This window comes from Cetorhinus maximus, chromosome 29 (assembly GCF_964194155.1).
Source record: "Cetorhinus maximus chromosome 29, sCetMax3.hap1.1, whole genome shotgun sequence".
Lineage (NCBI taxonomy): Eukaryota > Metazoa > Chordata > Chondrichthyes > Lamniformes > Cetorhinidae > Cetorhinus > Cetorhinus maximus.
This window is the reverse complement of record NC_135907.1, coordinates 24,307,854-24,451,545: the sequence shown is the minus strand read 5'-3', so window position 1 is coordinate 24,451,545 and position 143,692 is coordinate 24,307,854. Positions and strand designations below refer to the sequence as shown.

The window sequence follows — 143,692 nt, the reverse complement described above, 5'->3', positions numbered from 1 at the left end:
GAAGGGCACTAAATACTGGCCCAGCCAGCAACGCCTCCATCCCATCAATGAATAAAAAAAGTTGCGATTGGTGCTGAACATTGTGCAACCACCAGTGAACATCCCCACTTTTGACCTTATGATGGAGGGAAGGTCATTGATGAAGCAGCTGAGGATGATTGGGTCTAGGACACTACCCTGAGGAACTCCTGCAGTGATGTCCTGGAGCTGATATGACTGATCTCCAACAACCACAAGCATCTTCCTTTGTGCTAGGAATGACTCCAGCCAGTGGAGAGTTTTGCCCCGATTCCTATTGACTCCAGTATGGGTCGGGCTCCTTGATGCCACACTCGGTCAAATGCTGCCTTGATGTCAAGGGCAGACACTTGAACCTCACCTCAGGAGTTCAGCTCTTTTGTCCAAGTTTGAACCAAGGCTGTAATGAGGTCAGGAGCTGAGTGACCCTGGCAGAACCCAAACTGTGGGTCTGGAGTGATATGTAGGCCAGGCTGAGAAAGAACAGGAGGTTTACTTTCCTGAAGAAATTCATGAACCAGTTGGGATTTTATGAGAACCGACAATGGTTTCATGGTCACTATTATTGAGACCAGCTGTTCAATTCCAGACTTTATTAATTGAATTTAAATTCCACCAGCTCTCATGGTGAGGTTTGAACCTATGTTCCCAGAGCATTAGCAGAGCATTAGCATTAGACACCTAGGTGTCTGGATTACTAGTCCAGTGACATTATCATTATGCCACTGCCTTCTCCCAATATTACTCATTGGTTATTTTGGGGGATTTTTTCCCCCCAAAATGTCCTCTCAACTCAAACAGCTGCACAAATGTCACAGCAATCGGTTTGTAAAGTCATTCGCATTATTAATCAAGACCCACTCCAGGATTTAAGCGTATAAGTGAGGTTGCCACTTCTGAGGATGTGCTGTACTGTCGGAGGGTCAGTACTGAGGGAGCACTGCACTGTTCGAGGGTCAGTATGAGGGAGTGCTGCACTGTCAGAGGGTCAGTACTGAGGGAACGCTGCACTGTCGAGAGTCAGTACTGAGGGAGTGCTGCACTGTCAGAGGGTCAGTACTGAGGGAACGCTGCACTGTCGAGAGTCAGTACTGAGGGAGTGCTGCACTGTCAGAGGGTCTGTACTGAGGGAGTGCTGCACTGTCGGAGGATCAGTACTGAGGGAGTGCTGCACTGTCGAAGGGTCAGTACTGAGGGAGTGCTGCACTGTCGGAGGATCAGTACTGAGGGAGTGCTGCACTGTCGAAGGGTCAGTACTGAGGGAGTGCTGCACTGTCGAAGGGTCAGTTCTGAGGGAATGCTGCACTCTCAAAGCGTCAGTACTGAGGGAGTGCTGTACTGTCGGAGGGTCAGTACTGAGGAAGTACCTCACTGTTTTTCAGGTAAAAATCAGGCCTCTTCCCGCTGTCCCAGTGCTTCGGGAAGGTGTGAGAGATCCCAGAGTACAGAGCTAGGAACTCTCACACTCGCCTGGGTAACATTCCTCTCTTAACCAACACCAGCAAAAAATGGTTGTTCAATTGGTATCTCAATGCTGTTTGTGGGAGCTTGCTGTGCACAAATTGGCTGCTTTGTTTCTTACATTACAACAGTGACGACACTTCAAGAGCACTTCGTTTTCCGTTAAGCTATTTGAGGTGCCTCGAAGTGGTGAAAGGTGCTATATAAATGCAAGTCTTTTTACTTGCCATTACCGCAGGAAATACCAAACTGTTTTGCTGACAATGGCGTGCCCTCACTGTTGTAATGTGGGTCACACAACAGCCAATTTGTACACAATAAGATCGCACAAACAGCAGTGTGATAATGACCAAATAATTTGGTTTACTGATGTTGGTTGACGAATATATATTGACCCCAGGTCACATAGATATCCGTGGATGCACGCAGTTCTATTCTGTTTTTTGTTGATGGATTAAATGTCCATTCAAACAGCTTCTTGCCTGTGTGAGCAGAGTAGATCCACTGGGTACGGAGTGGAAGCTACAATGTCCCACTCATTTGAGCTCTTGGAGGGCAACCCTGTTCAGCTTTGTGTACAGTGTAAACTGGGCAAGTGCTGACCCCAACAGACCCATTTTCATACCACTGTGATAGTTTACATGTTCAAGATCTCCTCCCCTTTGTAACTGCTATTGAAAACAGTACAGGATGGTCTGTACAGTATATAAATCCAACATTGGAACTGGCAACAGGTGCAAGTGCTTATCTCTCGACTCCCTGCCTTAGACACAGAAGAACACACGGGTAAGTGATACTTAATCCACTTTGTTAGGTTACCATCAGAAATACAGTAAGATTCCTGTGCAGCTCTTTGTGAGATGTGTGAAATGAAACTCTTACAAACACAGGTTTTAGGTCCAAGGCGATCTTTATATTTTTCAGCAGCAAAAGGGATTCACCTCGAGAGTTTACGCTCCCAACTGCTTATCAATTCACTACAGGCACACAGGATTGCTCAGAATTTCATTGACGAATGGGATTTCTTCACAGCTTTGTATTCCCTTTGATTCTCGTGAAGACTGCCGACTCAACAGGCAGTGGGAGAGAGGCTGAGGGAGAGATCGCTATAGATATTGCGAGGGAATTGAATAGAAAAGTAGAGAGGTTATGCTTCATTTATATAGGGCATTGGTGAGACCACATCTAGAGTACTGCGTACACAGGCCTCCTTATTTAAGGAAGGATGTAAATGCGTTAGAAGCAGTTCAGAGAAGGTTTATCAGACTAATACCAGGAATGGGCGGGTTGTCTTATGAGGAAAGATTGGACAGACTAGGCTTGTATCCGCTGGAGTTTAGAAGTGTAAGAGGCGACTTGATTCAAACATGTAAGATCCTGAGGAGTCTTGACAGGGTGGATATAGAAAGGATGTTTCCTCTTGTGGGAGAATCTAGAACTATGGGTCGCTGTTTAAGAATAAGGGGTGGCCCATTTAGGACAGAGACAAGGAGATTTTTTTTTCTCTCCAAGGGTCGTGAGACTTTGTAATTCTCCTCCTCAACAGGTGGTTGTGGCAGAGTCTTTGAATATTTTTAAGGCAGAGGTAGATAGATTCTTGATAAGCACAGGGGTGAAAGGTTATTGGGGGTAGGTGGGATTGTGAAGTTGAGGTTAAAATCAGATGCGCCATGATCTTAGTGAATGGTGCAGCAGGCTCGAGGGGCCGAGTGGCCTACTCCTGCTCCTAATGCGTATGTTTGTATATAGAGTGAATCAGAGAAATTTTAATACAAAGTGAAACAGAGGTCTTCATAGAGAGAGAGTGTCTAGTTGTTAATCGTTTAGAATATTTGCTCAATGAACGAATAAGATCTAAACATTCCAGCAGTTTATTCTAGACGGTAATGTGTCCAAACACTTCTCGTTCACAGGTTTACAATGAAGATCACTGACTTCCTTGCTGCTGGTGATGTAGCTGCTGCTCTCGCTGAATGCAATGGTAAACTCATATATTGCACTTTAAAGAAAAACCTCCTCATTTTCTGCTGTTCTCTTTCCAGTTTCACAGGGTCAGGTTCCCCTGAAGCTTCGGTCAAATGTGTGGAACTCATTCACGCTCACTTCCCCCTCCCTACCTTACCCCTCCCTACCTTACCCCTCCCTACCCTAGCATCAATGATACCAATTATATCATCACTGCCACAGTGTTCACTGAGATAATCTAACTCAGCTCAGGTCTGAAGGCTGCGTGATGTATGTGGGGGCAAGTAGTAGGGATGAGAAATGATAAAGGCAAGAAGTTGCTTGTGGGAGTCATAGGCCCCTTAATACTAACCACATGGTAGGGTGGAGCATAAAGGAAGAAATAATGGGAGCTTGTCAAAAAGGCACGGTGATAATCATGGGAGATTTTAATTTACACATTGACTGGAAAAATCAGACGTGCAAAGGTATCCTAGATGAGGAGTTCATAGAATGTTTCCGGGATAGTTTCCTAGAACAGCACATTCTGGTATTGTGCAACGAGATGGAATTAATTAATGACCTCATAGTAAAGATGCCCCTAAGTAGCAGCGACCATAATATGCTTGAATTTTACATTCAGTTTGAGGGAGAGAGGAGTAGGTCTGAGACTATGTTTTTAAACTTAAATAAGGGCAATTATGAGGGCATGAAAGCAGAGCTGGCTAAAGTGAATTGGCAAATTGGGTTAAGGGATAGGTCAATAAAGATGCAGTGGCAAACATTTAAGGGGATAGTTCAGAATACAGAGAATAGATACATTCCAACGAGTAAGAAAAAGTCTAAGGGACAGACACACCATCTGTGGCTAACTAGAAATATTAAAGATAGTATCAACCTCAAAAAAAAAGTATATAATTGTGCAAAGATAGGTATAAGGCCAGAAGATTGGACAGAATAAAAGGAACAGCAAAGGATGACCAAAATATTAAAAAAGAGGGAGAAATTAGAGTACGAGAGAAAGCTAACCAGAAATATAAAAACAAATAGCAAGAGTTTCTATAAGTATTTTAAAAAGAAATGAGTTAACAAAGTGAACATTGGTCCTATAGAAAGTGAGTCTGGAGAATTGATAATAGAAAACAAGGAGGTGGCAGATGAATTGAATTTGGCCCATTCACCGAACCTGTCCATATCCATTTGTAAATTTCTTATTTCTCCATTGCAACTTACTTTCCCACCTATTTTGGTGTCATCTGCAAATTTAGCTATAATACCTTCTATCCCTGCATCCAAGTCATTAATATAGATTGTAAATGGTTGGGGCCCAAGGACCGAACCCTGTGGCACCTCACTAGTTAAACTTGCCATCCAGAAAAAGACCCATTTATCCCGACTCTCTGCTTTCTGTTGGTTAGCCAATCCTCTATCCTATCTAATATATTACTCCTAACTCCAGGTGATCTTATCTTGTGAATTAATCTTTTGTGCGGCACCTTATTAAAGGCCTCCTGGAAATCCAGATATACTACATCTACAGGATCCACTTTGCTTGTCACATCTTCAAAGAACTCTAGAAAATTAGTCAAACACAATTTACTCTTCATAAAACCATGCTGACCCTGATGGATTGCATTTTGACTTTCCAAATGCCCCATTACTACTTCCTTAATAATGGATCCCAACAGTTTCCCAACGACAGACGTTAAACTAACTGGTCTATAGTTTCCTACATTCTGCCTTCCCCCCTTTTTGAATAAAGGCATCATATTAGCATTTTTCCAATCCACTGGAGCCGTTCCAGAATCCAGGGAATTTTGTAGCCAATGCATCCACTATTTCTGCTGTCACTTCCTTTAAGAGCCTGGGATGTAGGCCATCAGGTCCTGGGGATTTGTCACCCTTTAATCCCAATAGCTTGCTCAGTACTTTTTCTAGTGATGGTGCTTGTTCTAAGTTCCCCCTTCTCTATACCCTCTGCACTACCTGTTACTATTGGGTAATTAATTAAGAAATTAAGTAATTAAGAAGTGGGCCATTCGGCCGCTTGACCCTGATCCACAATATAATAAGATCATGGCTGATCTGATAGTAACCTCAAATCTGCATCCCGCCTACCCCCGATAACCAATCACCCCCCCTTGCTTACCAAGAATCTATCCAGACTCTGCTTCCACCACCTTTTCAGGAAGAGAGTTCCAAAGACTCACGACCCGTGAGTGAAAAAATTTCTTCTCATCTCCGTTTTAAATGGGTGACCCCTTATTTTTAAACAGTGACCCCTAGTTCTAGGTTCTCTCACAAGAGGAAACATCCTCTACACATCCACCCTGTTAAGACCCCTCAGGATCTTATGTGTTTCAATCAAGTCACCTCTCACTCTTCTAAACTCCAGCGGATACAAGCCTAGTCTGTCCAGCCTTTCCTCATAAGATAACCTGCCCATTCCAGGTATTAAACTGATAAACCTGCCTGTAACACATCGACACTGTCTGTAACACATCGACCCTGTCTGTAACACATTGATCCTGCCTGTAACATATTGACCCTGTCTGTAACACATCGACCCTGTATGTAACACATCAACCCTGCCTGTAACACACTGACCCCATCTGTAACACATTGACCCTGTCTGTAACACATTGACCCCGTCTGTAGCACATTGACCCCGTCTGTAACACATCGACCCTGTCTGTAACACATCGACCCTGCCTGTAACACACTGACCCCATCTGTAACACATCGACCCTGCCTGTAACACATTGACCCTGTCTGTAACACATCGACCCTGCCTGTAACACACTGACCCCATCTGTAACACATTGACCCTGTCTGTAACACATTGACCCCGTCTGTAGCACATTGACCCCGTCTGTAGCACATTGACCCCGTCTGTAACACATTGACCCCATCTGTAACACATTGACCTTGTGTGTAAAGCACATGTCTGAGTTTTTGTTCTGTGCAATCATTTTTCTTATCTAGGTTTAAATGTATTATGGAATGTCGATAACCAGTACCTAACTCTCTGATCCTTCATTGAAGCCGATTTAGGAACATATGAATTAGGAGCAATAGGAGGCCATTCTGCCCATCAAGCCTGCTTCACCATTCAATTAGGTCATGGGCGACCTGATTGTGGCCTCCACGCCACTTTCCCGTCGATTGGCATTGAACAGATTCTGAGCCTTCCCTCCCAACAATGAGGTTTCCCGGGTGCTCCCCTGTGACTAACTCTCTGCTGTTTCAGATCCAGGCTCCTTCCAACTCAAGAAATTCTCCAAAACCTCGGGCCTGGCCAAGAAAACTGCAGAGGAGATCCGGAAAATTTTTGCCATTCTCGACGACGACAGAAGTGGCTTCATTGAGAAAAGCGAGCTCAAGTAGGAACTTCCTTCACTTTGTTCTAAACATTAACATGAAATAGTAATGGGAGTGAGCGCAGGAAACCCCACTGCAGACAATGTAGCAGGGAAACTGGAAATCTTCACTGGGGAATGAGTTCTTACATTTATTGAGAAGTCATACTTCACATTGACTGCATCTGTCAGCAGGATATCCAGCCATGTAAGGCATCACGGCTGAATCCCAGCCATACACAACACACAAATACAACAGAAATGCTGCTCTCCTGTTTATCTGTGCTCTCCTCTCTCAGGATTTTGATGTGGGGGGTGTCCCCGTGTTTTTTTTTTAATTAAAGGTTGTTCCTTCAGTGTTTCTGCCCTGGAGCACGGATACTCAGTGACTACGAGACGGACAGTTTTGTGTCGGATGGAGACGTGGACGGCAACGGGAGAATTGATTTTTCTGGTGAGTGTTTAAAAATTTACAAATAACTCGCCTGCTCCTCACTCCCTACACATGCATCTTTCCCAGGATTACTGTGACTGTAAACTCAGGGATGGTTCATTATATGCGCAGAGAAATTAAATAAGAATTGTTTAAAAACCAAATAATTGAGAGTGTCAAAATTTGTGTAATTTTCCTATCTTTAATCCTCCTCTCCTGAAGGTGCTGACTCTCACTGGGGGTCAGTTCCTGAAGGTGCTGACTCTCACTGGGGGACAGTTCCTGAAGGTGCTGACTCTCACTGGGAGACAGTTCCTGAAGGTTCTGACTCTCACTGTGGGACAGTTCCTGAAGGTGCTGACTCTCACTGGGAGACAGTTCCTGAAGGTGCTGACTCTCACTGGGAGACAGTTCCTGAAGGTTCTGACTCTCACTGTGGGACAGTTCCTGAAGGTGCTGACTCTCACTGGGGGACAGTTCCTGAAGGTGCTGACTCTCACTGGGGGACAGTTCCTGAAGGTGCTGACTCTCACTGGGGCACAGTTCCTGAAGGTGCTGACTCTCACTGTGGGACAGTTCCTGAAGGTGCTGACTCTCACTGGGAGACAGTTCCTGAAGGTTCTGACTCTCACTGTGGGACAGTTCCTGAAGGTGCTGACTCTCACTGGGAGACAGTTCCTGAAGGTTCTGACTCTCACTGTGGGACAGTTCCTGAAGGTGCTGACTCTCACTGGGGGACAGTTCCTGAAGGTGCTGACTCTCACTGGGGGACAGTTCCTGAAGGTGCTCTCACTGGGGCACAGTTCCTGAAGGTGCTGACTCTCACTGGGGGACAGTTCCTGAAGGTGCTGACTCTCACTGGGGGTCAGTTCCTGAAGGTGCTGACTCTCACTGGGGGACAGTTCCTGAAGGTGCTGACTCTCACTGGGGGACAGTTCCTGAAGGTGCTGACTCTCACTGGGGGGAGACAGTTCCTGAAGGTGCTGACTCTCACTGGGAGACAGTTCCTGAAGGTGCTGACTCTCACTGGGGGACAGTTCCTGAAGGTGCTGACTCTCACTGGGGGGCAGTTCCTGAAGGTGCTGACTCTCACTGGGGGACAGTTCCTGAAGGTGCTGACTCTCACTGGGGGACAGTTCCTGAAGGTGCTGACTCTCACTGGGGGACAGTTCCTGAAGGTGCTGACTCTCACTGGGGGGCAGTTCCTGAAGGTGCTGACTCTCACTGGGGGACAGTTCCTGAAGGTGCTGACTCTCACTGGGGGACAGTTCCTGAAGGTGCTGACTCTCACTGGGGGACAGTTCCTGAAGGTGCTGACTCTCACTGGGGGACAGTTCCTGAAGGTGCTGACTCTCACTGGGGGACAGTTCCTGAAGGTGCTGACTCTCACTGGGGGACAGTTCCTGAAGGTGCTGACTCTCACTGGGGGACAGTTCCTGAAGGTGCTGACTCTCACTGGGGGGCAGTTCCTGAAGGTGCTGACTCTCACTGAGGGACAGTTCCTGAAGGTGCTGACTCTCACTGGGGGGCAGTTCCTGACGGTGCTGACTTTCAATAGGGAGCCAGCCTGACCCCCAGGAGGGAGGACAAATCGGAAAGTGGAGGGTTGGTTGAGTCTCTGTTAAATGACCTTGTGGTCAGTGAACACCTGTCTTGTGGTTTTGGATTTGGTGCTTTCCAAATCTGGGGAAGGGAACGGGACAGAAATTAACATCAATAACAAAAAGGTGAAAGTAGCTGTTCTGAAATTGCAGAATTCCAGAATCTGTTAACTAAATAAAGAGAATTCCAGAGGAGTATTGTCGCCCAGCTGACACCTGGGAACCCAGCGCCCCGCACTCAGGAACAGCCTGCAATTTATCAAAGCCAATGATGCAATTCCTGTTTCAACAAGCCTTACCTGGTTGTTAATCTCTTCAATCCAGATGGTGATTTATTTAATTAAGAACAATAAAAGAATCTTCTTAAACTCTTGTTCAGATTTAATAGGTCACTGTGAATAATGAGTGAAAAGTGTTTTTCTTATTCATTCACGGGATGTGGGTGTCACTGGCTGGGCCAGTATTTATTGCCCATTCTTAATTGCCCTTGAAAAGGTGGTGGTGAGCTGCCTTCCTTTTGTGGATGGGGTGCCAATTAAGTGAGCTACTTTGTCCTGGATCGTGTCGAGCTTCTTCAGTGCTGTTGGAGCTGCATTAATCCTGGCAAGTGGAGAGTATTCCATCAAATTCCTGACTTCTGCCTTGTAGATGGTGGACAGGCTTTGGGGAGTCAGGAGGTGAGTTATTCTCCACATAATTCCCAGCCTCTGACCTGCTCATGTAGCCACAGTATATATGTGGCTAGTCCTGTTCAGTTTCTGGTCAATGGTAACCCCCAGGATGTTGATAATGGGGGGGATTCAGCGATGATAATGCCATTGAACATCGAGGTGTGATGGTACGTTGTTGGAGATGGTCATTGCCTGGCACTTGTGTGGCGGGAATGTTACTTGCCACTTGTCAGCCCAAGCCTGGATATTGCCCAGGTCTTGCTGCATTTGTCTATCGCTGCTTTGGGTGTGGGTGGGTGGTCCTCAGGGACAATTAGTTGACTTGGAGATGTTCCCAAGACCGTCAGTCAGAATATGGTTCAAATTTGGAAACTGAACAGTTTCTGAATTCCATTTACACGGATTCCTGAGAACAAGCGGTTATATAAGAGAGAGAATGCTAGGGAGCGTATGATTGACAGTGACGTTCATGTTCACTACCATTGGTCTCAGTTTTTATCACTCGCAGCAAACAAAAAGAAAGATGATTCAGGTTCAATGCTAACACCACATCTAACTTTGAGCGGATAAAAAGCAGAACACCAAAACTGAGGGTACTTCATTGGAACAAAAGGCCATTTAGCCCCTCAAGCCTGAACTGCAATTCCATTAAATCATGGGTGATCTGTATCTTAACTCCATCGACATGCCTTGGTACCATAACCCCTAATAACTTCTGCATCAAAAATCTAGATATCTGCATTTTAACATTTTAAGTTGGCTCCGAGCTTTTTGGGAAAAGTTCTAGATTTCCAAAATCTTTCCTGACATCAACCTTGAAGAGCATCGCTCTAATTTTAAGCTCTCTTGTTCTGGACTGCCCTCCCCACCCCCATCCCCACAGGAGATAGTTAATAATAAAAACAATTCTTAAGAAGAGTGTTCCGACTCCGATGTTTGTCTCTAGTTCCACTTCTCCACGGGTCACAAGATATATTTAAATGAGGATAAGTAAATGAACATTCAAAACCCAGGTTTCTTCTTACACAACAAACTCACCAATTTATTAAAAAGAAGTAGAAAAGTAAAGGTTATCAATGTACAGCATGAAATATAAAAAAGTATACTAATCACTGTTGCTAAATATCCTAAACCACACCCACACAAGAACAAAAATCAAAAAATAGAGGGATTCTGGCAGGATGTTGAAAGTCAATGACTCAAAGGGAAAAGAAAGGATAAAACATGGAGTCTTTTCAGAATGGCATTCGGGTAGTCAATGTCTCTCACACCGTTTTCAGGTGTACTTAGAGAATGTGGTCTCACTTGTAGGTGGTCAGAAGGATCTCTGCTAACAGGACTTAGACTCCACAACTTCAACCATGGAACATACCTTCTTTTGGACCGGCATTCTTTCAAGGCTGTTCTCCTCTTCTCAAGATGTTGTCTTCTTTCAAGAGAAGCCATGGATGGTCTCTCTCCTTCTTTCTTTCCCCCTGAGCAGACAGTGTTTCTTCAGCTTTTAGCTTCTCTCTCCAAAGCACACGACCTCCCAAGCCTTTTTCAACTGGCAATATAATGTATTTTCAGAACCATAAAACAAGGCCATGTGACCTCCCAGAAAACAGGTGTCTTCAGACAACTGCATTTCTTAACAATGATATCCTTCTGGTCAAATAACTCTCCTTGGAATCAAACCATCTCCAGGTTTCAGGATCCCAATCCCCTTTCAAAAACCACCAAAAGTCTCATCATTATCCCAATTTAAAAAAAATACACTCCTTCACCACAACAGTTACTGAATAAACTCACAGGGTCATTGTGAACTCCAGTACGTTTATTATATTTTCTAATCAAAACATAATGCAATCAATAGCTAGAGTACACTGGAATGTGATCATTATTCAGCTAGCACAATAATGATTTTTTTTTAGTCTGACGTTGCATTCAAAGACTTTTACACTATTATATAATCAGCAACATGACTGTACTAATAGACACCAAGCAAGCTCAAGAGATCCAAACCTAGATTAATCAACAGTGTAGGGCCTCACCAAGTGTTGGTTAGCAAAGGCCAAAATTGGACATGTACGTTGACTAGAATCAGAAGACAAAGAGTTAAAGTTACAGTATAATTTTCATGGGCTTGTCCCGACCTCCTACTCAAACTGATTGTCTGCAGACTCTGCTGAAGTCATGGTAGGAAATTGGGAAACCCCTCTCTGAAAATTCAATCAGCAGACCTTTAAATCTCTTTACTTGGGGCTATATTTGAGAATTTTTTTTTAAAGAAGTTAGATAAAAGCTAAATATTATAGTAATAGTAATAATTGAATTCCTTTCCTAAGATCTAAATAATCTACACTAAAAAACCTTGTGTCCCTTTTGCCATAATCAATCTTAATCATGTAATCATTTCAACTGATTGTGTTGGTCCCAAGGAATCCAATTGGACAATAGTGATCATAAGACTTGCCGTACATTAGTGGCCTTTTCCTGCAATCCCATTGGTCAATATAATCATGTACGTGTCTGAGCCTCGGCTCTCAGCCAACATGAAGAGTAAACAATTGACCTCCATCATCAAACACCACCCTCTGCAGGAATGGATAGCCTCACAATATGTACAGTTTTAAATGAATAGCAAGGGAAGGTACAAAAACATATTCAAATATTGGAATGTTTCAAACAAGTGTTGGACAATTAAATAATTCTGAGTGTCCAGCTCAGATGTACCGCATTTAAAAGTAAAGCTTGCTCTAATCTGCTACAGGCTCAGAGACAGGACATTCATTCTCTGTGAAGCAGTGTGTATGATGTTCCAATTTCCCACACCTTTCACGCCAGTGAATACCAAACTAAAGACAAGACTGTGATGTTGAATCACATCTGTTTTGAACCAGTCTGAAGTTTCTCAAACTTATTTTGCGCAATGAGTGGTATTTAATGGAGGTGATGGGGCTCTTGCTTGCTGGTTGGTGAGCCAGTGAAAACCTCGCATCTCCTCTTTGTGGGAAGGGCCGTTGAATTAAGTGCCTCTCAGGCCAGCGGCGAACCTTCCCTGGGATCAGGGATGTCAGTGGCACAAGTCCCGCCCCTCAAAAGCAGCTGGCCAATCAGGGGCTGTCAGTACTCATCAGCACCAAATGATGGCTGCTTACCGGCACCTCAACAGGAATAAGAAGAACTGGACCAGACACAGTGACATTACTGAAGTGGAAACCTTTTTGGAGGATGTGTGGCTGCTGGCGGAGACAGTTGGTGGTCTTGTGTCTGGAAAGATAGATGAAATCCTGTTCCTCGTTGACACTGGAGGTGAAACAAAAAGATCTGCTCCACAACAAAGGAAAATTGAAGCCACTGCAAATGGACCTAATTCTACTTGGCTGCTGACAGCACTGACCGGACAGGGCTAGGATCAGTGCCGGATCCCAGGCCAACAGGAGGGTGATGGCAGGAAGGGGGTCGGGGGAGAGGGTTAGTCGGCAGAAAGGACAAGGGGCTAGTTTTCTGCGGATTACTTAAGGGCCTCAATTGGCGGTGGCTTGGGAAGGGTAAGGAAGGCCGTTCACTTAATTTTGGCAGAGGCACGAAGGAGACAGGGTGCCCACCTGCTACCCCCTCCTGTCTGATGAAATGCCCTCCCCACCACCAAGCTCACCTCACGGGAGGGCATTTAATTCCCTCCAGGCCCCTCCCATGCCCCCAAAATGTTTATTTACAGAGAGAGTGAGTCTTTCATTCCATTGCTTTGTGTGTGTGTGTGTGTGTGTGTGTCTTGGGGGGGGAGGGGTTGGATTCTAGATTTCAGAAGCAGGTGCTTAAACAGACTTTGCCCCCCAGCCTGGTTCATGTAGATTTTCATATGGGTAGTATGATGTATCCTGAATTCTAGCTATACTGTTAATCCAAATTCAACTCGTACACGCAAACATAGCCATTGCCTTGGGTAATAATCAGGTTGTCATCTTGATCTATTGCAATGACACGTGGCTTGTGCAGACCATCTGCTGTGCTCAACAATTGGTCCTTAAAGACTCCAGTTGGCGAAAATAAGAGGATCCTACTGGGCTCAGTAACATAAATATTGTCATTTCCATCAACACAGACACTGAAAGGGTTAAGGGCAACTGCCAGGCCATTCACATAGCTCTCATTACAGATGGCGATTATTTCCCCACTCCTATTGAAAATAATGACACATTTCTTCCCACAATCAGATACAATGAACTCTTCTTCACTGTTAATTGCAATGAAGAGAAATCTAATTCCCTCATAACCCTGTGGCTTAACTCTGCTAACCACTTGCCCATTAAGATCATAGAGAGAGATGGAACATAAAGTTCCTTCACTCACGGCCACATATTCATCTTCATAAGCAGCAATGGGGTAAACTGACTCCGAACCTCGGAGGAAAAGCTTTTTCACTAATGAACCATTCATTTCCAGGAGATAAAGCCTGTTCTTGGCAGAGCATGCAATAATATCATCACAGACAGCAACACTACATGGATCTTCATCCTCATCTGGTAATGAGATAGTCATCTTCAATGATCCATTATCCAGGTAACATTTCAGGAGTGAATTCTCTTCATCCGCAACGATGATGTCTCCATCTCCTGAAGTGCTGACACCCGTCAATTTTGGTTCATACGGGTCACAGTCGAGATTTGTGTCAAAGGAATATTTCTGAATTGCCTTTTCTTTGGGCTGAGCAATTGGAAGATATGCCTGAGTCTGTTTCAGCTGCTCAGATCTCCTTGGGCTTTGCTGAGATTCAGAAACTGGTTCTTCACCATACGTGATATTGAAAAGGTGACATTGTGATATCATATCCTTTACTGATTTATTGACAGTTACTTTGGGACTGGGTTTGTTTACATTCAGGCTGCTCAAATCTTGCAATGCACTAATTTGATCTTCAATAACGCTCTTCAAACACAGTATCTCCTTCGCATCAGAAGTCGTTATGACCCGCGCACAGTATTCTCTTGTGTCTTGTGCCTTTTTCTTCTGAAGCTGAAGATTAGACTTAGCAGCCTCGTATGACTCTTCCTGTTTCTTGACATAATTGGAGACTGTCTTTTTGATAGCTTCTCCCTGTTTAAACAAATTGTTTAAAACCTCTGTCAGAGTGTTCTCTATGTTGGACATTATAGAGCATTCTATCGCTTTCGCTTTGTCCATCGCTTCATTCAGGTCACCTTCTCGTTGGATATGGAGCTGAATATCACTCCCGAGTCTTTCCAGCAGCTTCCTTACTGTAAATTTCTTGGCCTCGGCTGCTTTCGCCAGTCCAAGCCGCTGATGTTTAATGCAGGAATATGAGCAACATTTGAAACAGATTACACGATCACAGGTGTCGCAGTAATAACAGACTTTGTCCTTGGGATGGATTTGGCAGAAGATTTTCTTTTTCATCATCACCTCAATGTCAGCTTCACCAAGGGAGGGGCCAGTCAGATCCACTAGCATGTGGGTTGGGTGGGTGGACCGATGTCTGACCCCACAAGCCTGGCACATGTAATTAAAGCAACCACCACATTTGACCACGGCTGGATTCTTACCTTTGTGCCCTGGGGGGCAAAGGCTGCATGTCACCCCCTTCTTCTCTGGGCTTTGGAAAATATCCAGAAGACTATTGATATGAAAGTTTGTCTTCAGTTTGCTGATCCCACCACTCAGATCGACAATCTCCCTGCACTCTGGGCACTTGAATATCTTGTCATCCTTGGTTAAATCCTCTAGGCATTCCAGGCAATATGTGTGGAGACAGGGCAACATTTTAGGCTGTTTAAAAGTAGCAAGGCAGATTTTACAATTTAAAAAATCATTTTGGATTTTATCAGCAATGGTCGATGAGGTTGCCATGGTGTCGACAGGAACCTGGAAAAGAACACAACAGGCCCCAGTTCATTTCCCCATCAAACATTCAGACAATTGTTTACAACTTAAATAAAAGCAAAAAACTGCAGATGCTGGCAATCCATAACAAAAACAAAAAAGTTTAGCCAGACGGAGGAGAGTAGTGGTGGGTTGGGATTGTTCGGGCCTCTGTTCGAGGAAGAAGCGGAGAGCCCTCAGACCATCCTGGTGGGGGGTGGAGGTCCTCATAGTCTCCCAACCTCGGATGGCCCGCTTCTACCTCCTACCCAAAATCCATAAACAGGACGGTCCCGGCAGACCGATCGTGTCAGCCTGTTCCTGCCCCACGGAACTCATTTCTTGCTATCTTGACTCCATTCTCTCTCCCCTTGTCCAGTCTCTTCCCACCTACATCCGCGATTCCTCTGACACCCTACACCATATCAACAATTTCCAGTTCCCAGGCCCCAACCGCCTCCTCTTCACCATGGACGTCCAATCCCTCTACACCTCCATCCCCCACCGGGATGGTCTGAGGGCTCTCCGCTTCTTCCTCGAACAGAGGCCCGAACAATCCCCATCCACCACTACTCTCCTCCGTCTGGCTGAACTTGTTCTCTCACTGAACAATTTCTCCTTAAATTCCTCTCACTTCCTCCAAATAAAAGGTGTGACTATAGGTACCCGCATGGGTCCCAGTTATGCCTGTCTCTTTATGGGGTATGTGGAACATTCCTTGTTCCAGTCCTACTCTGGCCCCCTCCCACAACTCTTTCTCTGGTACATCGATGATTGCTTTGGTGCTGCTTCATGCTCTCGTCTGGACCTGGAAAAATTTATTAATTTTGCTTCCAATTTCCACCCCTCCATCATTTTCACATGGTCCAACTCTGGCACTTCCCTTCCCTGACCTCTCTGTCTCAATTTCTGGTGATAGACTGTCCACCAATATTCATTACAAGCCTACCGACTCCCACAGCTATCTCGACTACAGCTCCTCACACCCTGCTTCCTGTAAGGAGTCCATCCCATTCTCTCAGGTCCTTCGCCTCCATCGCATCTGTTCTAATGATGCCACTTTCAAAAACAGTTCCTCTGACATGTCTTCCTTCTTCCTTAACCGAGGTTTTCCACCCACGGTGATTGACAGGGTCTTCAACCGTGTCCGGCCCATCTCCCACGCATCCACCCTCACACCTTCCTCTCCCTCCCAGAACAATGATAGGGTCCCCCTTGTCCTCACTTATCACCCCACCAGCCTCCACATTCAAAGGATCATCCTCCGCCATTTCCGTCAACTCCAGCACGGTGCTACCACCAAACACATCTTCCCTTCACCCCCCCGGTGGCATTCTGCAGGGATTGTTCCCTCCGGGACACCCTGTTCCACTCCTCCATCACCCCCTACACCTCAACCCCCTCCCACGGCACCTTCCCATGCAACCACAGAAGGTGCAACACCTGCACCTTTACTTCCCCTCTCCTCACTGTCCAAGGGCCCAAACACTCTTTTCAAGTGAAGCAGCATTTCACTTGCACTTCCCTCAATTTAGTCTACTGCATTCGTTGCTCCCAATGCGGTTTCCTCTATATTGGAGAGACCAAACGCAGACTGGGTGACCGCTTTGCAGAACACCTTCGGTCTGTCCGCAAGCATGACCCAGACCTCCCTGTCGCTTGCCATTTCAACACTCCACCCTGCTCTCATGCCCACATGTCCATCCTTGACCTGCTGCATTGTTCCAGTGAAGCTCAACGCAAACTGGAGGAACAGCACCTCATCTTCCAACTAGGCACTTTACAGCCTTCCGGACTGAATACTGAGATCAACAACTTTAGATCATGAACTCCCTCCTCCATCCCCAGCCCCTTTCCGATCCCCCTTGTTCCAATAATTTATATAGATTTTTCTTTTCCCACCTATTTCCATTATTTTTAAATGTATTTCCATCCATTGTTTTATCTCTGCCTTTCAGCCTATTTCGATCCTTTCCCCCCACGCCACCCCCACTAGGGTTATCTGTACCTTTATTATCACATTCCTTAGATAATACCACCAGCTTCAACACCTCTTTGCCCTTTTGTCTGTGACATCTTTTGGTTATCTCCACCTATCACTGGCCCTCTATCCAGCTCTACCTGTCCCACCCCCCCTTAAACCAGTTTATATTTCACCTCTCTATTTTTCCAATTGTTTACAACTTGCTGGTTCTGCTTTTAAATGAGTTGCAGGTCCTGAGCTTGGAAACTTGCCGTGTGCGAGAAAGGAGTTGACTGCAAAACTGCGGAATAGAAACCGAAACTCAGCAACTGGCGGAGAGAGAGGGAGGGGGGGAGGGAGGGAGAGGTTAATACAAGAGAAAAACAATCTTTTAATCGCAAACACATTGGAGCCGCGGATTTGCAGCTTTGGATTATTATGAGGAGCAGACCCTGGACTCGGAATCCCATTGAACCCCCCCCACTATCCACCCAACAAAGAGGCTGAAGGTCCACATTCGATTCACGGCCTCATTTTTAACTCAACAACCCCAGAAACTGAGACCAAGGTTAGGAGGAGAGCAGCCGCCCTGGACCCAAACTGGAGCTGGTCTGGTCAGGTTGTTGTGAAATGCAAAGCCCCATTTACCCTAAAAAAAACCGGCCCCCGGGGAGATGGACACATTCAGACAGGGCAAGGGTGGGGCCAGAGTGTTTGCACCTGTGGGACTTCCCGATCGCACTTACCTGTTAAAGAGTTGGAGATGACACTGGGTCTGGGCTACAGATTCCGGGCACCTTCCTGGATTCCAAACTCCAGCGTTAATCCCTTCCCCTTTATTACAGTCAACAAGGGGGATGGACAGCCCTGAACCACACCTACTTTACTGAAGTGAAAGATTGCAAACCGAACTTGTTTCAGTCTTTCCATTTCAGGTCTTGTTGCAAATGGACCGGCAGCTTTCATCAGGCAGTGAATATTATTACATCTGTCACAATTGTCCTGACCCATGGGAGATTTGCACTTCCTGGAATGACCTTGCTGAAATGTTTTGTAATCTTTTATGAATAAATACATTTTTTTTTTGCAAAATAAAGACTGACAGCTGCTTCACAGAGAGAAAGCAGAATGTTCAGCATTTGCGAGAGTTCAAGTGACGCGAGCACAAATCCAACACAAACAGGAGATTTTTCTCTCTCGTTTTTATCCGGTTCGAAACATGTGACAGTAACCCAGCAATTATAAAACCGTGTTTCTGGTTGTCTAAGGTGTAATTCCAAGTTAGGCTGAAATATCCGCAGTATCGGCTGAAATACCTGGTTCATTGCAGTAACATTTTCATTTAAATATTTCCTGTATATAACTCCAGGACTGTTGTCATGGTCATGGATCCTATTCCCAATTTACTTATGGACATATTGAACTTTTACGTAAGATATGTGTTTTTTAAAAAAGCACATATAAGCTAAAGCTGGCTGAGACTGTAAGATAACCACTTGCTGGAAGATTTCTATATGGGTTAATTGACCAACTAATTGAGAGAGAACTGAATGTTGCACCTTCTCAGTTCATAGCACCCTCGCCTTTGAATCAGAGGGTTGTGGGTTCATGTCCCACTCCCGGAAACCAAGAACTGTGATTGTACTCGAAAGAGTTGCAATCTGTGACTGTTGATAACTCGAAAGAGTTTCAAAGGAAAAAATACAATGCACTCCTTTCAACTAAGCTGCAGAACCAAGAATCTCCAAGCCAACGGCTCAACTGCAATCTCCTGTGGTTGCGGAGATAATGGAAAATGATTCCCATCTCAGCTGTAACCACCTCCTGTTGAGTTATCTCCCAGACTGTGAACATGAACTGAGCTGAAAAGAAAACAGGTCTGGGCGAAAGACATGTTTGTTTTTTCCCCTCCAGGAAAACACAAGGAAAGGGGTTTAAAAAAAGCCAACTGCAACCCTAGTTCTGTGTGCTGGTCTGGTGTTCTGTTCTGCTGTGTGTGTGAATGTGCTGTAAAGGTCACAGCTGAAGAACACCAACTGGGCATCCCTGCGCTTGCAGGTAAAAAAACCTCTCTCTCTCTGATTGCTGGAAGCAAGTCACAAGTCAACAAAGTCACAGTCGGAAAGGAAAAAGGACAACTCCTTCCGGCTAACCTGCAGGACCAAGAATCTCCGAGCCAACTGCTCGACTGCCAAAGTCAGCGCTACTGGAATCACCCCAACTTAACGCCGCAAAGTTTCACCATCCATTCCTCACGGACAAGCCAAAGGACTGATTCATATATCTTTCTAACCTTTATTTGTGGACTCAATTTCCCATTTCTAATCGGTGTGTATGTGAGCTGCGTTTTTATTATTTCCGCTCGTGTTTAGTAACTAATACACTCACTCTTGCTTTGACTCAAGACAGCCTGGTTAAATTGGCTCCTTTTAAAACACAAATACATTTGGACTGGGAAAAGGTCTCTATGAGGGAAGGGATCCTTTCCAAATTAACCCTGTTGCGACCAACTGAGAGAGTTGAATAAAGAAAGGGATCCAGTTCATCCCTCCTCAGCCGGAGCGTAATAAATTGTGGGGCCTCACCCGGGGACCAATCGCAACACTGTGGGTCCTTCAATATTGCACATTGTAAAGTCATGAAGAAAATTATAATTTTAAATAAAGTGATTAATAGTGAGTTCACTTTGAGTAAAGTTCAAAGGCCAGAGGAGCATTCTCCCTCTCCGTCAGATACCTGGTGCTTCCCTTTCCCTGGTTCTATTCTGCAGCCTCCAAGGATTCCATAGGATGTACAGGGCAAACAGCACAGAAACAGACCATTTGGCCCAACCAGCCCATGCTGTTTATTCTCCACTTGAGATTCCTCCCATCTTTCCTCATCTAAATCTATCATCATGAGCCTCTACTCCCTTCTCCCTCATATACTTGTCTAGTTTCCCCCTAAATGTATCTATAATACTCACTTCAACCAAGGTCCGGTCCTAACGAACTCCACATTCTCCCCACTCTCTGGGTAAAGATACTTCTGAATTCCCGATTGGAATTCTTGGTGACTATCTTGTACTGATGGCCTCTAGTTCTTCCCCACAAGAGGAAACATTCTCTCTTTTACATCTCCTCTGGATTCACCTTTGGTCTCTTTACTTGACCCTTCACCTCTTTTTTTTATTTACCCACCTCCACCCCAGCACCAATCTTCCACTTAGATCTTTGCCTCCCCACTTCCTGATTCTTTACTGTTAAATCTCTAACTAGTTCCAGTTCACAGACGTGAGACGTTAACTTTGTTTTACTCTCCAAGATCCTGCTAGGCCCAAGTAAACCAAAGTAAAATAAAGTTAATGTAAGGGAAGTAAAGTTAAGGCATGGCAGGGTAGCTCGGTTGCGTGGAATGCGTGTCCTGTAATATGTGTGAAGTTGTGGACACTGCTGGTGTCCTAGATGACCACATGTGCAGGAAGTGCTGCAGAAACTTGAACTCTGGGTTTCGGAGCTCGTGTGGTGGCTGGAGTCACTGTGGTGCATCCACCAGGCTGAGAGCTACGTGGGTAGCATGGTCAGAGAGGTGCTCACACCACAGATTAGAAGCATGGAGGGAGAAAGGGAACGGGTGACCACCAGGCAGTGCAAGAGAATTAGGCAGGTAGTGCGGGAGTCCCCTGGGGTCCCACTCGCTAATCGGGTTTCCGTTTTGGATACTGGTGAGGACGTTGGTTCCTCAGGGAAGTGCAGTCAGAGCCAAGCTTGTGGCTCTGGGAGGGGAGGAAGAAGAAAGGAAGAGCAATAGTGATATGGGATTCGTTAGTTAGGGAACAGACAGGTGTTTCTGTGACTGCAGATGTGACTCCAGGATGGGATGTTGCCTCCCTGGTGCCAGGGTCAAGGATATCACAGAGCGGCTGCAGGACATTGTTCTGGAGGAGGGTGATCAGCCAGATGTCGTGGTCCACGTTGGTAGCAATGACTTAGGTAGGAAGGGGAAGGGGGTCCTGTGGTCAGAATTTAGGGAGCGAGGTAGAAAATTAGCAAGCAGGACCTCAAATGTAGTAATCTCCGGATTACTCCCAGTGCCACATTCAAGAAATAGGAGGATAAGGCAGATGAATGTGTGGTTGGAAATATGGTGCAGGAGAGAGGTCTTTAGATTCCCAGGACACTGGGACTGGCTCTGGGGTAGATGGCACCCGTGCAAGCCAGATGGGTTGCACCTGAACAGAGCCGGGACTGAGTTCCTTGTGGGGCATTTTGCTAGTGCTGTTGGGATGAACTTTAAACTAACTCGGCAGGGCTGTGGGAACCAGAAGTGAATATTAGAGAGTAATACCAAGGTGCACAAAATACTGAGAGACACAGATAACATAGAATACAGAACAGTATTAATAAACAGAGTCAGAGTAAGGGAGAAAGTAATGATGTCTAAATCAGAGTTATACTGCCTATATGTGAATGCACGGGGTATAGTAAATAAGATAGGCGAGTTACAGGCGCAGATTGCCATGTAGAATTAAGATGTTGTGGCAATAACAGAGACCTGGCTCAAGGAAGGGCAGGACTGGGTGTTAAATATTCCTGGGTACAAGGTGTTCAGGAAAGATAGGGCAGGAAGTAAAGGAGGAGAGGTGGTTGTATTGGTTAAGGAGAGCATTACAGTGCTGGAGAAAGAAGATGTCCCAGAGGGGTCAAGGACGTAAATAATTCCTCTAGAGCTAAGTGTCATGAAGCTATTAATGTATATAATATTATTGAAAAATATTTTTCTTTTAAAATAGAGGTTTGGTCTGTGGTTGTGTCTTAATTGGATTAAAGCCAACTAGTCTGGGTGCTTTGTGTACTAGTTTTGATATGTAAGAGAGATAGTGTGCATTTGCATTTTGTGAATAGAGCATTCAAGAAGTGGGGTGAAAACTGACACCTATCTAGCAGATACCAAGCAACATGTTTATATTACTAATAAAATTGGTACTATTAAAAGGGGTTTTATTGTTAGAGAGGTTTAGTTCAAAGGTTGTTGATACAAAGAGAATTTACATTCAATGGGCTGGGCTAGGTATAACTTCAGCAGTTTCGGGTGTGCAGGGCAGAGACAATGTGAGATCAAAAGGCAGCTGTAATCCCCAACTGTCTCCACAGGAACCAAAGTGAAAAGAACCTCATTTTGAATTTGTGAGGAGAAAATGCTTTGCCTGGTGTCTGGTTTAGTCTATGGGTTGCTGTTGCCTTAATGGAGGTAATTTTGGGAATTTGTTAAAAGTTATGAAAGTAGTAATTTTAAGCCATGTGTACATATATTTTAACCTGTGTAAATCAATAAAATGTTTCATTTAGTTTAATGTAAAATCTTGAGAATTGGTGGTCTGATTTCTGAATTTAGATTCACATCTCAAACATAACACTTAAAATTATAGTCTATGAGTTGTTTAAAGTTTCCCTCTGGGATTTTTAAATAACTCCGCTTTATGAATTGCATCGGTAATAACACTAAGGAACAAAATGGGTGCAATTACATTGCTTGGTGTAGTCTCTAGACTGCCAACTAGTGGGAAGGATGTAGAGGAACAAATCTGCAGAGAAATTGCAGAGAGGTGCAAACATCATGGAGTAGTTATAATGGGGGACTTTAATTACCCAAATGTAGACTGGGACAGTGGTAGTGTAAAGGGCGGAGGGGGGCAAGCGTTTCTAGATTGTGTTCAGGAGAATTTCCTACAACAGTATGTGTCCAGTCCAGCAAGATAGGAGGCACTACTAGACCTGGTTCTTGGAAATGAGGTGGGCCAAATAGATCAAGTGCCAGTGGGGGGAACATTTAGGAGACAGTGATCATTATATTGTAAGGTTTAAGATGATGGGTAGAAAAGGACAATGTGCAATCCAGAGAAGAGTAATAAACTGGGGGAGAGCCGACTTCAAAAGGGACAGAATGGAGCTGGGCCAGATAGACTGGAACCAAAGGTTGGTGGGAAAAACTGCAGCTGAATAATGGGCTTCCTTCAAAGAAGAAATGGTTCGGGCACAATCAAGGTATATTCCCTCAAAAGGGCAAAGTAGTGCAAACAAATCCAGGGCTCTCTGGATGAAAAGGGAAATAGATAGTAAGATAAAGAAGATAAAATGTGCTTGTGACAGGTGTCAGGTAGAAAATACAATTGAGAACCTAGTGGAATACAGAAGGTTCAGAGGGGAGGTGAAAAAGCAAATACAAGAAGTGAAGAGGGAGTATGAGAAAAGACTGGCAGCCAACATAAAAGTGGATCTCAAAGTCTCCTATAGGCACATAAAGAGGGTGGTAAAAGGAGGAGTTGGGCCGATTAGGGACCAAAAAGGGGATTTACACATGGAGGCTGAGGTGTTAAATGAATACTTTACATCCATCTTTACCAAGGAAGCAGACATCACCGAGGCTTACTTAAAGTTGACAAGACACCGGGATCAGATGAGATGCATCCAAGGATATTGGAGGAAGTGAGAGTAGAAATTGCAGGAGCACTGGCCATAATCTTTCAGTCTTCCCTAAATTCAGGGGAGGTGCCAGAGGACAGGAGAATTGCAAACGTTATGTGAATGCATTGGAGAGAGTACAGAAGAGGTTTACAAAAATGGCCCAGGGATCCAACATTTCAGTTATGAGGATAGATTGGAGAAGTTGGGACTGTTCTCCCTGGAGAGGAGAAGGTTAAGAGGAGATTTGATAGAAATGTTCAAAATCTTGAGATGGCTGTATAGAGTGGATAGGGAGAAGCTGTTCCCAGTTGTAAAAGGCTGAGAGAAAAAACTTTCCCATTCCCCTCCCGTCTCATCTCCCTCCCTCTCACTCCTCCCTCCCTAATCCACCCTCTCTTCCTCACCCATCCCCCCTCTCCCCCAGCCACCCCTCTGCCCACCCCCACCCTCTCCCACTCCCTCCTCTCCCCATCTCCCCTGTCTGCCCTTCTCACCCCCCTCCTCTCCTCTCCCCATCCCCCATTCTCTTCCCCCAACCCTCCCCTCCCGCCTCTCCCCCATAACACCTCATCTCCCCATCCCCCCTCTCTCCCCATCTCCCCTTCTCACCCTCTCCCCCTCCTCTCCACCATCTCCTCCTCTCCCCATCCCACCTACTCTTCCTATCCCGCTCCTCTCCACCCTCTCCCCCATACCCACTCCTCTCCCCCATCCCTCTCACCCCTTCTCACCCCCGTTGCCCTCCTCTCCAACATCCCCCTCCTCTCCCACTCCTCTCCCCCCTCTATCCTCCCTACCCTCCCCCCCCCTCTCCCCATTTCCCTCTCCCTCCCTCTCTCCCCAATTCCTCTCCTCTCCCAAATCTCCCCTCTCCTCTCCTCTCCCAAATTCCCCCTTCCCCACTCCTACCCTCCCCCATCTCCTCCCTCCCTCCTCTCCCATCTCCCTTCCCTCCCCATCTCCCCTCCCCCATCTCCCCTCCCCTCATCTCCCCCTCCCCTCATCTTCCCCCTTCATTTCCCCCTCCCCTCATGTCCCTTCCCCTCATGTCCCTTCCCCTCATCTCCCCCTCCCTTCATCTCCCCCCTCCCTTCCCCTCATCTCCCCCTCCCTTCTCCTCATCTCCCCCTCCCTTCTCCTCATCTCCCCCTCCCTTCCCCTCATCTCCCCCCTCCCTTCCCATCAACTCCCCCCCTCACTCTCCCCTCCCCTTCCCTCATTTCCCCCTCAACTCACCCCTCCCGTCATCTCCCCCCACCCCCCCCTCATCTCCCCCCACCCCTCCCCTCATCTCCCCCCACCCCTCCCCTCATCTCCCCTCTCCTCATCTTCCCCCTCCCTTCATCTTCACCCATCCCCTCATCTCATCCCTCCCGTCCCCTCCCCTCCCTCATCTCCCCCTCCCTTCCCCTCATCTCCTCCCCTCTCATCTCATCCCTCCCCTCATCTCCCCCTCCCTTCCCCTCAACTCCCCCCTCCCTTCCCCTCATCTCCCCCTGCCCCCATCTTCCCCCCTCTCCATATCTTCCCCCTCCCCTCATCTCATCCCTCCCTTCCCCTCCCCTCATCTCATCCCTTCCTTCCCCTCATCACCCCCTCCCCCCATCTTCCCCCCTCCCCTCAGGTTCCTCCTCCCCTCATCTCATCCCTCCCTTCCCCTCCCCTCATCTCATCCCTCCCTTCCCCTCCCCTCATCTCCCCCTCCCTTCCCCTCATCTCCCTCCCCCAACCCCTCATCTTCCCCTCCCCTCATTTCATCCCTCCCTTCCCCTCCCCTCATCTCCCTCCTCCCTTCCCTTCATCTCTCCCTCCCCCCATCTTCCCCCCTCCCCTCATCTCCCCCCTCCCCTTAGCCTCACCTCCCCCTCATCTTCCCCCCTCCCCCTCATCTGCCCCTCCCCCTCATCTCCCCTCCCCTCATCTCCCCCCCTCATCTTCCCCCTCCCCTCATCCCCCAGGACTACAACTCCCAGCGCCAACCGCGCCGCGCATGCGCGCTCCGCCCTGGGGAAGATGGCGACCGAGGGGAGCGAGGCCGAAGATCCGGGGAGTTTCCGAGACCTGGTACCCGGGGCGGGGGGAGAGGGAGAGGGAGAGGGAGAGAGAGAGGCCCTGACCCGGGGGGTGGGGAAGGGAGAGAGGCCCTGACCCGGGGGGCTGGTCACTCCGGGGGGGGGGGAGGGTTGGTGGAGGGACCGGGGGCCGGGGCCTGGGGCCTGGGGCCTGGGGCCTGTTTCACTCTCTGGTCTCTGTTACCCAATGAAACCTGAAGCTGCTGAGCTTGAATCTATCCCCAGGCTCGGGGGGAGAGGGGAGGCCCCAGGCCCCAGGCCCTGTCTCCCTGAGGGGGGGGGGGGGTGTTTTACCCTCGGCCATGGGGGGCTTCACCCCTGGGGACAGTTGAATCCGGGGTTAACTCTGTCTCTTGTCTCCCAGGGTGTCACTGAGGTTCTGTGTGAGGCCTGTGAACAGCTGGGATGGATTTCACCCACCAAAATCCAGAAGGAAGCTTTACCGGTCGCGCTGCAAGGTGAGAAATTCAACAGCATCCAAACCCACCTGGATGGATATCGGTAAAAACAAAAAAAAAAGCTACTGCGGAGGCTGGAAATCCAAAACCGAAACAGAATTACCCGGAAAAACTCAGCAGGTCTGGCAGCATCGGCGGAGAGGAAAAGAGTCGACGTTTCGAGTCCTCACGACCCTTCCCGCCGATGCTGCCAGACCTGCTGAGTCTTTCCAGGTAATTCCGTTTCGGTTGGATATTGGGTTCATGTCCCCATCAGATCTCCCCAGTCCCAGTTAACATTTACACATCTCACCACCAACCGCGGGCAGTTTGGATGCTAACGATTCTACGACATTATCTGGAGCGGGGACTGATTCTCCTCGGATGTTCCGTGGACAATGTTTATCTCATAACCAACGCCCTTGAAACATTTACTGGTCATTATCACATTGCTGTTTGTGGGATCTCGCTGTGCACCATTGGCTGCTGCGTTTTCGACCTTACAACTGTGACTCCGCTTCATTGGACCTAAAACACGCCGAGGTGCTTTGAGGATATGAAAAGCGTTGTTGAAATTCAAATTCTTAATTTCAAAATAAACCAGTAATAATAAGGAATGAGAAGACGCCATTCAGCCCTCAAATCTTTCTCTCCATTCGATTAGACAACCGTTCATCTGTAGCTTAATTCCATCTACTCGCCTCGGCTCCATAATCCTTAATACCCTGCCTAACAGGAATCTATAAATACAAAAGCAAATTCCTGTCGGTGTTGGAAATCGGAACTAAAGTCAAAAAATGCAGGAAATACTCAGGTCAGAAGAAACAGTGTTAACTTTTCAGATCTGTGACCTTACACCAGAATTGATTTGAGGCGATGAAAGGTCATCGTGCTGAAATGTGAACTTTCTCTTCACAAAAATCTGTTCTGAAATTCGGTTTTGAAATTTTCAGTTAACCCCAGGCTGAACAACTGTTTCTGGGGAGAGAGTTCCAGATTTCCACCACCCTTTCCCTTACTCCCCTCTGAATGGCCTGCCTCTAAGTTTAAGATTCTGTAAGATTACACCTCCTTGTTCTGGACTCTTCCCTCCCACCCCAGAAATAGTTTCTCTCTATTCGAAGGAATGCAAGTTGAATCTGTGCAACAAACTGTGAGCTTCTCCTGTCAATGGTAAGTTGCAATAGTGTTTGATACCCTAGGAAGTGGTCAGCTGTTTTTAATCACATGCTCGATTTACCCTTGAAGCTCGCTCTTTGCACAGACCAGAAACTCGTTAGATTTCCTGACCATCATTCTCTTGGATTTCAGCAACATTATCCTAACTTTGCCACTGGTTGTGGGGAGTTAGTGGCAGTAACACAGTGTAAAACTAGCGAAGTTCAACGTGGAGAAGTGCGAGGTGATGGAGAGACAATATAAAATAAGGGGTACATTTGTTAAGGAGGTGCAGGAGCAGATGGGCCTGGGTGTATGTGTGCGTAGATCATTGAAGGTGGCAGGACAGCAGTTAATAAAACATACAGTATCCTAGGCTTTATTAATAGGGACATAGAGTACAAGAACAAGGAGGTTATGCTGAGCTTATATAAGACACTAGTTAGACCTCAGCTGGAGTATTGTGTACAGTTCTGGGCATCACATTATAGGAAGGATGTGAACACATTGGAGAGAATGCAGAAGAGGTTTACACAAATGGTTCCAAGGATGAGAAACTTCAGCTATGAGGATGGATTGGAGAGGTTGGGGCTGTTCTCCTTGGAGAGAAGAAGGCTGAGAGGAGATTTGATAGAGATGTTCAAAATCATGAGGGGGCTGGATAGAGTTGATAGGGAGAAGCTGTTCCCGCTTGTAAAAGGATCAAGAACGAGAGGGCACAGATTTAAAGTGATTTGCCAAAGAAGCAAATGCGATGTGAGGAAAGACTTTTTCACACAGCGAGTGGTTCGGGTCTGGAATGCGCTGCCTGGAAGTGTGGTGGAGGCAGGTTCAATCGAGGCATTCAAGAGGGCATTAGATGATTATTTAAATAGAAACAATGTGCAGGGGTATGGGGAAAAGGCAGGGCAATGGCACTGAGCCATAGTGCTCATTTGGAGATCTGGTGCAGACATGATGGGGCTGAATGGCCTCCTTCTGTAACATTCTGTGATCCTGTGACTGGATGTGGAGTTAGTGGCAATAATGCAGTGTGAAGCTGGCGTATGTCTGTGTGCTGAGCCTTGTTTTACTTTGTTATCCTCTCTCCTTCAGGACGGGACATTATCGGCCTGGCTGAGACCGGCTCCGGGAAGACAGCAGCCTTTGCCCTCCCGATCCTGCAGGCCCTCCTGGAGAAACCCCAGCGCCTGTTTGCACTTGTCCTGACACCAACCCGTGAGCTCGCCTTTCAGATCTCAGAACAATTCGAAGCTTTGGGTTCTTCCATTGGAGTGAAATCTAGTGAGTAATTTCTGACTTGATACAAGTGATGAGGAGATTCAGTGGGGGGAGGAGGAGCTGGGGGCAGGTAGAGGGTGTTGGGAGGGCTGAGGAGTGGGGGCTGAGGCAAGGGGAGGGAGGATTTGGGGCGGAGGAGCTTGGGGAGCGGAGGGGGCACTTGGGACAGAGAAAGGGAGTTGGGGTGGAGGGGCCATGGTGATTTTCATTATAAGTAATACTCCTTGTCTGTCCTTCCTCTAATAACCTGACTGGATTGGTGAGGTTACAGTGTTGAAGGGTAAATTGATAAACTCCTAACCATGTAATGCAGCAGCTCAATACACCCACTATCCCAGTAAACAACTCCCCTGCTTTAGAGTTATTGACACCCAAAGGTGGCACATACTGAACCTGATTCCCTCTGTATAGATAACACACATCGGGCTTGTAGGTGGCAGGGTCATAATACAAGAGACAAACCCCCTCACGCTGGATCCTGTTAAAAGAGGGAACCAAGATTGTGTTTAGCACGTTCTCTGGTAAAAAGATTCTAAAATGTTTCAGCTTCTGAGTGTGTACATTGAGCTCAGTGTGAAGGTGACAATGCTGCTTCCTGTCCTAATCTGATGAATTTGCTCTTTGATTACAGCGGTGATTGTTGGTGGAATTGATATGATGTCGCAAAGCCTTGCTCTGGCGAAGAAGCCTCACATTGTTATCGGTGAGTGTTTACACACCCCTCGGGAGGACACTGGGCGGGTTAGCCTGGTTATCTGGGTGGACACTGGGCAGGTTAGCCTGGTTACCCGGGAGGACACTGGGCAGGTTAGCCTGGTTATCCGGGAGGACACTGGGCAGGTTAGCCTGGTTACCCGGGAGGACACTGGGCAGGTTAGCCTGGTTACCTGGGAGGACACTGGGCAGGTTAGCCTGGTTATCTGGGTGGACACTGGGCAGGTTAGCCTGGTTACCCGGGAGGACACTGGGCAGGTTAGCCTGGTTACCCGGGAGGACACTGGACAGGTTAGCCTGGTTACCCGGGAGGACACTGGGCAGGTTAGCCTGGTTACCCGGGAGGACACTGGGCAGGTTAGCCTGGTTATCTGGGCGGACACTGGGCAGGTTAGCCTGGTTACCCGGGCAGACACTGGGCAGGTTAGCCTGGTTATCTGGGTGGACACTGGGCGGGTTAGCCTGGTTATCCGGGAGGACACTGGGCAGGTTAGCCTGGTTATCTGGGTGGACACTGGGCGGGTTAGCCTGGTTACCCGGGAGGACACTGGGCAGGTTAGCCTGGTTATCCGGGAGGACACTGGGCAGGTTAGCCTGGTTATCTGGGCGGACACTGGGCAGGTTAGCCTGGTTATCTGGGCAGACACTGGGCAGGTTAGCCTGGTTATCTGGGCAGACACTGGGCGGGTTAGCCTGGTTACCCGGGCGGACACTGGGCGGATTAGTCTGGTTATCTGGGCGGGTTAGCCTGGTTACCCGGGCGGACACTGGACGGATTAGCCTGGTTATCTGGGCGGGTTAGCCTGGTTACCCGGGCGGACACTGGACGGATTAGCCTGGTTATCTGGGCGGGTTAGCCTGGTTACCCGGGAGGGCACTGGGCAGGTTAGCCTGGTTACCCGGGAGGGCACTGGGCGGGTTACCCTGGTTACCCGGGCGGACACTGGACGGGTTACCCTGGTTACCTGGGCGGACATTGGGCGGGTTAGCCTGATTACCCAGGTGGACTCTGGGCGGGTTAGTCTGGTTACCCGGGCGGACACTGGCCAGGCTGTTACTGTGATTGTTTTCTCTCTGTCAGCGACCCCGGGCCGACTGATTGATCACCTTCAGAACACGAAGGGGTTTAACCTGCGAGCGCTCAAATACCTGGTGATGGACGAGGCGGACAGGATTCTCAACATGGATTTTGAAACTGAGGTTTGTGAACTGAGGTGTTCGGATTTCTGTGTTTTATATTCACCTGAGGCGAGTGGTGGGTGTCCACATCCGATCGAGCAAACTCACCGATTTCTGCTGGACAGTGAAGCAGATATTGATGCTCTCCCAGTTTGGCAACAGATTCCCTGGGACCCGCTAAAGATATTGACGTGCTCTCGGGATTCACTGCCCCAAAATCAAATCCCCCCCCACCGAGGGTAAGAAGTGTCCTGAGGTAATATTTATTCCACCATGAACGTCACAAAAACATTATCTGGCTTTTTATAGCTTTGCTGCTCATGGGATCTTCCTGTGCAAATTGGCACGTTTCCTATAGTACAACAGTCACAACGCTCCTGAAAGTACCTCATTGGCTGTGAAGGACTTGGGGCATCCCAGGGTTAGTAAGGGTGCTGAATATAAATGCAGGTTTAGGAAAGTGTTTAAAGGATAGATCAAAAAATAGGACAACAATGTACAGCACTGAGCTGTGGGGATGCCCTGCTCAGGGGTTTTTGTGCCCCCACTGACAGACAAAGTGAATTGAGCTGCCATTTGTATAACAGCCACCAGATGGTGCCATTGCCCAGGGAGCAGCCGTGAGTCAAAGACAATATTGTCAGGTTAAAAGCAAAGAACTGCGGATGCTGGAAATCCAAAACAAAAACAGAAATACCTGGAAAAACTCAGCAGGTCTGGCAGCATCGGCGAAGAGCACAGTTGACGTTTTGAGTCCGAATGACCCTTCAACAGAACTAACTAAAAATAGGAAAGGGGTGAAATATAAGCTGGTTTAAGGGGGGGGTTGTTGGGACAAGCAGCCAGTAAAAGGTGGAGATAACCAAAAGATGTCACAGACAAAAGGACAAAGAGGTGTTGAAGGTGGTGATATTATCTAAAGGAATGTGCTAATTAAGGGTAGAAAGCAGGACAAGCAAGATACAGATAGCCCTAGTGGGGGTGGGGTGGGGGGAAGGACTCGAAATAGGCTAAAAGGCAGAGATAAAACAATGGATGGAAATACATTTAAAAATAATGGAAATAGGTGGGAAAAGAAAAATCTATATAAATTATTGGGAAAAAACAATAAGAGGGTGAAGAAATGGGAGGGGGGTGGGGATGGAGGAGAGAGTTCAAGATCTAAAATTGTTGATCACTGGCTTCTTGTCCCAATGACCCCCACCTCCCCCCTTAAACCAGCTTATATTTCACCCCTTTCCTATTTTTACTTAGTTCTGTTGAAGGGTCATGAGGACTCAAAACGTCAACTTTGCTCTTCTCCACCGATGCTGCCAGACCTGCTGAGTTTTTCCAGGTATTTCTAATACTGTCAGGTTATTGTGTGTATTAGAATCCTTCATTTCCGTTCACATTCAGTTTATATGCATAAAGTAATGAGCAAATATGTGTTTAATGTGAGATTTTTTTAAATTGTACTAATGTTCTGGTGCTCAGTACCATTCTCACTGTCTGTTAGTTGTTATATTGTGGGGTTTCCTGTGATACTGATCCTCATCAGTCCATACATTTATTTTGCAGGTTGATAAAATTCTCAAAGTGATTCCAAGAGACCGCAAGACCTACCTGTTTTCTGCAACAATGACCAAGAAGGTTTGCTGAGAAACTTTTTAACGTATCTATCCCCATGCCTCAGAGTCAGTGTGTCGGCTGATTTTGGGGGAAGGGGTGGGGTGTTTTCAGTGTGATGGAGAGTTTCCCAGTGTGGTCAGTGGGCGCCTGATGTGATGGGGAGTTTCTCCGTGTGATACTGGCCAAGCCCCGGGTTCAATCTCTGACCTGAGTGAATTGCTGTCTGTATCCCAATCCCATAGTGTTGAATAATCTGCCCAGGTTCCTTGCCCTAAATGCTTCCCAGTAAATTCCCACCTCCAGCTCCTCTCGAAAGGTTTGCAGTTCACACTCACTGCACAACTCAGACAACCAAAGTTTGACAAAAGAGTCCCAGCTGACATCTGACCCAGCTCTGCACTCTATAACTCACATCCCCTTGTTTTCTCCCTCATACTGATCCAACCTGAACACCCTGTTTAATGTTCTCCGAAGAGACTAAGAGAGTTTGAGCTGTCGGACTTGTCTACACCGTCGCCTGTGCCCTGATTCTGTTCCTGGTGAGTTGAGTCTAGTTCAGCATTTCTTACTGAACCTGGAGCAGGTCTATGCAATACTTGCAGCATCAGGAGTTTTCAGAGAGGCGGGGTTGGGGGGCGCCCCTTCCTAATCTCCAACGAACTGTGCCAAAGGCAGCCAGAGCTGTCATTGAAAGAAGCTTTATTAGTAATAAAGTAAGGCAGCAAATACAAAAGTACAATGAGGAATTCAGGAGCTGCTGTACGTGTGCCTGCGGTGTCGATAGATCTCTGGGCCTTGCACTGGTTAATGAACCCACACTGAATGTTATGGATTAAAAAGCTGCTTCATTATTTCATGCTGAGCTCAGTCTTTCGGGTTCCCTCCCACAGGTACAAAAGCTCCAGCGAGCGGCACTGAAGGATCCTGTGAAGTGTGCTGTCTCAACCAAGTACCAGACTGTGGAGAAACTGCAGCAGTATTATGTGTTCATCCCAGCAAAGTTCAAGGTAATGACTGTCGCTAGAACCCTGGGAGCACTGCTGTTAGACGCCAGTGACTTCTGGGCTGAATATAATTAATTATCACAGTTACTTTCCTTAAATCTTTATCCGATTCCTTTGAAACCTCAAGTACTATCAGATGAGACTGTCACAGTCATCCAATTTGATGGTTTATATTAATATATTAGAAGTTTAACTGTTTATATTAATATATTAGAGGCTTAACTGTTAATTTTGGGGAATTAAATTTTTAAATGAAAGGTAACTGAACCTCTGGAAGTCAGAAGATGCCAGACCAAAGTATTTACACCTCAAAGGTCCCTGTGAACTTATGAGGTCAATGTTAGGAGGGTGAAAGCCATAAAATGGCAGGTGACCCTCCTTTAGCTGGGGAACTGCAGGCAGTAGACCTCAGGAGAATGACCCTCAGTTCATTAGAAATTTGAATTGTCCATGCAGACCTCAAGATCCAGAAGGTCTTTGGAGTTGGAATTGAATTGAAAGCTCCTAAGCTGGTGGGTGGAAGTCCTGAATTCAACAGGCAGAGAAAGAGAGCATCTGCTAAGAGTGGAAAAACAACTGTAGACCAGAAGCAAAAGGGCTGTCAAAAATCCGGGATATTTCTGAGTTGGAGTCACTAAGCAAGAGTGCGATGAAGCCCGTGCAGGAGCTGGAGTGTCCACAATTGTGAGGTGCCTAAGGAGGGGTGGAGGGTCACTTAGCTGGAGGTCAGTGGAAGGACCCCAAGAAAGCTCATTCCTCGGAGGATAGAAGGACCACTGAGGAGAATAGAATTGAATTCCTGAGAGCTGTGGCACTTTGGTTTGGTCCCAGAATATGAAGGAACCTTCAGGAGTCTGATAAGTAGCTAAAGACTTCCTGTGGGGCAGGAGAGTTCAAAGTGGAAAGGGGAAGGTTCAGTTGAGGATTTTAGTCTTAAAGTATTAGTGATTGTGCGTTTTTTTTGTTTAAAGTATAATTATAGTTAGTGTTTGCTTGTTTGATTCTTGTACAGTGATAGCATTTTTTTAAACCATGGAATCTTGTGGTTTTCTTCTTTCAATAGATAATAGGGGTTTTGAATTTCTAATCTAACCATTAACAGTCTCTTTAACAGGATTGTAACAAGTCATGAAGCCAAAACCCTGTCCGCCCTGTTAGGTAGATATCCTGATGTTACAAAAGGTCCTTTCTTCAAATGCAAATCCTTTATTCCCCTGAGTTGTATAAGTGCTGATGTTTTTCCAGTTGTATTTGAGCCTGTTTTTAAAGAATATTTGCATATTTCCCTCAGCCTTGCCCTGGGTGAATGGAAGAATTTTTATTCCTACAAGGTGGAGTCGAGAGATACTTCAGAACTCACTCCACAGAGCCACTGCATGGCCAGTGCTGCAATTACACTGTGACATGGGAAATGTTGACATACCAACTTAGAATGGGCACAAATATCATGACAACTGATGTAGTTTTGTGGGTGGGGTGAATGTGTGGATAAAGATATAATGTACAGATGACTGGAAATTCACCTGCTGATTGTTTCTAAGTTCCCAGGATTGTTTGAAAGTTTGATGCTTCTTTTCCTAGGATTGTTACCTGGTTTCCATTCTTAATGAGCTGGCCGGCAATTCCTTCATCATCTTCTGCGGCACGTGTAACAACACACAGCGCACGGCACTGCTGCTGCGCAATCTGGGTTTTACCGCCATTCCCTTACACGGCCAAATGAATCAGGTAAGGCTGCTGTTCTCTACACAATGACACTGTCTGTCCTGTGCCATAAACCGTTACTGATTCTGATTTTTATAAATTGCAGAACAAACGATTGGGAGCTTTGAATAAATTCAAGGCTAAGTCTCGGTCGGTGTTGCTAGCCACAGACGTAGCGAGTCGCGGGCTGGATATTCCACATGTGGATGTGGTTATAAACTTTGACATTCCCACCCATTCTAAGGTAAGGCTTGTAGCGTGATATCGAAAACAGCACCACATCTCGGAGCAGTTAGGGGCTCTGTGCACTTCCCCTTACTTAAGGTGTAACTGGTGTTAGTCTGCTCCACATCGTCACTGTCTGAAAAGCTGATGCCAACTAGTGCATCAGGAGCTTGGTGAGCACGGTACATGTGAGTGGAGAGAAATACCAGCTCGAAATTCGGCACCTGCTCTGCTGACCCCAGAGCCTTGGGTAAGGTGGGGTTGGGACCGGCTGCAATGCTGAGGCTCCCGACACTCAGCGCCTGAGCCCTCGGGTGCAGAGGGGAGTGGGTGAAGTTACAGCGTGTGACTCACCTATCAGACTGTGCGGCTTCACCGTGCCCCATCTTCCCCACTGTGCTCCCCCCCACCACCGAAACTCTCCCCACCGCGTTCCCCCCCCACTCTCCCTGCGTTCCCCCCCCACTCTCCCCGCCGCGTTCCCCCCCCCGACTCTCCCCGCGTCCCCCCCCACTCTCCCCGCCCCCACTCTCCCCACCGCGTTTCCCCGCCACTCTTCCCCCCCCACCCTCCCCCCCACAACTCTCCCCACGTTCCCCCCCCAACAATCTCCGCGTTCCCCCCCCACTCTCCCCGCCGCGTTCCCCCCACTCTCCCCCCCCCACTCTCCCCGCGTTCCCCCCCCACTCTCCCCGCGTTCCGTTTCCCCCCCCACCCAACTCCCCCCACCCTGTTCCCCCCCACTCTCCCCTCTCTGCTGGCTGTGCTCCCCCCTGCTGTGTGCTAATCTCAGTTGATGTGTTGGGTAAGTGCTCAGGGCTCTTGCTCCTGTCTGTCCTGGTTTCATGTTGCTTAATGTTTACCTTCCAGGATTACATTCATCGAGTGGGGCGGACGGCCAGAGCTGGGCGCTCAGGAAAGTCCATCACCTTTGTCAGCCAGTGAGTTTTGCTTCTTTATTCTAGAGCCTCAATCACTGTTTTCCCTTTCACCCGCTCCTGCCTCTGAAACAGTGTAACAGACTGAAACAATCTGATATTTTGGGGAGGGGGTATGTCCCATTTTGTATCTTGAACTTGGGCTCCCAGAATGTTCCACACCCCAGTGCAGGGCGGCCGGTTTCTGGAACATGTGAGGAGACAACCTCCTGCGCACTAACCTCTGAACTAATAAACTGCTTTCTGCAAGACAGGCCCCTGCCCCTGATAACTACAGCTTTAACCCAGGCTCAGAATTTCACTTGTGCTGACTAACTCTCAAATCTTTGCAATATGTTGAGTTAATTGGAAGCTTTAGAAGGATATTGAGGAATGTTATGATTTTAATTTGGCGAGTCCCATCTGGGACTAATCTTTTTTTGAGGCTTGTGGTAGTGTTTTGTCTGGGCACAGGATAATTTTCAGTTTGTTGAGGCTGTTTGGGTGGATAGGGACTTGGAGCAGAGCCGAAAACCCTGTGTGTGAGCAGGAGTGAGCTTCAGATTTTCACTGAGGGACTGTGTCTCTGACCACTTCCCTTGGGCTGTGTAACCTGAAGCTCGTTTCACATTTCCCCTCTCTGCAGGGTCCACAATATCCAGTTACCCCTCATCACCTTGCCCAAATGAGTGTCTTCACCTGTGAGCTTGGGCAGGTTGTTATGGGCTATTTGAGCACTTGAGCAGCGCTGTCGCGCTCAGTCCAGTCTCCTACACACAAGCCGAGGAGGACGGAAGTCGCTGTGTAGTGATCAGGAGGATAGTTTGTCCCTGTTTGCCGCTCCCCAGCACCAGTGTCTGACTGGGCCTGTACTCTGCCTCTAATCAGCAGCCTCTCTCAGCCTGGATTAACCCATTCAGCTGCTGGAAGGACTGCCTGTTAAATATTAACAAATGCTCTTGTGATTCTGCTCAGTGCTGAGGTTAAAAATTGAAAAAAACTTTCTTTTAAGAAGTGATTGAAACTCTTCCAGCGGCACAGGCGCTGCCCTGCGGCACAGGCGCTGCCCTGCGGCACAGGCGCTGCCCTGCGGCACAGGCGCTGCCCTGCGGCTCACGCGCTGCCCTGCGGCACAGGCGCTGCCCTGCGGCTCACGCGCTGCCCTGCGGCACAGGCGCTGCCCTGCGGCACAGGCGCTGCCCTGCGGCACAGGCGCTGCCCTGCGGCACAGGCGCTGCCCTATCAGGCATTGGTTCTGCGTTACCTTGGGGGTGATTTTGTTCCAGTTCTGCTGCTCTGTGTCTTGCATCGGGACCATGTAGTTTTGATGGCCCCAACTCACAACGTAGAGCTCATGACCTCACTGAACCCCTTCTGGTTCCAGTTTCTACTGTTTATTTTGCCCTCTTTATACTCTGGGAAGCAGGGGAAAGGAGAGAGTTTACTCGTGAGGTTACCCAGAGTAGTGAGTGTGATCTCTGTGGTTCTAGGTGAACCGTTGGAGAAATGCTGATGAGGGGGCAGCTTTGGAAAAAGATAGCACTAACCGTGCGGTCAGTCTGAGACCAAGCGGTCTACAGCCAGACACTGCATTCCACCAGCACAGGGTCAGCTTATTTGTAAAGTGTTAGCAACTCTGTGACTCCCTTCAGGAAATACTCGCATTTATATAGCGCCTTTACTGACCTCAGCATGTCCCAAAGCGATGTGCAGCCAGTGTTGTGGTCTCGAACAACAGTTCACTTGAGTCAAAAACAAAAATACCTGCAGGTCTGACAGCATCTGCGGAGAGGGACACAGTTAACGTTTTGAGTCTGTCTGACTTCACCAGAACACGCTTGAGTCGTCACTTTTGAACTGCTGGAACTGAAACGGCCGAGTTAAATAAGGAGAGCAGGAGGGCGTGCCAGGAGCAGCACCTAAACATGAACTGTCAACCTGGTAAAGCCACAACACAGGACTACTTGCATGCTAAACAGCGGAAGCAGCATATGACAGAGCTAAGCAGTTCCACAACCAACGGATCAGATCAAATCTTTGCAGTCCTGCCACATCCAGTCATGAATGATACTCTTTCGAGTTGTCAACAGTCACAGATTGCAACTCATTCGAGTACAATCACAGTTCTTGGTTTCCGGGAGTGGGATATGAACCCACAACCGTCTGATTCAAAGGCGAGGGTGCTATGAACTGAGCCGAATGATGGTGGACAATTAAACAACTCACTGGAGGAGGAGGCTCTACAAATATTCCTGTCCTTAATGATGGGGGAGCCCAGCACATCAGTGCAAAAGACAAGGCTGAAGCATTTGCAACAAATTTCAGCCAGAAGTGCCGAGTGGATGATCCATCTTGGCCTCCTCCAGAGGTCCCCAGCATCACACATGCCAGTCTTCAGCCAATTCGATTCACTCCACGTGATATTAAGAAGCAACTGAAGGCACTGGATACTGCAAAGGCCCTGATAATATTCGGGCAATAGTACTGAAGACTTGTGCTCCAGAACTTGCCGCACCCCTAGCCAAGCTGTCCCAGTACAGCTACAACACTGGCATCTACCCAGCAATGTGGAAAATTTCCCAGGTATGTCCTGTACACAAAAAGCAGGACAAATCCAACCCGGCCAATTACTTACCCATCAGTAATGGGTCAAAATGATGGAAGGTGTTGTCGACACTATCAAGCGGCATTTACTCAGCAATAACCTGCTCACTGATGCTCAGTTTGGGCTCCACTGGGGCTGTTCGTCTCCTGACCTCATTACAGCCTCAATCCAAACGGACAAAAGAGCTGAAGAGGTGAGAGTACCTGCCCTTGACATTAAGGTAGCAATTGACCGAGTGTGGCATCAAGGAGCCCTAGCAAAATTGAAGTCAGTGGGAATTGGGGAGGTAGGGTGGAGGGAGCTCTCCATTGGGTTGGAGTCATACCTTGCATAAAGGGAGATGGTTATGGTTGTTAGAGACAATTATCTCTGTCCTAGGACATTACTGCAGGAGTTCTTCAGGATAGCGTCCTTGGTGCAAACATCTTCAGCTGCTTCATCAATGACCTTCCTTCCATCATAGGTCAGAAGTGGGGATATTCACTGATGATTGCACAATGTTCAGCACCATTCGCAACTCTCAGATACTGAAGCAGTCTGTTTCCATATGCATCAAGACCTGGACACCATTCTGTCTTGGGGTAACAAGTAACATTTGTGCCACACGAGTGTCAGGCAATGACCATCTCCAACAAGGGAGAGTCTAACCATTTCCCCTTGACATTCAATGGCGTTATCATCGCTGAACCCCCACTATCAACATCTTGTGGGTTACCATTGACCAGAAACTGAACTGGACTAGCAATATAAATACTGTGGCTACAAGAGCAGGTCAGAGGCTGGGTAACCAACACCCTGACTCCCCAAAGCCTGTCCACTATCTACAAGGTATAAGTTAGGGTTGTGATGGAACACTCTCCACTTGTCTGGATGAGTGCAGCTCCCACAACACTCAAGAAGCTCAACACCATCCAGGACAAAGCAGCCGCTTGATTGGCACCCCATCCAGCACCTTAAACATCCACTCCCCCCACTGGCAGCAGCAGTGTGTACCATCTACAAGATGCACTGCAGCAGTCCGTCAAGGCTCCTTTAGACAGCACCTTCCAAACTGTGACCTCTACCATCTAGAAGGACAAGGGTAGCAGATAGATGGGAACACCACCACCTGAAAGTTCCCCTCTAAGCCACTCACCATCCTGACTTGGAAATATATCACCGTTCCTTCACTGTCGCTGGGTCAAAATCCTGGAACTTCCTAACAGCACGGTGGGTGTACCTACACCACATGGACTGCAGCGGGTCAGGAAGGCAGCTCACCACCACCTTCTCAAGGGCAATTAGGGATGGGCACCAAATGCTGGCCCAGCCAGCGATACCCACATTCCATAAAGGAATAAAATTAAATTGTGCAAGATCCCACAAACAGCAGTGACCAGATAATCTGTTTTAATTTAGTGAGGTTGGTTGAGGGGAAGATATTGTCCAGGACACTGGGGAGAACTCTTTTGCTCTTTGAAATTATATCAAGGGATGTTTTGCATCCGTCTCATTGAAGAACGGTACCTCCAACAGTGCAGCACTCCCTCGGGGGAAGGTTCAGTGTCTGGGAACAGCAAGGCTTTCAGGTCTTTGGTTGGCCCTAACTGTACTTTGACCATCTGAGGTGGTGCCGTAGCTGGGGGGAGAACTGGCCCACTACGTTGAGCTGATTGCCTGGAGCGCAGTCTGAATGCTGCTGCTCCTGTCCCCAGGCAGCTGAGTTTCAGGTGCTTGTATGAAGGGGACTCTGCTTGTAGCATCAATCTCAGCACCAGCTGCTGTTCTAGCCCAGATCATCGACTGACTGGGGGCAGCTCATGGTGACCTGTCCTCTGCGACCCACCAGGGCAAAGTAAAACAAACTGGGACCGAGCAAAACATGTTTGTAATTTAGTGCAGTCAGTCATCCAACTTTATCTGTGGCACATAGGGATCCAGCCCCTGTGGTGTTACAACCAACACTGTGTGACTGGGAGTGGAGTGAGGGTGGGAGGGAACCAAAAACAGCTAGTTTTACAATGGAAACTTTTATCAATAAAAAAGAAAATCGTAAGCAGCCCCAAACTCTCTGAAGTCTTTTGGATTTATTACTGCTGGGCCTCGATAACTTGGAGAGCAAGACAGCTGCTCCCTGAGTGAGCTCACTTTACCTGATGCCTTTTCATTCCAAGCAGCAGAAGCAAAGTTCAGCTCCCTTCAGACACCAGGACACACAGGATTCTGACCTTCAATAATCGAAAACTCAGGCCCTGGAAATGAGTTGAATTTTTGAATCTGTGCAGTGCTGGGAGGATAAAATGGTTCTCAAGTGCAGGAAGCTAATGTTTGTGCAGTGCCCTGTTTGATTCAGAGCTGAATTCACACCCCATGTCCAAACTTTGCCAAGGCTACTTGTTTGAAGTGCATTCATGCCTGCCTCTTCCTTGCCTCACCCACCTTGACTTGGGCCACTGGGCATCTTGTTCCCAAATGCTCTGTGTTTGTGTTTGGGGTGAGAGGGGGTAACAGGGAGACACTGAGGATGGATCAGGCTTGACTGAGGTGTATAGGCTCATGCGTGATGCGCAAATACCCACTATCCTCCCACCAACCACAAGCACATGCACAGACACACACGACACGGGGGCTTCCAGGACATGGAAGACAACAATAACTTGCATTTATATAGTGCCTTTAGCATAGTGGAACGTCCTAAGGCACTTCGCTGGAGCGATTATCAAATAGAATTGACACCGAGCCACGAAGGCAATATTAGGAACAGGTGACCAAAAATTGGTCAAAGAGGTCGATTTCAAGGTGCCTCTTATAGGAGGAGAGAGGGTGGGGAGAGGTTTAGGGACGCAAAGCAGCAGAACAGTATAAAGTAACATATCTTTGTATATGAACCCCAGAAAGTTAGCATGCTGGTACAGCAAGCAAGTAGGGAGGCAAATGGAATACTGGCTTCTGTTACAAAGGAATTGGAGTAATAGAGTAAAGAAGCCTTACTATATTTATTAGCATTGATGAGGCCTCACCTGGAGTACTGTGCACAGTTTTGGTTTCCTTACCTAAGGAAGGATATACTTGCCCTTGAGGGAGTGTAGCAAAGGTTCACTGGTTGATATCTGGAAGGAGAGGATTATCCAAGAGGAGGATTAAGTAGACAAGGCCTATATTCCCTAGAAGAGTGTGAGGTGATCTCATTGAAACATATAAAATTCTTACAGGGTTTGACAGGGTAAATGCTGATGAAATATTTCCCCCTGGCTGGGGAATCTAAAATATGGGGGCACATTCTCAATAAGTGGTCAGCTATTTAGGACTGAGATGAGATATTTCTCCACTCAGCAGGTTGTGATTCTCTACCCCAGAGAGCTATGGATGCTCCATCGTTGAGTATATTCAAGACTGAGTTGATAGATGCTTGGGTACCGAGGGAATTCAGGGACAGGGGAATAGAATGGGAAAGTGGAGTTGGGACAGAGGATCAGCCATGATCTTATTGAATTATGGGGCAGGCTTGAAGGGCAGAATCGCTGACTTCTGCTCCTATTTCTTATGTTCTTATGGAAACATTGCCAGTTAGTTGTTGATGTAATGCACTATGGTTCTCTGCTGCACGGCCTAACAGCTCCAGTTATTAATGCGCTTATATCATCGACAGGTACGATGTGGAGCTGTTCCAGAGGATTGAGCACCTGATTGGAAAGAAGCTCCCAGCTTTCCCCACACAGGAAGAAGAAGTGATGCTGCTGGTGGAACGAGTGGCAGAAGCTCAGAGATTCGCACGGCTGGTATGTGGGGTTCTCAGTCAAACCCTGTATAGTATTGACACTAGGATTTCAGTGATGTGTAATATTGAGGGAGGCTATAAATCTATCGTTGGTTATTGTTACTGTAATCCCTCTGTCTAGATCCCTTTATCATCTTAGCCCAAACTTCTTCAATCTCTCTTTACAACCTTAACTCCCAACCCTAGTAACATCCCTAAATCTGTGCTGCACCTTTTCCGTGATATCCTTTCTATAATTGGTACCAAACACTCTATGCAGTGCTTCAGCCTAAAGTCCTTGCTTAAGATCCACAGTCTACAAAAGCCAAGGATCTATTTAACTCTTTCTATGGCTTTATCTAAATATTAGCAGCTTAATTGATCCTTGTATCTGCAGAGCAAGGTGTCTCACCTCTCCTCAATGTAAAATCATGATATTTAAGGGGAATTTCATTACCCTGTTCTAAACTGAACTGATTCATGGTTTTGTGTGTTGAACTGCGCCTGTCATCTGCCCAAGAACAGTGTTGCCACATTGTAAAAATATATTGTTCAGCTGCAAAATTCTCCCAAAACATGGATGTCTTAAGTAAGCCAAATGACAAAACTGCTCTTAGCCTAGCTATGGGACTATTTTGTAAAAATGTTGTGTTGGGGCCTCCATTGCTTAGGATGGGTAGGAAGTGGTTGTAATTCAACCAAAACTTGTTTAAAGGAAGTGGTTTGGCCCAGTGTAACAGACCTGGACTGTGTGCTTTCTGTCTGAATCATTGTGTTTGACTCCTGCACTGTGCTGTAAGTTCACAGAGTTGACAGTTCCAGATGAATCACAGTAACATGAGATTAGTTAGTAACAACTCCAATACACTTTCACAAAATAATGGAAAACCTTTCTTGCACTTCCCTCCTTGATACCGAGCACACAGCTCAGGAAGATGTTTAATCCCCTGGAATGTGCTCAGTTAGTTGATCTTGTTTTCAAGGGCTCTGTACTTGGTCTCTGATGGATGGAGGGAATGGGGAGGGACAGGAAGTCAGCTAAATATTCTACCTCTGATCACTATCTTGTGACTGTTGCTGAAAGGCACATGTTAATGTCAGGATTGGGCACGATTGAGACCCCTGAGCTGAATGGTGAGCAGGAGCGGACTTCGAAACTCCATGTGTGAATATTGTCATAGGCGAGGTATCTGAGGGCAGCTGGAACCAAACCTTAGCAAGACTCAGACTCACCGGGGAAGTGAACTGATACTCTTTCTCTTTAGCAACACCAAGCGCTGGCAAACATTCCAAACTTGTTCAGACGCTTGTGGAAATTTTCCAGTGACCTCAATAATTTGTGAAATCATTGTTTTTCTGTAACCCTGCATCCCTGGTATTCAGCTCCAGTCCCAAAACATAAATGCTGAGCTCTTGCCAGCTTACATAAATTGCACTGGGCTACAGACCAGCCTGTGTTTTATTTAATTTAACAGGAGCAGCATAATCCAGGATCCACCCCAGTGGCAATAGCACTGATCGACCCACACAGACAAATCCCACCTCAACTGCTCTGGCCTTTGCTGCCTTCCCAACACAGTTACTGGGTTTTCCACGTGCTGGGAAAGTTCATCCTGGGACATGGTGCACACACTGTGTCCATTATGTCATCTGGATCTGGCACAAGTGTTACTGGCACCCTGGCAGGAGCTTTGCTGGTGGATTCCTCCTCAACTGAGACAATATCCCGTTACAGATCACACTATCCTGCACCAAATCAGGAACATTACATCATTCTTCGGCCAAGAAATAAAAACCGCTTATTTTGACTAAACTGCAGTATGATTAGCAGTTTAATCAACACTATTTTCCAATTTTCAGCACTGCACATGCCAATGTGTATTCATTTTCTCCTGTCCCAAGCTGAACGTTATCAAACACAGCCGAAACAGTGATAATGCGAAGTCTGTATATGACATGAGGGGTGTGTGTGTGTAAGGTGTTGCCCGACAGTGGTGGACTGTCTGCGGATTTGTGTCTGACGCCTTGGGTAAAGTACGTGTGCTGATGGAGGGGGCAGGATTGGTACTATGTGTACTACAGGAGCAGGAATGTTTGCGATTTTCAGTGCGTGTGAGATGTGTTTTATTGTAGGAACTTTATAGACCTGCCCCCTTCACCCCCACAGCATATACAAGAGACGAACTAAAGGCTATGCCTGAACAGGAAGTGACACCGCATCTTTTGATTGTAAACACTTGGCTGAAACCAGCCACCGTTTGGCTCGGGCTGTTCAATGCTAGGACCAGCGGGTTCATTAAGGTGTGTCACAGATGTGACCCTTGGGTACCAAGTGGTTACTGTAACACTGAACATCTGTGCTTTCAACAGGAGCTAAAAGAGCAGGGGGACAAGAGGAAACGCCCACGTGAAGAGGCTGATGATGCAGAAGATTCGCTGGGTATCAGGCAAAAAGTATCAGGAGGCAAAATGAGAAAAAGGCCACGTTAAAGATCACAAACAATGTGCTCAAATTCTTTTCAGATTGGATCTGTTATTTATATTTTATATACTCGCCCACAGCTGAATTCTATCAGTTTGATACACTTGCTCCGATATCTGTTGTGAAGACTATACTATTGACATTAAACTGATGAGAATGTGTCTTTTTGCAATGACACACCTGCCATTTATTCAGCAACACAATGTTCTCTTTCTCCATCACAGTTTCCTTGGATAAATAGCAGCAAAATTGTGTTACTATTTAAAATAAATCCTCAACCTGCTAAGTGTCATTTGAGAAATGTTTAAAACCGTGCAAGATTTAACATCTCTTAAATAAACGCAGCCAATTAATGCTTCCATGGTCTCGGGATGTGCCAGATACAATATTTATCCAGCAGTGTAACTAAATAACACATGAAAGCTGCTGTCTGAAAGTTTTCCTGGAGCCTGCCTGTTCTCTTGTTTACAGATCCCGCTATGGCTGTTTCTCCTCCCGCCCCCCCACCATCTCTGCAAACCCCTCTAGCCCTAAGTGCTGCTTATGCCTGACTGTGATCTCTCTCTGCTCCCCAATGAGTGAAGGAGTCTTTGGTCATTTTCTGAGCATTCTCTCAGTTCCTTCGCCTCCGTCGCATCTGTTCTGATGATGCCACTTTCAAAAACAGTTCCTCTGACATGTCTTCCTTCTTCCTTAACTGAGGTTTTCCACCCACGGTGGTTGACAGGGCCCTTAACCGTGTCCGGCCCATCTCCCGCGCATCCTCCCTCACACCTCCTTCTCCCTCCCAGAAACATGATAGGGTCCCCCTTGTCCTCACTTATCACCCCACCAGCCTCCGCATTCAAAGGATCATCTTCCGCCATTTCCGCCAACTCCAGCATGATGCCACCACCAAACACATCCTCCCTTCACCCCCCCCGGTGGCATTCCGCAGGGATCGTTCCCTCCGGGACACCCTGGTCCACTCCTCCATCACCCCCTACTCCTCAACCCCCTCCCACGGCACCTTCCCATGCAACCGCAGAAGGTGCAACACCTGCCCCTTTACTTCCCCTCTCCTCACCGTCCAAGGGCCCAAACACTCCTTTCAAGTGAAGCAGCATTTCACTTGCACTTCCCTCAATTTAGTCTACCGCATTCGTTACTCCCAATGCGGTTTCCTCTACATTGGAGAGACCAAACGCAGACTGGGTGACCGCTTTGCAGAACACCTTTGGTCTGTCCGCAAGCATTACCCAGACCTCCCTGTTACTTGCCATTTCAACACTCCACCTTGCTCTCATGCCCACATGTCCGTCCTTGGCTTGTTGCATTGTTCCAGTGAAGCTCAACGCAAACTGGAGGAACAGCACCTGATCTTCCGACTAGGCACTTTACAGCCTTCCGGACTGAATATTGAGTTCAACAATTTTAGATCATGAACTCTCTCCTCCATCCCCACCCCCTTTCCGATTTCCCCCCCCCTTTTTTTCCCAATAATTTATATAGATTTTTCTTTTCCCACCTAATTCCATTATTTTTAAATGTATTTCCATCCATTGTTTTATCTCTGCCTTTTAGCCTTTTTTTTGATTCCTTCCCCCCACCCCACCCCCACTAGAGCTATCTGTACCTTGCTCGTCCTGCTTTCTACCCTTAATTAGCACATTCCTCAGATAATATCACCACCTTCAACACCTCTTTGACCTTTTGTCTGTGACATCTTTTGGTTATCTCCACCTATCACTGGCCCTCTATTCAGCTGTACTTGTCCCACCACCTCTTAAACTAGCTTATATTTCACCTCTCTTCTATTTTTACTTAGTTCTGTTGAAGGGTCATTCGGACTCGAAACGTTAACTGTGTTCCTCTCCGCAGATGCTGCCAGATCTGCTGAGTTTTTCCAGGTATTTTTGTTTTTGTTTTGGATTTCCAGCATCCGCAGTTTTTTGCTTTTATGTAAGAGCTGTTAGCTGTTTGCTGGACCTGCCCAAACTGAATAAACTGGGCTAGGTTTTGTACCTTCTTGTTGTGGATCTAGATTGGTCCCTGGGTTGAGAGGATTTTTCTTTGATGAGAGGCTGAGTCAATTGGGCCAATATTCTCTGGAGTTTAGCAGAATGAGAGGTGATCTCATTGAAAATTACAAGATTCTAAAGGGGCTTTACAGGAGAGACACTGAGGTTTTCTGCTGCAATCTAAACCACAGAGGCACAGTCTCAGGATGACGGCCATTTAAGACGTGAGATGAAGAGAATTTCAAAGGGTTGCAAATCTTTGGAATTCTCTACTGCAGAGGATTGTGGAATCTCCATTGTTGAATGTATTTAAGGCCGAGGCAAACGATTTTTGGTGTCTTGGAATCGAGGACTATAGCCGGTGGACAGAAGAGTCGAGTTGAAGCCCAAAATTGGCCATGATCATTGTGAATGGCGGAGCAGGCTCAACGAGCTGTGTGGTCTACTCCTGCTCTTATCTCCTGTGCTCTTGTGGTTCTGAGCAGATGCAGCTCGGAGTATTTTGGTACATCTCTATTTCCCAGTGGATACAAATCAGTGCCATCAAACACCCCGGTTTGTAGGCCCCTATCAATGGAGGCACAAATCTGGAAGGAAATTTGTTTAGGTGCAGGCAGCTCAGTGGCTTACTCCAGCAAATCTTCCCCATTCTGGCTCAACACCCCAGAGGCAAACCAATGCATGCATGAAACTGGACCCCAGGTCTTGGGAAATTCCACCACATTAGTAAACTCAGCCCACTGAAGAATGCAAGATTTGCATTAGTTAAAAGCTGAGACCAATATTAAGTGATTCAACCATTGCACTGACTTAAATAGAATTTGCAGACAGAAACAGGCCATTTGGATTTCTTTTGTTTTACGCTCCACATCAGCTTCCTCCCATCGCTCTTTATCTCACCCCCATCATCAAGTCCTTAACTAGCTTCTCCTTAAATGCATCAATGCAGTTTGCCTCAACTACTCCCTTTGAGAGCGAGTTCCACATTCTCACCACTCTTTGGGTGAAGAAGTTTCTCTTGAATTCCCTATTGGATTTAGTAGTGACTTATCTTACATTTATGGCCCTTAGGTATATTCCCCCCCACCACCCACCCACCACCACCCTGGCTCCAGCCACAAGCTGAATAAGTTTTTCTCTGTCTGCACTAAAATTGTGAAGGGGGCTTGATAAAGGCCTCTCCGTAAGGTTGCTTCTCTTCCTTTGCTTTTGTAGAAAGGAGCCCAGCCTGTTATTCTTACCTGCTAGCTCTCACCCCTCTGGTCTGGTAAATGTGAATGGATTGGAGGGTGTGAGCTGATGGATGGTAGGTTGGGTGATGACTGGGGAGTTAGATGCGGGGACATTAGTTAGCTGTGACCTTTTAAAGGAGCACAAGATGGAAACTTGTGTCAATGACCACACCGAAAGCACTCTGTTATTGGAGCAAGTGAAACAGAAAAAAGTTGATTACTTTTGTTCATTTTTATTGTTATAGTCATATACAGACATCAGAAACTACAGGATTTTAGCTTAAAAAATAAGAAAATAAATTGCAGTTAACCGAGCACAGTAACTTCAGCAGGTGCAACAAAGCAGTGTTATTTGTTCTTAACATCATGTGAAAGAGTTTAACTAAAGACACTGTCTGCCTCCCCTGGCATTGGGCCACCTCACCCTGCCCAAAACAGCTAATCACTTAATCGAGAACGTTTCACTCCTTCAGTGTTGTTGGAACATTTTCAAAATGAAGGAAATTTTTTTAACCTTTTCCCAAGTTCAGTATTTCATCCTCCAAATTGTTAGCGTGTGATGGAAATCAGTCCTTCAGGGCTGACTCCACAGGACAATAATTCCGTACTGTTATATGTTTGGTTTCTTTTTGAAAGGCAAAGGATTGAAAATGGTCATCTTTTGCTGTCCAGGATCATAGATTTTTGAGGGGGGGAAAAGGTTTTGAAACTTCACTCAATTTCATTTCTGCAAAGCTTTTAAATTGAAAAGAAGCAATTTAAAGCCAGTGGCAGGGTTAGTTTTAAACTCATGTTCCAATTCTCTTTGTCCTAGCATTCAATTCAGTACCACAACACGGAGACAATTCACAGCAACATTCTAAGCAATTAATTTACAAAAACAAAACAAGTTTCAGCTATGATACAACTGTACAGTCAACATTTAGGCATGGGGAGTGGAGGGGTCAAGTGTCTTTAGATGTTTAATTATGATACATTTGTGCCTTAGACAAAAGTAAACATTAATATTGAACTGAGACAGGCATGGTGGGACAGATGTGACGGAGACCCAGCTTATTCCATCACTGGCAGAAATTACACAGGTGTAAGGACTGGTCTGGTTATCAGCCTATGTGATATTATTGCGTAGATATTTGTCTTGGTATGATATTGCACAGAATAATTGCTTATGTGAAGCTCTTTTGGCTGCAGTTTTAACAGTGGTTAATCTGTTTATTTCCTTGGAGGCAGTCAAAGGAGTTAGACAGGAATTTTAGTGTTTGGTGTGATAATAGGGTGCTGGGTCAATTGGCGCCTTCTCCTCCCTTGCTGCTGCCATTAACTGGGTAACAGCTCACTGCCCAGCATGCATACTGTTACACCACACACAATATATCCACAGTGATTCAAACGTGCTATTCCTTAAAACGCTTGTTTAACTTTTTGTCCATTAGAGCTGATCTGTACAGAATAATACCTCAATAGCCCATTCAATCCTTCCTCCACCACCAAGAACTTGCTCTGTTTCTGGACGGTGGGCAGGAGATGATTTTATTTGCCATTTATTGTTAACTTAAATAAAGGGGGATTGTTGAGGGGGTGGGGGGGAGGAAGAATCATGTCATTTTTATGTGAAGGGTGTTCTAGTTGAGGATAGAATCCTTTCCATTTCAAATGCCCAGTGTTGGCATCAAGCATCAACAGGTCAGGTATAGCATAGGCAATCTACACAATAAAAGCTGCTTCTACCCTTGACTAATAACGTTTGTCAGTTCCATTTGCAGAAACACACCCTCTAATATATAAACTGCCCTGTGTTCTTTGATGGAGGTGCCGATATAGGGACATTGTAAGAAGCCCATTCCTGCTCGTAGCTAAGCTGAGACTGGCCAAACTCATTTCACATGGACCTCAAGAGGCAGCTTGAGCAGCCTTTGATTTCATTCACCTTGGCTGGACCTGAAGCCAGATTCCCTGGAGGTGAAGACCTGGTGCATAACTAAACGCTGCAGATTTCAGCAGGGAATTTAAGACTAAGAAAAGGTTTTTCACGAGACATTTTAATCTCCCCTCTTTTTTAAGATAATTTGAGCAAGAACACTGTGGCAAGGAGACCCAGAGCCTTGGGTTCAGCTCTCCTGTATCTGAAAAACTAGCAGCACTTAAAAAAAAAAATTAAAGTTGGAAAAGGAGCAACTGTGTTTGGGGAATGAAAATCAGGCATAGGAATGATCTGGAGAAATTTCAGAGAAACAGTTTCACGCAGAACTCAAATTCCAGGCAACATGAACTAATAATGAGGAAGTTTGGGTAAGGAAGAAATCTGTGGAACTGATTCGGGAATAAGTGAGCAGAAAGAACAGTGTGAAGGGGGTTGACAGAGGATGAAGTGTGTTACGGAGAGGGAGAACTTACTGAGGTATGTGGTGAGAAGGCGTAATTGGTTTTTAAGCAAAGAATAAGCTTCTTGTCCCTGTTCTCGGGTGCATTGGGCACTTTTAAACCAGAGGTTCCAATGGGCTACGTTGTGACCAGCAGAACTAAATTAAAAACACTACAGAAACTGTTTTCAAGTTTTTGATCAACATTGCAAATGTCGCAGTCTGATTCACTGTGCCTGATATTGTGCAGTGTAAAGTTCTGTGATGTTAATGATGCTTTCAGTCCTAGGGTTTATTATTAATAATATCCAAAGTATTGTGCGTAGGCATTTTGGAATCCAATCCGGTTTGCGAGGTAGTCACAAGGATAGTACGACTCACATATCTCCTTGCGTTTTTCATATGGTGTCTTGTAATAATATTCACGGTGCCTGGAATTAAAATAGATCAACGTCAGGAGTCATGTCACACTTCAATCTGTAAAATAAAATGAAGGCTGCAGCTTTAATACTTAGAGAACCAGAATCTAGTTTGGATAAACTCTCCGAGCTGAATGGGAGCTTGGATCTAGTTGGTTAAACTCTCCGAGCTGAATGGGAGCTTGGATCTAGTTTGGATAGACTCTCCGAGCTGAATGGGAGCTTGGATCTAGTTTGGATAAACTCTCCGAGCTGAATGGGAGCTTGGATCTAGTTTGGATAAACTCTCCGAGCTGAATGGGAGCTTGGATCTAGTTTGGATAAACTCTCCGAGCTGAATGGGAGCTTGGATCTAGTTTGGATAAACTCTCCGAGCTGAATGGGAGCTTGGATCTAGTTTGGATAAACTCTCCGAGCTGAATGGGAGCTTGGATCTAGTTTGGATAAACTCTCCGAGCTGAATGGGAGCTTGGATCTAGTTTGGATAAACTCTCCGAGCTGAATCTAGTTTGGATAAACTCTCCGAGCTGAATGGGAGCTTGGATCTAGTTTGGATAAACTCTCCGAGCTGAATGGGAGCTTGGATCTAGTTTGGATAAACTCTCCGAGCTGAATGGGAGCTTGGATCTAGTTGGTTAAACTCTCCGAGCTGAATGGGAGCTTGGATCTAGTTTGGATAAACTCTCCGAGCTGAATGGGAGCTTGGATCTAGTTTGGATAAACTCTCCGAGCTGAATGGGAGCTTGGATCTAGTTTGGATAGACTCTCCAAGCTGAATGGGAGCTTGGATCTAGTTGGTTAAACTCTCCGAGCTGAATGGGAGCTTGGATCTAGTTTGGATAAACTCTCCGAGCTGAATGGGAGCTTGGATCTAGTTTGGATAAACTCTCCGAGCTGGATGGGAGCTTGGATCTAGTTTGGATAAACTCTCCGAGCTGAATCTAGTTTGGATAAACTCTCCGAGCTGAATGGGAGCTTGGATCTAGTTTGGATAAACTCTCCGAGCTGAATGGGAGCTTGGATCTAGTTTGGATAAACTCTCCGAGCTGAATGGGAGCTTGGATCTAGTTTGGATAGACTCTCCAAGCTGAATGGGAGCTTGGATCTAGTTGGTTAAACTCTCCGAGCTGAATGGGAGCTTGGATCTAGTTTGGATAAACTCTCCGAGCTGAATGGGAGCTTGGATCTAGTTTGGATAAACTCTCCGAGCTGGATGGGAGCTTGGATCTAGTTTGGATAAACTCTCCGAGCTGAATCTAGTTTGGATAAACTCTCCGAGCTGAATGGGAGCTTGGATCTAGTTTGGATAAACTCTCCGAGCTGAATGGGAGCTTGGATCTAGTTTGGATAAACTCTCCGAGCTGAATGGGAGCTTGGATCTAGTTTGGATAAACTCTCCGAGCTGAATGGGAGCTTGGATCTAGTTTGGATAAACTCTCCGAGCTGAATGGGAGCTTGGATCTAGTTTGGATAAACTCTCCGAGCTGAATGGGAGCTTGGATCTAGTTTGGATAAACTCTCCGAGCTGAATGGGAGCTTGGATCTAGTTTGGATAAACTCTCCGAGCTGAATGGGAGCTTGGATCTAGTTTGGATAAACTCTCCGAGCTGAATGGGAGCTTGGATCTAGTTTGGATAAACTCTCCGAGCTGAATGGGAGCTTGGATCTCTCAGATAAATTTGTCCTCTGTCTCTTGTCCTGATTTGAGTCCAACTAGGGGACAGAGTTGAAACCATAATCGAGTATTGCAGTAAATAAATACTTAAAGGTGTCATTTGCAGTTCAGTGGGAGTGGGGGTGGGTGGGGGGCATTTTTGCCTCAGTTTCAGAAGGTGGTGGGTTCAGGCCCCACTCCTGGTAACATTGTCTGACTGTGAGGAATCCTTTAAGAAGACACTCAACAAGTGGAGGAGTGAGGGAGGGGGATATTGGGGTTTAACCAGGAGAGTATATTAGGTAAGTCTGTTAGTGAATTACAGCTATAGTCTCTCAGTGTTTGCCTAATTGTGTTAAAGTGGGGGAAAATCATAGTCATTATTCCACAGAACGAGGCCATTTGGCACAGGGAGTCCATGTCAGCTCTCTGTAAAGTGAACCAATCAGTTCTATTCCCCCGTGCTATCCTCACAGCCCTGTGCCCAGAGCGTTTCCTAAAACTAGCCTGAGATTTCCCAGGAGTTGGTGTTACAGCTGGTTAAGGAGATTGTTTACAGGATTCAATTGTTTGATAGGTGGGAGGGTGTGGGGGATGAGCAGGGTAGGGTGTGGAGGGGTGAAGAGGACAGAGTCTTGGTGGGGGGTGGTGAAGAGAGTCTGGTGGGGTGGGCAGGAAAGAGTTTTGCAGTGGGTGATGGACTGTGGAGCCTTTCCAGCTGTAGTCACTATTTAAATGTGGTACCTTCAAAACACTGACACAATGAGAGGACAGGAATAATGAACTCCTATTACTTATTCGGTCTTATAAGTGGCATACAGTAAGAATCTCTCTCACAGACATGGCATCGAGGTATAAACGTGGGCTGTGTGTATTTTGGACATTGACTGTAGCATTCATAGTGGCCAGAAGAGTTTGCATGAAAGCAGAGAGGTGCAGTATTGTGTTTTAAATGGCAGTGCCCATGCGATTCTGATCTCATTGACTTCCCCTGCCCACTGCCAACAACAACGTGACACGGCCCAGTAAACAAACTGCTGCCACCTCATTCCGCAACAGATTGGCTGCACGTTTTTGGGACATGATCAGAGACATTCTCGAAATGAGCAAGGCAGTGTTTCTAGGGGCAAAGCCAAAATAAGCATTCCACAAAGATCCCAGCACCCAAGAACAGCCTTGGAGCGTGTTCTGCCCACTGTGTGCCCATGCAGTGGCCAGCAACCAGGAGCCTTCCACTGGGAGGGGTGCTGAGGTGTGAGTGACAGCAGCTCGAAGGGTGCACTTGAGAAAGGAAGAGTCTCTGTCACTCCTGTATGCAATGGGCACTGGTCCAATCCTCATAGGTAACCCACTCACTGTCTAATATTTGAGAAATCAGCAGCTCTCTTTTAAGCTTGCTATTAATGTCCATTAAGCAGCTAATTTTTTATTAACTTAACAGCTTGCTGCTCAATGGCCAGCCCTTGCTGTACAATAGACACCAAGGCTGTACCTGCAGGACTTGGTCAACTCCAGACCTTTGCTAGTCTCCCATTTTCCTGTCTCCATGATTCTATCCTAATATCCTAACTTTTACAATTTCACCCAAGGATTGTCTCATCACTGACTAATCTTTGTCTCCCATAGCATTCAATGTAAAATCTCCAGCCTCTGGTCTCACCATGTTTCTGCTATCATCCCTAGCGCTACACTTCCACCCCCACCCTCTATTCCTCTAATTCTGTCCCCGCTCATTCTCCCCAAAGGGCAGCAACCTTCAGCCTCCTGGCTCTTGCAGTCTGGAGTCGCCTCCTTAAACCTCCCTCTCCTCTCTTTAAAGCCTCCTCCATCCCCGCCTGGGTGACCAAGTCTTTGGTCATCTCTGTCTCCCTGTCTGTTGTGAAGGGTCCCTCTGTGAAGCAGCTTCAGAGGTGTTTGGATTAAAGGAGCTCGAGTTATGTCAGTGTGGAGCCCTGTGCAAGAAGCAGTGAAGACATATTGTAAACAAGCGAGCATTCAACCATTGAGGCAGGAACTACTGAGTGACCTTTCATAGTATTCGCGGATTGATCTCCTGGGCCTCTTGACAACAGAATTGGCTTCCTGCTTCTCGAGGAAAGGACCTGGAACAAAAGGAGTGAATAATTACAGGAATATAAGGAAAATAATCATTGTGGGACTCGGGAGCGTCAGAATATTATCAAAGTCAAATCCTATTATCCCCTCGGCCGATTCCTCACGTTCTTTGTTTAATAATATTTATAAATAAAATCTATTCTTTTTGCCGTTGCTGAGATTCACTTCTTATGAAACTAGAAAAAAAAAAAGTTCAGATTTATTCTGAGCGAAACCTGGGCCTGAATTTTTCGGATTGTGGGGTCTGACTTCCGTCTGTCTGCAGAGTCTGAGGGGAACACGTCCCCGCTGACTCCAAGTGCCCCGCAGCCATTTCACCCTCGAATGGGTGTTAAGCGGCTGCTGGAGGGACTTCCACCCCTCACTCAGGAGGCCCTGCCTTAGACAGCTGCTGGCCAACCCGATTGGCCGGCAGATCTCCAGCCCGGCAGCGGCAGGAGCTGCAGTGGACACAAGAGGAAGTGCCTGAGGACCCCTGAGACTAAGTCCGTGCACCAGAGGCCCAGGTAAGTTTGAAGGGTCCTAGGGTGGGGAGGGTAGGGAAGGCATTGGTTGGGGCGTGAGGGGGGAGATTGGGGTCTTGAGGAAGAGGTCCGGAGACTGCCCGACCTTAAGTTGGGGGTGGGGGGGGCACCCAAGTTCAGAAGGAGGCTTCTGAAAGAGGCGCCCTCCCCCCTTCCCACATTTAAGTCTGTCAATTTTCGTGCTTCCCCCCCATCACAAGGTCAACCCTCCCACCAGCCTAAAAATTGAGGCTGGGTGGGAAACAGCACTTAAGCGACCAATGATTGTCAGTTAAGAGCCTCAATTGGGGTAAGGGTGGATGTCACATCCGAAGCCTTGCCCGCCCCAGCCTAAAATTGCTGTGTGGTTGGGGTGGGCGGGAACCCGGAGGGAATCCTGTTCCTTCAATATCAGCCTCCCCACCCAGCCTAAAGCCCACCAGCAGGGGAAGCGTAAAATTGATGCCCTGATGCTGTTGGAGGAACAGCTGTGAATGTGAGAGCTCAGGGGGTGTGGGGAGGAAGGAGTGTGTGGGCTGGGTCAGTGGGACTGGGTGTGTTAGGGCCATGGGCTGGGTGAGTAGGGGGCTGGGGCTGGGGCTGGGGCTGGGGCTGTGTGAGTGGGAGCGGGGGCTGGGGAAGTGGGACTGTGGTCTGGAACCAGTTGATCCAGTCTCCCGCTGCAGTATGGAGTTTCTCTGGCTCTGTGCTGGATCTGCACTGAAGCATTCTCTACATCACCTGACATTGGGCCACAGTTCAGTGATTAATTTATTCTGTACCTGGGAAGAACGCACTTGGCTACAGATGTCCTCTCCTTCCTTCCCCAGTCATTAAACGAAACTCTCTTGTTGACATTCCTCCATTCACTGGTCTTATATCTTCAAAGGCTGTGGTACTGGCAACAGCTGGAAGCCAGATGTTGGCTCCCAGACCAGAACCAGAAACCTCTGAACTCTGGTAGCAATCAGGATTTTAGCCCCAAACACAGCCCCATTAAAAAATCTAATTAACAATCCGGCAAATAAAGAGATAGTCTACGTTGCTAAACCTTGCTTAGAAGATTCAGAGTGAGAAAGGTACAGCATCCCTTGGCTGAATATCCTCCCTGCCTCCACTCCTGTGCTGCTTCCAACAGGAGCACCAACCAGGCCTCAGATCCCACGGCCTAGCAGAAACACTGCGCCAGGGATTCTGTTCAGGATCACTGGGATCCTTAGGCCCAGCCATTTTCAGCTGGGTCCAGCTGAGCTGTTTGATTTTAGGATGTCGATTACAGAACTGATTCCCATGCAAAAGCAACCCTGGGAGAAAGAGATGGAAAGGGGAATGTTGGAATGGGAAGGGGAGTTGGTGGAATGTGGAATGAGTTACCAGGGAACAATGGTTGAACAGATGAGGCTGAGGCGAGGTTTGATCAGGGATAGTCAGCATGGCTTTGTCAGAGGGAGGTCATGCCTAACAAATTTGATTGAATTTTTTGAGGAGGCGACCAGGTGTATAGATGAGGGTAGTGCAGCTGATGTAGTTTATATGGATTTCAGCTAAGCCTTTGACAAGGTCCCACATGGGAGACTTAATAAAAAAGGCAAATGCAATGGGATACAGGGTAATTTGATAAGGTGGATTCAAAATTAGCTTAGTTGTAGGAGACAGAGGGTGATGATAGAGGGATGCTTTAGTGACTGGAAGCCAGTGTCCACTGGCGTACCACAGGGATCTGTGCTGGTCCCCTATTATTTGTCATTTATATAAACGACATAGATGACTATGCGGGGGGTAGGATTAGTAACTTGCAGATGACACAAATATTGGCCAGGTGGTTAACAGTGAGGTTGAGTGTCTTGGGATACAGGAAGATATAGATGGGATGGTCAAATGGGCAGATGGAATTTAACCCTGAAAAGTGTGAGGTGATACACTTTGGAAGGAATAATTTGACAAGGAAGTGTTCAATGAATGGCATGACACTAGGAAGTTCTGAGGAACAAAGGGACCTTGGCGTGTGTGCATAGATCTCTGAAGGCGGAGGGGCATGTTAGTGGGGTGGTGAAAAAGGCATATGGGACACTTGCCTTTATTAATTGAGGCATAGATTACAAAAGTAGGGAGGTCATGTTGGAGTTGTATAGAACCTTGGTGAGGCCACAGTTGGAGTACTGTGTGCAGTTCTAGTCGCCACATTATAGGAAGGATGTGATTGCACTGGAGGGGGTGCAGAGGAGATTCACCAGGATGTTGCCTGGGATGAAACATTTAAGTTAAGAAGAGAGGTTGGATAGACTTATGGTGAGGGGCAGGAAGTTTAGGGGGGATGTGAGGAAAAACTTTTTTACCCAGAGGGTGGTGATGGTCTGGAATGCACTGCCTGGGAGGGTGGTGAAGGCGGGTTGCCTCACATCCTTTAAAAAGTACCTGGATGAGCACTTGGCACATCATAACATTCAAGGCTATGGGCCAAGTGCTGGTAAATGGGATTAGGTAGATAGGTCAGGTGTTTCTCACGTGTCGGTGCAGACTCGATGGGCCGAAGGGTCTCTTCTGCACTGTGAGATTCTGTGAGATGACACAAATATTACAACTAGAGTAATAATCATCTGAATTCATCAAGATATAAAAATATACACTTATTGACTTTGTGGCTGGTTGTTTTTCCATTTCCGATTATATCGGAATCAGTAATTAACAGAGGGATTTTATGAGTGAAGATTATATTTTAAAATAACGCAGTGCTGGAACTTTGTACTCTTGATGCATGTAAAGCTCTCTGGGGCATTTGATCCCTGAATCTTGGCTAATCCAGGATCTCAGAACAGAACCAGGACTAGATCCAAAGATGAACGTCCAGCCCTACACTGGGAGGGGATTGCAATTAAGAAAACTGCTGACTCCATTCTGACGCGTGTGTACCAGTGACACTGCAGCATCTGTGGGTCAGGGTGTGTGATCGGCACTGAGGAGCATCCAGCTGCTGCAGCAACATCAACCTGAAACGTTCATATAGGAAAATGTCCAAAAGCATGTCACGGGAGTGTTATCACACGAGCAAATTAACTCTGAGTTAAAGGAGCAGACATCAGCTCACCAAAAAGCTTGGTCAAACAGGTCAGTGAGAGGGAGTTCTAGGGTTTAGGGTCCAGGCAGCTGAAGGCACAGTCTCCAATGGCAGGGCAAAGGAAATTGGTGATGCTCCAGCAGACAGAATTGGAGCAACACATAGTAACTTTAGACTGACAGTGGAGGATCATCATCAAGAATGAAATGGGCCACAGACGCAATCTGATGAGAGGTTACAGCCTGGGTGTGATATTGTCCCTAAGCTGCAGTCTCTGCCCTCCCCATTAGTATATCGACTCGATTTGCCACAAACATTCCCTGTGGTAGTGACTTCCACATTCTCACAACACTCTGGGTGAAGAGTTTCCTCCAAAATTCCCAATTAGATTTATCATTGACTTTTATATTTATGGCCGCAGGTTCTTTGCCTAGTCAATGGAAGAGATTTTCCCCCTCAGAAGCCTAACTTGAATTATCTTTGTAAAGATCCTTATCTGATTACCCGCTCAGTCTTCACTTTTCTGCAGAATACAGCCCTGACCTGTTCAGTTTATCCTGATTTTTCTCAGTTCCACTATCATCTGGAGTCAATATTTCTCTCTCTTGAAATTCATTTGCTAATTACACCTCCAGTTGAAAAGTTTAATAATGACTATGATTTATTGAGTCTACTCACTATTAACTAGACCCCATCCACACATTTAGAAATTGTATGTCTGATTCTGGAGTCCAAATTGTTTCTGTAAACGATGAACAACAGTGATCCCAGCACTGATCCCTGTGGAACACCACTTCCCACCTTCCTCCAGTCGGAGTAACTCCCTTTAACCCCTACTCTCTGTTTGCTGTTTTGTAGCCAGCTTGCTCTCCATTCTGCTACTTCTCCCCTCACTCCACGTCTATTTGACATCATTTCAATAAAGAGCTTGTTCATCCTCATGGCCCCAGCTCCCATATATTAGCGCAGTCAATAATCCCCCACACAGAGAGATCTACAAACCATCATCTTCTCTGGAACTGATCACTTTGCTTTTCCTTTTGGTAATTTCGTCGGAATCTGAAATGAAAACCGGTTTTCGATTATAAATTGGAAAATGAATGTGAAATGTTCACAATTTAAAAGTGTGTCCCTGTCACATGTTCCTTTTTGCTCACACTCACACATTGTACCACCCACTGAATCTCTCACCTCACCATGAGCTACATTCCCATCACTCGATGGCCCAGCTCAGGGTCGGATTGTGTTCGGGTCACTTCACCAGGAAAGTGGGGGTTGAATCCCGGAGTCTCGAGGGTCAGTGTGAGTCTCACTTACTGCCCGGGTGTGAGATTGTCCCTCACCCACACTCTCTGCCCTCCTGGCTCTTCAGAGACAGGAACAGTGAGCCGAGCACTGACTCCGGGATCTGAGCTTTGGGTTTCCATCCAAGGCCAATGGATCCAAACAGCTTCCCAGAGACATGAGCACAATCGTCACTCGATTATTGACCAATGATTGATAGAAACAGGGACATATTAAAATATAAATGTAGGTACCTTGAGTCCTAGAGTGACTCGCTTTTTCGAAAGAATCTGGAACAGAAAGAACAGAATTTCAGTTCTCGAATCACAGTAAAGCCTCAGTGTCCCATTATCTGAATAGTTTTAAAACTGTCCCTCCCGTTTTAATGATATTTAAATCTGTAACCGTGACATATTGTTCAAAGATCGGGATAAATACCTTTAGTATCAGGTTGACTCTCATTCTCTACAGAGTCTGAAACAGAGGGAACAGGATTTCAGTTTCCAGACCACACGTTCCGATATCCGAATGGTTTTCAATGATCCCAATCCCACTGCAAACACCCACACACTCAGCACCTGGACAGCTCACACCTCCAGGTGGAATTTACAGAATGAACTTACAGCACAAAATCAGGCCATTCAGCCCAACTGCTCTGTGATTGTAGTAACGTTCCACATGAGCTTCCTCCCAGCCCTCTTCAGCTCACCCTCCCAGTGGATCCTCCAATCATTTCCCCTGGTTTTTTTATCCAGCTTCCCCTAAAATATATTGATTCTATTTGCCTCAACTTCTCCCTGCCGTCGCGAGTTCCCCATTCTCATCTCATTTCCTCCAGAATTCCCAACTGGATTTATTAGTGAATCATTTTTATCACCCTCAAATTTGCTCTCACCCTCAATGGGAACCAATTCCCTCCGTGTACTTTATCAAACGGGACTTATTCTTGTGAAGACCTCTGTCAGGTCACCCCTCAGTCTTCTCTTTTACATTGAATAGAGCCCGAACCTGTCCAGTTTCTCCTGATGGTTCTAACCTCTCAGTTCTAGTATTGTCCTGTAAATCTATTCTACATATTCTCCAATGTCTCCATCTCGTGTGTGTAGCATGGAGACAGGAACTGTGTACAGTCGTTACAGTGTGGACTCATCAAGCTTCTAGACATCTTTAGCCTAACCTCTCTGCTTTTCAGTTCATTTAATTTCAGTTGGAAATTAATGCCATTGATTTATTTGTGTTTTTATGGCCTCGTGAGCCTGTGTCACTAGTTTTAATGATTTGTGAATAATGATCCGTTTGTTCCTCAAACCCATTGAGACTCTGATTTTCTGAGGAGTTTGTGCCTCCTTATCCTTCAGACCAAAATTCAACACTTCAGACTCATCAATATTGCAATAAGTTTGCTCATTTCACTGCAAGACTGTAAGTTTTATAATTTCTACAACATCATCTCACGTTTATGACACTGAAATGTATTTACCAAACACGAATAAATTGAATATTTATCACCGTCTCCTCAGTATTAACTAAACCCCAGTTTGGTATCATCCACACATTTTGAAATTGTATTTCTGATTCCCAAGTCCAAATTGTTTCTGTAAACGATGAACAACAGTGATCCCAGCACCGATCCCTGTGGAACACCACTTCCCACCTTCCACCAGTCGGAGTAACTCCCTTTAACCCTACTCTCTGCTGTTTCGTGGCCAGCTTGCTCTCCATTCTGCTACATCTCCCCTCACTCCACGTGTATTTGACATCATTTCAATAAAGAGCTTGTTCATCCTCATGGCCCCAGCTCCCATATATTGGCGCAGTCAATAATCCCCCACACAGAGAGATCTACAAACCATCATCTTCTCTGGAACCAATCACTTTGCTTTTCCTTTTGGCAATTTCATCGGAATCTGAAATGAAAACCAGTTTTCGATTATAAAATGTAAAATGAATGCGAAATGTTCACAATTTAAAAGTGTGTCCCTGTCACATGATCCTTTTTGCTCACACTCACACACTGTACCACCCACTGAATCGCTCACCTCACCATGAGCTACATTCCCATCACTCGATGGCCCAGCTCAGGGTCGGATTGGGTTCGGGTCACTTCACCAGGAAACTGGGGGTTGAATCCCGGAGTCTCGAGGGTCAGTGTGAGTCTCACTTACTGCCCGGGTGTGAGATTGTCCCTCACCCACACTCTCTGCCCTCCTGGCTCTTCAGAGACAGGAACAGTGAGCCGAGCACTGACTCCGGGATCTGAGCTTTGGGTTTCCATCCAAGGCCAATGGGTCCAAACAGCTTCCCAGAGACATGAACACAATCGTCACTCGATTATTGACCAATGATTGATAGAAACAGGGACATATTAAAATATAAATATAGATACCTTGAGTCCTAGAGTGACTCGCTTCGAAAGAATCTGGAACAGAAAGAACAGAATTTCAGTTCAGCAATCACAGTAAAGCCTCAGTGTCCCGATATCAGAATAGTTTTAAAGCTGTCCCTCCCGTTTTAATGATATTTAAATCTGTAACCGTGACATATTTTTCAAAGATCGGGATAAATACCTTTAGTGTCAGGTTCACTCTCATTCTCTACAGAGTCTGAAACAGAGGGAACAGGATTTCAGTTTCCAGATCACACGTTCCGATATCCGAATGGTTTTCAATGATCCCAATCCCACTGCAAACACCCACACACTCAGCACCTGGACAGCTCACATCTCCAGGTGGAATTTTATATCGAATCACATGGTGATTACAACACAGAAACAGGCCATTCGGTCAAACTGGACTGTGCCAGTGTTCATGCACAACACGATCTTCCTGCCACCCGTCTTCATCTCATCTTATCAACATCTCCTTCTATTTCTTTCCACTTTCTTGTTTTTTCAGGTTCCCCTTAAATGTATCGATTCGATTTGCCTCGACCTCTCCCTGTGGTAGTGAGTTCCCCATTCTCATCTCTCTCTGGATAAAGAGTTTCCTCCAGAATTCCCAATTGGGTTTATTTGTGACTCTGAAACTTTTTCGCCCTCAATTTAGGTCTCACCCTCAATGGGAGCAAATTCTCTCCATGTACTCTATTGAAGTGTACTATTTTTATAAAGACCTCTCTGAGGTCAATCCCTCACTCTTCTCTTTCCTAGAGCTCTAACCTGTTCAGTCTCTCCTGATACTTCTAACCTCTCAGTTCCAGTATTGTCCTCATAAATCTATTGTGCATATTCTCCAATGTCTCCATTACGTTTTTGTAACAAGGAGACAGGAACTGTGTACAGTCGTTACAGTTTGGACTAATCCAGCTTCTAGACATCTTTAGCATAACCTCTCTGCTTTTCAGTTCTATCCAATTGGGAATTAACCCCAGTGATTTATTTGTGTCTTTATGGCCTCACGAGTCTGTGTCACTAGTTTTAATGATTTGTGAATCTGTAACCCCCCCAGATCCCTCTGTTCCTCAATCCCATTGAAACTCTGTTTTCTAAGGAGTTGGTCACCTCCTTATCCTTCCGAACAAAATCTAACATCAGCTCACGTTTATTACACTGAAATGTATTTACCAAACACATGCCGATATTGAGCATTTATTTCAGTCTCCTCAGTGTTAACTAAACTCCAGTTTGGTGTCATCCACACATTTTCAAATTGTTTTTCTGATTCCCAAATCCAAATAATTTCTGTAAATGATGAACAACAGTGATCCCAGCACCGATCCCTGTGGAACACCACTTCCCACCTTCCACCAGTCGGAGTAACTCCCTTTAACCCCTACTCTCTGTTTGCTGTTTTGTAGCCAGCTTGCTCTCCATTCTGCCACTTCTCCCCTCACTCCACGTCTATTTGACATCATTTCAATAAAGAGCTTGTTCATCCTCATGGCCCCAGCTCCCATCTATTAGCGCAGTCAATAATCCCCCACACAGAGAGATCTACAAACCATCATCTTCTCTGGAACCGATCACTTTGCTTTTCCTTTTGGCAATTTCATCGGAATCTGAAATGAAAACCGGTTTTCGATTATAAAATGTAAAATGAATGTGAAATGTTCACAATTTAAAAGTGTGTCCCTGTCACATGTTCCTTTTTGCTCACACTCACACATTGTACCACCCACTGAATCGCTCACCTCACCATGAGCTACATTCCCATCACTCGAAGGCCCAGCTCAGGGTTGGATTGTGTTCGGGTCACTTCACCAGGAAACTGGGGGTTGTATCCCGGAGTCTCGAGGGTCAGTGTGAGTCTCACTTACTGCCCGGGTGTGAGATTGTCCCTCACCCACACTCTCTGCCCTCCTGGCTCTTCAGAGACAGGAACAGTAAGCCGAGCACTGACTCCGGGATCTGAGCTTTGGGTTTCCATCCAAGGCCAATGGATCCAAACAGCTTCCCAGAGACATGAGCACAATCGTCACTCGATTATTGACCAATGATTGATAGAAACAGGGACATATTAAAATATAAATATAGATACCTTGAGTCCTAGAGTGACTCGCTTTTTCGAAAGAATCTGGAACAGAAAGAACAGAATTTCAGTTCACCAATCACAGTAAAGCCTCAGTGTCCCATTATCAGAATAGTTTTAAAACTGTCTCTCCCGTTTTAATGATATTTAAATCTGTAACCGTGACATATTGTTGAAAGATCGGGATAAATACCTTTAGTATCAGGTTGACTCTCATTCTCTACAGAGTCTGAAACAGAGGGAACAGGATTTCAGTTTCCAGACCACACGTTCCGATATCCGAATGGTTTTCAATGATCCCAATCCCACTGCAAACACCCACACACTCAGCACCTGGACAGCTCACATCTCCAGGTTGAATTTACAGAATGAATTTACAGCACAAAAACAGGCCATTCAGCCCAACTGCTCTGTGATTGTAGTAATGTTCCACACAAGCTTCCTCCCTGCCCTCTTCAGCTCCCCCTCCCAGCAGATCCGCCAATCATTTCCCCTGGTTTTCTATCCAGCTTCCCCTAAAATATATCAATTCTATTTGCCTCAACTTCTCCCTGCCGTCGCGAGTTCCCCATTCTCATCTCATTTCCTCCAGAATTCCCAACTGGATTTATTAGTGAATCATTTTTATCACCCTCAAATTTGCTCTCACCTTCAATGGGAACCAATTCCCTCTGTGTACTTTATCAAACGGGACTTATTCTTGTGAAGACCTCTGTCAGGTCACCCCTCAGTCTTCTCTTTTACATTGAATAGAGCCCGAACCTGTCCAGTCTCTCCTGATGGTTCTCACCTCTCAGTTCTAGTATTGTCCTGTAAATCTATTCTGCATATTCTCCAATGTCTGCATCTGGTTTGTGTAACATGGAGACAGGAACTGTGTACAGTCGTTACAGTGCGGACTCATCAAGCTTCTAGACATCTTTAGCATAACCTCTCTGCTTTTCAGTTCACTTAATTTCAGTTGGAAATTAATGCCATTGATTTATTTGTGTGTTTAAGGCCTCATGAGCCTGTGTCACTAGTTTTAATGATTTGTGAATAATGATCCCTCTGTTCCTCAAACCCATTGAGACTCTGATTTTCTGAGGAGTCTGTGTCTCCTTATCCTTCAGACCAAAATTCAACACTTCAGACTCATCAATATTGCAATAAGTTTGCTCACTTGACTGCAAGACTATAAGTTTTATAATTTCTACAACATCACCTCACGTTTATGACACTGAAATGTATTTACCAAACACGCATAATTTGAATATTTATCACCGTCTCCTCAGTATTAACTAAACCCCAGTTTGGTATCATCTACACATTTTGAAAATTGTATTTCTGATTCCCAAGTCCATGTTGTTTCTGTAAACGATGAACAACAGTGATCCCAGCACCGATCCCTGTGGAACACCACTTCCCACCTTCCACCAGTCGGAGTAACTCCCTTTAACCCCTACTCTCTGTTTGCTGTTTTGTAGCCAGCTTGCTCTCCATTCTGCTACTTCTCCCCTCACTCCACGTCTATTTGACATCATTTCAATAAAGAGCTTGTTCATCCTCATGGCCCCAGCTCCCATATATTGGTGCAGTCAATAATCCCCCACACAGAGAGATCTACAAACCATCATCTTCTCTGGAATCGATCTCTTTGCTTTTCCTTTTGGCAATTTCATCGGAATCTGAAATGAAAACCGGTTTTCGATTATAAAATGGAAAATGAATGTGAAATGTTCACAATTTAAAAGTGTGTCCCTGTCACATGTTCCTTTTTGCTCACACTCACACATTGTACCACCCACTGAATCTCTCACCTCACCATGAGCTACATTCCCATCACTCGAAGGCCCAGCTCAGGGTCGGATTGGGTTCGGGTCACTTCACCAGGAAACTGGGGGTTGAATCCCGGAGTCTCGAGGGTCAGTGTGAGTCTCACTTACTGCCTGGGTGTGAGATTGTCCCTCACCCACACTCTCTGCACTCCTGGCTCTTCAGAGACAGGAACAGTGAGCCGAGCACTGACTCCGGGATCTGAGCTTTGGGTTTCCATCCAAGGCCAATGGATCCAAACAGCTTCCCAGAGACATGAGCACAATCGTCACTCGATTATTGACCAATGATTGATAGAAACAGGGACATATTAAAATATAAATATAGATACCTTGAGTCCTAGAGTGACTCGCTTTTTCGAAAGAATCTGGAACAGAAAGAACAGAATTTCAGTTCACCAATCACAGTAAAGCCTCAGTGTCCCGATATCAGAATAGTTTTAAAACTGTCCCTCCCGTTTTAATGATATTTAAATCTGTAACCGTGACATATTGTTCAAAGATCGGGATAAATACCTTTAGTGTCAGGTTCACTCTCATTCTCTACAGAGTCTGAAACAGAGGAAACAGGATTTCAGTTTCCAGATCACACGTTCCGATATCCGAATGGTTTTCAATGATCCCAATCCCACTGCAAACACCCACACACTCAGCACCTGGACAGCTCACATCTCCAGGTGGAATTTTATATCGAATCACATGGTGATTACAACACAGAAACAGGCCATTCGGTCAAACTGCTCTGTGCCAGTGTTCATGCACAACACTATCTTCCTCCCACCCGTCTTCATCTCATCTTATCAACATCTCCTTCTATTTCTTTCCACTTTCTTGTTTTTTCAGGTTCCCCTTAAATGTATCGATTCGATTTGCCTCGACCTCTCCCTGTGGTAGTGAGTTCCCCATTCTCATCTCTCTCTGGATAAAGATTTTCCTCCAGAATTCCCAATTGGGTTTATTTGTGACTCTGAAACTTATCGCCCTCAATTTAGGTCTCACCCTCAATGGGAGCAAGTTCTCTCCGTGTACTCTATCAAAGTGTACTAGTTTTATAAAGACCTCTCTGAGGTCAATCCCTCACACTTCTCTTTCCTAGAGAATAGAGCTCTAACCTGTTCAGTCTCTCCTGATACTTCTAACCTCTCAGTTCCAGTATTGTCCTCATAAATCTATTGTGCATATTCTCCAATGTCTCCATTACGTTTTTGTAACAAGGAGACAGGAACTGTATACAGTCGTTACAGTTTGGACTAATCCAGCTTCTAGACATCTTTACCATAACCTCTCTGCTTTTCAGTTCTATCCAATTGGGAATTAACCCCAGTGATTTATTTGTGTATTTATGGCCTCACGAGTCTGTGTCACTAGTTTTAATGATTTGTGAATCTGTAACCCCAGATCCCTCTGTTCCTCAATCCCATTGAGACTCTGTTTTCTAAGGAGTTGGTCACCTCCTTATCCTTCCGAACAAAATCTAACATCAGCTCACGTTTATTACACTGAAATGTATTTACCAAACACATGCCGATATTGAGCATTTATTTCAGTCTCCTCAGTGTTAACTAAACTCCAGTTTGGTGTCATCCACACATTTTCAAATTGTTTTTCTGATTCCCAAATGCAAATAATTTCTGTAAATAATGAACAACAGTGATCCCAGCACCGATCCCTGTGGAACACCACTTCCCACCTTCCACCAGTCGGAGTAACTCCCTTTAACCCCTACTCTCTGTTTGCTGTTTTGTAGCCAGCTTGCTCTCCATTCTGCTACTTCTCCCCTCACTCCACGTCTATTTGACATCATTTCAATAAAGAGCTTGTTCATCCTCATGGCCCCAGCTCCCATATATTAGCACAGTCAATAATCCCCCACACAGAGAGATCTACAAACCATCATCTTCTCTGGAATCCATCACTTTGCTTTTCCTTTTGGCAATTTCATCGGAATCTGAAATGAAAACCGGTTTTCGATTATAAAATGTAAAATGAATGTGAAATGTTCACAATTTAAAAGTGTGTCCCTGTCACATGTTCCTTTTTGCTCACACTCACACATTGTACCACCCACTGAATCTCTCACCTCACCATGAGCTACATTCCCATCACTCGATGGCCCAGCTCAGGGTTGGATTGTGTTCGGGTCACTTCACCAGGAAAGTGGGGGTTGAATCCCGGAGTCTCGAGGGTCAGTGTGAGTCTCACTTACTGCCCGGGTGTGAGATTGTCCCTCACCCACACTCTCTGCCCTCCTGGCTCTACAGAGACAGGAACAGTGAGCCGAGCACTGACTCCGGGATCTGAGCTTTGGGTTTCCATCCAAGGCCAATGGATCCAAACAGCTTCCCAGAGACATGAGCACAATCGTCACTCGATTATTGACCAATGATTGATAGAAACAGGGACATATTAAAATATAAATGTAGGTACCTTGAGTCCTAGAGTGACTCGCTTTTTCAAAAGAATCTGGAACAGAAAGAATAGAATTTCAGTTCACCAATCACAGTAAAACCTCAGAGACCCGTCATCAGAATAGTTTTAAAACTGTCCCTCCCGTTTTAATGATATTTAAATCTGTAACCGTGACATATTGTTGAAAGATCGGGATAAATACCTTTAGTGTCAGGTTCACTCTCATTCTCTACAGAGTCTGAAATAGAGGGAACAGGATTTCAGTTTCCAGATCACACGTTCCGATATCCGAATGGTTTTCAATGATCCCAATCCCACTGCAAACACCCACACACTCAGCACCTGGACAGCTCACATCTCCAGGTGGAATTTTATATCGAATCACATGGTGATTACAACACAGAAACAGGCCATTCGGTCAAACTGCTCTGTGCCAGTGTTCATGCACAACACGATCTTCCTCCCACCCGTCTTCATCTCATCTTATCAACATCTCCTTCTATTTCTTTCCCCTTTCTTGTTTTTTAAGGTTCCCCTTAAATGTATCGATTCGATTTGCCTCGACCTCTCCCTGTGGTAGTGAGTTCCCCATTCTCATCTCTCTCTGGATAAAGAGTTTCCTCCAGAATTCCCAATTGGGTTTATTTGTGACTCTGAAACTTATCGCCCTCAATTTAGGTCTCACCCTCAATGGGAGCAAATTCTCTCCGTGTACTCTATCAAAGTGTACTAGTTTTATAAAGACCTCTCTGAGGTCAATCCCTCACACTTCTCTTTCCTAGAGAATAGAGCTCTAACCTGTTCAGTCTCTCCTGATACTTCTAACCTCTCAGTTCCAGTATTGTCCTCATAAATCTATTGTGCATATTCTCCAATGTCTCCATTACGTTTTTGTAACAAGGAGACAGGAACTGTGTACAGTCGTTACAGTTTCGACTAATCCAGCTTCTAGACATCTTTAGCATAACCTCTCTGCTTTTCAGTTCTATCCAATTGGGAATTAACACCAGTGATTTATTTGTGTCTTTATGGCCTCACGAGTCTGTGTCACTAGTTTTAATGATTTGTGAATCTGTAACTCCCAGATCCCTCTGTTCCTCAATCCCATTGAAACTCTGTTTTCTAAGGAGTTGGTCACCTCCTTATCCTTCCGAACAAAATCTAACATCAGCTCACGTTTATTACACTGAAATGTATTTACCAGACACATGCCGATATTGAGCATTTATTTCAGTCTCCTCAGTGTTAACTAAACTCCAGTTTGGTGTCATCCACACATTTTCAAATTGTTTTTCTGATTCCCAAATCCAAATAATTTCCGTAAATGATGAACAACAGTGATCCCAGCACCGATCCCTGTGGAAAACCACTTCCCACCTTCCACCAGTCGGAGTAACTCCCTTTAACCCCTACTCTCTGTTTGCTGTTTTGTAGCCAGCTTGCTCTCCATTGTGCTACTTCTCCCCTCACTCCACGTGTATTTGACATCATTTCAATAAAGAGCTTGTTCATCCTCATGGCCCCAGCTCCCATATATTAGCACAGTCAATAATCCCCCACACAGAGAGATCTACAAACCATCATCTTCTCTGGAATCGATCACTTTGCTTTTCCTTTTGGCAATTTCATCGGAATCTGAAATGAAAACCGGTTTTCGATTATAAAATGTAAAATGAATGTGAAATGTTCACAATTTAAAAGTGTGTCCCTGTCACATGTTCCTTTTTGCTCACACTCACACATTGTACCACCCACTGAATCGCTCACCTCACCATGAGCTACATTCCCATCACTCGAAGGCCCAGCTCAGGGTCGGATTGTGTTTGGGTCACTTCACCAGGAAACTGGGATTGAATCCCGGAGTCTCGAGGGTCAGTATGAGTCTCACTTACTGCCCGGGTGTGAGATTGTCCGTCACCCACACTCTCTGCCCTCCTGGCTCTTCAGAGACAGGAACAGTGAGCCGAGCACTGACTCCGGGATCTGAGCTTTGGGTTTCCATCCAAGGCCAATGGATCCAAACAGCTTCCCAGAGACATGAGCACAATCGTCACTCGATTATTGACCAATGATTGATAGAAACAGGGACATATTAAAATATAAATATAGATACCTTGAGTCCTAGAGTGACTCGCTTTTTCAAAAGAATCTGGAACAGAAAGAACAGAATTTCAGTTCACCAATCACAGTAAAGCCTCAGTGTCCAATTATCTGAATAGTTTTAAAGCTGTCCCTCCCGTTTTAATGATATTTAAATCTGTAACCGTGACATATTTTTCAAAGATCGGGATAAATACCTTTAGTGTCAGGTTCACTCTCATTCTCTACAGAGTCTGAAACAGAGGGAACAGGATTTCAGTTTCCAGATCACACGTTCCGATATCCGAATGGTTTTCAATGATCCCAATCCCACTGCAAACACCCACACACTCAGCACCTGGACAGCTCACATCTCCAGGTGGAATTTTATATCGAATCACATGGTGATTACAACACAGAAACAGGCCATTCGGTCAAACTGGACTGTGCCAGTGTTCATGCACAACACGATCTTCCTGCCACCCGTCTTCATCTCATCTTATCAACATCTCCTTCTATTTCTTTCCACTTTCTTGTTTTTTCAGGTTCCCCTTAAATGTATCGATTCGATTTGCCTCGACCTCTCCCTGTGGTAGTGAGTTCCCCATTCTCATCTCTCTCTGGATAAAGAGTTTCCTCCAGAATTCCCAATTGGGTTTATTTGTGACTCTGAAACTTTTTCGCCCTCAATTTAGGTCTCACCCTCAATGGGAGCAAATTCTCTCCATGTACTCTATTGAAGTGTACTATTTTTATAAAGACCTCTCTGAGGTCAATCCCTCACTCTTCTCTTTCCTAGAGCTCTAACCTGTTCAGTCTCTCCTGATACTTCTAACCTCTCAGTTCCAGTATTGTCCTCATAAATCTATTGTGCATATTCTCCAATGTCTCCATTACGTTTTTGTAACAAGGAGACAGGAACTGTGTACAGTCGTTACAGTTTGGACTAATCCAGCTTCTAGACATCTTTAGCATAACCTCTCTGCTTTTCAGTTCTATCCAATTGGGAATTAACCCCAGTGATTTATTTGTGTCTTTATGGCCTCACGAGTCTGTGTCACTAGTTTTAATGATTTGTGAATCTGTAACCCCCCCAGATCCCTCTGTTCCTCAATCCCATTGAAACTCTGTTTTCTAAGGAGTTGGTCACCTCCTTATCCTTCCGAACAAAATCTAACATCAGCTCACGTTTATTACACTGAAATGTATTTACCAAACACATGCCGATATTGAGCATTTATTTCAGTCTCCTCAGTGTTAACTAAACTCCAGTTTGGTGTCATCCACACATTTTCAAATTGTTTTTCTGATTCCCAAATCCAAATAATTTCTGTAAATAATGAACAACAGTGATCCCAGCACCGATCCCTATGGAACACCACTTCCCACCTTCCACCAGTCGGAGTAACTCCCTTTAACCCCTACTCTCTGTTTGCTGTTTTGTAGCCAGCTTGCTCTCCATTCTGCCACTTCTCCCCTCACTCCACGTCTATTTGACATCATTTCAATAAAGAGCTTGTTCATCCTCATGGCCCCAGCTCCCATCTATTAGCGCAGTCAATAATCCCCCACACAGAGAGATCTACAAACCATCATCTTCTCTGGAACCGATCACTTTGCTTTTCCTTTTGGCAATTTCATCGGTATCTGAAATGAAAACCGGTTTTCGATTATAAAATGTAAAATGAATGTGAAATGTTCACAATTTAAAAGTGTGTCCCTGTCACATGTTCCTTTTTGCTCACACTCACACATTGTACCACCCACTGAATCGCTCACCTCACCATGAGCTACATTCCCATCACTCGAAGGCCCAGCTCAGGGTTGGATTGTGTTCGGGTCACTTCACCAGGAAACTGGGGGTTGTATCCCGGAGTCTCGAGGGTCAGTGTGAGTCTCACTTACTGCCCGGGTGTGAGATTGTCCCTCACCCACACTCTCTGCCCTCCTGGCTCTTCAGAGACAGGAACAGTAAGCCGAGCACTGACTCCGGGATCTGAGCTTTGGGTTTCCATCCAAGGCCAATGGATCCAAACAGCTTCCCAGAGACATGAGCACAATCGTCACTCGATTATTGACCAATGATTGATAGAAACAGGGACATATTAAAATATAAATATAGATACCTTGAGTCCTAGAGTGACTCGCTTTTTCAAAAGAATCTGGAACAGAAAGAACAGAATTTCAGTTCACCAATCACAGTAAAGCCTCAGTGTCCCATTATCTGAATAGTTTTAAAACTGTCTCTCCCGTTTTAATGATATTTAAATCTGTAACCGTGACACATTGTTGAAAGATCGGGATAAATACCTTTAGTATCAGGTTGACTCTCATTCTCTACAGAGTCTGAAACAGAGGGAACAGGATTTCAGTTTCCAGACCACACGTTCCGATATCCGAATGGTTTTCAATGATCCCAATCCCACTGCAAACACCCACACACTCAGCACCTGGACAGCTCACATCTCCAGGTGGAATTTACAGAATGTATTTACAGCACAAAAACAGGCCATTCAGCCCAACTGCTCTGTGATTGTAGTAATGTTCCACACGAGCTTCCTCCCAGCCCTCTTCAGCTCACCCTCCCAGCGAATCCTCCAATCTTTTCCCCTGGTTCTTGTATCCAGCTTCCCCTTAAATGTATGGCTTCCATTTGTCTCCACCTCTCCTGGTGGGAGTGAGTTCCACATTCTAACAACTCTCTGGATAAACAGGTTTCTCCCGAGTGCCTTTTGGATTTATCTGTGCCCCTTATATTTATGGCCGGCAGGCTTGATTTCCCAACAATCGGAAGCATTTCCTCTCCGTGTTCTCTTTGAAACTTTAACTTATTTTGTGGACACTTTTTCTCGGTGATCTTCTCAATCTTCTCTTTCCTGAAATGAAATGAATGTGGCCGTAGACCCCGAGGACCAGAGGCTGCTCTCTCATTAGAGAGAGACAACAGGTGGTGAGTTTAACCTGAGGGTCACCTAGAGGGTAGAGCGCTAACCCATCCAGTCTCTCCTGATAGTTCTAACCTCTCAGTCACCCATTGCAAATCTATTCTGAATATTCGCCAATGTCTCCATTTCTTTTGTGTAATATATAGACAGGAACTGTGTACAGTCGTTACAGTGTGGACTCATCAAGCTTCTAGACATCTTTAGCGTAACCTCTCTGCTTTTCAGTTCTATCCCATTGGAAATGAATCCCAGTGATTTATTTGTGTTTTTAAGGCCTCATGAGCTTGTGTCACTAGTTTTAATGATTTGTGAATCTGTAACCCCCCGATCCCTCTGTACCTCAATCCGATTGAGACTCTGATTTTTGAAGGAATTTGGTGCTTACTTCTGCTTCCGAACAAAATCCAACATCAGCTCAAGTTTATTACACTGAAATCTATTTACCAAACATGCTGATTTTGAGCATTTCTTTCAGTCTCCGCAGTATTAACTAAACCCCAGTTTTGTGTCCCCTGCACATTTTCAAATTGTATTTCTGATTCCCGAGTCCAAATTGTTTCTGTAAACGATGAACAACAGTGATCCCAGCACCGATCCCTGTGGAACACCACTTCCCACCTTCCACCAGTCGGAGTAACTCCCTTTAACCCCTACTCTCTGTTTGCTGTTTTGTAGCCAGCTTGCTCTCCATTCTGCTACTTCTCCCCTCACTCCACGTGCATTTGACATCATTTCAATAAAGAGCTTGTTCATCCTCATGGCCCCAGCTCCCATATATTAGTGCAGTCAATAATCCCCCACACAGAGAGATCTACAAACCATCATCTTCTCTGGAACCGATCACTTTGCTTTTCCTTTTGGCAATTTCATCGGAATCTGAAATGAAAACCGGTTTTCGATTATAAAATGTAAAATGAATGTGAAATGTTCACAATTTAAAAGTGTGTCCCTGTCACATGTTCCTTTTTGCTCACACTCACACATTGTACCACCCACTGAATCGCTCACCTCACCATGAGCTACATTCCCATCACTCGAAGGCCCAGCTCAGGGTTGGATTGTGTTCGGGTCACTTCACCAGGAAAGTGGGGGTTGAATCCCGGAGTCTCGAGGGTCAGTGTGAGTCTCACTTACTGCCCGGGTGTGAGATTGTCCCTCACCCACACTCTCTGCCCTCCTGGCTCTTCAGAGACAGGAACAGTGAGCCGAGCACTGACTCCGGGATCTGAGCTTTGGGTTTCCATCCAAGGCCAATGGGTCCAAACAGCTTCCCAGAGACATGAACACAATTGTCACTCGATTATTGACCAATGATTGATAGAAACAGGGACATATTAAAATATAAATATACATACCTTGAGTCCTAGAGTGACTCGGTTTTTCGAAAGAATCTGGAACAGAAAGAACAGAATTTCAGTTCACCAATCACAGTAAAGCCTCAGTGTCCCATTATCAGAATAGTTTTAAAACTGTCTCTCCCGTTTTAATGATATTTAAATCTGTAACCGTGACATATTGTTGAAAGATCGGGATAAATACCTTTAGTATCAGGTTGACTCTCATTCTCTACAGAGTCTGAAACAGAGGGAACAGGATTTCAGTTTCCAGACCACACGTTCCGATATCCGAATGGTTTTCAATGATCCCAATCCCACTGCAAACACCCACACACTCAGCACCTGGACAGCTCACATCTCCAGGTGGAATTTTATATCGAATCACATGGTGATTACAACACAGAAACAGGCCATTCGGTCAAACTGGACTGTGCCAGTGTTCATGCACAACACGATCTTCCTGCCTCCCGTCTTCATCTCATCTCATCGACATCTCCTTCTATTTCTTTCCTCTTTCTTGTTTTTTCAGGTTCCCCTTAAATGTATCGATTCGATTTGCCTCGACCTCTCCCTGTGGTAGTGAGTTCCCCATTCTCATCTCTCTCTGGATAAAGAGTTTCCTCCAGAATTCCCAATTGGGTTTATTTGTGACTCTGAAACTTTTTCGCCCTCAATTTAGGTCTCACCCTCAATGGGAGCAAATTCTCTCCGTGTACTCTATCAAAGTGTACTAGTTTTATAAAGACCTCTCTGAGGTCAATCCCTCACTCTTCTCTTTCCTAGAGAATAAAGCTCTAACCTGTTCAGTCTCTCCTGATACTTCTAACCTCTCAGTTCCAGTATTGTCCTCATAAATCTATTGTGCATATTCTCCAATGTCTCCATTACGTTTTTGTAACAAGGAGACAGGAACTGTGTACAGTCGTTACAGTTTGGACTAATCCAGCTTCTAGACATCTTTAGCATAACCTCTCTGCTTTTCAGTTCTATCCAATTGGGAATTAACCCCAGTGATTTATTTGTGTCTTTATGGCCTCACGAGTCTGTGTCACTAGTTTTAATGATTTGTGAATCTGTAACTCCCAGATCCCTCCGTTCCTCAATCCCATTGAAACTCTGTTTTCTAAGGAGTTGGTCACCTCCTTATCCTTCCGAACAAAATCTAACATCAGCTCACGTTTATTACACTGAAATGTATTTACCAAACACATGCCGATATTGAGCATTTATTTCAGTCTCCTCAGTGTTAACTAAACTCCAGTTTGGTGTCATCCACACATTTTCAAATTGTATTTCTGATTCCCAAATCCAAATAATTTCTGTAAATGATGAACAACAGTGATCCCAGCACCGATCCCTGTGGAACACCACTTCCCACCTTCCACCAGTCGGAGTAACTCCCTTTAACCCCTACTCTCTGTTTGCTGTTTTGTTGCCAGCTTGCTCTCCATTCTGCTACTTCTCCCCTCACTCCACGTCTATTTGACATCATTTCAATAAAGAGCTTGTTCATCCTCATGGCCCCAGCTCCCATATATTAGCGCAGTCAATAATCCCCCACACAGAGAGATTTACAAACCATCATCTTCTCTGGAATCGATCACTTTGTTTTTCCTTTTGGCAATTTCATCGGAATCTGAAATGAAAACCGGTTTTCGATTATAAAATGTAAAATGAATGTGAAATGTTCACAATTTAAAAGTGTGTCCCTGTCACATGTTCCTTTTTGCTCACACTCACACACTGTACCACCCACTGAATCGCTCACCTCACCATGAGCTACATTCCCATCACTCGAAGGCCCAGCTCAGGGTTGGATTGTGTTCGGGTCACTTCACCAGGAAACTGGGGGTTGAATCCCGGAGTCTCGAGGGTCAGTGTGAGTCTCACTTACTGCCCGGGTGTGAGATTGTCCGTCACCCACACTCTCTGCCCTCCTGGCTCTTCAGAGACAGGAACAGTGAGCCGAGCACTGACTCCGGGATCTGAGCTTTGGGTTTCCATCCAAGGCCAATGGATCCAAACAGCTTCCCAGAGACATGAACACAATCGTCACTCGATTATTGACCAATGATTGATAGAAACAGGGACATATTAAAATATAAATATACATACCTTGAGTCCTAGAGTGACTCGCTTTTTCGAAAGAATCTGGAACAGAAAGAACAGAATTTCAGTTCACCAATCACAGTAAAGCCTCAGTGTCCCATTATCAGAATAGTTTTAAAACTGTCTCTCCCGTTTTAATGATATTTAAATCTGTAACCGTGACATATTGTTCAAAGATCGGGATAAATACCTTTAGTATCAGGTTGACTCTCATTCTCTACAGAGTCTGAAACAGAGGGAACAGGATTTCAGTTTCCAGACCACACGTTCCGATATCCGAATGGTTTTCAATGATCCCAATCCCACTGCAAACACCCACACACTCAGCACCTGGACAGCTCACATCTCCAGGTTGAATTTACAGAATGAATTTACAGCACAAAAACAGGCCATTCAGCCCAACTGCTCTGTGATTGTAGTAATGTTCCACACAAGCTTCCTCCCTGCCCTCTTCAGCTCCCCCTCCCAGCAGATCCGCCAATCATTTCCCCTGGTTTTCTATCCAGCTTCCCCTAAAATATATCGATTCTATTTGCCTCAACTTCTCCCTGCCGTCGCGAGTTCCCCATTCTCATCTCATTTCCTCCAGAATTCCCAACTGGATTTATTAGTGAATCATTTTTATCACCCTCAAATTTGCTCTCACCCTCAATGGGAACCAATTCCCTCTGTGTACTTTATCAAACGGGACTTATTCTTGTGAAGACCTCTGTCAGGTCACCCCTCAGTCTTCTCTTTTACATTGAATAGAGCCCGAACCTGTCCAGTCTCTCCTGATGGTTCTCACCTCTCAGTTCTAGTATTGTCCTGTAAATCTATTCTGCATATTCTCCAATGTCTGCATCTGGTTTGTGTAACATGGAGACAGGAACTGTGTACAGTCGTTACAGTGCGGACTCATCGAGCTTCTAGACATCTTTAGCATAACCTCTCTGCTTTTCAGTTCACTTAATTTCAGTTGGAAATTAATGCCATTGATTTATTTGTGTGTTTAAGGCCTCATGAGCCTGTGTCACTAGTTTTAATGATTTGTGAATAATGATCCCTCTGTTCCTCAAACCCATTGAGACTCTGATTTTCTGAGGAGTCTGTGTCTCCTTATCCTTCAGACCAAAATTCAACACTTCAGACTCATCAATATTGCAATAAGTTTGCTCACTTGACTGCAAGACTATAAGTTTTATAATTTCTACAACATCACCTCACGTTTATGACACTGAAATGTATTTACCAAACACGCATAATTTGAATATTTATCACCGTCTCCTCAGTATTAACTAAACCCCAGTTTGGTATCATCTACACATTTTGAAAATTGTACTTCTGATTCCCAAGTCCATGTTGTTTCTGTAAACGATGAACAACAGTGATCCCAGCACCGATCCCTGTGGAACACCACTTCCCACCTTCCACCAGTCGGAGTAACTCCCTTTAACCCCTACTCTCTGTTTGCTGTTTTGTAGCCAGCTTGCTCTCCATTCTGCTACTTCTCCCCTCACTCCACGTCTATTTGACATCATTTCAATAAAGAGCTTGTTCATCCTCATGGCCCCAGCTCCCATATATTGGTGCAGTCAATAATCCCCCACACAGAGAGATCTACAAACCATCATCTTCTCTGGAATCGATCTCTTTGCTTTTCCTTTTGGCAATTTCATCAGAATCTGAAATGAAAACCGGTTTTCGATTATAAAATGGAAAATGAATGTGAAATGTTCACAATTTAAAAGTGTGTCCCTGTCACATGTTCCTTTTTGCTCACACTCACACATTGTACCACCCACTGAATCTCTCACCTCACCATGAGCTACATTCCCATCACTCGAAGGCCCAGCTCAGGGTCGGATTGGGTTCGGGTCACTTCACCAGGAAACTGGGGGTTGAATCCCGGAGTCTCGAGGGTCAGTGTGAGTCTCACTTACTGCCCGGGTGTGAGATTGTCCCTCACCCACACTCTCTGCACTCCTGGCTCTTCAGAGACAGGAACAGTGAGCCGAGCACTGACTCCGGGATCTGAGCTTTGGGTTTCCATCCAAGGCCAATGGATCCAAACAGCTTCCCAGAGACATGAGCACAATCGTCACTCGATTATTGACCAATGATTGATAGAAACAGGGACATATTAAAATATAAATATAGATACCTTGAGTCCTAGAGTGACTCGCTTTTTCAAAAGAATCTGGAACAGAAAGAACAGAATTTCAGTCCACCAATCACAGTAAAGCCTCAGTGTCCCATTATCAGAATAGTTTTAAAACTGTCCCTCCCGTTTTAATGATATTTAAATCTGTAACCGTGACATATTGTTCAAAGATCGGGATAAATACCTTTAGTGTCAGGTTCACTCTCATTCTCTACAGAGTCTGAAACAGAGGAAACAGGATTTCAGTTTCCAGATCACACGTTCCGATATCCGAATGGTTTTCAATGATCCCAATCCCACTGCAAACACCCACACACTCAGCACCTGGACAGCTCACATCTCCAGGTGGAATTTTATATCGAATCACATGGTGATTACAACACAGAAACAGGCCATTCGGTCAAACTGCTCTGTGCCAGTGTTCATGCACAACACTATCTTCCTCCCACCCGTCTTCATCTCATCTTATCAACATCTCCTTCTATTTCTTTCCACTTTCTTGTTTTTTCAGGTTCCCCTTAAATGTATCGATTCGATTTGCCTCGACCTCTCCCTGTGGTAGTGAGTTCCCCATTCTCATCTCTCTCTGGATAAAGATTTTCCTCCAGAATTCCCAATTGGGTTTATTTGTGACTCTGTAACTTATCGCCCTCAATTTAGGTCTCACCCTCAATGGGAGCAAATTCTCTCCGTGTACTCTATCAAAGTGTACTAGTTTTATAAAGACCTCTCTGAGGTCAATCCCTCACACTTCTCTTTCCTAGAGAATAGAGCTCTAACCTGTTCAGTCTCTCCTGATACTTCTAACCTCTCAGTTCCAGTATTGTCCTCATAAATCTATTGTGCATATTCTCCAATGTCTCCATTACGTTTTTGTAACAAGGAGACAGGAACTGTATACAGTCGTTACAGTTTGGACTAATCCAGCTTCTAGACATCTTTAGCATAACCTCTCTGCTTTTCAGTTCTATCCAATTGGGAATTAACCCCAGTGATTTATTTGTGTCTTTATGGCCTCACGAGTCTGTGTCACTAGTTTTAATGATTTGTGAATCTGTAACCCCCCCAGATCCCTCTGTTCCTCAATCCCATTGAGACTCTGTTTTCTAAGGAGTTGGTCACCTCCTTATCCTTCCGAACAAAATCTAACATCAGCTCACGTTTATTACACTGAAATGTATTTACCAAACACATGCCGATATTGAGCATTTATTTCAGTCTCCTCAGTGTTAACTAAACTCCAGTTTGGTGTCATCCACACATTTTCAAATTGTTTTTCTGATTCCCAAATCCAAATAATTTCTGTAAATAATGAACAACAGTGATCCCAGCACCGATCCCTGTGGAACACCACTTCCCACCTTCCACCAGTCGGAGTAACTCCCTTTAACCCCTACTCTCTGTTTGCTGTTTTGTAGCCAGCTTGCTCTCCATTCTGCTACTTCTCCCCTCACTCCACGTCTATTTGACATCATTTCAATAAAGAGCTTGTTCATCCTCATGGCCCCAGCTCCCATATATTAGCACAGTCAATAATCCCCCACACAGAGAGATCTACAAACCATCATCTTCTCTGGAATCCATCACTTTGCTTTTCCTTTTGGCAATTTCATCGGAATCTGAAATGAAAATCGGTTTTCGATTATAAAATGGAAAATGAATGTGAAATGTTCACAATTTAAAAGTGTGTCCCTGTCACATGTTCCATTTTGCTCACACTCACACATTGTACCACCCACTGAATCGCTCACCTCACCATGAGCTACATTCCCATCACTCGAAGGCCCAGCTCAGGGTCGGATTGGGTTCGGGTCACTTCACCATGAAACTGGGGGTTGAATCCCGGAGTCTCGAGGGTCAGTGTGAGTCTCACTTACTGCCCGGGTGTGAGATTGTCCGTCACCCACACTCTCTGCCCTCCTGGCTCTTCAGAGACAGGAACAGTGAGCCGAGCACTGACTCCGGGATCTGAGCTTTGGGTTTCCATCCAAGGCCAATGGGTCCAAACAGCTTCCCAGAGACATGAACACAATTGTCACTCGATTATTGACCAATGATTGATAGAAACAGGGACATATTAAAATATAAATATACATACCTTGAGTCCTAGAGTGACTCGCTTTTTCGAAAGAATCTGGAACAGAAAGAACAGAATTTCAGTTCAGCAATCACAGTAAAGCCTCAGTGTCCCGATATCTGAATAGTTTTAAAACTGTCCCTCCCGTTTTAATGATATTTAAATCTGTAACCGTGACATATTTTTCAAAGATCGGGATAAATACCTTTAGTGTCAGGTTCACTCTCATTCTCTACAGAGTCTGAAACAGAGGGAACAGGATTTCAGTTTCCAGATCACACGTTCCGATATCCGAATGGTTTTCAATGATCCCAATCCCACTGCAAACACCCACACACTCAGCACCTGGACAGCTCACATCTCCAGGTGGAATTTTATATCGAATCACATGGTGATTACAACACAGAAACAGGCCATTCGGTCAAACTGGACTGTGCCAGTGTTCATGCACAACACGATCTTCCTGCCACCCGTCTTCATCTCATCTTATCAACATCTCCTTCTATTTCTTTCCACTTTCTTGTTTTTTCAGGTTCCCCTTAAATGTATCGATTCGATTTGCCTCGACCTCTCCCTGTGGTAGTGAGTTCCCCATTCTCATCTCTCTCTGGATAAAGAGTTTCCTCCAGAATTCCCAATTGGGTTTATTTGTGACTCTGAAACTTTTTCGCCCTCAATTTAGGTCTCACCCTCAATGGGAGCAAATTCTCTCCATGTACTCTATTGAAGTGTACTATTTTTATAAAGACCTCTCTGAGGTCAATCCCTCACTCTTCTCTTTCCTAGAGCTCTAACCTGTTCAGTCTCTCCTGATACTTCTAACCTCTCAGTTCCAGTATTGTCCTCATAAATCTATTGTGCATATTCTCCAATGTCTCCATTACGTTTTTGTAACAAGGAGACAGGAACTGTGTACAGTCGTTACAGTTTGGACTAATCCAGCTTCTAGACATCTTTAGCATAACCTCTCTGCTTTTCAGTTCTATCCAATTGGGAATTAACCCCAGTGATTTATTTGTGTCTTTATGGCCTCACGAGTCTGTGTCACTAGTTTTAATGATTTGTGAATCTGTAACCCCCCCAGATCCCTCTGTTCCTCAATCCCATTGAAACTCTGTTTTCTAAGGAGTTGGTCACCTCCTTATCCTTCCGAACAAAATCTAACATCAGCTCACGTTTATTACACTGAAATGTATTTACCAAACACATGCCGATATTGAGCATTTATTTCAGTCTCCTCAGTGTTAACTAAACTCCAGTTTGGTGTCATCCACATATTTTCAAATTGTTTTTCTGATTCCCAAATCCAAATAATTTCTGTAAATGATGAACAACAGTGATCCCAGCACCGATCCCTGTGGAACACCACTTCCCACCTTCCACCAGTCGGAGTAACTCCCTTTAACCCCTACTCTCTGTTTGCTGTTTTGTAGCCAGCTTGCTCTCCATTCTGCCACTTCTCCCCTCACTCCACGTCTATTTGACATCATTTCAATAAAGAGCTTGTTCATCCTCATGGCCCCAGCTCCCATCTATTAGCGCAGTCAATAATCCCCCACACAGAGAGATCTACAAACCATCATCTTCTCTGGAACCGATCACTTTGCTTTTCCTTTTGGCAATTTCATCGGTACCTGAAATGAAAACCGGTTTTCGATTATAAAATGTAAAATGAATGTGAAATGTTCACAATTTAAAAGTGTGTCCCTGTCACATGTTCCTTTTTGCTCACACTCACACATTGTACCACCCACTGAATCGCTCACCTCACCATGAGCTACATTCCCATCACTCGAAGGCCCAGCTCAGGGTTGGATTGTGTTCGGGTCACTTCACCAGGAAACTGGGGGTTGTATCCCGGAGTCTCGAGGGTCAGTGTGAGTCTCACTTACTGCCCGGGTGTGAGATTGTCCCTCACCCACACTCTCTGCCCTCCTGGCTCTTCAGAGACAGGAACAGTAAGCCGAGCACTGACTCCGGGATCTGAGCTTTGGGTTTCCATCCAAGGCCAATGGATCCAAACAGCTTCCCAGAGACATGAGCACAATCGTCACTCGATTATTGACCAATGATTGATAGAAACAGGGACATATTAAAATATAAATATAGATACCTTGAGTCCTAGAGTGACTCGCTTTTTCAAAAGAATCTGGAACAGAAAGAACAGAATTTCAGTTCACCAATCACAGTAAAGCCTCAGTGTCCCATTATCTGAATAGTTTTAAAACTGTCTCTCCCGTTTTAATGATATTTAAATCTGTAACCGTGACACATTGTTGAAAGATCGGGATAAATACCTTTAGTATCAGGTTGACTCTCATTCTCTACAGAGTCTGAAACAGAGGGAACAGGATTTCAGTTTCCAGACCACACGTTCCGATATCCGAATGGTTTTCAATGATCCCAATCCCACTGCAAACACCCACACACTCAGCACCTGGACAGCTCACATCTCCAGGTTGAATTTACAGAATGAATTTACAGCACAAAAACAGGCCATTCAGCCCAACTGCTCTGTGATTGTAGTAATGTTCCACACGAGCTTCCTCCCAGCCCTCTTCAGCTCACCCTCCCAGCGAATCCTCCAATCTTTTCCCCTGGTTCTTGTATCCAGCTTCCCCTTAAATGTATGGCTTCCATTTGTCTCCACCTCTCCTGGTGGGAGTGAGTTCCACATTCTAACAACTCTCTGGATAAACAGGTTTCTCCCGAGTGCCTTTTGGATTTATCTGTGCCCCTTATATTTATGGCCGGCAGGCTTGATTTCCCAACAATCGGAAGCATTTCCTCTCCGTGTTCTCTTTGAAACTTTAACTTATTTTGTGGACACTTTTTCTCGGTGATCTTCTCAATCTTCTCTTTCCTGAAATGAAATGAATGTGGCCGTAGACCCCGAGGACCAGAGGCTGCTCTCTCATTAGAGAGAGACAACAGGTGGTGAGTTTAACCTGAGGGTCACCTAGAGGGTAGAGCGCTAACCCATCCAGTCTCTCCTGATAGTTCTAACCTCTCAGTCACCCATTGCAAATCTATTCTGAATATTCGCCAATGTCTCCATTTCTTTTGTGTAATATATAGACAGGAACTGTGTACAGTCGTTACAGTGTGGACTCATCAAGCTTCTAGACATCTTTAGCGTAACCTCTCTGCTTTTCAGTTCTATCCCATTGGAAATGAATCCCAGTGATTTATTTGTGTTTTTAAGGCCTCATGAGCTTGTGTCACTAGTTTTAATGATTTGTGAATCTGTAACCCCCCGATCCCTCTGTACCTCAATCCGATTGAGACTCTGATTTTTGAAGGAATTTGGTGCTTACTTCTGCTTCCGAACAAAATCCAACATCAGCTCAAGTTTATTACACTGAAATCTATTTACCAAACATGCTGATTTTGAGCATTTCTTTCAGTCTCCGCAGTATTAACTAAACCCCAGTTTTGTGTCCCCTGCACATTTTCAAATTGTATTTCTGATTCCCGAGTCCAAATTGTTTCTGTAAACGATGAACAACAGTGATCCCAGCACCGATCCCTGTGGAACACCACTTCCCACCTTCCACCAGTCGGAGTAACTCCCTTTAACCCCTACTCTCTGTTTGCTGTTTTGTAGCCAGCTTGCTCTCCATTCTGCTACTTCTCCCCTCACTCCACGTGCATTTGACATCATTTCAATAAAGAGCTTGTTCATCCTCATGGCCCCAGCTCCCATATATTAGTGCAGTCAATAATCCCCCACACAGAGAGATCTACAAACCATCATCTTCTCTGGAACCGATCACTTTGCTTTTCCTTTTGGCAATTTCATCGGAATCTGAAATGAAAACCGGTTTTCGATTATAAAATGTAAAATGAATGTGAAATGTTCACAATTTAAAAGTGTGTCCCTGTCACATGTTCCTTTTTGCTCACACTCACACATTGTACCACCCACTGAATCGCTCACCTCACCATGAGCTACATTCCCATCACTCGAAGGCCCAGCTCAGGGTTGGATTGTGTTCGGGTCACTTCACCAGGAAACTGGGGGTTGAATCCCGGAGTCTCGAGGGTCAGTGTGAGTCTCACTTACTGCCCGGGTGTGAGATTGTCCCTCACCCACACTCTCTGCCCTCCTGGCTCTTCAGAGACAGGAACAGTGAGCCGAGCACTGACTCCGGGATCTGAGCTTTGGGTTTCCATCCAAGGCCAATGGGTCCAAACAGCTTCCCAGAGACATGAACACAATTGTCACTCGATTATTGACCAATGATTGATAGAAACAGGGACATATTAAAATATAAATATACATACCTTGAGTCCTAGAGTGACTCGGTTTTTCGAAAAAATCTGGAACAGAAAGAACAGAATTTCAGTTCACCAATCACAGTAAAGCCTCAGTGTCCCATTATCAGAATAGTTTTAAAACTGTCTCTCCCGTTTTAATGATATTTAAATCTGTAACCGTGACATATTGTTGAAAGATCGGGATAAATACCTTTAGTATCAGGTTGACTCTCATTCTCTACAGAGTCTGAAACAGAGGGAACAGGATTTCAGTTTCCAGACCACACGTTCCGATATCCGAATGGTTTTCAATGATCCCAATCCCACTGCAAACACCCACACACTCAGCACCTGGATAGCTCACATCTCCAGGTGGAATTTTATATCGAATCACATGGTGATTACAACACAGAAACAGGCCATTCGGTCAAACTGGACTGTGCCAGTGTTCATGCACAACACGATCTTCCTGCCTCCCGTCTTCATCTCATCTCATCGACATCTCCTTCTATTTCTTTCCTCTTTCTTGTTTTTTCAGGTTCCCCTTAAATGTATCGATTCGATTTGCCTCGACCTCTCCCTGTGGTAGTGAGTTCCCCATTCTCATCTCTCTCTGGATAAAGAGTTTCCTCCAGAATTCCCAATTGGGTTTATTTGTGACTCTGAAACTTTTTCGCCCTCAATTTAGGTCTCACCCTCAATGGGAGCAAATTCTCTCCGTGTACTCTATCAAAGTGTACTAGTTTTATAAAGACCTCTCTGAGGTCAATCCCTCACTCTTCTCTTTCCTAGAGAATAAAGCTCTAACCTGTTCAGTCTCTCCTGATACTTCTAACCTCTCAGTTCCAGTATTGTCCTCATAAATCTATTGTGCATATTCTCCAATGTCTCCATTACGTTTTTGTAACAAGGAGACAGGAACTGTGTACAGTCGTTACAGTTTGGACTAATCCAGCTTCTAGACATCTTTAGCATAACCTCTCTGCTTTTCAGTTCTATCCAATTGGGAATTAACCCCAGTGATTTATTTGTGTCTTTATGGCCTCACGAGTCTGTGTCACTAGTTTTAATGATTTGTGAATCTGTAACTCCCAGATCCCTCCGTTCCTCAATCCCATTGAAACTCTGTTTTCTAAGGAGTTGGTCACCTCCTTATCCTTCCGAACAAAATCTAACATCAGCTCACGTTTAATACACTGAAATGTATTTACCAAACACATGCCGATATTGAGCATTTATTTCAGTCTCCTCAGTGTTAACTAAACTCCAGTTTGGTGTCATCCACACATTTTCAAATTGTATTTCTGATTCCCGAGTCCAAATTGTTTCTGTAAACGATGAACAACAGTGATCCCAGCACCGATCCCTGTGGAACACCACTTCCCACCTTCCACCAGTCGGAGTAACTCCCTTTAACCCCTACTCTCTGTTTGCTGTTTTGTAGCCAGCTTGCTCTCCATTCTGCTACTTCTCCCCTCACTCCACGTGCATTTGACATCATTTCAATAAAGAGCTTGTTCATCCTCATGGCCCCAGCTCCCATATATTAGTGCAGTCAATAATCCCCCACACAGAGAGATCTACAAACCATCATCTTCTCTGGAACCGATCACTTTGCTTTTCCTTTTGGCAATTTCATCGGAATCTGAAATGAAAACCGGTTTTCGATTATAAAATGTAAAATGAATGTGAAATGTTCACAATTTAAAAGTGTGTCCCTGTCACATGTTCCTTTTTGCTCACACTCACACATTGTACCACCCACTGAATCGCTCACCTCACCATGAGCTACATTCCCATCACTCGAAGGCCCAGCTCAGGGTTGGATTGTGTTCGGGTCACTTCACCAGGAAACTGGGGGTTGAATCCCGGAGTCTCGAGGGTCAGTGTGAGTCTCACTTACTGCCCGGGTGTGAGATTGTCCCTCACCCACACTCTCTGCCCTCCTGGCTCTTCAGAGACAGGAACAGTGAGCCGAGCACTGACTCCGGGATCTGAGCTTTGGGTTTCCATCCAAGGCCAATGGGTCCAAACAGCTTCCCAGAGACATGAACACAATTGTCACTCGATTATTGACCAATGATTGATAGAAACAGGGACATATTAAAATATAAATATACATACCTTGAGTCCTAGAGTGACTCGGTTTTTCGAAAGAATCTGGAACAGAAAGAACAGAATTTCAGTTCACCAATCACAGTAAAGCCTCAGTGTCCCATTATCAGAATAGTTTTAAAACTGTCTCTCCCGTTTTAATGATATTTAAATCTGTAACCGTGACATATTGTTGAAAGATCGGGATAAATACCTTTAGTATCAGGTTGACTCTCATTCTCTACAGAGTCTGAAACAGAGGGAACAGGATTTCAGTTTCCAGACCACACGTTCCGATATCCGAATGGTTTTCAATGATCCCAATCCCACTGCAAACACCCACACACTCAGCACCTGGACAGCTCACATCTCCAGGTTGAATTTACAGAATGAATTTACAGCACAAAAACAGGCCATTCAGCCCAACTGCTCTGTGATTGTAGTAATGTTCCACACAAGCTTCCTCCCTGCCCTCTTCAGCTCCCCCTCCCAGCAGATCCGCCAATCATTTCCCCTGGTTTTCTATCCAGCTTCCCCTAAAATATATCGATTCTATTTGCCTCAACTTCTCCCTGCCGTCGCGAGTTCCCCATTCTCATCTCATTTCCTCCAGAATTCCCAACTGGATTTATTAGTGAATCATTTTTATCACCCTCAAATTTGCTCTCACCCTCAATGGGAACCAATTCCCTCTGTGTACTTTATCAAACGGGACTTATTCTTGTGAAGACCTCTGTCAGGTCACCCCTCAGTCTTCTCTTTTACATTGAATAGAGCCCGAACCTGTCCAGTCTCTCCTGATGGTTCTCACCTCTCAGTTCTAGTATTGTCCTGTAAATCTATTCTGCATATTCTCCAATGTCTGCATCTGGTTTGTGTAACATGGAGACAGGAACTGTGTACAGTCGTTACAGTGCGGACTCATCGAGCTTCTAGACATCTTTAGCATAACCTCTCTGCTTTTCAGTTCACTTAATTTCAGTTGGAAATTAATGCCATTGATTTATTTGTGTGTTTAAGGCCTCATGAGCCTGTGTCACTAGTTTTAATGATTTGTGAATAATGATCCCTCTGTTCCTCAAACCCATTGAGACTCTGATTTTCTGAGGAGTCTGTGTCTCCTTATCCTTCAGACCAAAATTCAACACTTCAGACTCATCAATATTGCAATAAGTTTGCTCACTTGACTGCAAGACTATAAGTTTTATAATTTCTACAACATCACCTCACGTTTATGACACTGAAATGTATTTACCAAACACGCATAATTTGAATATTTATCACCGTCTCCTCAGTATTAACTAAACCCCAGTTTGGTATCATCTACACATTTTGAAAATTGTATTTCTGATTCCCAAGTCCATGTTGTTTCTGTAAACGATGAACAACAGTGATCCCAGCACCGATCCCTGTGGAACACCACTTCCCACCTTCCACCAGTCGGAGTAACTCCCTTTAACCCCTACTCTCTGTTTGCTGTTTTGTAGCCAGCTTGCTCTCCATTCTGCTACTTCTCCCCTCACTCCACGTCTATTTGACATCATTTCAATAAAGAGCTTGTTCATCCTCATGGCCCCAGCTCCCATATATTGGTGCAGTCAATAATCCCCCACACAGAGAGATCTACAAACCATCATCTTCTCTGGAACCGATCACTTTGCTTTTCCTTTTGGCAATTTCATCGGAATCTGAAATGAAAACCGGTTTTCGATTATAAAATGTAAAATGAATGTGAAATGTTCACAATTTAAAAGTGTGTCCCTGTCACATGTTCCTTTTTGCTCACACTCACACACTGTACCACCCACTGAATCGCTCACCTCACCATGAGCTACATTCCCATCACTCGAAGGCCCAGCTCAGGGTTGGATTGTGTTCGGGTCACTTCACCAGGAAACTGGGGGTTGAATCCCGGAGTCTCGAGGGTCAGTGTGAGTCTCACTTACTGCCCGGGTGTGAGATTGTCCGTCACCCACACTCTCTGCCCTCCTGGCTCTTCAGAGACAGGAACAGTGAGCCGAGCACTGACTCCGGGATCTGAGCTTTGGGTTTCCATCCAAGGCCAATGGATCCAAACAGCTTCCCAGAGACATGAACACAATCGTCACTCGATTATTGACCAATGATTGATAGAAACAGGGACATATTAAAATATAAATATAGATACCTTGAGTCCTAGAGTGACTCGGTTTTTCGAAAGAATCTGGAACAGAAAGAACAGAATTTCAGTTCACCAATCACAGTAAAGCCTCAGTGTCCCATTATCAGAATAGTTTTAAAACTGTCTCTCCCGTTTTAATGATATTTAAATCTGTAACCGTGACATATTGTTGAAAGATCGGGATAAATACCTTTAGTATCAGGTTGACTCTCATTCTCTACAGAGTCTGAAACAGAGGGAACAGGATTTCAGTTTCCAGACCACACGTTCCGATATCCGAATGGTTTTCAATGATCCCAATCCCACTGCAAACACCCACACACTCAGCACCTGGACAGCTCACATCTCCAGGTTGAATTTACAGAATGAATTTACAGCACAAAAACAGGCCATTCAGCCCAACTGCTCTGTGATTGTAGTAATGTTCCACACAAGCTTCCTCCCTGCCCTCTTCAGCTCCCCCTCCCAGCAGATCCGCCAATCATTTCCCCTGGTTTTCTATCCAGCTTCCCCTAAAATATATCGATTCTATTTGCCTCAACTTCTCCCTGCCGTCGCGAGTTCCCCATTCTCATCTCATTTCCTCCAGAATTCCCAACTGGATTTATTAGTGAATCATTTTTATCACCCTCAAATTTGCTCTCACCCTCAATGGGAACCAATTCCCTCTGTGTACTTTATCAAACGGGACTTATTCTTGTGAAGACCTCTGTCAGGTCACCCCTCAGTCTTCTCTTTTACATTGAATAGAGCCCGAACCTGTCCAGTCTCTCCTGATGGTTCTCACCTCTCAGTTCTAGTATTGTCCTGTAAATCTATTCTGCATATTCTCCAATGTCTGCATCTGGTTTGTGTAACATGGAGACAGGAACTGTGTACAGTCGTTACAGTGCGGACTCATCGAGCTTCTAGACATCTTTAGCATAACCTCTCTGCTTTTCAGTTCACTTAATTTCAGTTGGAAATTAATGCCATTGATTTATTTGTGTGTTTAAGGCCTCATGAGCCTGTGTCACTAGTTTTAATGATTTGTGAATAATGATCCCTCTGTTCCTCAAACCCATTGAGACTCTGATTTTCTGAGGAGTCTGTGTCTCCTTATCCTTCAGACCAAAATTCAACACTTCAGACTCATCAATATTGCAATAAGTTTGCTCACTTGACTGCAAGACTATAAGTTTTATAATTTCTACAACATCACCTCACGTTTATGACACTGAAATGTATTTACCAAACACGCATAATTTGAATATTTATCACCGTCTCCTCAGTATTAACTAAACCCCAGTTTGGTATCATCTACACATTTTGAAAATTGTATTTCTGATTCCCAAGTCCATGTTGTTTCTGTAAACGATGAACAACAGTGATCCCAGCACCGATCCCTGTGGAACACCACTTCCCACCTTCCACCAGTCGGAGTAACTCCCTTTAACCCCTACTCTCTGTTTGCTGTTTTGTAGCCAGCTTGCTCTCCATTCTGCTACTTCTCCCCTCACTCCACGTCTATTTGACATCATTTCAATAAAGAGCTTGTTCATCCTCATGGCCCCAGCTCCCATATATTGGTGCAGTCAATAATCCCCCACACAGAGAGATCTACAAACCATCATCTTCTCTGGAATCCATCACTTTGCTTTTCCTTTTGGCAATTTCATCGGAATCTGAAATGAAAATCGGTTTTCGATTATAAAATGGAAAATGAATGTGAAATGTTCACAATTTAAAAGTGTGTCCCTGTCACATGTTCCATTTTGCTCACACTCACACATTGTACCACCCACTGAATCGCTCACCTCACCATGAGCTACATTCCCATCACTCGAAGGCCCAGCTCAGGGTCGGATTGGGTTCGGGTCACTTCACCAGGAAACTGGGGGTTGAATCCCGGAGTCTCGAGGGTCAGTGTGAGTCTCACTTACTGCCCGGGTGTGAGATTGTCCGTCACCCACACTCTCTGCCCTCCTGGCTCTTCAGAGACAGGAACAGTGAGCCGAGCACTGACTCCGGGATCTGAGCTTTGGGTTTCCATCCAAGGCCAATGGGTCCAAACAGCTTCCCAGAGACATGAACACAATCGTCACTCGATTATTGACCAATGATTGATAGAAACAGGGACATATTAAAATATAAATATACATACCTTGAGTCCTAGAGTGACTCGCTTTTTCGAAAGAATCTGGAACAGAAAGAACAGAATTTCAGTTCAGCAATCACAGTAAAGCCTCAGTGTCCCGATATCTGAATAGTTTTAAAACTGTCCCTCCCGTTTTAATGATATTTAAATCTGTAACCGTGACATATTTTTCAAAGATCGGGATAAATACCTTTAGTGTCAGGTTCACTCTCATTCTCTACAGAGTCTGAAACAGAGGGAACAGGATTTCAGTTTCCAGATCACACGTTCCGATATCCGAATGGTTTTCAATGATCCCAGTCCCACTGCAAACACCCACACACTCAGCACCTGGACAGCTCACATCTCCAGGTGGAATTTTATATCGAATCACATGGTGATTACAACACAGAAACAGGCCATTCGGTCAAACTGGACTGTGCCAGTGTTCATGCACAACACGATCTTCCTGCCACCCGTCTTCATCTCATCTTATCAACATCTCCTTCTATTTCTTTCCACTTTCTTGTTTTTTCAGGTTCCCCTTAAATGTATCGATTCGATTTGCCTCGACCTCTCCCTGTGGTAGTGAGTTCCCCATTCTCATCTCTCTCTGGATAAAGAGTTTCCTCCAGAATTCCCAATTGGGTTTATTTGTGACTCTGAAACTTTTTCGCCCTCAATTTAGGTCTCACCCTCAATGGGAGCAAATTCTCTCCATGTACTCTATTGAAGTGTACTATTTTTATAAAGACCTCTCTGAGGTCAATCCCTCACTCTTCTCTTTCCTAGAGCTCTAACCTGTTCAGTCTCTCCTGATACTTCTAACCTCTCAGTTCCAGTATTGTCCTCATAAATCTATTGTGCATATTCTCCAATGTCTCCATTACGTTTTTGTAACAAGGAGACAGGAACTGTGTACAGTCGTTACAGTTTGGACTAATCCAGCTTCTAGACATCTTTAGCATAACCTCTCTGCTTTTCAGTTCTATCCAATTGGGAATTAACCCCAGTGATTTATTTGTGTCTTTATGGCCTCACGAGTCTGTGTCACTAGTTTTAATGATTTGTGAATCTGTAACCCCCCCAGATCCCTCTGTTCCTCAATCCCATTGAAACTCTGTTTTCTAAGGAGTTGGTCACCTCCTTATCCTTCCGAACAAAATCTAACATCAGCTCACGTTTATTACACTGAAATGTATTTACCAAACACATGCCGATATTGAGCATTTATTTCAGTCTCCTCAGTGTTAACTAAACTCCAGTTTGGTGTCATCCACATATTTTCAAATTGTTTTTCTGATTCCCAAATCCAAATAATTTCTGTAAATGATGAACAACAGTGATCCCAGCACCGATCCCTGTGGAACACCACTTCCCACCTTCCACCAGTCGGAGTAACTCCCTTTAACCCCTACTCTCTGTTTGCTGTTTTGTAGCCAGCTTGCTCTCCATTCTGCCACTTCTCCCCTCACTCCACGTCTATTTGACATCATTTCAATAAAGAGCTTGTTCATCCTCATGGCCCCAGCTCCCATCTATTAGCGCAGTCAATAATCCCCCACACAGAGAGATCTACAAACCATCATCTTCTCTGGAACCGATCACTTTGCTTTTCCTTTTGGCAATTTCATCGGTACCTGAAATGAAAACCGGTTTTCGATTATAAAATGTAAAATGAATGTGAAATGTTCACAATTTAAAAGTGTGTCCCTGTCACATGTTCCTTTTTGCTCACACTCACACATTGTACCACCCACTGAATCGCTCACCTCACCATGAGCTACATTCCCATCACTCGAAGGCCCAGCTCAGGGTTGGATTGTGTTCGGGTCACTTCACCAGGAAACTGGGGGTTGAATCCCGGAGTCTCGAGGGTCAGTGTGAGTCTCACTTACTGCCCGGGTGTGAGATTGTCCCTCACCCACACTCTCTGCCCTCCTGGCTCTTCAGAGACAGGAACAGTAAGCCGAGCACTGACTCCGGGATCTGAGCTTTGGGTTTCCATCCAAGGCCAATGGATCCAAACAGCTTCCCAGAGACATGAGCACAATCGTCACTCGATTATTGACCAATGATTGATAGAAACAGGGACATATTAAAATATAAATATAGATACCTTGAGTCCTAGAGTGACTCGCTTTTTCAAAAGAATCTGGAACAGAAAGAACAGAATTTCAGTTCACCAATCACAGTAAAGGGTCAGTGTCCCATTATCTGAATAGTTTTAAAACTGTCTCTCCCGTTTTAATGATATTTAAATCTGTAACCGTGACACATTGTTGAAAGATCGGGATAAATACCTTTAGTATCAGGTTGACTCTCATTCTCTACAGAGTCTGAAACAGAGGGAACAGGATTTCAGTTTCCAGACCACACGTTCCGATATCCGAATGGTTTTCAATGATCCCAATCCCACTGCAAACACCCACACACTCAGCACCTGGACAGCTCACATCTCCAGGTGGAATTTACAGAATGTATTTACAGCACAAAAACAGGCCATTCAGCCCAACTGCTCTGTGATTGTAGTAATGTTCCACACGAGCTTCCTCCCAGCCCTCTTCAGCTCACCCTCCCAGCGAATCCTCCAATCTTTTCCCCTGGTTCTTGTATCCAGCTTCCCCTTAAATGTATGGCTTCCATTTGTCTCCACCTCTCCTGGTGGGAGTGAGTTCCACATTCTAACAACTCTCTGGATAAACAGGTTTCTCCCGAGTGCCTTTTGGATTTATCTGTGCCCCTTATATTTATGGCCGGCAGGCTTGATTTCCCAACAATCGGAAGCATTTCCTCTCCGTGTTCTCTTTGAAACTTTAACTTATTTTGTGGACACTTTTTCTCGGTGATCTTCTCAATCTTCTCTTTCCTGAAATGAAATGAATGTGGCCGTAGACCCCGAGGACCAGAGGCTGCTCTCTCATTAGAGAGAGACAACAGGTGGTGAGTTTAACCTGAGGGTCACCTAGAGGGTAGAGCGCTAACCCATCCAGTCTCTCCTGATAGTTCTAACCTCTCAGTCACCCATTGCAAATCTATTCTGAATATTCGCCAATGTCTCCATTTCTTTTGTGTAATATATAGACAGGAACTGTGTACAGTCGTTACAGTGTGGACTCATCAAGCTTCTAGACATCTTTAGCGTAACCTCTCTGCTTTTCAGTTCTATCCCATTGGAAATGAATCCCAGTGATTTATTTGTGTTTTTAAGGCCTCATGAGCTTGTGTCACTAGTTTTAATGATTTGTGAATCTGTAACCCCCCGATCCCTCTGTACCTCAATCCGATTGAGACTCTGATTTTTGAAGGAATTTGGTGCTTACTTCTGCTTCCGAACAAAATCCAACATCAGCTCAAGTTTATTACACTGAAATCTATTTACCAAACATGCTGATTTTGAGCATTTCTTTCAGTCTCCGCAGTATTAACTAAACCCCAGTTTTGTGTCCCCTGCACATTTTCAAATTGTATTTCTGATTCCCGAGTCCAAATTGTTTCTGTAAACGATGAACAACAGTGATCCCAGCACCGATCCCTGTGGAACACCACTTCCCACCTTCCACCAGTCGGAGTAACTCCCTTTAACCCCTACTCTCTGTTTGCTGTTTTGTAGCCAGCTTGCTCTCCATTCTGCTACTTCTCCCCTCACTCCACGTGCATTTGACATCATTTCAATAAAGAGCTTGTTCATCCTCATGGCCCCAGCTCCCATATATTAGTGCAGTCAATAATCCCCCACACAGAGAGATCTACAAACCATCATCTTCTCTGGAACCGATCACTTTGCTTTTCCTTTTGGCAATTTCATCGGAATCTGAAATGAAAACCGGTTTTCGATTATAAAATGTAAAATGAATGTGAAATGTTCACAATTTAAAAGTGTGTCCCTGTCACATGTTCCCTTTTGCTCACACTCACACATTGTACCACCCACTGAATCGCTCACCTCACCATGAGCTACATTCCCATCACTCGAAGGCCCAGCTCAGGGTTGGATTGTGTTCGGGTCACTTCACCAGGAAACTGGGGGTTGAATCCCGGAGTCTCGAGGGTCAGTGTGAGTCTCACTTACTGCCCGGGTGTGAGATTGTCCCTCACCCACACTCTCTGCCCTCCTGGCTCTTCAGAGACAGGAACAGTGAGCCGAGCACTGACTCCGGGATCTGAGCTTTGGGTTTCCATCCAAGGCCAATGGGTCCAAACAGCTTCCCAGAGACATGAACACAATTGTCACTCGATTATTGACCAGTGATTGATAGAAACAGGGACATATTAAAATATAAATATACATACCTTGAGTCCTAGAGTGACTCGCTTTTTCGAAAGAATCTGGAACAGAAAGAACAGAATTTCAGTTCACCAATCACAGTAAAGCCTCAGTGTCCCATTATCAGAATAGTTTTAAAACTGTCTCTCCCGTTTTAATGATATTTAAATCTGTAACCGTGACATATTGTTGAAAGATCGGGATAAATACCTTTAGTATCAGGTTGACTCTCATTCTCTACAGGGTCTGAAACAGAGGGAACAGGATTTCAGTTTCCAGACCACACGTTCCGATATCCGAATGGTTTTCAATGATCCCAATCCCACTGCAAACACCCACACACTCAGCACCTGGACAGCTCACATCTCCAGGTGGAATTTTATATCGAATCACATGGTGATTACAACACAGAAACAGGCCATTCGGTCAAACTGGACTGTGCCAGTGTTCATGCACAACACGATCTTCCTGCCTCCCGTCTTCATCTCATCTCATCGACATCTCCTTCTATTTCTTTCCACTTTCTTGTTTTTTCAGGTTCCCCTTAAATGTATCGATTCGATTTGCCTCGACCTCTCCCTGTGGTAGTGAGTTCCCCATTCTCATCTCTCTCTGGATAAAGAGTTTCCTCCAGAATTCCCAATTGGGTTTATTTGTGACTCTGAAACTTTTTCGCCCTCAATTTAGGTCTCACCCTCAATGGGAGCAAATTCTCTCCGTGTACTCTATCGAAGTGTACTAGTTTTATAAAGACCTCTCTGAGGTCAATCCCTCACTCTTCTGTTTCCTAAAGAATAAAGCTCTAACCTGTTCAGTCTCTCCTGATACTTCTAACCTCTCAGTTCCAGTATTGTCCTCATAAATCTATTGTGCATATTCTCCAATGTCTCCATTACGTTTTTGTAACAAGGAGACAGGAACTGTGTACAGTCGTTACAGTTTGGACTAATCCAGCTTCTAGACATCTTTAGCATAACCTCTCTGCTTTTCAGTTCTATCCAATTGGGAATTAACCCCAGTGATTTATTTGTGTCTTTATGGCCTCACGAGTCTGTGTCACTAGTTTTAATGATTTGTGAATCTGTAACTCCCAGATCCCTCCGTTCCTCAATCCCATTGAAACTCTGTTTTCTAAGGAGTTGGTCACCTCCTTATCCTTCCGAACAAAATCTAACATCAGCTCACGTTTATTACACTGAAATGTATTTACCAAACACATGCCGATATTGAGCATTTATTTCAGTCTCCTCAGTGTTAACTAAACTCCAGTTTGGTGTCATCCACACATTTTCAAATTGTATTTCTGATTCCCAAATCCAAATAATTTCTGTAAATGATGAACAACAGTGATCCCAGCACCGATCCCTGTGGAACACCACTTCCCACCTTCCACCAGTCGGAGTAACTCCCTTTAACCCCTACTCTCTGTTTGCTGTTTTGTTGCCAGCTTGCTCTCCATTCTGCTACTTCTCCCCTCACTCCACGTCTATTTGACATCATTTCAATAAAGAGCTTGTTCATCCTCATGGCCCCAGCTCCCATATATTAGCACAGTCAATAATCCCCCACACAGAGAGATTTACAAACCATCATCTTCTCTGGAATCGATCACTTTGTTTTTCCATTTGGCAATTTCATCGGAATCTGAAATGAAAACCGGTTTTCGATTATAAAATGTAAAATGAATGTGAAATGTTCACAATTTAAAAGTGTGTCCCTGTCACATGTTCCTTTTTGCTCACACTCACACACTGTACCACCCACTGAATCGCTCACCTCACCATGAGCTACATTCCCATCACTCGAAGGCCCAGCTCAGGGTTGGATTGTGTTCGGGTCACTTCACCAGGAAACTGGGGGTTGTATCCCGGAGTCTCGAGGGTCAGTGTGAGTCTCACTTACTGCCCGGGTGTGAGATTGTCCCTCACCCACACTCTCTGCCCTCCTGGCTCTTCAGAGACAGGAACAGTAAGCCGAGCACTGACTCCGGGATCTGAGCTTTGGGTTTCCATCCAAGGCCAATGGATCCAAACAGCTTCCCAGAGACATGAGCACAATCGTCACTCGATTATTGACCAATGATTGATAGAAACAGGGACATATTAAAATATAAATATAGATACCTTGAGTCCTAGAGTGACTCGCTTTTTCAAAAGAATCTGGAACAGAAAGAACAGAATTTCAGTTCACCAATCACAGTAAAGCCTCAGTGTCCCATTATCTGAATAGTTTTAAAACTGTCTCTTCCGTTTTAATGATATTTAAATCTGTAACCGTGACACATTGTTCAAAGATCGGGATAAATACCTTTAGTATCAGGTTGACTCTCATTCTCTACAGAGTCTGAAACAGAGGGAACAGGATTTCAGTTTCCAGACCACACGTTCCGATATCCGAATGGTTTTCAATGATCCCAATCCCACTGCAAACACCCACACACTCAGCACCTGGACAGCTCACATCTCCAGGTTGAATTTACAGAATGAATTTACAGCACAAAAACAGGCCATTCAGCCCAACTGCTCTGTGATTGTAGTAATGTTCCACACAAGCTTCCTCCCTGCCCTCTTCAGCTCCCCCTCCCAGCAGATCCGCCAATAATTTCCCCTGTTTTTCTATCCAGCTTCCCCTAAAATATATCGATTCTATTTGCCTCAACTTCTCCCTGCCGTCGCGAGTTCCCCATTCTCATCTCATTTCCTCCAGAATTCCCAACTGGATTTATTAGTGAATCATTTTTATCACCCTCAAATTTGCTCTCACCCTCAATGGGAACCAATTCCCTCTGTGTACTTTATCAAACGGGACTTATTCTTGTGAAGACCTCTGTCAGGTCACCCCTCAGTCTTCTCTTTTACATTGAATAGAGCCCGAACCTGTCCAGTCTCTCCTGATGGTTCTCACCTCGCAGTTCTAGTATTGTCCTGTAAATCTATTCTGCATATTCTCCAATGTCTGCATCTCGTTTGTGTAACATGGAGACAGGAACTGTGTACAGTCGTTACAGTGCGGACTCATCAAGCTTCTAGACATCTTTAGCATAACGTCTCTGCTTTTCAGTTCATTTAATTTCATTTGGAAATTAATGCCATTGATTTATTTGTGTGTTTAAGGCCTCATGAGCCTGTGTCACTAGTTTTAATGATTTGTGAATAATGATCCCTCTGTTCCTCAAACCCATTGAGACTCTGATTTTCTGAGGAGTCTGTGTCTCCTTATCCTTCAGACCAAAATTCAACACTTCAGACTCATCAATATTGCAATAAGTTTGCTCACTTGACTGCAAGACTATAAGTTTTATAATTTCTACAACATCACCTCACGTTTATGACACTGAAATGTATTTACCAAACACGCATAATTTGAATATTTATCACCGTCTCCTCAGTATTAACAAAACCCCAGTTTGGTATCATCTACACATTTTGAAAATTGTATTTCTGATTCCCAAGTCCATGTTGTTTCTGTAAACGATGAACAACAGTGATCCCAGCACCGATCCCTGTGGAACACCACTTCCCACCTTCCACCAGTCGGAGTAACTCCCTTTAACCCCTACTCTCTGTTTGCTGTTTTGTAGCCAGCTTGCTCTCCATTCTGCTACTTCTCCCCTCACTCCACGTGTATTTGACATCATTTCAATAAAGAGCTTGTTCATCCTCATGGCCCCAGCTCCCATATATTGGTGCAGTCAATAATCCCCCACACAGAGAGATCTACAAACCATCATCTTCTCTGGAATCGATCTCTTTGCTTTTCCTTTTGGCAATTTCATCAGAATCTGAAATGAAAACCGGTTTTCGATTATAAAATGGAAAATGAATGTGAAATGTTCACAATTTAAAAGTGTGTCCCTGTCACATGTTCCTTTTTGCTCACACTCACACATTGTACCACCCACTGAATCTCTCACCTCACCATGAGCTACATTCCCATCACTCGATGGCCCAGCTCAGGGTCGGATTGTGTTCGGGTCACTTCACCAGGAAAGTGGGGGTTGAATCCCGGAGTCTCGAGGGTCAGTGTGAGTCTCACTTACTGCCCGGGTGTGAGATTGTCCCTCACCCACACTCTCTGCACTCCTGGCTCTTCAGAGACAGGAACAGTGAGCCGAGCACTGACTCCGGGATCTGAGCTTTGGGTTTCCATCCAAGGCCAATGGATCCAAACAGCTTCCCAGAGACATGAGCACAATCGTCACTCGATTATTGACCAATGATTGATAGAAACAGGGACATATTAAAATATAAATATAGATACCTTGAGTCCTAGAGTGACTCGCTTTTTCAAAAGAATCTGGAACAGAAAGAACAGAATTTCAGTTCACCAATCACAGTAAAGCCTCAGTGTCCCGATATCAGAATAGTTTTAAAACTGTCTCTCCCGTTTTAATGATATTTAAATCTGTAACCGTGACATATTGTTCAAAGATCGGGATAAATACCTTTAGTGTCAGGTTCACTCTCATTCTCTACAGAGTCTGAAACAGAGGGAACAGGATTTCAGTTTCCAGATCACACGTTCCGATATCCGAATGGTTTTCAATGATCCCAATCCCACTGCAAACACCCACACGCTCAGCACCTGGACAGCTCACATCTCCAGGTGGAATTTTATATCGAATCACATGGTGATTACAACACAGAAACAGGCCATTCGGTCAAACTGGACTGTGCCAGTGTTCATGCACAACACGATCTTCCTGCCACCCGTCTTCATCTCATCTTATCAACATCTCCTTCTATTTCTTTCCACTTTCTTGTTTTTTCAGGTTCCCCTTAAATGTATCGATTCGATTTGCCTCGACCTCTCCCTGTGGTAGTGAGTTCCCCATTCTCATCTCTCTCTGGATAAAGAGTTTCCTCCAGAATTCCCAATTGGGTTTATTTGTGACCCTGAAACTTTTTCGCCCTCAATTTAGGTCTCACCCTCAATGGGAGCAAATTCTCTCCGTGTACTCTATCGAAGTGTACTAGTTTTATAAAGACCTCTCTGAGGTCAATCCCTCACTCTTCTCTTTCCTAGAGAATAATGCTCTAACCTGTTCAGTCTCTCCTGATACTTCTAACCTCTCAGTTCCAGTATTGTTCTGTAAATCTATTGTGAATATTCTCCAATGTCTCCATTACGTTTTTGTAACAAGGAGAAAGGAACTGTGTACAGTCATTACAGTTTGGACTAATCCAGCTTCTAGACATCTTTAGCATAACCTCTCTGCTTTTCAGTTCTATCCGATTGGGAATTAACCCCAGTGATTTATTTGTGTCTTTATGGCCTCACGAGTCTGTGTCACTAGTTTTAATGATTTGTGAATCTGTAACCCCCCCAGATCCCTCTGTTCCTCAATCCCATTGAAACTCTGATTTTCTAAGGAATTTGTCACCTCCTTATCCTTCCGAACAAGTCCCAACATCAGCTCACGTTTATTACACTGAAATGTATTTACCAAACACATGCCGATATTGAGCATTTATTTCAGTCTCCTCAGTGTTAACTAAACTCCAGTTTGGTGTCATCCACACATTTTCAAATTGTTTTTCTGATTCCCAAATCCAAATAATTTCTGTAAATGATGAACAACAGTGATCCCAGCACCGATCCCTGTGGAACACCACTTCCCACCTTCCACCAGTCGGAGTAACTCCCTTTAACCCCTACTCTCTGTTTGCTGTTTTGTAGCCAGCTTGCTCTCTATTCTGCTACTTCTCCCCTCACTCCACGTGTATTTGACATCATTTCAATAAAGAGCTTGTTCATCCTCATGGCCCCAGCTCCCATATATTAGCACAGTCAATAATCCCCCACACAGAGAGATCTACAAACCATCATCTTCTCTGGAATCGATCACTTTGCTTTTCCTTTTGGCAATTTCATCGGAATCTGAAATGAAAACCGGTTTTCGATTATAAAATGTAAAATGAATGTGAAATGTTCACAATTTAAAAGTGTGTCCCTGTCACATGTTCCTTTTTGCTCACACTCACACATTGTACCACCCACTGAATCGCTCACCTCACCATGAGCTACATTCCCATCACTCGAAGGCCCAGCTCAGGGTTGGATTGTGTTCGGGTCACTTCACCATGAAACTGGGGTTTGAATCCCGGAGTCTCGAGGGTCAGTGTGAGTCTCACTTACTACCCGGGTGTGAGATTGTCCCTCACCCACACTCTCTGCCCTCCTGGCTCTTCAGAGACAGGAACAGTGAGCCGAGCACTGACTCCGGGATCTGATCTTTGGGTTTCCATCCAAGGCCAATGGATCCAAACAGCTTCCCAGAGACATGAGCATAATCGTCACTCGATTATTGACCAATGATTGATAGAAACAGGGACATATTAAAATATAAATGTAGGTACCTTGAGTCCTAGAGTGACTCGCTTTTTCGAAAGAATCTGGAACAGAAAGAATAGAATTTCAGTTCACCAATCACAGTAAAGCCTCAGTGTCCCATTATCGGAATAGTTTTAAAACTGTGGTGATGGTCGAGGGGTGTTTTTGTGACTGGATGCCTGTGTCCAGTGGGATTCCACAGGGATCTGTGTTGCGTCCCTTGCTGGTTGTAGTATATATAAACGATTTGGAATTGAATATAGGAGGGCTGATCAGTTCGTTTGTGGTTAGGACAATACTTGATGCGGTGGTAAATAGTGAGGAGGATAGCCTGAGATTACAGGAGGATATAGACGGGCTGGTCAGATGGGCTTATCGGTGGCAAATGGAATTTAATCCAGATAAGTGTGACGTGATGCACTTGGGCAGGACAAACAAGACACGGGAATACACGATGAATGGTAGGACCCTGGGAAGTACTCAGGATCAGAGGGACCTTGGTGTGCACGTCCACCAGTCCCTTAAGGTAGCGGGACAGGTAGATAAGGTGGTTAGAAAGGCATATGGTATACTTGCCTTTATTAGCCGAGGCATAGAATATAAGAGCAGGGAGGTTCTGCTGGAACTGTATAAAACACTGGTTAGGCCACAGCTAGAGTATTGCGTGCAGTTCTGGAATCCGCATTATAGGAAGGATGTGATTGCACTAGAGAGAGTGCAGAGGAGATTTACCAGTATGTTGCCTGGACTGGAGAGTTTTAGTTATGAGGAGAGATTGGAGAGACTGGGGTTATTTTCCTTGGAGCAGAGGAGATTGAGGGGGGACATGATTGAGGTGCATAAAATTACGAGGGGCAAAGATAGGGTAGACAGGAAGGAACTTTTCCCCTTGGTGGAGGGATCAATAACCAGGGGGCATAGATTTAAGGTAAGGGGCAGGAGGTTTAGAGGGGATGTGAGGCAGAATGTTTTCACCCAGAGGGTGGTGGGAATCTGGAACTCACTGCCTGAAAGGTTGTTAGAGGCAGAAACCCTCGTAACATTTAAGAAGTGTTTGGATGTGCACTTGCGATGCCGTGGCACACAAGGCTATGGGCCTAGTGCTGGAAAATGGGATTAGAATAGTTAGGCACTTGTTTGACTGCGCAGACTCGATGGGCCTAAGGGCCTTTTTCTATGCTGTAGACCTCTATGACTCTACGTCCCTCCCGTTTTAATGATATTTAAATCTGTATCCGTGACATATTGTTCAAAGATCGGGATAAATACCTTTAGTATCAGGTTGACTCTCATTCTCTACAGAGTCTGAAACAGAGGGAACCGGATTTCAGTTTCCAGACCACACGTTCCGATATCCGAATGGTTTTCAATGATCCCAATCCCACTGCAAACACCCACACACTCAGCACCTGGACAGCTCACATCTCCAGCTTGAATTTACAGAATGAATTTACAGAACAAAAACAGGCCATTCAGCCCAACTGCTCTGTGATTGTAGTAATGTTCCACACGAGCTTCCTCCCAGCCCTCTTTAGCTCACCCTCCCAGCGGATCCTCCAATCATTTCCCCTGGTTTTTGTATCCAGCTTCCCCTTAAATGTATGGCTTCCATTTGTCTCCACCTCTCCTGGTGGGAGTGAGTTCCACATTCTAACAACTCTCTGGATAAACAGGTTTCTCCCGAGTGCCTTTTGGATTTATTTGTGACCCTTATATTTATGGCCGGCAGGCTTGATTTCCCAACAATCGGAAGCATTTCCTCTCTCTGTTCCCTATTAAACTTTAACTTATTTTGTGAACACTTTTTCTCGGTGATCTTCTCAATCTTCTCTTTCCTGAAATGAAATGAATGTGGCCGTAGACCCAGAGGACCAGAGGCTGCTCTCTCATTAGAGAGAGACAACTGGTGGTGACGTTAACCTGAGGGTCACCTAGAGGGTAGAGCGCTAACCCATCCAGTCTCTCCTGATAGTTCTAACCTCTCAGTTCTAGAACTGTCCTGTAAATCTATTCTGAATATTCGCCAATGTCTCCATTTCTTTTGTGTAACAAGGAGACAGGAACTGTGTACAGTTGTTACAGTGTGGACTCATCAAGCTTCTAGACATCTTTAGCGTAATCTCTCTGCTTTTCAGTTCTATCCCATTGGAAATGAATCCCAGTGATTTATTTGTGTGTTTAAGGCCTCATGAGTCTGTGTCACTAGTTTTAATGATTTTTGAATCTGTAACCCCCCGATCCCTCTGTACCTCAATCTCATTAAGACTCTGATTTTCGAAGGAATTTGGTGCCTACTTCTGCTTCCGAACAAAATCCGACATCAGCTCAAGTTTATTACACTGAAATCTATTTACCAAACATGCTGATTTTGAGCATTTCTTTCAGTCTCCTCAGTATTAACTAAACCCCAGTTTTGTGTCCCCTGCACATTTTCAAGTTGTATTTCTGATTCCCGAGTCCAAATTGTTTCTGTAAATGAGGAACAACAGTGATCCCAGCACCGATCCCTGTGGAACGCCACTTCCCACCTTCCGCCAGTCGGAGTAACTCCCTTTAACCGCTACTCTCTGTTTGCTGTTTTGTAGCCAGCTTGCTCTCCATTCTGCTACTTCTCCCCTCACTCCACGTGCATTTGACATCATTTCAATAAAGAGCTTGTTCATCCTCATGGCCCCAGCTCCCATATATTAGCACAGTCAATAATCCCCCACACAGAGAGATCTACAAACCATCATCTTCTCTGGAATCGATCACTTTGCTTTTCCTTTTGGCAATTTCATCGGAATCTGAAATGAAAACCGGTTTTCGATTATAAAATGTAAAATGAATGTGAAATGTTCACAATTTAAAAGTGTGTCCCTGTCACATGTTCCTTTTTGCTCACACTCACACATTGTACCACCCACTGAATCGCTCACCTCACCATGAGCTACATTCCCATCACTCGAAGGCCCAGCTCAGGGTTGGATTGTGTTCGGGTCACTTCACCATGAAACTGGGGTTTGAATCCCGGAGTCTCGAGGGTCAGTGTGAGTCTCACTTACTACCCGGGTGTGAGATTGTCCCTCACCCACACTCTCTGCCCTCCTGGCTCTTCAGAGACAGGAACAGTGAGCCGAGCACTGACTCCGGGATCTGATCTTTGGGTTTCCATCCAAGGCCAATGGATCCAAACAGCTTCCCAGAGACATGAGCATAATCGTCACTCGATTATTGACCAATGATTGATAGAAACAGGGACATATTAAAATATAAATGTAGGTACCTTGAGTCCTAGAGTGACTCGCTTTTTCGAAAGAATCTGGAACAGAAAGAATAGAATTTCAGTTCACCAATCACAGTAAAGCCTCAGTGTCCCATTATCGGAATAGTTTTAAAACTGTGGTGATGGTCGAGGGGTGTTTTTGTGACTGGATGCCTGTGTCCAGTGGGATTCCACAGGGATCTGTGTTGCGTCCCTTGCTGTTTGTAGTATATATAAACGATTTGGAATTGAATATAGGAGGGCTGATCAGTTCGTTTGTGGTTAGGACAATACTTGATGCGGTGGTAAATAGTGAGGAGGATAGCCTGAGATTACAGGAGGATATAGACGGGCTGGTCAGATGGGCTTATCGGTGGCAAATGGAATTTAATCCAGATAAGTGTGACGTGATGCACTTGGGCAGGACAAACAAGACACGGGAATACACGATGAATGGTAGGACCCTGGGAAGTACTCAGGATCAGAGGGACCTTGGTGTGCACGTCCACCAGTCCCTTAAGGTAGCGGGACAGGTAGATAAGGTGGTTAGAAAGGCATATGGTATACTTGCCTTTATTAGCCGAGGCATAGAATATAAGAGCAGGGAGGTTCTGCTGGAACTGTATAAAACACTGGTTAGGCCACAGCTAGAGTATTGCGTGCAGTTCTGGAATCCGCATTATAGGAAGGATGTGATTGCACTAGAGAGAGTGCAGAGGAGATTTACCAGTATGTTGCCTGGACTGGAGAGTTTTAGTTATGAGGAGAGATTGGAGAGACTGGGGTTATTTTCCTTGGAGCAGAGGAGATTGAGGGGGGACATGATTGAGGTGCATAAAATTACGAGGGGCAAAGATAGGGTAGACAGGAAGGAACTTTTCCCCTTGGTGGAGGGATCAATAACCAGGGGGCATAGATTTAAGGTAAGGGGCAGGAGGTTTAGAGGGGATGTGAGGCAGAATGTTTTCACCCAGAGGGTGGTGGGAATCTGGAACTCACTGCCTGAAAGGTTGTTAGAGGCAGAAACCCTCGTAACATTTAAGAAGTGTTTGGATGTGCACTTGCGATGCCGTGGCACACAAGGCTATGGGCCTAGTGCTGGAAAATGGGATTAGAATAGTTAGGCACTTGTTTGACTGCGCAGACTCGATGGGCCTAAGGGCCTTTTTCTATGCTGTAGACCTCTATGACTCTACGTCCCTCCCGTTTTAATGATATTTAAATCTGTATCCGTGACATATTGTTCAAAGATCGGGATAAATACCTTTAGTATCAGGTTGACTCTCATTCTCTACAGAGTCTGAAACAGAGGGAACCGGATTTCAGTTTCCAGACCACACGTTCCGATATCCGAATGGTTTTCAATGATCCCAATCCCACTGCAAACACCCACACACTCAGCACCTGGACAGCTCACATCTCCAGCTTGAATTTACAGAATGAATTTACAGAACAAAAACAGGCCATTCAGCCCAACTGCTCTGTGATTGTAGTAATGTTCCACACGAGCTTCCTCCCAGCCCTCTTTAGCTCACCCTCCCAGCGGATCCTCCAATCATTTCCCCTGGTTTTTGTATCCAGCTTCCCCTTAAATGTATGGCTTCCATTTGTCTCCACCTCTCCTGGTGGGAGTGAGTTCCACATTCTAACAACTCTCTGGATAAACAGGTTTCTCCCGAGTGCCTTTTGGATTTATTTGTGACCCTTATATTTATGGCCGGCAGGCTTGATTTCCCAACAATCGGAAGCATTTCCTCTCTCTGTTCCCTATTAAACTTTAACTTATTTTGTGAACACTTTTTCTCGGTGATCTTCTCAATCTTCTCTTTCCTGAAATGAAATGAATGTGGCCGTAGACCCAGAGGACCAGAGGCTGCTCTCTCATTAGAGAGAGACAACTGGTGGTGACGTTAACCTGAGGGTCACCTAGAGGGTAGAGCGCTAACCCATCCAGTCTCTCCTGATAGTTCTAACCTCTCAGTTCTAGAACTGTCCTGTAAATCTATTCTGAATATTCGCCAATGTCTCCATTTCTTTTGTGTAACAAGGAGACAGGAACTGTGTACAGTTGTTACAGTGTGGACTCATCAAGCTTCTAGACATCTTTAGCGTAATCTCTCTGCTTTTCAGTTCTATCCCATTGGAAATGAATCCCAGTGATTTATTTGTGTGTTTAAGGCCTCATGAGTCTGTGTCACTAGTTTTAATGATTTTTGAATCTGTAACCCCCCGATCCCTCTGTACCTCAATCTCATTAAGACTCTGATTTTCGAAGGAATTTGGTGCCTACTTCTGCTTCCGAACAAAATCCAACATCAGCTCAAGTTTATTACACTGAAATCTATTTACCAAACATGCTGATTTTGAGCATTTCTTTCAGTCTCCTCAGTATTAACTAAACCCCAGTTTTGTGTCCCCTGCACATTTTCAAGTTGTATTTCTGATTCCCGAGTCCAAATTGTTTCTGTAAATGAGGAACAACAGTGATCCCAGCACCGATCCCTGTGGAACGCCACTTCCCACCTTCCGCCAGTCGGAGTAACTCCCTTTAACCGCTACTCTCTGTTTGCTGTTTTGTAGCCAGCTTGCTCTCCATTCTGCTACTTCTCCCCTCACTCCACGTGCATTTGACATCATTTCAATAAAGAGCTTGTTCATCCCCATGGCCCCAGCTCCCATTTATTAGTGCAGTCAATAATCCCCTACACAGAGAGATCTACAAACCATCATCTTCTCTGGAGTCGATCTCTTTGCTTTTCCTTTTGGAAATTTCATCGGAATCTGAAATGAAAACCAGTTTTCGATTATAAAATGTAAAATGAATGTGAAGTGTTCACAATTTAAAAGTGTGTCCCTGTCACATGTTCCTTTTTGCTCACACTCACACATTGTACCACCCACTGAATCGCTCACCTCACCATGAGCTACATTCCCATCATTCGAAGGCCCAGCTCAGGGTTGAATTGTGTTCGGGTCAATGCACCAGGAAACTGGGGCTTGAATCCCGGAGTCTGGAGGGTCAGTGTGAGTCTCACTTACTTCCCGGGTGTGAGATTGTCCCTCACCCACACTCTCTGCCCTCCTGGCTCTTCAGAGACAGGAACAGTGAGCCGAGCACTGACTCCGGGATCTGAGCTTTGGGTTTCCATCCAAGGCCAATGGATCCAAACAGCTTCCCAGAGACATGAGCACAATCGTCACTCGATTATTGACCAATGATTGATAGAAACAGGGACATATTAAAATATAAATATAGATACCTTGAGTCCTAGAGTGACTCGCTTTTTCGAAAGAATCTGGAACAGAAAGTACAGAATTTCAGTTCACCAATCACAGTAAAGCCTCAGTGTCCCATTATCAGAATAGTTTTAAAACTGTCCCTCCCGTTTTAATGATATTTAAATCTGTAACCGTGACATATTGTTCAAAGATCGGGATAAGTACCTTTAGTGTCAGGTTCACTCTCATTCTCTACAGAGTCTGAAACAGAGGGAACAGGATTTCAGTTTCCAGACCACACGTTCCGATATCCGAATGGTTTTCAATGATCCCAATCCCACTGCAAACACCCACACACTCAGCACCTGGACAGCTCACATCTCCAGGTGGAATTTTATATTGAATCACATGGTGATTACAACACAGAAACAGGCCATTCGGTCAAACTGCTCTGTGCCAGTGTTCATGCACAACACGATCTTCCTGCCACCCGTCTTCATCTCATCTTATTAACATCTCCTTCTATTTCTTTCCACTTTCTTGTTTTTTCAGGCTCCCTTAAATGTATCGATTCGATTTGCCTCGACCTCTCCCTGTGGTAGTGAGTTCCCCATTCTCATCTCTCTCTGGATAAAGAGTTTCCTCCAGAATTCCCAATTGGGTTTATTTGTGACTCTGAAACTTATCGCCCTCAATTTAGGTCTCACCCTCAATGGGAGCAAATTCTCTCCGTGTACTCTATCAAAATGTACTAGTTTTATAAAGACCTCTCTGAGGTCACTCCCTCAGTCTTCTTTCCTAGAGAAACGAGCTCGAACCTGTTCAGTCTCTCCTGATACTTCTAACCTCTCAGTTCCAGTATTGTTCTGTAAATCTATTATGCATATTCTCCAATGTCTCCTTTACGTTTTTGTAACAAGGAGAAAGGAACTGTGTACAGTCATTACAGTTTGGACTAATCCAGCATCTTGACATCTTTAGCATAACCTCTCTGCTTTTCAGTTCTATCCAATTGGGAATTAACCCCAGTGATTTATTTGTCTATTTATGGCCTCACGAGTCTGTGTCACTAGTTTTAATGATTTGTGAATCTGTAACTCCCAGATCCCTCTGTTACTCAAACCCATTGAAACTCTGATTTTCTAAGGAATTTATCACCTCCTTATCCTTCCGAACAAGACCCAACATCAGCTCACGTTTATTACACTGAAATGTATTTACCAAACACATGCCGATATTGAGCATTTATTTCAGTCTCCTCAGTATTAACTAAAGTCCAGTTTGGTGTCATCCACACATTTTCAAATTGTATTTCTGATTCCCAAATCCAAATAATTTCTGTAAATGATGAACAACAGTGATCCCAGCACCGATCCCTGTGGAACACCACTTCCCACCTTCCACCAGTCGGAGTAACTCCCTTTAACCCCTACTCTCTGTTTGCTGTTTTGTTGCCAGCTTGCTCTCCATTCTGCTACTTCTCCCCTCACTCCACGTCTATTTGACATCATTTCAATAAAGAGCTTGTTCATCCTCATGGCCCCAGCTCCCATATATTAGCACAGTCAATAATCCCCCACACAGAGAGATCTACAAACCATCATCCTCTCTGGAATCCATCACTTTGCTTTTCCATTTGGCAATTTCATCGGAATCTGAAATGAAAACCGGTTTTCGATTATAAAATGTAAAATGAATGTGAAATGTTCACAATTTAAAAGTGTGTCCCTGTCACATGTTCCTTTTTGCTCACACTCACACATTGTACCACCCACTGAATCGCTCACCTCACCATGAGCTACATTCCCATCACTGGAAGGCCCAGCTCAGGGTCGGATTGTGTTCGGGTCACTTCACCAGGAAACTGGGGGTTGAATCCCGGAGTCTCGAGGGTCAGTGTGAGTCTCACTTACTACCCGGGTGTGAGATTGTCCCTCACCCACACTCTCTGCACTCCTGGCTCTTCAGAGACAGGAACAGTGAGCCGAGCACTGACTCCGGGATCTGAGCTTTGGGTTTCCATCCAAGGCCAATGGATCCAAACAGCTTCCCAGAGACATGAGCACAATCGTCACTCGATTATTGACCAATGATTGATAGAAACAGGGACATATTAAAATATCAATATTGATACCTTGAGTCCTAGAGTGACTCGCTTTTTCGAAAGAATCTGGAACAGAAAGAACAGAATTTCAGTTCACCAATCACAGTAAAGGGTCAGTGTCCCATTATCAGAATAGTTTTAAAACTGTCCCTCCCGTTTTAATGATATTTAAATCTGTAACCGTGACATATTGTTGAAAGATCGGGATAAATACCTTTAGTATCAGGTTGACTCTCATTCTCTACAGAGTCTGAAACAGAGGGAACAGGATTTCAGTTTCCAGACCACACGTTCCGATATCCGAATGGTTTTCAATGATCCCAATCCCACTGCAAACACCCACACACTCAGCACCTGGACAGCTCACATCTCCAGACTGAATTTACAGAATGAATTTACAGAACATAAACAGGCCATTCAGCCCAACTGCTCTGTGATTGTAGTAATGTTCCACACGAGCTTCCTCCCAGCCCTCTTCAGCTCACCCTCCTAGCGGATCCTCCAATCATTTCCCCTGGTTTTTGTATCCAGCTTCTCCTTAAATGTATGGCTTCCATTTGTCTCCACCACTCCCAGTGGGAGTGAGTTCCACATTCTAACAACTCTCTGGATAAACAGGTTTCTCCCGAGTGCCTTTTGGATTTATTTGTGACCCTTATATTTATGGCCGACAGGCTTGATTTCCCAACTATCGGAAGCATTTCCTCTCCTTGTTCTCTATGAAACTTTAACTTACTTTGTGAACACTTTTTCTCGGTGATCTTCTCAATCTTCTCTTTCCTGAAATGAAGTGAAGGTGGCCGTAGACCCAGAGGACCAGAGGCTGCTCTCTCATTAGAGATAGACAACTGGTGGTGAGTTTAACCTGAGGGTCACCTAGAGAATAGAGTCCTAACCTGTTCAGTCTCTTCTGATAGTTCTAATCTCTCAGTTCTAGAATTGTCCTTGCAAATCTATTCCGCATATTCTCCAATGATTGCATTTCTTTTGTGTGACATGGAGACAGGAACTGTGTAAAGTCGTTACATTGTGGATTAATCAAGCTTCTAGACAGTTTTAGCGTAACCTCTCTGCTTTTAAGTTCTATCCCAGTGGGAATGAATCCCAGTGATTTATTTGTGTGTTTATGGCCTCATGAGCTTGTGTCACTAGTTTTAATGATTTGTGAATCTGTAACCCCCCGATCCCTCTGTTCCTCAAACCCATTGAGACTCTGATTTTCCGAGGAGTTTGGCACCTCCTTATCTTTCCAAACAAAATCCAACATCAGCTCACGTTTATTACACTGAAATGTATTTACCAAACATGCCGATTTTGAGCATTTATTTCAGTCTCCTCAGTATTAACTAAACCCCAGTTTGGTGTCATCCACTCATTTGAAAATTGTATTTCTGATTCCCAACGCCAAATTGTTTCTCTAAACAATGAACAACAGTGATCCCAGCACCGATCCCTGTGGAACACCACTTCCCACCATCCCCCAGTCAGAGTAACTCCCTTTAACCCCTACTCTCTGTTTGCTGTTTTCTAGCCAGCTTGCTTTCCATTCTGCTACTACTCCCCTCACTCCACGTCTAGTTGACATAATTTCAATAAAGAGCTTGTTCAACTTCATGACACCAGATTGCATATATTAGCACAGTCAATAATCCCCCACACAGAGAGATCTACAAACCATCATCTTCTCTGGAATCGATCACTTTGCTTTTCCTTTTGGCAATTTCATCGGAATCTGAAATGAAAATCGGTTTTCGATTATAAAATGGAAAATGAATGTGAAATGTTCACAATTAAAAGTGTATCCCTGTCACATGTTCCTTTTTGCTCACACTCACACATTGTTCCACCCACTGTATAGCTCGCCTCACCATGAGCTACATTCCCATCACTCGAAGGCCCAGCTCAGGTTTGGATTGGGTTTGGGTCACTTCACCAGGAAACTGGGGGTTGAATCCCGGAGTCTCGAGGGTCAGTGTGAGTCTCATTTACTGCCCGGGTGTGAGATTGTCCGTCACCCACACTCCCTGCCCTCCTGGCTCTTCAGAGACAGGAACAGTTTGAGCCGAGCACTGACTCCGGGATCTGAGCTTTGGGTTTCCATCCAAGGCCAATGGATCCAAACAGCTTCCCAGAGACATGAGCACAACTGTCACTCGATTATTGACCAGTGATTGATAGAAACAGGGACATATTAAAATATAAATATAGATACCTTGAGTCCTAGAGTGACTCGCTTTTTCGAAAGAATCTGGAACAGAAAGAACAGAATTTCAGTTCACCAATCACAGTAAAGCCTCAGTGTCCTGGTATCAGAATAGTTTTAAAACTGTCCCTCCCGTTTTAATGATATTTAAATCTGTAACCGTGACACATTGTTCAAAGACCGGGATAAATACCTTTAGTATCAGGTTGACTCTCATTCTCTACAGAGTCTGAAACAGAGGGAACAGGATTTCAGTTTCCAGACCACACGTTCCGATATCCGAATGGTTTTCAATGATCCCAATCCCACTGCAAACACCCACACACTCAGCACCTGGACAGCTCACATCTCCAGATTGAATTTACAGAATGAATTTACAGCACATAAACAGGCCATTCAGCCCAACTGCTCTGTGATTGTAGTAATGTTCCGCACGAGCTTCCTCCCAGCCCTCTTCAGCTCACCCTCCCAGCGGATCCTCCAATCATTTCCCCTGGTTTTTGTATCCAGCTTCCCCTTAAATGTATGGCTTCCATTTGTCTCCACCTCTCCCAGTGGGAAGAAATTCCACATTCTAACAACTCTCTGGATAAACAGTTTTCTCCCAAATGCCTTTTGGATTTATTTGTGCCCCTTATATTTATAGCCGGCAGGCTTGATTTCCCAACAATCGGAAGCATTTCCTCTCCGTGTTCTCTATGAAACTTTAACTTATTTTGTGAACATTTTTTCTCGGTGATCTTCTCAATCCTCTCTTTCCTGAAATGAAATGAAAGTGGTCGTAGACCCAGAGGACCATAGGCTGCTCTCTCATTAGAGAGAGACAACTGGTGGTGAGTTTAACCTGAGGGTCACCTAGAGAATAGAGCCCTAACCCATCCAATCTCTCCTGATAGTTCAAACCTCTCAGTTCTAGAATTGTCCTTGCAAATCTATTCTGCATATTCTCCAATGATTGCATTTCTTTTGTGTAATATATAGACAGGAACTGTGTACAGTCGTTACATTATGCATTAATCAAGCTCCCAGACATTTTTAGCGTAACCTCTCTGCTTTTCAGTTCTATCCCATTGGGAATGAATCCCAGTGATTTATTTGTGTTTTTAAGGCCTCATGAGTCTGTGTCACTACTTTTAATGATTTGTGAATCTGTAACCCCCCAGATCCCTCTGTTCCTCAATCCCATTGAGAGCCAAACAGAGCCAAACAGACTCAAACAGAGCCAGACAGAGCAAAACATTGCCAAACATTGCCAAACAGAGTCAAACAGAGCAATACAGAGCCAAACAGATCAAAACAGAGTGAAGCAGAGCAGAACAGAGCCAAACAGAGCCAAACAGAGCCAGACAGAGCAAAACAGAGCCAATCAGATGAAAACAGAGTGAAGCAGAGCAAAACAGAGCCAAACATAGCCAAACACAGCCAAACAGAGCACAACAGAGCCAAGCAGAGCCAAACAGACTCAAACAGAGCATAACAGAGCTAAACAGAGTCAAACAGAGCAAAACAGAGCAAAACAGATCCAAACAGAACCAAACAGAGCAAAACAGAATGGCACCTCCTTATCTTTCCAAACAAAATCCAACATCAGCTCACGTTTATTACACTGAAAGGTATTTACCAAACATGCCGATTTTGAGCATTTATTTCAGTCTCCTCAGTATTAACTAAACCCCAGTTTTGTGTCCACCGCACATTTTCAAATTGTATTACTGATTCCCGAGTCCAAATTGTTTCTGTAAAGTATGATCAACAGTGATCCCATCACCGATACCTGTGGAACACCACTTCCCACCTTCCACCAGTCGGAGTAACTCCCTTTAACCCCTACTCTCTGTTTGCTGTTTTGTAGCCAGCTTGCTCTCCATTCTGCTACTTCTCCCCTCACTCCACGTCTATTTGACATCATTTCAATAAAGAGCTTGTTCATCCTCATGGCCCCAGCTCCCATATATTAGCGCAGTCAATAATCCCCCACACAGAGAGATCTACAAACCATCATCTTCTCTGGATTCGATCTCTTTGCTTTTCCTTTTGGCAATTTCATCGGAATCTGAAATGAAAACCGGTTTTCGATTATAAAATGGAAAATGAATGTGAAATGTTCACAATTTAAAAGTGTGTCCCTGTCACATGTTCCTTTTTGCTCACACTCACACATTGTACCACCCACTGAATCGCTCCCCTCACCATGAGCTACATTCCCATCACTGGAAGGCCCAGCTCAGGGTTGGATTGTGTTCGGGTCACTTCACCAGGAAAGTGGGGGTTGAATCCCGGAGTCTCGAGGGTCAGTGTGAGTCTCACTTACTGCCCGGGTGTGAGATTGTCCCTCACCCACACTCTCTGCCCTCCTGGCTCTTCAGAGACAGGAACGGTGAGCCGAGCACTGACTCCGGGATCTGAGCTTTGGGTTTCCATCCAAGGCCAATGGATCCAAACAGCTTCCCAGAGACATGAGCACAATCGTCACTCGATTATTGGCCAATGATTGATAGAAACAGGGACATATTAAAATATAAATATAGATACCTTGAGTCCCAGAGTGACTAGCTTTTTCAAAAGAATCTGGAACAGAAAGAACAGAATTTCAGTTCACCAATCACAGTAAAGCCTCAGTGTCCCATTATCAGAATAGTTTTAAAACTGTCCCTCCCGTTTTAATGATATTTATATCTGTAACCGTGACATATTGTTCAAAGATCGGGATAAATACCTTTAGTATCAGGTTGACTCTCATTCTCCACAGAGTCTGAAACAGAGGGAACAGGATTTCAGTTTCCAGACCACACGTTCCGATATCCGAATGGTTTTCAATGATCCCAATCCCACTGCAAACACCCACACGCTCAGCACCTGGACAGCTCACATCTCCAGGTGGAATTTTATATCGAATCACATGGTGATTACAACACAGAAACAGGCCATTCGGTGAAACTGGACTGTGCCAGTGTTCATGCACAACACGATCTTCCTGCCACCCGTCTTCATCTCATCTTATCAACATCTCCTTCTATTTCTTTCCACTTTCTTGTTTTTTCAGGTTCCCTTAAATGTATCGATTCGATTTGCCTCGACCTCTCCCTGTGGTAGTGAGTTCCCCATTCTCATCTCTCTCTGGATAAAGAGTTTCCTCCAGAATTCCCAATTGGGTTTATTTGTGACTCTGTAACTTATCGCCCTCAATTTAGGTCTCACCCTCAATGGGAGCAAATTCTCTCCGTGTACTCTATCAAAATGTACAAGTTTTATAAAGACCTCTCTAAGGTCACTCCCTTAGTCTTCTTTCCTAGAGAATAGAGCTCTAACCTGTTCAGTCTCTCCTGATACTTCTAACCTCTCATTTCCCGTATTGTTCTGTAAATCTATTGTGAATATTCTCCAATGTCTCCATTACGTTTTTGTAACAAGGATCAGGAACTGTGTACAGTCATTACAGTTTGGACTAATCCAGCTTCTAGACATCTTTAGCATAACCTCTCTGCTTTTCAGTTCTATCCAATTGGGAATTAACCCCAGTGATTTATTTGTGTCTTTATGGCCTCACGAGTCTGTGTCACTAGTTTTAATGATTTGTGAATCTGTAACCCCCCCAGATCCCTCTGTTCCTCAAACCCATTGAAACTCTGATTTTCTAAGGAATTTGTCACCTCCTTATCCTTCCGAACAAGACCCAACATCAGCTCACGTTTATTACACTGAAATGTATTTACCAAACACATGCCGATATTGAGCATTTATTTCAGTCTCCTCGGTGTTAACTAAACTCCAGTTTGGTGTCATCCACACATTTTCAAATTGTTTTTCTGATTCCCAAATCCAAATAATTTCTGTAAATGATGAACAACAGTGATCCCAGCACCGATCCCTGTGGAACACCACTTCCCACCTTCCACCAGTCGGAGTAACTCCCTTTAACCCCTACTCTCTGTTTGCTGTATTGTAGCCAGCTTGCTCTCCATTCTGCTACTTCTCCCCTCACTCCACGTCTATTTGACATCATTTCAATAAAGAGCTTGTTCATCCTCATGTCCCCAGCTCCCATATATTAGTGCAGTCAATAATCCCCCACACAGAGAGATCTACAAACCATCATCTTCTCTGGAACCAATCACTTTGCTTTTCCTTTTGGCAATTTCATCGGAATCTGAAATGAAAACCGGTTTTCGATTATAAAATGTAAAATGAATGTGAAATGTTCACAATTTAAAAGTGTGTCCCTGTCACATGTTCCTTTTTGCTCACACTCACACATTGTACCACCCACTGAATCTCTCACCTCACCATGAGCTACATTCCCATCACTGGAAGGCCCAGCTCAGGGTTGGATTGTGTTCGGGTCACTTCACCAGGAAACTGGGGGTTGAATCCCGGAGTCTCGAGGGTCAGTGTGAGTCTCACTTACTGCCCAGGTGTGAGATTGTCCCTCACCCACACTCTCTGCCCTCCTGGCTCTTCAGAGACAGGAACAGTGAGCCGAGCACTGACCCCGGGATCTGAGCTTTGGGTTTCCATCCAAGGCCAATGGATCCAAACAGCTTCCCAGAGACATGAGCACAATCGTCACTCGATTATTGACCAATGATTGATAGAAACAGGGACATATTAAAATATAAATATAGATACCTTGAGTCCTAGAGTGACTCGCTTTTTCGAAAGAATCTGGAACAGAAAGAACAGAATTTCAGTTCACCAATCACAGTAAAGCCTCAGTGTCCCGGTATCAGAATAGTTTTTAAACTGTCTCTCCCGTTTTAATGATATTTAAATCTGTAACCGTGACATATTGTTCAAAGATCGGGATAAATACCTTTAGTATCAGGCTCACTCTCATTCTCTACAGAGTCTGAAACAGAGGGAACAGGATTTCAGTTTCCAGATCACACGTTCCGATATCCGAATGGTTTTCAATGATCCCAATCCCACTGCAAACACCCACACACTCAGCACCTGGACAGCTCACATCTCCAGGTGGAATTTTATATCGAATCACATGGTGATTACAACACAGAAACAGGCCATTCGGCCAAACTGCTCTGTGCCAGTGTTCATGCACAACACGTTCTTCCTCCCACTTGTCTTCATCTCATCAACATCTCCTTCTATTTCTTTCCCCTTTCTTGTTTTTTCAGCTTCCCCTTAAATGTATCGATTCTATTTGCCACGATCTCTCCCTGTGGTAGTGAGTTCCCCATTCTCATCTCTCTCTGGATAAAGTTTGTCCTCCAGAAGTCCTGCTTCGATTTATTAGTGAATCATATTTATGCCCCTCAATTTTAATCTCGCTCTCAATGGGAACCAATTCTCTCCATGTACTCTATCAAATTGAAATATTTTGGTAAGGACCTCTATCAGGTCACCCCTCAGTCTTCTGTTTTCTAGAGAATAGAGCCCTAACCTATTCAGTCTCTCCTGATAGTTCTAACCTCTCAGTTCTAGCATTGTCCTCGTAAATCTATTCTGTATATTCTCCAATGTCTCCATTGCTTTTGTGTAATATATGGACAGGAACTGTGTACAGTCGTTACAGTGTGGACTCATCAAGCTTCTAGACATCTTTAGCATAACCTCTCTGCTTTTCAGTTCTATCCCATTGGAAATTAAATCCAGTGATATATTTGTGTTTTTATGGCCACATGTGTCTGTGTCACTAGTTTTAATGATTTGTGAATAATGATCCCTCTGTTCCTCACCCCCATTGAGACTCTGATTTTCTGAGGAGTTTGTGGCCTCCTTATCCTTCCGACCAAAACCCAGGAACAACCAACATTTATAACAGTGAAATGTATTTACCAATCACATGCCGAGTCTGAATTTGTATTACCATCTCCTCAGTATTAACTAAACCCCAGTTTGGTGTCCCCTGCATATTTGCAAATTGTATTTCTGATTCCCGAGTCCAAATTGTTTCTGTAAACGATGAACAACAGTGATCCCAGCACCGATCCCTGTGGAACACCACTTCCCACCTTCCACCAGTCGGAGTAACTCCCTTTAACCCCTACTCTCTGTTTGCTGTTTTGTAGCCAGCTTGCTCTCCATTCTGCTACTTCTCCCCTCACTTCACGTCTATTTGACATCATTTCAATAAAGAGCTTGTTCACCCTCATGGCCCCAGCTCCCATATATTAGCGCAGTCAATAATCCCCCAAACAGAGAGATCTACAAACCATCATCTTCTCTGGAATCGATCACTTTGCTTTTCCTTTTGGCAATTTCATCGGAATCTGTAATGAAAACCAGTTTTCGATTATAAAATGTAAAATGAATGTGAAATGTTCACAATTTAAAAGTGTGTCCCTGTCACATGTTCCTTTTTGCTCACACTCACACATTGTACCACCCACTGAATCGCTCACCTCACCATGAGCTACATTCCCATCACTGGAAGGCCCAGCTCAGGGTTGGATTGTGTTCGGGTCACTTCACCAGGAAACTGGGGGTTGAATCCCGGAGTCTCGAGGGTCAGTGTGAGTCTCACTTACTGCCTGGGTGTGAGATTGTCCCTCACCCACACTCTCTGCCCTCCTGGCTCTTCAGAGACAGGAACAGTGAGCCGAGCACTGACCCCGGGATCTGAGCTTTGGGTTTCCATCCAAGGCCAATGGATCCAAACAGCTTCCCAGAGACATGAGCACAATCGTCACTCGATTATTGACCAATGATTGATAGAAACAGGGACATATTAAAATATCAATATAGATACCTTGAGTCCTAGAGTGACTCGCTTTTTCAAAAGAATCTGGAACAGAAAGAACAGAATTTCAGTTCACCAATCACAGTAAAGCCTCAGTGTCCCGATATCAGAATAGTTTTAAAACTGTCCCTCCCGTTTTAGTGATATTTAAATCTGTAACTGTGACATATTGTTCAGAGATTGGGATAAATACTTTTAGTATCAGGTTCACTCTTGTTCTCTACAGAATCTGAAACAGAGGGAACAGGATTTCAGTTTCCAGACCACACGTTCCGATATCCGAATGGTTTTCAATGATCCCAATCCCACTGCAAACACCCACACACTCAGCAACTGGACAGCTCACATCTCCAGGTGGAATTTTATATCGAATCACATGGTGATTACAACACAGAAACAGGTCATTCGGTCAAACTGCTCTGTGCCAGTGTTCATGCACAACACGATCTTCCTGCCACCCGTCTTCATCTCATCTTATCAACATCTCCTTCTATTTCTTTCCCCTTTCTTGTTTTTTCAGCTTCCCCTTTAAATGTATCAATTCTATTTGCCTCAACGTTTCCCTGTGGTAGTGAGTTCCCCATTCTCATCTCTCTCTGGATAAAGTTTGCCCTCCAGAAGTCCGCTTGGATTTATTAGTGAATCATATTTATGCCCCTCAATTTTAGTCGCACCCTCAATGGGAACCAATTCTCTCCATGTACTCTATTGAATTGAATTATTTTTGTAATGACCTCTATCAGGTCACCCCTCAGACTTCTGTTTCCTAGAGAATAGAGCCCTAACCTGTTCAGTCTCTCCTGATAGTTCTAACCTCTCAGTTCTAGTATTGTCCTCGTAAATCTATTCTGTATATTCTCCAATGTCTCCATTGCTTTTGTGTAACATGGAGACAGGAACTGTGTACAGTCGTTACAGTGTGGACTCGTCAAGCTTCTAGACATCTTTAGCCTAACCTCTCTGCTTTTCAGTTCTATCCCATTGGAAATTAATGCCAGTGATTTATTTGTGTTCTTATGGCCTCATGAGTCTGTGTCACTAGTTTTAATGATTTGTGAATCTGTAACCTCCAGATTCCTCTGTTCCTCAATCCCATTGAGACTCTGATTTTCCGAGGTGTCTGTGTCTCCTTATCCTTCCGACCAAAATCCAGGAACATCTGACATTCATTACAGTGAAATGTATTTACCAATCACATGCTGAGTCTGAATATTTTATTACTGTCCCCTCAGTATTGACTAAATCCCAGTGTTTTTTTTAACTTATTGATGGGATGTGGGCTTCGCTGGCTGGGCCAGCATATATTGCCCATCCCTAATTGCCCTTGAGAAGGTGGTGGTGAGCTGCCTTCTTGACCCGCTGCAGGCCATGTGGTGTAGGTACACCCACAGTGCTGTTAGGGAGAGAGTCCCAGGATTTTGACCCAGCGACAGTGAAGGAACGGCCAATGTATTTCCAAATCAGGATGGTGAATGACTTGGATGGCAACTTCCAGGCGGTGGTGTTCCCATCTATCTGGTGCCCTTGTCCTTCTCAATGATAGTGGTCGAGGGTTTGGAAGGTGCTGTCTAAGGAGCCTTGGTGACTTCCTGCAGTGCATCTTGTAGATGGTACATACTGCTTCTACTGTGCGTCGGTGGTGGAGGGAGTGAATATTTGTGGATGTGGTGCCAATATAGCGGCTGCTATGTCCTGGACGGTGTCGAGCTTCTTGAGTTTTATGGGAGCTGCACTCATCCAGGCAAGTGGAGAGTATTCCATCACACTCCTGACTTGTGCCTTGTAGATGGTGGACAGGCTTTGGGGAGTCGGGAGGTGAGTTACTTGTTGCAGGATTCCTTACCTCTAACCTGCTTTTGTAGCCGCAGTATTTATATGGTTGGCCCAGTTCAGTTTCTGGTCAATGGTAATCTCCAGGATGTTGATAGTGAAGGATTCAGTGATGGTAATGCCATTGAACGTCAAGGGGTGATGGTTAGATTCTCTCTTGTTGGAGGTGGCCATTGCCTGGCACTTGTGTGGCATGAATGTTACTTGCCACTTGTCAGCCCAAGCCTGGATATTGTCCAGGTCTTGCTGCATTTGGACATGGATTGCTTCAGTATCTGAGGAGTTGCGAATGGTGTTGAACATTGTGCAATCATCAGCGAACATCCCCACTTCTGACCTTATGATGGAAGGAAGCTCATGGATGAAGCAGCTGAAGATGGTTTTGCCGAGGACACTACTCTGAGGAACTCCTGCAGTGACGTCCTGGAACTAAGATGACTGACCTCCAACAATCACAACCATCTTCCTTTGTGCTAGGTATGACTCCAACCTGCAGAGAGTTTTCCCCCAGATTCCCATTAACTCTAGTTTTGCTCGGGCTCCTTGATGCCACACTTGGTCAAATGCTGCCTTGATGTCAAGGGCAGTCACTCTCACCTCACCTCGGTAGTTCAGCTCTTCTGTCTACGTTTGAACCAAGGTTGTACTGAGGTCAGGAGCTGTGTGGCCCTGGCATAACCCAAACTGGGCATCAGTGAACAGGTTATTGCTAAGCAAGTGCTGCTTGATAGTACTGTTGATGACCCCTTCCATTACTTTACTGATGATCGAGAGCAGACTGATGGGGCGGTAATTGGCTGGGATGGATTTGTCTTGCTTTTTGTGTACAGGACATACCTGGGCAATTTTTCACATAGCCGGGTAGATGCCAGTGTTGTAGCTGTACTGGAACAGCTTGGCTAAGGGAACGGCAAGTTCTGGAGCACAAGTCTTCAGTACTATTGCCAGGTCCCATGGCCTTTGTACTATCCAGTGCCTTCAGCCATTTCTTGATATCACGTGGAGTGAACTCAATAATTGCCTGAAGACTGGTGTCTGTGATGCTGGGGACCCCCGGAGGAGGCCGAGATGGATCATCCACTCGGCACTTCTGACTGAAGATTGTTGCAAATGCTTCAGTCTTATCTTTTGCACTGATGTGCTGGGTTCCCCCATCATTGAGGATGGGGATATTTGAGGAGCCTCCTCCTCCAGTGAGTTGTTTAATTGTGCACCACTCACGACTGGATGTGAGAGGACTGCAGAACCTAGATCTGATCCTTTGGTTATGGGATCGCTTAGCTCCGTCTGTCACTTGCTGCTTATGCTGTTTGACATGCAAGTAGTCCTGAGTTATAGCTTCACCAGGATGACACTTCATTTTTAGGTATGCCTGGTGCTGTTCCTGGCATTCCCTCCTGCACTCCTCATTGAACCAGGCATGGTCCCCTGGCTAGAAGGTAATGTTAGAGTCAGGGACATTACAGGCCTTCAGGTTACAGACAGTGTTTGAGTACAATTCGACTGCTGCTAATGGCCCATAGCACGCCATGGATGCCCAGTCTTGAATTGCTAGGTCTGTTCAAGATCTATCCCACTTAGCACAGTGGTAGTGCCAAACAACACAATGTGAAGGTGGTACTTGGTCTCCCCAAGGACTGTGCGGTGGTCACTCCTACAGATACCATCATGGTGTCATCCACACATTTGCAAATTGTATTTCTGATTCCAAAGTCCAAATTGTTTCTGTAAACAATGAACAACAGTGAACCCAGCTCCGATCCCTGTGGAACACCATATCCCACCTTCCACCAGTCGGAGTAACTCCCTTTAACCCCTACTCTCTGTTTGCTGTTTTGTAGCCAGCTTGCCCTCCATTCTGCTACTTCTCCCCTCACTCCACGTGTATTTGACATCATTTCAATAAAGAGCTTGTTCATCCTCATGGCCCCAGCTCCCATACATTAGCGCAGTCAATAATCCCCCACACAGAGAGATCTACAAACCATCATCTTCTCTGGAATCGATCTCTTTGCTTTTCCTTTTGGCAATTTCATCGGAATCTGAAATGAAAACCGGTTTTCGATTATAAAATGGAAAATGAATGTGAAATGTTCACAATTTAAAAGTGTGTCCCTGTCACATGTTCCTTTTTGCTTACACTCACACATTGTACCACCCACTGAATCTCTCACCTCACCATGAGCTACATTCCCATCACTCGATGGCCCAGCTCAGGGTTGGATTGTGTTCGGGTCACTTCACCAGGAAACTGGGGGTTGAATCCCGGAGTCTCGAGGGTCGGTGTGAGTCTCACTTACTGCCCGGGTGTGAGATTGTCCCTCACCCACACTCTCTGCCCTCCTGGCTCTTCAGAGACAGGAACAGTGAGCCGAGCACTGACTCCGGGATCTGAGCTTTGGGTTTCCATCCAAGGCCAATGGATCCAAACAGCTTCCCAGAGACATGAGCACAATCGTCACTCGATTTTTGACCAATGATTGATAGAAACAGAGACATATTAAAATATAAATATAGATACCTTGAGTCCTAGAGTGACTCGCTTTTTCGAAAGAATCTGGAACAGAAAGAACAGAATTTCAGTTCACCAATCACAGTAAAGCCTCAGTGTCCCATTATCAGAATAGTTTTAAAACTGTCTCTCCCGTTTTAATGATATTTAAATCTGTAACCGTGACATATTGTTGAAAGATCGGGATAAATACCTTTAGTGTCAGGTTCACTCTCATTCTCTACAGAGTCTGAAACAGAGGGAACAGGATTTCAGTTTCTAGATCACACGTTCCGATATCCGAATGATTTTCAATGATCCCAATCCCACTGCAAACACCCACACACTCAGCACCTGGACAGCTCACATCTCCAGATTGAATTTTATATCGAATCAGATGGTGATTACAACACAGAAACAGGCCATTCGGCCAAACTGCTCTGTGCCAGTGTTCATGCACAACATGTTCTTCCTCCCACCCGTCTTCATCTCATCTTATCAACATCTCCTTCTATCCCTTTCCCCTTTCTTGTTTTTTCAGCTCCCCCTTAAATGTATCGATTCCATTTGCCTCGAACTCTCCCTGCGGGAGCGAGTTCCCCATTCTCATCTCTCTCTGGGAAAAGAGTTTCCTCCAGAATTCCCAATTGGATTTGTAGACTTTGAGATTTATCCGCCTCAGTTTTGGTCTCGCTGTCAATGGGAACCAATTCTCTCCGCGTACTCTATCAAATTGAATTATTTTTGTAAAGATCTCTATCACGTCACCCCCTTGGTCTTCTCTTTTCTTCAGTAAAGAGCCTGAACCTGTTCAATCTCCCCTGGTTGATCTCATCTCTCATTTCTAGAATTGTCCTTGTAAATCTATTCTGCATATTCTCCAATGTCTCCATTACCTTTCTGTAACAAGGAGACAGGAACTGTGTACAGTCGTTACAGTTTGGACTAATCAAGCTTCTAGACATCTTTAGCCTAACCTCTCTGCTTTTCAGTTCTCTCCGATTGGAAATTAATCCCAGTAATTTATTTGTGTTTATGGCCTCATGAGCCTGTGTCACTAGTTTTAATGATTTGTGAATCTGTAACCCCCCAGATCCCTCTGTTCCTCAATCCCATTGAGACTCTGATTTTCTGAGGAGTTTGGCGCCTCCTTATCCTTCCGACTAAAACCCAACATCAGCTCACGTTTATTACACTGAAATGTATTTACCAAACACATGCCGATATTGACATTTATTTCAGTCTCCTCAGTGTTAACTAAACTCCAGTTTGGTGTCATCCACACATTTTCAAATTGTATTTCTGATTCCCAAATCCAAATAATTTCTGTAAATGATGAACAACAGTGATCCCAGCACCGATCCCTGTGGAACACCACTTCCCACCTTCCACCAGTTGGAGTAACTCCCTTTAACCCCTACTCTCTGTTTGCTGTTTTGTAGCCAGCTTGCTCTCCATTCTGCTACTTCTCCCCTCACTCCACGTCCATTTGACATCATTTCAATAAAGAGCTTGTTCATCCTCATGGCCCCAGCTCCCATATATTAGCGCAGTCAATAATCCCCCAAACAGAGAGATCTACAAACCATCATCCTCTCTGGAACCAATCACTTTGCTTTTCCTTTTGGCAATTTCATCGGAATCTGAAATGAAAACCGGTTTTCGATTATAAAATGGAAAATGAATGTGAAATGTTCACAATTTAAAAGTGTGTCCCTGTCACATGTTCCTTTTTGCTCACACTCACACATTGTACCACCCACTGAATCTCTCACCTCACCATGAGCTACATTCCCATCACTCGATGGCCCAGCTCAGGGTTGGATTGTGTTCGGGTCACTTCACCAGGAAGTGGGGGTTGAATCCCGGAGTCTCGAGGGTCAGTGTGAGTCTCACTTACTGCCCGGGTGTGAGATTGTCCCTCACCCACACTCTCTGCCCTCCTGGCTCTTCAGAGACAGGAACAGTGAGCCGAGCACTGACTCCGGGATCTGAGCTTTGGGTTTCCATTCAAGGCCAATGGATCCAAACAGCTTCCCAGAGACATGAGCACAATCGTCACTCGATTATTGACCAATGATTGATAGAAACAGGGACACATTAAAATATAAATATAGATACCTTGAGTCCTAGAGTGACTCGCTTTTTCGAAAGAATCTGGAACAGAAAGAACAGAATTTCAGTTCACCAATCACAGTAAAGCCTCAGAGACCCGTCATCAGAATAGTTTTAAAACTGTCCCTCCCGTTTTAATGATATTTATATCTGTAACCGTGACATATTGTTCAAAGATTGGGATAAATACCTTTAGTATCAGGTTCACTCTCATTCTCTACAGAGTCTGAAACAGAGGGAACAGGATTTCAGTTTCCAGATCACACGTTCCGATATCCGAATGGTTTTCAATGATCCCAATCCCACTGCAAACACCCACACACTCAGCACCTGGACAGCTCACATCTCCAGGTGGAATTTTATATCGAATCACATGGTGATTACAACACAGAAACAGGCCATTCGGTCAAACTGCTCTGTGCCAGTGTTCATGCACAACACGTTCTTCCTCCCACCCGTCTTCATCTCATCTTATCAACATCTCCTTCTATTTCTTTCCACTTTCTTGTTTTTTCAGGTTCCCCTTAAATGTATCGATTCGATTTGCCTTGACCTCTCCCTGTGGTAGTGAGTTCCCCATTCTCATCTCTCTCTGGATAAAGAGTTTCCTCCAGAATTCCCAATTGGGTTTATTTGTGACTCCTAAAGTTTTTCGCCCTCAATTTAGGTCTCACCCTCAATGGGAGCAAATTCTCTCCGTGTACTCTATCGAAGTGTACTAGTTTTATAAAGACCTCTCTGAGGTCAATCCCTCACTCTTCTCTTTCCTAGAGAATAGAGCTCTAACCTGTTCAGTCTCTCCTGATACTTCTAACCTCTCAGTTCCAGTATTGTCCTCATAAATCTATTGTGCATATTCTCCAATGTCTCCATTACGTTTTTGTAACAAGGTGACAGGAACTGTGTACAGTCGTTACAGTTTGGACTAATCCAGCTTCTAGACATCTTTAGCATAACCTCTCTGCTTTTCAGTTCTATCCAATTGGGAATTAACCCCAGTGATTTATTTGTGTCTTTATGGCCTCACGAGTCTGTGTCACTAGTTTTAATGATTTGTGAATCTGTAACTCCCAGATCCCTCTGTTCCTCAATCCCATTGAGACTCTGATTTTCTGAGGAGTTTGGCGCCTCCTTATCCTTCCGAACAAAATCTAACATCAGCTCACGTTTATTACACTGAAATGTATTTACCAAACACATGCCGATATTGAGCATTTATTTCAGTCTCCTCAGTAATAACTGAAACCCAGTTTGGTGTCATCTACACATTTTCAAATTGTATTTCTGATTCCCAAGCCCAAATTGTTTCTGTAAACGATGAACAACAGTGATTGCAGCACCGATCCCTGTGGAACACCACTTCCCACCTACCACCAGTCGGAGTAACTCCCTTTAACCCCTACCCTCTGTTTGCTGTTTTGTAGCCAGCTTGCTCTCCATTCTGCTACTTCTCCCCTCACTCCACGTGTATTTGATATCATTTCAATAAAGAGCTTGTTCATCCTCATGACCCCAGCTCCCATATATTAGCGCAGTCAATAATCCCCCAAACAGAGAGATCTACAAACCATCATCCTCTCTGGAACCGATCACTTTGCTTTTCCTTTTGGCAATTTCATCGGAATCTGAAAGGAAAACCGGTTTTCGATTATAAAATGTAAAATGAATGTGAATGTTCACAATTTAAAAGTGTGTCCCTGTCACATGTTCCTTTTTGCTCACACTCACACATTGTACCACCCACTGGAATAGAAAGAACCGAAATTCTGTTCACCAATCACAGGAAACCTCTTTGTCCCACGATCACAATCGCTCCCCCCACGACCTGGGTTTAAATTCCCCCCTTGCTCTCTCCTCACTCACAATCCGAGGTTGTATCTAAAGTATCGTCGACAATCACATTGTGATTCCCAGTTTTAGATTCGGCCTCAATGGACAGTGGATATTGAAGGAGTCGGGAATGGGCAAACAGGAGACAGACGGACACTCGCCTGGGACACATCCCCATTCAATAAATTGTACAAGTCTTCACTCACTGGAATTGCGGTTGTTTTCATTCCACTTTCCAATCTGATGCGATTCTGAAACAGGAATAAGAAGGAAACATTTGCTCAGTGAAGATTCTCTGGGAAATAGAAACGTTTGCGAGCTGCTCTCTGCTATGATTCCTCATTCACCAGGTGTAAAGGGGCAGTGAGTGAGCGACTCTGTGTTTCCCACATGGAGCCCATGCTCAGCTCTTCCCGGTGACACACCAGTTTTGGCTTGGTCCTCAGCTCCTGTTACATCACTCCAAGGGTCGGGTAATCCAGGAGAGAACCTGGACTGGACCCAGAGTGACTGTGCAGCTTTGCACTGGGAGTGGATCGGGATCAAAAAGCAACAAATTCCTGATTGTATTTGGATCAGTGATCAATGAGACAGCAATCTCTGATTAAACCCTGACACTCGACGATGGGATATTCAAATCTCAGTGTGTATACCTGTCTCTGCAGAGTGACTCCCCTTCTGGGAAGAATCTGGAATAGAAAGAACAGAATTTCAGTTCACCAATCACAGTAAAGGGTCAGTGTCCAGTTATCAGAATAGTTTTAAATCTGTCCCTCCCGTTTTAATGATATTTAAACCTGTAACCGTGACATATTGTTCAAGGATCGGGATAAATACCTTTAGTATCAGGTTGACTCTCATTCTCTACAGAGTCTGAAACAGAGGGAACAGGGTTTCAGTTTCCAGACCACACGTTCCGATATCCGAATGGTTTTCAATGATCCCAATCCCACTGCAAACATCCACACACTCAGCACCTGGACAGCTCACATCTCCAGGTGGAATTTACAGAATGAACTTACAGCACAAAAACAGGCCATTCAGCCCAACTTCTCTGTGATTGTAGTAATGTTCCACACGAGCTTCCTCCCAGCCCTCTTCAGCTCACCCTCCCAGCGGATCCTCCAATCATTTCCCCTGGTTTTTGTATCCAGCTTCCCCTTAAATGTATGGCTTCCATTTGTCTCCACCTCTCCCGGTGGGAATGAGTTCCACATTCGAACAACTCTCTGGATAAACAGGTTTCTCCCGAATGCCTTTTGGATTTATTTGTGACTCTTATATTTATGGCCGGCAGGCTTGATTTCCCAACAATCGGAAGCATTTCCTCTCCGTGTTCTCTATGAAACTTTAACTTATTTTGTGAACACTTTTTCTCGGTCAGCTTCTCAATCATCTCTTTCTTGAAATGAAATGAAAGTGGCCGTAGACCCAGAGGACCATAGGCTGCTCTCTCATTAGAGAGAGACAACTGGTGGCGAGTTTAACCTGAGGGTCACCTAGAGGATAGAGCCCTAACCCATCCAGTCTCTCGTGATAGTTCTAACCTCTCAGTTCCAGTATTGTCCTGTAAATCTATTCTACATATTCTCCAATGTCTCCATTTCTTTAGTGTAACATGGAGACAGGAACTGTGTACAGTCGTTACAGTGTGGACTCATCAAGCTTCTAGACATCTTTAGCGTAACCTCTCTGCTTTTCAGTTCTATCCCATTGGAAATGAATCCCAGTGATTTATTTGTGTGTTTATGGCCTCATGAGCTTGTGTCACCAGTTTTAATGATTTGTGAATAATGATCCTTCTGTTCCTCAAACCCATTGAGACTCTGATTTTCTGAGGAGTCTGTGTCTCCTTATCCTTCAGACCAAAACTCAACACTTCAGACTCATCAATATTGGAATAAATTTGCTAATTTCACCACAAGACTGTAAGTTTAATAATTTCCACAACTTATTACAAGCTCCTGAACAATAACTAAACCCCAGTTTGGTGTCATCCACACATTTGCAAATTGTATTTCTGATTCCCGAGTCCAAATTGTTTCTATAAACAATGAACAACAGTGATCCCAGCACCGATCCCTGTGGAACACCATTTCCCACCTTCCACCAGTCGGAGTAACTCCCTTTAACCCCTACTCTCTGTTTGCTGTTTTGTAGCCAGCTTGCTCTCCATTCTGCTACTTCTCCCCTTACTCCACGTGCATTTGACATCATTTCAATAAAGAGCTTGTTCATCCTCATGGCTCCAGCTCCCATATATTAGCGCAGTCAATAATCCCCCAAACAGAGAGATCTACAAACCATCATCTTCTCTGGAACCGATCACTTTGCTTTTCCTTTTGGCAATTTCATCGGAACCTGAAATGAAAACCAGTTTTCGATTATAAAATGTAAAATGAATGTGAAATGTTCACAATTTAAAAGTGTGTCCCTGTCACATGTTCCTTTTTGCTCACACTCACACATTGTACCACCCAGTGAATCGCTCACCTCACCATGAGCTACATTCCCATCACTCGAAGGCCCAGCTCAGGGTTGGATTGTGTTCGGGTCACTTCACCAGGAAACTGGGGGTTGAATCCCGGAGTCTCGAGGGTCAGTGTGAATCTCAGTCCTGCCACATGTGGGTCCAGGCTGCTGGCCTGTCGCCCTGTGCCAATGGGAACTCAACAGAGCTGCCTGGGACCACACACAGGCCGGCTGACCCGAGAGGGTGCCCCTGTTCCGCACTCTCTGCCCCCCTGACCTTGGCTGAGTTAAATCTCTCATTCGTGTCTAATGGACTGATTCTCCTGAGGCCACATTATCAGCTTTTTAACTGCCTGGCAACATCCATTACCGAACTATGATACATCATTCAAACATTAAAAGACAAACCCCGAGTCTCTGTCTGACTCTGATCTTCTAATGAATCTAGAATAGATTCGAACAGTCTGCCAACAGCAGATTAACACAGGCAGATTCTCTCTCTCATTGTATAGGTGCTGCATCCTGCAATGTGCACTCGCAATAGAGTTATAATTTGAACTATTGATTCACTGAATATTTTATATCGTCACTACTAATACTAATAAACCCTAAACCATTTATTTGGTGTTAAAGAAGGACTGTTAATGTACTGGGTCTTATTTTAAGCAAGTGTGTAAGACGTTCCTTAAATAGGCGCCTGCAGAGCGAAGCTGATGGCTTTGTTCTGGAAACCTCTGAAACAAACAACTTATCATAGAATCAAACAAAACTTAAAGTTTGTACCTTGCACATTGGAGTGGCTTCTGTTCTCTATAGATTCTGAAATAGAAAATAATCCGGGTGTTAAGGACGGACAGAAAATGTTCGACGACTCCCTCTCATTTTTTATTGAGGAGCCTGCGAGGCAGCCTAGAGGTCAGAGCAGGAATCTGCACAATTCCCATTGGGAGAGTGAGGGACCCCAGTCAGGAGCCTGGGTTTTACCCCATGAGGGAGAAGGGGCGGCGGAAGGAGGTGAGGAGATGCACAGTTTGGAAGTTGGGGATATTAGTTGGGGTTTTGTTCTGTGCGAAGGTTTGTTGAGTCTTACCTGTCACTCGCTCACCTGAGCAGCTCTGGGGATAGGAGGAAGGTGGGAACCATGTTAGAGGAATGTTCAGGATCCTGCCCAATGAGAAGTCCCAGATTCCAGGCCTGCTCTGTGCTGGGTCCATCAATCTGAGACCGCACAGCAACAGGGTTGGAGCATTAATCTCAGCCCAGTCAGCCGGGGGACGGGAATCAGCCTTGATTCCTGCTCCTGACTCAGTGTACAGAGACTTAGTTAGGACAGGATTGCTCGTTCCCACTCTGAATCTATCAATCAAATGGAAGGTGGTTAGGATGCATTGCCCAGGGTTAGGGTGAGTGTGGGGAGTATTACCCAGGGTTAGGGTTAGTGTTGCGGGTATTACCCAGGGTTAGGGTTAGTGTTGGGGGTATTGCCCAGGGTTAGGGTTAGTGTTGGGGGTATTACCCAGGGTTAGGATTAGTGTTGGGGGTATTGCCCAGGGTTAGGGTTAGTGTTGGGGGCATTGCCCAGGGTTAGGGTTAGTGTTGGGGGTATTGCCCAGGGTTAGGGTTAGTGTTGGGGGTATTGCCCAGGGTTAGGGTTAGTGTTGGGGGTATTGCCCAGGGTTTAGGTTAGTGTTGGGAGTATTGCCCAGGGCTAGGGTTAGTGTTGGTGGTATTGCTCAGGGTTAGGGTTAGTGTATGGGGTATTGCTCAGGGTTAGGGTTAGTGTTGGTGGTATTGCTCAGGATTAGGGTTAGTGTTGGGGGTATTGCCCAGGGTTAGGGTTAGTGTTGGGGGTATTGCCCAGGGCTAGGGTTAGTGTTGGGGGTATTGCTCAGGGTTAGGGTTAGTGTTGGGGGTATTGCTCAGGGTTAGGGTTAGTGTTGGGGGTACTGCCCTGGGTTAGGGTTAGTGTTGGGGGCATTGTCCAGGGTTAGGGTTAGTGTTGGGGGTAGTGTCCCTGGGTTAGGGTTAGTGTTGGGGGCATTGCTCAGGGTTAGGGTTAGTGTTGGGGGCATTACCCAGGGTTAGGGTTAGTGTTGGGGGCATTGTCCAGCGTTGGGGTTAGTGTTGGGGGCATTGCCCAGGGTTAGGGTTAGTGTTGGGTTGCTCAGGGTTAGGGTTAGTGTTGGGGGCATTGCCAAGGGTTAGGGTTAGTGTTGGGGGCATTGCCCAGGATTCACCATTACAGAGACAATCAGTTGAATTTAGTCTTTCCCAGCAGCTCAAAGCAGTGCCAGTTCTCAGCTCCATCAGTCTCCCTCCCTCCTTAGCATCCTACCCCTCCTCACCCACCCCACCAAATTTACTCAGTGTAAACTGTACACGCACTGTAATGTGAATTGCCTAGTATTGGACTCAATCTTGCAGTAAGGAGAGAGTGTTACAGTGTTTTTATTAATTCACAGGATGTAAGTGTCACTGGCTAGACTCAGGAATTATTGCCCATCCCGAATTGCCCTTGAGAAGGTGGTGGTGGGTGAGCTGCCTTCTTGAACCACTGCAGTCCATGTGGTGTAGGTACACCCACAGTGCTGTTGGGGAGGGAGTTCCAGTATTTTGACCCAGCGACAGTGAAGGAACAGTGACATATTTCCAAATCAGGATGGTGAGTGACTTGGAGGGGAACTTGCAGGTGGTGGTGTTCCCATGTGTCTGCTGCCCTTGTCCTTCTAGATGGTAGAGGTCATGGGTTTGGAAGGTGCTGTCTAAGGAGCCCTGGTGAGTTGCTGCAGTGCATCTTGTAGATGGTGCACACTGATGCCTCTGTGTGTCGGTGGTGGAGGGAGTGAGTGTTGAAGTTGGGGGATGGGGTGCCGATCAAGCAAGCTGCCTTGTCCTGCTTGGTGTCGGAGGAATGCCGCTGGGCAAAGGGATTGCACTATCCCCAACCCTGGGGAACTCCCCCCCAGTGTCAGGGCCATTAGGCAGAAGAAGGGACACACTGGAAGGTGGAGAGGAAATTCGATATACTGACCGTCACCGAGACTCTCACCAGAACGGCCGGAAACTCCTGTAAGAAATCGAGAGACAGAGATTAAAGAAATACTCCCTGAAGACTGTTGTCAGAGGTGTTCACATCACTACATCTATCTGTTCCTCTGTCTGTTTGTCTTTCTTGCTCTGCCCCCCACCCCACGTTCTGTCTCTTTGTCTGTTGTTCTCACTCTGTTTCACTCCTGCTCTCTTCCTTTCTGCCTCTCAATTGGAGGATAGAGTAATGAGGATAGCAGGATAAATGGACAGGAGCAGCCAGCTGGCCTGATACATAAATTTAAGCTGTTTTGTCCGTGAGGTACTTCAGTAAGAGAATTTATCGATTTAATCAAGATCATTAGAACCCAGTTTAATATTGAAATGCATAAACCTTCAATATCAACTGATCCTTGTTTATCTGCTGAAAGAAAAGATATTTAAATATGAAAATAAAATTGGGTAAAATCAGTCAAACTCCTGTTCATTTGTGGAGATTGTTATTATGTCTTCGCTTATCATGGTTAATTTTTTAAATCTTTCATTCAATCTGGGCATTTCTGACAAAGCCAGTAATTTTTGCCCATCCCTAGTTGCCCTTGAGAAGGTGGTGGTGAGCTGCCTTCTTGAACCGCTGCAGTCCCTGTGGTGTAGGTACATCCACAGTGCTGTTAGGGAGGGAGTTCCAGGATTTTGACCCAGCGACAGTGAAGGAACAGTGAAAAATTTCCAAGTCAGGATGGTGAGTGACTTGGAGGGGAACTTTCAGGTGGTGGTGTTCCCATGTATCTGCTGCCCTTGTCTTTCTAGGTGGTAGACATTGTGGGTTTGGAAGGTGCTGTCGAAGGAGCCTTGGTGAATTCCTGCAGTGCATCTTGTAGATGGTACACACTGCTGCTACTGTGCGTCGGTGGTGGAGGGAGTGAATGTTTGTGAATGTGATGCCAATCAAGTGGGCTGCTTTGTCCTGGCTGCTGTTGAGCTTCTTGAGTGTTGTGGGAGCTGCACTCATCCAGGCAAGTAGAGAGTATTCTATCACACTCTTGACTTGTGCCTTGTAGATGGTGGACAGAGTTTGGGGAGTCAGGAGGTGAGTTACTCGTCTCAGTGTTCCCAGCCTCTGACCTGCTCTTCTAGCCACGGTATTTATATGGCTAGTCCAGTTCAGTTTCTGGTCAATGGTAACTCTCAGGATGTTGATAGTTTGGGATTTGACGATGGTAATGCCATTGAATGTCAAGGTGTGATGGTTGGATTCTCTCTTGTTGGAGATGGTTATTGCCTGGCACTTGTGTGGCATGAATGTTACTTGACACTTATCAGCTCAAGCCTGGAAAATGTCCAGGTCTTGCTGCATTTGGACATGGACTGCTTCAGTATCTGAGGAGTTACGAATGGTGCTGAACATTGTGCAATCATCAGCGAACATCCCCACTTCTGACCTTGTGATGGAAGGAAGGTCATTGATGAAACAGCTGAAGATGGTCGGGCCGAGGACACTACCCTGAGGAACTCCTGCAGTGATGTCCTGGAGCTGAGATGACTGACCTCCAACAACCACAACCATCTTCCTTCGTGCTGGGTATGACTCCAACCTGCGGAGAGTTTTCTTCCTGATTCCCATTGATTCCAGTTTTGTTAGGAATCCTTGATTCTACACTTGGTTAAATACTGCCTTGATGTCAAGGGCAGTCACTCTCACCTCGCCTCAGGAGTTCAGCTCTTATGTCCATGTTTGGACCAAGGCTGTAATGAGACCCGGGGAACCTAAACTGAGCATCGATGAGCAGATTATTGGTGAGTAAGTACCACTTGATAGCACTGTCAACAACACCTTCCATCACTATAGTGATATTGTCACTGGACTAGCATTTCAGAGATCCAGGGTAATGCTCAAGGGACCTGGGTTCGAATCCCACCATGGCAGATGGTGAAATTTGAATTCAGTAAAAATCTGGAATTAAAAGTCTAATGATGACCATGAAACCATTGGCTGATTGTTGTAAAAACCCTACTGGTTCACTAATGTCCCTTAAGGAAGGAAATCTGCCGTCCTTACCCGGTCTGGCCTAAATGTGACTCCAGACCCACAGCAATGTAGTTGACTCTTAAATGCCCTCTGAACAAGGGCAATTAGGGCAAATGCTGGCCTAGCCAGCGATGTCCACATCCACGAACGAATGAGAAGGCTGATGGGGTGGTAATTGGCCGCCTTGGATAGGTTCTGCTTTTGTGGATGATTTTGGACAATAGCCAGTAATCTTGTATAAAAAAGTCTGATTGGCTACAGATTCCAGCATCGGGTGCTGTGTAAATCTAGATTATCTCATGTTTGATAAAATGACCTTGGAGTAAGTATACAAAAGAACAAATGCTGATTTGGGGAAGAATACAGAGGAAGATCCCAGTGCCTATGCCTGGTGCAATGGGACTGAGTTTCAGAGCAAGGATATCACTAACATAGCCTACAGTCTGCATTGCGCTGGCTGAAATTTTGAAGAAAAACAACCTTCTGTGTCTTTCAGTTGAAAAAAAATTGCTGCCTACAATTTCAATAGCTGTTTGTTGGCATAAGCCTGAGGATTATCATTATAGTATTAGCACTGGTTTACTGCTTCCACAACCTATCATTATCACAGTAGGGGTGGGGTAGGGTTCTGTTAGTTCACAGTTTGATTGACAGCTCCAACAGGTTATTAAGGGATTAGTTCTCTTTAATGTGGGGCTATGAATACAAATGTTTGTTTTTATAAGGGATTTGAATGTATTGAATGGGCTTTTATCAATCAGATTGTTTTTTTATATATAGTGAAGTATGTAATGGATACTTAGGACATTATTTTATTTCATCTCAACATGGTTCCTGAGGTCTGCCCATGTCGATACTGGGTGAGCTGGCATGGAAGATGTAAGAGCAAAGGTAGGTGGGTGGGGCATGGGTTGGGGCTCAGTTGGCATAGGGCCAACAAGGGGCCATTGGGGGAATGGGTAGAGGGGCATAGATTGGCTTGGAGGGTGTGAGGGGCCATAGGAAGGGGGTAGGTGCATGATTTGGCATTGATGGGGCCTGGGGAGTGGTTGGGGGTGTGACGGGTGAGGGCTCGAGGGCTGTTTTTGTTTTACAGTTTTAATTACAACTGGGACAAAGTCCCAGAGCACCAAGGCAGGTCTTTTAACCAGCAGCCTCCGCTCTGGCAGCCCTTTGGGCTGCCTCCAAACTGTTTCCGGGGGCGATGGACCTGACTCCAGTGCACACCCATCTCCCTCAGAGTGAAAATCCTGTTATTTGGGGCTATTTCCCCGGAGATGGCTGCATTGAGCCAGGAATCATCCCAACTCTGTACACCTGCATTGGGAGTGAAATTCCGGACCAATAACTCTGTTCACAGGGAGCTCAATAACAGCGGGCAGAGATTTAAAGCTATTGACAGAAGGATTAGAGGGCAGTTGAGAATTTTTTCACCCAGAGGGTGGAATTCACTTCCTGAAAGGGCGATAGAGGCAAAAACCATCATTGCATTTCAAAAGCACATTTGTGCTTGCACTAGATGGACTGTAACCTACACGATTACACAGACCAAGACCTGGAAAGAGGGATTGGGCTGCACTGCTCTGTGCTGTAGATTTCTGTGATTCTACGATGAGGAACAGGAACAGGGAGATAGCATGTTACAGAAATCGGAGCTGTTTCATTCCAATGATTCATCAATACCAGAACTCATCGATTTAAACAAGGTCACTTAGAATCACATTTAAATACTGAAATATACACACCTTTCATCCCGTCAACTTCTTGTTTATCTGCAGAAAGAAAAAGGAAAGGATTAAATCTGAAAATAAGATCCCACAGAAATCGCAATAAAATTAGACACAATCAGTTAAACGCCTGTTATTTTTGTGTAGATTGTCAATGTTGCTGTTGTCATAGTCACTGATTGTTGTTGGACTACAGCCAGTGAATGTTGAGAGATAATTGGCTGCAGCTTCCTGTATTGGATGCTCTGCCATCTAGATTATCCCGTGTAACATGAAGAGGCCAAAGAGTGAGCAGGGACTCTTGAAAAACAACAAATGCTGAATTGCGGGTGAATGCAGAGGAAGATCCCAGCACCTCCCTCTCGCCCCGCACACGCCTGATGCAGTGGGACTGAGTCTCAGAGCAAGGATATCACTAACACGGCCCACAGTCTGCACTGTGCTGCCTGATTGCGGAGGGGTTAGTGATAGAGACTCGAACGTAACCTCTCCCCTGGTCCAGGAAAAGGAAAGGGGGAGATCAGGCTGAGCTCCTGCTCCATGTTACTATCCAGTGATCTGTGTGTCAACAGCTTGTGTGGCTGTTGGCTGGGATCAGGCTTGGGCTGGGCATTGTGACCCACTGGCACTCACTATCATCCTCACCCACGAGGAACTGCTCCGGGGTGAGGGGAGTGGAATGTCCCAAACCCTGGGGAACCATCTCCCAGAGCCAGGACCGTCAGGAGAGGAGGGGACACACAGGAAATGAAGAGGAAACTCGATTTACTGACCATCACCGAGACTCTCATCAGAGCGGCTGGAAACTCCTGTAAGAAATAGAGAGACAGAAATTAAAGAAATACTCCCTGAAGGAGAGAGTGTTGTCAGAGGTGTTCACATCACAGAATGTCGGAGGAGGCCAGCAGCCCCACACTGACACTGGGAATTCATTAGGAAACTGCTGCTGTCCCTCCCTCTCTCTGTCACAGAATAAAATGAGCAACACCAGAATATATCGGAACACCCTGACCAGGAGGTCAAAGGGCAGACTTCAATACATTCTCTGTGTATCTGCCTCTCTGTCTCTGTGCCTGTTGGTCCCTTTCACTTTGTCTGTTACTCTCTCTGCTTTTGCCTTTCAGATGGAGGATAGGGTAATGGGAACAGCAAGATGAACAGCATGTTGAAACTTGAGCTGTCAATTTGTTTGCCTGTCCCTCTCATTCTTGCCCTCTCTCTCACTCTGTTCCTGTCTTATTCTATCTGTCTCTGGTTCTGTCGATCACTGTCTCTCTCTATTCCTCTCTCTATAATCAATGAATTTCAAAAACTCATTTGCCATCTAACACATCAAACACATTCATTCCATCCTCACAACAGACGCCCTCTGTAAGGCCCTTCAGAGATATCCCTCCATGTCATAGACTTGAAAGCTGTTCCTGTAATTCATCAGTATGAGAATTCATTGATTTAAACAAAATCATTTCAAATCCAGTTTAAATATTGAAATATACAAACCTTCAATATCAGCAGGTTCTCGTTTACCTGCAGAAACAAAAAAAGAGGTAATTAAATGTGAAAATATTTTTCGCCCTGAAATCAGAATAAAATCTTCCTTAAGGAGAGGAGAGGACACACAGGAAAGTGAAGAGGAAAATCGATATACTGACCGTCACTGAGACTCTCATCAGAGTGGCTGAAAATAACTGCAAGAAACAGAGAGACAGTGAGGTTCAAACAATATTCCCTGAATGCTCCATCAGCAAATGTCAATGTTAGCAGACTATTGTACCGTGAAGGGCTTCATAGCTGATGGTATCTCTCCTTTTGTCTGTCTGTCTGTCTGTCTATCCCATTATCTGAATGGGGTAGGTGCTCCTGGGAATGGGATGGTCTTCCCTGATTGAACATAACATAAGAACTAGGAGCAGGAGTAGGCAATTCAGCCCCTCGAGCCTGCCCCGCCATTCAATACGATCATAGCTAATCTCATTTCGGCCTCAACTCCAATTTCCCACCCTCTCCCCATAACCTTTCAACCCATTACTAATTAAAAATCTGTCTATCTCCTCCTTAAATTTATTCAGCGTCCCGGCACCACTGCACTCTGAGGTAGTGAATTCCACAGATTCACGACCCTTTGAGAAAAGTAATTCCTCCTCATGTCTGATTTAAATCTACTACCCCTTAGCCTAAAACTATGGCCTCTCGTTCTAGAATGCCCCACAAGGGGAAACACCCGCTCCACGTCTACTTTGTCTATCCCCTTTAGCATCTTATATACGTCAATTAGATCCCCTCTCATCCTTCTAAACTGCTCAATCTTTCCTCATAAGACAAGCCCCACATCTCTGGAATCAATCTAGTGAACCTCCTCTGAATCGCCTCCAATGCAACTACATCCTTCCTCAAGTAAGGGGACCAAAACTGTGCACAGTACTCCAGATGTGGTCTCGCCAATGCCTTGTACAGTTGCAACAACACTTCCCTATTTTTATACTCTATTCCTTTAGCAATAACTGCCAAAATTCCATTTGCCACCCTTATTGGATGCACGATGCTGGATCCTTGACTTCGATGATTATCAAAGACCCTTTGCCACTTCCCAGTTCCATAAGTGTCACCTTGTTGGATTCAGAAGCTTTCACCACTTTCTCCAGGTGTCCACCATGTAGGAAATGAGGCGTGAGGGGTTTTAAACTCCCCCTGAGCCATTTGCCTCCTGTCTGTGTTAGAGGGGATGCTGCAGGAAATGCAGGGTCAGGTCACTGGACCAGTGTAAGGAATCGCAGGGTTAGCGCTAGGGACTGCAGGGCCAAGGTGTCACAGAGTCGCTGCACGAGGTCACAAGATCACAAGAAGCTTAACACCATCCAGGACAAAGCAGCCCGCTTGATTGGCACTCCATCCACAAACATTCACTCCCTCCACCACCGATGCACAGTAGCAGCAGTGTGTACCATCTACAAGATGCACTGCAGGAACCCACGAAGGCTCCTTAGACAGCACCTTCCAAACCCACAACCACTACCATCTAGAAGGACAAGGACAGCAGATAGATGGGAACACCACCACCTGGAAGTTCCTCCCCAAGTCACTCACCATCCTAACTTGGAAATATATCACCGTTCCTTCACTGTCGCTGGGTCAAAATCCTAGAACTCCCTCACTAACAGCACTGTGGATGTACCTACACCTCATGGACTGCAGCGGTTCAACAAGGCAGCTCACCGCCACCTTCTCAATTAGGGATGGGTAATAAATGCTGGCTCAGCCAGCGAAGCCCACATCCCATGAATGAATTTTTAAAAAATAGAGGGTCGCAGGTCGTTATATAGGGTCACAGGGTCATCGTGTAAGGTCACAGGGTTATTGGAAGGGGCCATTGCCCCAAGTTAATCATAATGAGGCCACCAAGTCAGGAGTTGACAGCATGTTAGGTGGGGAAGAGTGGGGGATGGGGGGGTGTGTGTGAGGTGGAAGTCAGCCCCAGTAAATAACCTTGCGGTCTAGTGAAAATGGGACACTCGTGTAATTAGTGTTACGCAGAACTGGACAGAGGGAGCACTTTAATTAGATTACAGACGGGGCGTTGTTAATATAAAGGATTAGGACTCAGCCCCTTCCCAACAGCTTAATAAATAGTTAAATAAATGACCCAATATTACAACGGTGGTTACTGATCAGAAATATTCGTTAGCCAGGAAGCCGCTTTGGAACATGCGCAGGCTGAGAGATTTTTGTAGAAAGTCTTTCAGCCGATAGGTTTGCAGTGTGATAACCTGCCCGGTATGTCCCGTCCTCACTAACAGCCGAACGTGTAATCTGCTGGATTTAATGTAAGAGCCAGAATTTCTTACCTCTGCAACAGGACTGGCCCACGAGCCCGAGCAGAACGAGCAGAAGCAGACTCCTCATCTTCACTTGACCTTGGTCTTGAGTGGCGTGAATTCCAAAGACTGGGAATTCTTTAATTGTTGAGGAGTCGCAGGCAGCTCGAGCTTTTTATACGATTTCTATTGACAGTCAGAGGGAGTCACATGACATTGTGGCTGCTACCATTTGCTGACAGGAAGGACCAGGGGTAACCACAGTGAGAGCAGCTCCAGAAAAACCCTTCCCCAGGTACAATTATGACTGGATGAACAGTCAGGGATCACAATGTGTGAGGAGAGTGAGTGTGGTGATCCAAAGAAATTATGCTGCCTCTCTGATTTGTTATTAGGACTTATTCCGGGAAGTTGTGGTCATTCTGGAGTTAGACCACATTTCTATTTGTTCAAGCATTAATCTTTCTTATTTTGGTTCTGCCTCCAGTTCTGAACATCCTCTCCTGTGTTCCAGCCAGGATTCCTATCCACTGTAATAATCTCATGGCTCTGACCTGCTGCCTTACGTCACTGCCAGTGTGTCTGTTTCTCCTCTCTCTCTCTTTCTGCCTCTCCTAAAGGAACAGAAGCAACCCACCCCCACCAGTGTCCCCACCAATACCACTGGTGCCCCCTCCCGCAAATGTCCATTCCCCACACACACAGAACTGGACAATGCGTGAGGGTGAGCTAACCCCAATGCCCTCGCAATTTGGACTGTGCGCACCCGGTAATGATCAAAGGACTTCAGGCTAGGGTTGCCAACCCTCCAGGACTGGCCTGGAGTCTCCAGGATTGGAAATCAATCTCAGGGACACTGCTGTGTGCAACCCTGGAGAAAGATCATCGGGACATTAAAAAAGGTAGTTTTTTAAAAAAAGATGTCTTTGAACATTTCTCCTTACAAGACATAAAAGTATTGAAAATGAGGGGGAAAAAATCTCTTTGGCTGACAGTCAAGCATCATCCAATTGGGTAATGGGTCTTTTTGCTTTCCAATTGGCATCGGAAGGCAGAACATCACAAGGATGGATGTGTTGGCCGACTAATGGCTGGAGCGTGGGGGCTAATCGTGTGATGAAACCTCCAGGAATACTTTTAATCACAGTTGGCAACCCTACCTCAGGCTGATTTCTGCCTGGACAATGGTGGTCAAGAGGCCGTGATCTCCTCTCTGACCAGCTGAGCTTAGGTGATGGGGCGAATGAAGTTTTTTTCTGTCCAGTTCTTGCACCTTTCACAATATAAAGCGGTGCTCTCTAATTCAATACAAATCTTTGAACCTTCTATTGCCAAAATTTTTTAAATATTCATCAGTGTATTTTGGATGCTGGGAAAAGTTGGAAGAGGAAATCCTTGGCAAAGCGGTGGGGAGAGTAGTCTCCCAGTATCAGAAAGCTTGGCTCAGCTTCCTCCTATTGAATAACCAGGCCAAGCCTCCTCTGGGCCAAGGGTCCGCATGGGCTGATGTTGGACTGGGTCTACTCCAGGCCCTTACACTGCACTCTATTAAACACCACTGACAACTTGCATCTATATAACACTGTTAACCTAGGAAAGTCATTTGTTAATGTCACATTCCAAGGTTATGAGTCCAATATCCTGACATTTCCCAATGGCCATACTGAGGGAGTGCTGCCCTGTCGGAGGGTCAGTACTGAGGGAGTGCTGCCCTGTTGGAGGGTCAGTACTGAGGGAGTGCTGCCGTGTCGGAGGGTCAGTACTGAGGGAGTGCTGCCCTGTCGGAGGGTCAGTACTGAGGGAGTGCTGCCCTGTCGGAGGGTCAGTACTGAGGGAGTGCTGCCCTGTCGGAGGGTCAGTACTGAGGGAGTGCTGCCCTGTCGGAGGGTCAGTACTGAGGGAGTGCTGCCTTGTCGGAGGGTCAGTACTGAGGGAGTGCTGCCCTGTCGGAGGGTCAGTACTGAGGGAGCGCTGCCCTGTCAGAGGGTCAGTACTGAGGGAGTGCTGCACTGTCAGAGGGTCAGTACTGAGGGAGCGCTGCCCTGTCAGAGGGTCAGTACTGAGGGAGTGCTGCCCTGTCAGAGGGTCAGTACTGAGGGAGTGCTGCACTGTCAGAGGGTCAGTACTGAGGGAGTGCTGCCCTGTCAGAGGGTCAGTACTGAGGGAGTGCTGCACTGTTGGAGGGTCAGTACTGAGGGAGTGCTGCACTGTCAGAGGGTCAGTACTGAGGGAGTGCTGCACTGTCAGAGGGTCAGTACTGAGGGAGTGCTGCACTGTCAGAGGGTCAGTACTGAGGGAGTGCTGCACTATCGGAGGGTCAGTACTGAGGGAGTGCTGCACTATCGGAGGGTCAGTACTGAGGGAGTGCTGCACTGTCAGAGGGTCAGTGCTGAGAGAGTGCTGCACTGTCAGAGCGGCAGTGCTGAGGGAGTGCTGCACTGTCGGAGAGGCAGTACTGAGGGAGTGCTGGCCTATCGGAGGGTCAGTACTGAGGGAGTGCTGCACTGTCAGAGGGTCAGTACTGAGGGCGTGCTGCACTGTCACAGGGTCAGCACTTAGGGAGTGGCACTGTTGGAGGGTCAGTACTGAGGGAGTGCGCACTGTCGGAGGGTCAGTACTGAGGGAGTGCTGCACTGTCGGAGAGGCAGTACTGAGGGAGTGCTGCACTGTCAGAGGGTCAGTACTGACGGAGCGCTGCACTGTCGGAGAGGCAGCACTGAGTGAGTGCTGCAGTGTCGGAGGGTCAATACTGAGGGAGTGCTGCGCTGTCAGAGGGTCAG

At 45.2% G+C, this 143,692-nt stretch overlaps 4 protein-coding genes across 6 annotated transcripts in view; 2 read left to right on the top strand and 2 right to left on the bottom strand.

Annotated features, from left to right (window-relative positions):
• Positions 1–9,175, top strand: part of LOC144669454 (parvalbumin, thymic-like) — a 34,582-nt gene extending 25,407 nt beyond the window's left edge. The window contains exons 1-5 of one of the 2 annotated variants that reach the window (XM_078531899.1): positions 2,212–2,265; positions 3,393–3,460; positions 6,674–6,806; positions 7,127–7,236; positions 8,970–9,175. In XM_078531899.1, the coding sequence (XP_078388025.1) occupies positions 3,400–3,460; positions 6,674–6,806; positions 7,127–7,236; positions 8,970–8,995 (330 nt within the window). In that variant the 5' untranslated portion in view covers positions 2,212–2,265; positions 3,393–3,399 and the 3' untranslated portion in view covers positions 8,996–9,175. Of the gene's footprint in view, positions 1–2,211; positions 2,266–3,392; positions 3,461–6,673; positions 6,807–7,126; positions 7,237–8,969 lie in introns of those variants that run through there. The other variant, XM_078531898.1, reaches the window with a different exon arrangement.
• Positions 9,176–13,257: 4,082 nt separating this feature from the next.
• On the bottom strand, positions 13,258–18,266 carry LOC144669453 (E3 ubiquitin-protein ligase TRIM56-like). 2 transcript variants are annotated; one of them, XM_078531896.1, is made up of 2 exons: positions 18,195–18,266; positions 13,258–15,352 (listed from the first exon to the last, which is right to left on the bottom strand). In XM_078531896.1, exons 1-2 carry the CDS (start codon positions 18,240–18,242, stop codon positions 13,370–13,372), a joined length of 2,031 nt encoding a protein of 676 aa, XP_078388022.1. In that variant the 5' UTR covers positions 18,243–18,266; the 3' UTR covers positions 13,258–13,369. The 2 variants fall into 2 exon arrangements, with proteins under 2 accessions (XP_078388022.1, XP_078388023.1); XM_078531897.1 differs by lacking the exon at positions 18,195–18,266 and adding an exon at positions 17,507–17,528.
• A 7,471-nt stretch (positions 18,267–25,737) lies between these two features.
• Positions 25,738–45,239, top strand: ddx47 (DEAD (Asp-Glu-Ala-Asp) box polypeptide 47). Its single transcript, XM_078531895.1, has 12 exons — positions 25,738–25,819; positions 26,192–26,285; positions 28,518–28,706; positions 29,335–29,406; positions 30,499–30,617; positions 32,157–32,228; positions 33,098–33,214; positions 34,793–34,939; positions 35,022–35,159; positions 36,011–36,081; positions 42,291–42,420; positions 44,769–45,239. Exons 1-12 carry the CDS (start codon positions 25,769–25,771, stop codon positions 44,886–44,888), a joined length of 1,320 nt encoding a protein of 439 aa, XP_078388021.1. The 5' UTR covers positions 25,738–25,768; the 3' UTR covers positions 44,889–45,239.
• A 3,090-nt stretch (positions 45,240–48,329) lies between these two features.
• LOC144669451 (uncharacterized) lies at positions 48,330–141,394 on the bottom strand. Its single transcript, XM_078531894.1, has 98 exons — positions 140,943–141,394; positions 138,753–138,788; positions 138,601–138,627; positions 137,874–137,909; positions 137,119–137,145; positions 133,349–133,384; positions 131,101–131,136; positions 130,150–130,206; positions 128,683–128,718; positions 128,499–128,534; positions 128,052–128,096; positions 127,584–127,640; positions 126,206–126,241; positions 126,022–126,057; positions 125,487–125,543; positions 124,115–124,150; positions 123,931–123,966; positions 123,395–123,451; positions 119,773–119,808; positions 119,589–119,624; positions 119,053–119,109; positions 117,693–117,728; positions 117,509–117,544; positions 116,973–117,029; positions 115,599–115,634; positions 115,415–115,450; positions 114,879–114,935; positions 113,076–113,111; positions 112,892–112,927; positions 112,355–112,411; positions 110,894–110,929; positions 110,710–110,745; positions 110,174–110,230; positions 108,801–108,836; positions 108,617–108,652; positions 108,081–108,137; positions 106,621–106,656; positions 105,378–105,413; positions 104,842–104,898; positions 103,382–103,417; positions 102,139–102,174; positions 101,603–101,659; positions 100,224–100,259; positions 100,040–100,075; positions 99,504–99,560; positions 98,087–98,122; positions 97,903–97,938; positions 97,367–97,423; positions 95,990–96,025; positions 95,806–95,841; positions 95,270–95,326; positions 93,816–93,851; positions 93,632–93,667; positions 93,096–93,152; positions 91,724–91,759; positions 91,540–91,575; positions 91,004–91,060; positions 89,587–89,622; positions 89,403–89,438; positions 88,867–88,923; positions 87,450–87,485; positions 87,266–87,301; positions 86,730–86,786; positions 85,353–85,388; positions 85,169–85,204; positions 84,633–84,689; positions 83,179–83,214; positions 82,995–83,030; positions 82,459–82,515; positions 81,087–81,122; positions 80,903–80,938; positions 80,367–80,423; positions 78,989–79,024; positions 78,805–78,840; positions 78,269–78,325; positions 76,852–76,887; positions 76,668–76,703; positions 76,132–76,188; positions 74,755–74,790; positions 74,571–74,606; positions 74,035–74,091; positions 72,581–72,616; positions 72,397–72,432; positions 71,861–71,917; positions 70,489–70,524; positions 70,305–70,340; positions 69,770–69,826; positions 68,394–68,429; positions 68,210–68,245; positions 67,674–67,730; positions 66,299–66,334; positions 66,115–66,150; positions 65,579–65,635; positions 64,162–64,197; positions 63,978–64,013; positions 61,353–61,409; positions 54,572–54,647; positions 48,330–50,903 (listed from the first exon to the last, which is right to left on the bottom strand). The coding sequence occupies exons 1-98, from the start codon at positions 140,998–141,000 to the stop codon at positions 50,771–50,773; spliced, it is 4,308 nt and encodes a 1,435-aa protein (XP_078388020.1). The 5' UTR covers positions 141,001–141,394; the 3' UTR covers positions 48,330–50,770.
• Positions 141,395–143,692: the final 2,298 nt, after the last annotated feature.

Excerpts from the sequence above, each read along its gene's own strand:
- LOC144669451 (XM_078531894.1), bottom strand. The coding sequence starts at position 141,000 with ATGAGGAGTCTGCTTCTGCTCGTTCTGCTCGGGCTCGTGGGCCAGTCC. Across the intron at positions 137,910-138,600 it reads AGAACCTGCTGATATTGAAG|GAGTTTCCAGCCGCTCTGAT; the intron begins GTTTGTATATTT and ends TATTTCTTACAG. Across the intron at positions 91,576-91,723 it reads GAGTGAACCTGACACTAAAG|ATTCTTTCGAAAAAGCGAGT; the intron begins GTATTTATCCCG and ends TTTCTGTTCCAG.
- ddx47 (XM_078531895.1), top strand. The coding sequence starts at position 25,769 with ATGGCGACCGAGGGGAGCGAGGCCGAAGATCCGGGGAGTTTCCGAGAC. Across the intron at positions 36,082-42,290 it reads TCCATCACCTTTGTCAGCCA|GTACGATGTGGAGCTGTTCC; the intron begins GTGAGTTTTGCT and ends TATCATCGACAG. Across the intron at positions 42,421-44,768 it reads CTCAGAGATTCGCACGGCTG|GAGCTAAAAGAGCAGGGGGA; the intron begins GTATGTGGGGTT and ends TGCTTTCAACAG.
- LOC144669453 (XM_078531896.1), bottom strand. The coding sequence starts at position 18,242 with ATGGAAAGACTGAAACAAGTTCGGTTTGCAATCTTTCACTTCAGTAAA. Across the intron at positions 15,353-18,194 it reads CAATCTTTCACTTCAGTAAA|GTTCCTGTCGACACCATGGC; the intron begins GTAGGTGTGGTT and ends GTTCTTTTCCAG.